The sequence below is a fragment of the Lygodium microphyllum genome, chromosome 4 (genome assembly GCF_053477565.2).
Source record: "Lygodium microphyllum isolate KBCC chromosome 4, Lygodium_microphyllum_v1.1.10, whole genome shotgun sequence".
In the NCBI taxonomy this organism is placed as follows: domain Eukaryota; kingdom Viridiplantae; phylum Streptophyta; class Polypodiopsida; order Schizaeales; family Lygodiaceae; genus Lygodium; species Lygodium microphyllum.
This window is the reverse complement of record NC_141138.1, coordinates 9,193,716-9,337,894: the sequence shown is the minus strand read 5'-3', so window position 1 is coordinate 9,337,894 and position 144,179 is coordinate 9,193,716. Positions and strand designations below refer to the sequence as shown.

Below are 144,179 nucleotides of genomic sequence, written 5' to 3'. Positions count from 1 at the left end.
GCATAATTTCATGAAACCTTGGCATATATCTTAGTCGAAGGTTAAGTAAAGTTTGCATAGAATCACTTAAATCCCAAGGGGGAGAGTGAATATGCGATGGAAGGTTATCGCAACAACTATTCCTACAATGTTGAAAAAGGATATCATTGTTTTGTTGATTGATCTAACATCGTCTTAAATGCTTTTTGCATTAAACTGATGGTTGGGATGTGATTTGGATTATTATTCCAAGTGCTCGTGCTTGGTGGTAAATGCATAGCAGGGGTGTGTGATGACAAGTTGCCATGGGAATAAAGGAATGTTTTCTTGGAAAATGATATCAGGGTTGAATGCCTTGTTCATGCTTGATTCCTGAATGGATTAATTAAGGAATGATATTTTGCATGAGTGGATCATCTCCAAGATCACACCATGGATTATCCCAAGAGGGCACTACTCCATTCACGAGCTGAAGGTTGAGTGGTGAAAAGGCCAACCAAGAAAGTTGTGTCTCACTCCTAGGCCGCTTGGGGTCAGGTGGAGGAGCTATGGGCACCCCTTTCCTAGTCCGAAATGGAGGTGAAGACTGTCGTGAGCCCAACGTCTAGGGCATTGGAAGATCCTATTCTAGATAATGGATGGAAATTATGGCGCCATGTGATTTGGACCGGGTACTTCTGTTAGACAGAAGGAAATATATAATTTCTCATGTATGGGCAGGAGACAAGATTAACTTGAAGGTAAGTTAAGGAACGTGTTTGTCAAAAGGACTACTTGCTATGTATTTGTATTTGTGCCATAAATTACACAAACAAACCTCATTCCCTAAAAGGCCTAATTAAGGAAGCTAATTTTGAATGTCACACATAAATATGATAGGACCTAATTAGAAAACTAAAGCTATCAAGGGAAGCGGGTGGGCGGAACTCCCGACGGGTCCATCCTATGGCAAGGTGGTCCCAGAGAACTAGGAGGCTTCTTACAAGGTATTATGTCGTTCGACCTTTAGATATTGTTAGGATAGAACCCGATTCATGCCTTTTTAGGGGACCGGAAGAATGGGACTATGCCCTACGAGCAGAGAGGTTAAGTGGTGCATCCCTCTCGTTTTCCATTCTCTTTGAACCAAGTGCGGCATGGGTTTGCTTTGGCTTGAGTATCTCTGCATAAAGTAGGATATCCAGGTCCCGACGCTAGAATGCTAACAGGAGACCTTGGCCACTAGGAACCCAGATTTCAGATCGATCCTAGTGGGTTCGCGGCCGCGAACGTTCTATTACGAAGCGGAATCGGGAAACCCTAGGCAACAAACCCTAAAACATTCCATGGGAGTGCCGGGCAGGGATGCTTAGGATCGTTTCTTGATGGACCACTAAAACGTGCATGGACATGGCAGGCACGTTACAGTTCTCTTAAAATACATATAAATAACCTTAAGTTGATTATCCTCATACTCCATGTTATAAGTGTAGTAACTCTCCAATATCTTCGTTTGTGGAAGTAGAAAATTAAAGTCTTGGATCTATCTTATTAATATTTTGTATTCCCTAAAGGGATCCTAATATAGTTAGTTGATCTTAGTCTAGGTTAGAGGCATTTGATTAAACTAGACAATACTTGGGAGGGGCATACGGTGTTGGCACAATTAAATGCAGAAGCTCTCTTCTAGGTTGGAGGCCCATGCACCTCTAAAATCACTTGTGAAGGTAGGGAGATGGTCTTAGAGGATGTAGGGTCTAATTGGAATTATGATTAAAATTTTATGATTTCAATTAAGATTGCAACTTGGTAATATGATGTTGGACTTGCTATTGTGAATAAGATCCCACAATTGTCACAATTGTAATGGATACTGCACATGTTGTTCTCCACCTCACATGATGTTGGAGTGACATTTTTCAACATTTGAAACACTATGATGGCCACCCTATCATTGGATGAACCACCCTAACAAGTATATCATTGTCTATCCCTTGCTGCCTATTGAGAAACACGGATCCTTGAGCAAGGTTTATCTATGGTGGTTGGAATTCATGGACAAGAAACATGATGACTTAGAGTATTACTCAAGTGAATTAGGTTCCAAGATAGATTAGTTTGGAATCATAGATACAATCTTGAGTAGACATGGACAAGACTAGAAGTACAAAGTACAATAGCATTACCTTCAAATGATTGTCAAGTACACTCTTTTATAGTTGCAGGATGGTACCACTTTTCCTCACTATGCATGTGGAATACAAGGCAGTTCTTCTAGCCTATTACATGTCCTTTGCCTTACTGCTCCATACAAAGAGCCTATCATAGGAGTGTGATTTCATGATTCTCAACACCCGTCCTCAATCACAACCATTAAAAACACTGAGTATACAAAGGCTATCATGAGTAAAACATTGCCAAGTGTAGACATGGAAAAAAAAAACCATATAAAGCTAGGGACTATCACAAGGCCTCACTAAGTGTGCAGAGGCTATAGTGCACAGGTTACATGAGGATTATAAAGCTTATGATTGGAGCATTAATGCAAGTACATATAAGGCTTAAAAAAGTTGGTCTAACTGATGAGGCTTGTCCTTTTGCTCTTGAGTGTCTTCTTCTTCTTCATGGTCTTCTTCTTCTTTTTGACAATTGCAAGGTAGGCCTTCTATGATCTTTTCTTGGTATGACAAAAATTTTCAATGTGCCCAATTCTTTTGCAAAAGTCACAAACAATATATTTCTTTCCTTTGTAATTGTTGTTGATATAGAGCAGTTGTTCTTCCTTTGAAGTGCTTGCTTCTTCTTTACCTCTGAGTTTTTCCTCTTCTTCAAGGAGTGATGCTTTGATGTCTAGCAGCTTTGTAATTGGCATATAAGACTCCAATGCATACATCTTCATCCATTTTCAAGTTAATCCCTGCAAGTTGAGTTTTCCATGTAATTAAGGTGGGTTGCAAGGAACGTATTACCCTTCATATCCAACCTGAAAACAATCCATATTTTGAAGATTTAGATTGGGTACTAAATAGTGTGTCCAATTGTTCCCAAGTGGTATGAGATGTATCACATGTGTTTACGTGGGTGGATATAATTATCATCAAGCTCAAGGTTGATTATTGCTTGGGCTTTGTCATCACTCTTTTGCCATACTACTACAAGAGTAGTATATCTGGGTTTTTTCTCCTGTCCACTGATTATTGACCATAGGCCTTTCTTCATGAGGATTAGCTTTATCCTTATCTACCATGTGTGGAAACTTGTTCCTTTGAAACGGCAGAATAGTGAATCTTTGCCCATACTGGATGGTAAGAGCAACAATAAATCAACACCAAATATATCAAATCAAACCAACATCTACAGGGATTGCAAAGACATTTGGATGTATTATACACTTTTATGCATTGGACATGGGCTTTTAGAGAACTTTTTATCAAGGTTATGATGTTTAATACTACACCATAGTGGGTCAGGAGATTAGCACCTAAGTTCACATATGAGCAGGAGGAGTTGGAGTATGTGCATTCTTATGTTTGGGACTCTTCTTTATTACAAGTCCCAGTTTCTCTATGAAGAGAGGCAACAAACACTATATTGATACAAGGATACACAACACTAGGTGGATTGGATAGAATGTGCTCATAGATCCAATTCCAAAAACCCCACACTAAGTTGTGACTCTTTAATACACTATCTGCATCCACTAGCCACATCCACATTACTCTATGAAGTATGAGTATGGGGCTTCACTCTTGATAATTGCAACTAATCAAGTTTCATATGTAATAGATGGAGGTCAATGGAGATACCCCTTATATCCTTGATCTCCAAGGTGATCAAATGTAAGGCCTCGATCCCATATGAGATCATTAGAGGTAAGTTAGTTGAAACCATCCTTCCTTCTTAGAGAGGGTGGTAATTCCCTAATTAAGCACTTTGTTACAGCAATCAGCAAATAAACATAAATTGAAATGCACAGTTTACCTTAATAATCTTCGACAATAGACACTCGATTGTGGCCCCAAAAATAGCATCCCTTTTGATATTTCTTTAACTTTAATTGCTAATGGATTAATAGAAGTTGAGATTCCACAATCTCCTTTGCTGATCCAAAAGCCCCTTACTGTACATACAATTAGCACACAATTTGGGCCAATTGCCCCTTGATTTTCACCTAGGAATTGCACAAATGAAACCACTAAGTAGCCAAATGTTGCCCCAATTCACGATGGATGGCATAGCATCCAAAATCCTTGTCAATTCCACAAACTTTAAGTTTTGATTTCAATGTACAATGCCTTCTCCTATTGGCATGGATCCCAAGGTGGCTCTACTAAGCCCTAATTTTTGTAGAAATTTAGGATTTACAATAGAGATCTCTCTACTATCCACCAAATTTGATTGAGATATGCTCAAAATGGCTGAGAAATGGTGAGATCTTTTGAGAATGGGTTGGAGAAGGTGAGAGAAAGCCAAGATGAGAGTGAAATCTACTTTTTTTGTGAGAAAACCCTAAATTTTGCCTTCTACTTGCTCTATCATGCATTTAATGTAACCACCTACTACTAGGCTTCTCCAAAATATTGCCACATAATCAACAATGCTATTGCCAGTCTCCTGGAAGGTGACTCCCTATTGTCTCTACTTGTTGAGGACCCTAAATGCCTGTCTTCTGCAACAAATTGTTGTTCTCTGATCCTCTCTCTCTCTCTCTCTCTCTCTCTCTCTCTCTCTCTCTCTCTCTCTCTCTCTCTCTCTCTCTCTCTCTCTCTCTCTCTCTCTCTCTCTCGTTGCAAATCAGAGTTGGGGAAGCATGAGAGAGTGTGCACACAAGAGGAAGAGAGAGAGCTCAAGTACAAGAACAAGATCTTGTTTAGTTAGTTGCTCAAGGTACAACTAGTTCACTCTCCTCTATACTTGAGTGTGTACTTTAGGCTGTTTATATAGCCTCTGGAGGAGTTAGGGTTAGGGTTTCCCCTTTCCTCCATTCCATTTACACCTAGCTACCCTTATCCTCTCCAATATAAGGAGAGTTCCTATGCTTTATCTTTCAACACCCCCCCTCAATGCCAGGAGGTGGCATTGGATAAAACATAATAGAATGCTTCCCCTTAATTCTTAATGAGATGCCTTTATAAATCAGGCTACAAGAAAAGGTTATAGGTAGAGAGTGTTACAAGACTCAAAAGAGTAATCCACTTGTGGATTGGGAGGTAAAGTTGGCCTCTAATTCCTTAGGTACTTTTGGAACACTGTGACACTTACTAGTGATATGCCCGGTCTTTTTGCATTTATTGAACATTTTATCATGATATTTCTTCCAACAGTTGCTCATAATATGCCCCTTTTTGTGACGGAAGGAGCACTTAGTAGAAGTTTTATGGACTAACACTTGCTCACGAGAAGTAAATGCTAAAGACCCTTCAGTATGGTTTCTCTTATCTTCATCCAGGCATGACTGGATGGTACTTGCTAAAGTTGGATTCGGGATATTAGTTAGGGTAGTCACAAGGGTTGGAAAGACCTTCTTCACATACTTTAGTAGGATGGCAATGGCATCTTCATCATGGATGGGTGCTTGAGCAAAGGCAAGCTATGCCATAAGCCCCTTCATATGTGAAATGAACTTGCTTAGATCTTCTCCCTGTTTGTATTCCAAGCTAAAAAACTCAATCTTGAGAAATATCTCGGAGTTCTTCCTTGTAGCACTGTAGAGCCCTTCAAGCTCATCCCACTTTTCTTTTGCAATTGAGAGTTGGTCAATGTGATGAATTAAATATTCATCTAAATGAAGCATGATGATGGCATGAGCCCGTTCATCATCTTCTACATTCAAGGGGATTGTATGGGTCAATTACTTTGGTCCCTTTTATGAAGGGCCAGTATCCTCTTTCCATCATTTTGTATTTGACCAAGACTTGCCAAGGATGAAAATATTTTCCATTAAATTTCTAAATTTGAGGACCGACATCATCATATGTTGTGGCCATTGGGAAGGTCTTACCACTTGTTAGTCCCTTACAACCTTGCCAACTGAATGTGGAAGTAAATCAAGGACCCTCTTACAAACAATTGATATCAAAGTTGTAATGAGGAGAAAGGCTAAAAATCATACATATGTAATATTTCAAAATATGACTTTGGTGGTCCTTTCTTATGTGCAATCTTCTTCCGAGGTTTAATGGTCTTTTTAGGCTTCAATGATGTGAACCTAGACTGGACTTCGAGCTCCTCCTTGTGGTATGGCTTAGTAGATGAACCTTGTGTTGGACAAGGATGGTCTCTAATTTCAATGCTCATTGCTAATGACTCTAAGGAGAGTACAGTGACACTCATCCGTCTAATTTCATTGACCAGGGTACTTGAAAAAACTAAACATGATATACAATACAAGTTTAGGATAGGATGGTCTATGTGTTTATAGTTGTACACATAGCCTTACAAAATGAAGTAAAGCACTCAATTGTTTTAATTTTTTGATGAAAATTTTTAGATTGTGTAAGTACCAGCAGCAATAATGATTGAGGAATGTGCCTTAATGTTTACAAGTACTCATCTCTAGTTTATGTTGCTAGAGATGGTAGATGTCGGTCTTGATGACCTTGATGATGACCTTCCACGTAAAAGAACCTCTGAAATGAAGTTCCCAAATTAGTAACTGACTCTGGAAGAGATGACTCAATGATTAAAATCATTGTTAGTGACCAAACATTGAAATTTTTGAAGGTTGAAAAAGCTTGAAGCTTCCTGGCTATGGCTACCAGAGACCCATAGTTAGGGTTTGGCTTATAGCAGCCAGCATAGATGGAATTTCTCCAAACCCTCTCAGGGGGAGATGGCCCAGTAGGGGGGCTATGAAAGCCCTATGGTGGCCAAGAAGAATGCACCATTAGAGCATACCATGCCACACGCAGAGATGCCACGCTACCCAAACTGCACCTTTTCCTATGTTTTTTTCAATGATGCCCTCTAAGATGCATATTGTCACCCTCTGATGTGCCACGCCAGGTTGCCTTGTGTTGGGAAATAAGTCCTCAATTAAGGTCAAGAGCTGGAATTCTCTGCTTTGGCTTCCCCAAGTCCTCCAAGGTCAGGGGGTCAAGGTTTGGCTATGGAGGTAAGAGGAAAAAGGTAAAGATGATGGAAAATCATGTGCACTTAGTGAAGCTGAGGGTATAGAAAGCTAAAAGGATCAAAGGAGGCTCTAATACCATGTTGTAAATCAAAGTTGGAAGCATGAGAGAGTGTGCACATGAGGAAGAGAGAGAGCTCAAGTACAAGAACAAGATCTTGTTTAGTCAGTTGCTCAAGGTACAACTAGTACACTCTCCTCTACATTTGAGTATGTACTTTAGGCTATTTATATAGCCCCTAGAGGAGTTAAGGTTAGGGTTTCCCCTATCCTCCAGTCCATTTATACCTAGCTACCCTTATCCTCTCCAGTGTAAGGAGAGTTTCTATGCTTTATCTTTCAACACACACACACACACACACACACACACACACATATATATATATATATATATATATATATATATATATATATATATATATATACATATATATATATATCCCACTCCCTCCCCTCTCTCTCTCTCTCTCTCTCTCTCTCTCTCTCTCTCTCTCTCTCTCTCTCTCTCTCTCTCTCTCTCTCTCTCTCTCTCTCTCTCTCTCTCTCTCTCTCTCTCTCTCTCTCTCAATGGCTGAGACTTGCCGATCCCCAAAGATGTTTTCTCAGTTTGCATGGGTATCTTTGCCAAGTGACAACCTTATAAAATCATTTTTTAATATTATCCATCCATTTAATTTACAATTAAATAATCCTAAAAAATAATGTTAACCTTTCTGGCCCTACCAAAAATTAAATGTGCCCATCCATAATTAAATTGGCTAGGCCATTTGCAACTCGGAGTGGTCCCCAACATTTGTTAATTGGTAATAATTAATTAATTAATGCTAGTCTCTAATGTCACTACATTAACACTTATTGACCAAATAAATATCCTAGGATCAAAACTAACACCACCTGATCCCCAAAGCCCAACTGGAATAACTTATCACAACTTTTACCTTTGACACCCACTGCATCCTCAAGGTCCTTAGCCTATTACCATGAAATAACTGGCATGTGCATTACATGTGCTAAACAACCTATTACATGGATCAATCAAGAGTGGATACAATTTTGTCACAAAAGGTTGACAAAACTATACCAGTCACATCCAAGGAGAACCATGACACAATAGCAGCAAAGCCTCAAGAGAAACATGAAAACCCCAAAAACAAGAACAATCCTAGCAGTGACCAATCTTGCTCATATAGGCCTAAGCCCCCAGCTATGTTAAAGCTTAAGGAAACTCCCAGAACCTTGCATGAGATAGCAACCAAGCAAGCCCTCATCGAACATAGAAGTGTCACAGAGTGCTTGACCGAGTTGGATGCTAAACTCAAATTATTCGCATGTGCCTACGTCCTTGTGGACATGGGCACATTCCCTAGGGAGCAACTTGAGGAATATTGGTCATATCCACTATCCTAGGAAGAGAAAGAATATCTTAACAAACACTATGAAAAGCTCCTATATGAACACATGCAACTCATCTCTGACTAGGAAGTCAATGAACTACGCTTAACTATGACATTCAACGAAGCGCATTGCCAACCAAATCTCTTAGAGATAGAGCAACTAAAGCGACAATCAAAGGGTCGAAGCCGATTTGAAAAGTTTTGGTTAGGAAACCGCACTACAATGGCCAAACTTAGAGCCCATCTCAGAGGAGCGACTGGCCCAATGGCGGTCCCAAAGAGACCCGACCTATGTGGCAACAACTTCCTTTTGAGTACTAACTGTCATTCGGGTTATGGACTTAGCCGGAACTAGCCAAGAGAACTCTCTGATTGATAAAATTCTCATTGAAGAGGAGCTACATGTTGCGAATAGACTCGGACAAGGCACCATGCTACTCAATGTTGCAAAATATATGTTGTTATTGAATAGGCTACCACAATTACTAGATGTGTGTGCCACACTCCAGTACAATCCTGAGTTCCACAAATTTTTTTTATCCTCACAAAGTGACATGGATTTATAAACGTGTACATAAATAAACAATGAGTTTTGTTACTATGAATAGGTAATACCAAAAAAGCAAAGCCAGCACACACACACAAGCAATGATAACCAAGTGCAGGTTGATATGCATCGAAGTCAACACCATGGGATTCAGATAAGTGATGTCTCTTTGAGCTGCACCTATTCATTATGGTTGAAGCATATGACTTGCATGTACTTTCATGAGTTGCCAAGTGAATGTAGGATGACATAGGTCTCTATACAAAAGTGTTCAATGTCCAAGCCACCACAAGACCACCAACCCCACAAAGAACCATTATGGAGAAAGTGACATAAGTACTAAGAATTAAGAGCCATGATGAAGCCCCGCTACTGGAAAAGAAAATCAACCCTACACATTGGCTTCTCTTTCTTTCTTGGCCAAACTCTACATCCGTGTAGGAGCCATACTCTCAACAATGACAAACATTTCTTCATCAATCATGATTCAATTTGCCAGATGCGTTGTCCCTTGCCCATGCACAGCTCACTCCAGTTGCCACCTCAATTGTTCTGATGTCTCATATGTTACAAAAGGTTTGCAAAATCTCAAGTGTATCTCTTTATCTCAACAATTGTTCCTCTAGCATCGAGGCTAGTAACACAATCATCTTTGTAATATCCATTTTTCATAGCCTTTGGATCTCGACATTTCTCAATCCAAATGAAAGGTTGATAGCCTCAACGTATTGCATTGATTGTTCGAAAAAAAAGGGAGAAAATAAAAAGAAAGTTTTAAAAAAAACAAAACAAAAAAAAAACAAAAGGCATCCACGATCACAGCACAGCACCTAGGGGTCCTCAAATCAGGTACGTCCAGTGACCTTGGTTGGCTGGCTCCATCCATAGTTCCCTAGCCCTTTAGATGTCCCCCACAATTGTTCAAGGCACATCAAGGGCAGGACATGCCTAGGGAGCTTGTCTCGCCTATGACTGTCGCCCTGAACCAATTGCATGATTCTTTTTTGCACTCCATCTTAGTACCATCGCAATCAATAGTGGTGAGCAAGGCACAAAAGACCATGGAAAGTACACAGTACTCTTCGAACAATACAAGTAGCCACCACCTACCAAAAGCTAAGGCATCAATGAGCTCAATTATACTACATCATGTTGTCAAAATCACAAGTGATTTCTCAAGAATCCTTTAAGTGTACGTCTCCTCAACATCGATAATTTTTTCCATCCCAGTGAACCCTTGCTTCATCCACACATTGCTACGAGGAACTAGACCAGCAGTCTTCTAACTACGTAACATCTAAGTATGCACGTGCACTCACATAATATCTACACCATAATCTATATACAATTTGGGTCCTCAAGTGTGCAGGACATTACTCCCAGCTCGTGACTTATCTTCCAAACTAATCAACTACATCTTGTGCACGATAAGAAGACTAGCACTACCCCTAGGGAGAGACCACATATGAGAGGTTTTTAATCACAGGTATTGAAGACTCCAACGAATGTACTGTCAGCTCTTCATCAACACTCAACTCTGAATTCTTATCCTTTATCATCCTGCAAGCCCACCAAAGAATCGTTGCCCGCCGTAGAATCCCCAGAACATCAATACCTGTGCCAACCCATTAGTGCAACTCCCAAAAAAAAATCAGCCCTATCACCAACTTCAACAACCTTATCACCAACCAATCAAGCCAACAAAGTGCCACCAACCACCTTCATCCATACCACCACCAAAAATCCTCCAAGGCAAATCATAGCAGTCCCTTCAACCCACGTCTTGGGTGCATGCCAAAGCCTGCTACCTACAACGGTGAGTGCCATGGAACTAGCACTCGTCTAGGTGGGGGTAATATTAACCCTCAAACGAATAAGGTGGAGAATCTGAAAAATATAAAGCAGAAGATAAGGCCAAGGAAAAAGTGAAACAGAAGACAAAGGCTTGCCAAGAAAAATCTGAAAACACAATAAGTGCAAAAAATCTAGAAACACAAGAAGTGTAAAAAAGTCCTAGATCAAGGAGAGAGATGCACAAGAAAAAATGCAAGTCAACACTTTTGTAAAAGAGCACAAGTTGCACCATGATTTATTTTAAGAGCGCCCGAGTAAATTGTAAAGGTAGATGGGTAGTAGGAAGGAAGCTAAGAAAATAGGAGGACAATGGGAAAAAGAACCTAGGCTATGGCCCGGCCATGTAAAAAAGGGGATAAGGGGATGACCGCCCAAAAGGGATTTAGGGTTTTGTATATAAAGTTGAAAAGTGAATGAGAAGCTCATTCTTGTGTGTGGCCAAAAGTGGCTCTCCTCTTCTTCTTCTTCTTCTTCTTCTTGCTTACTTGCTTAATCTTGTGCTTGAGAGAGGGATTGTGAGAGTGTGAGAGGGAGTGAGGGTGTGAGGGTGAGGGACCGTGGTGGAGAATCTCTGGGGTTCTCATCTTCTCTTCTCTTCTCTTCTCTTCTCTTCTCTTCTCTTCTCTTCTCTTCTCTTCTCTTCTCGCATCAATGGATCTTGGAGCATGAAACTTGAGGATCGAGCTCGCTTGAAGCTTGCACTTGGATCATGGAGCTATCCGAGTGCTCGGGGAGAGGAGGCAACTCAATCGGGCATAGAGGTAAGCTCACTATACTCATAGAGAAAGATAGTGCGTCGGCTATGTGAGAGGTAGCCATTAGTGCTCAGCTTGAAATGCTTGAACAATAAGTGGTCCATGGGTCTTGGAAATTGAGCATGAGCTCCCAACATTTTGGAGGAGGAGGGTGTAAGGTGGAGCATCTGGAAAATCTAAAGTAGAAGACAAGGCTAAGGTAAAAGTGAAATGGAAGAAAACGAATGCGCACCAAGAAAAATCTGGAAACACAAGAAGCTCAAAAAAGTCCTAAACCAAGGAGAGAGACGCACAAGAAAAAGCGCAAGTCAACACTTTTGTAAAAGAGCGTTGTCGCATTATGATTTATTTTAAGAGCGCCAAGCTCTCACCCGTGCAAATTGTAAAGATAGATGGGCGGTAGGGAGAAAGCTAAGAAGATAGAAGGACAATGGGAAAAATGGCCTAGACCGGCCATAAAAAAAAGGGGGTAAGGGGATAACCGCCCAAAAGGGATTTAGGGTTTTGTATATAAAGTTGAAAAGTAAATGAGAAGCTCATTCTTGTGTGTGGCCAAAAGAGGCTCTCCTCTTCTTCTTATTATTCTTGTTCTTGCTTGCTTGAGCTTGTGCTTGAGAGAGGGAGTGTGAGAGTGTGAGGGAGTGAGGGAATGAGAGTGAGGGACCATGGTGGAGAATCTCTCCATCTTCTCCTCTCTTCTTCTCTTCTCTTCTCTTCTCTTACTCGCGGCAATGGATCTTAGAGCATGGATCTTGAGAATGGAGCTCGCTTGAAGCTTGCCCATGGATTGTGATCTACTGAAGTGCTCGAGAGAGGAGGCAACTCGATCGAGCATGGAGGTAAGCTCACTACACTCATAGAGAGAGATAGTGCATCAGCTATGTGAGAGGTAGCCATTAGTGCTCGGCTTGAAACGCTTGAACAATAAGCATGGAGGTAAGCTCACTACACGCATAGAGAGAGATAGTGCATCAGCTATGTGAGAGGTAGCCATTAGTGCTCGGCTTGAAACGCTTGAACAATAAGCAGTCCATGGGTCTTGGTGGTTGAGCATGAGCTCCCAACAATATGTTAGAAAGTACCTCAAAGTTTGATTATCTGTCTGCACTGTAAAATCAACCCCCAACAAATAATATTTCCATATAAACAATGCATGACACATAGCCAAGAGCTCTTTCTCATAGACCTACAAATTCTTTTCTACACCGTGGAGAATTCGGCTCTTGTAAGCCATAACTCGGCCATCCTACATAAGAATGGCCTCAATGCTATACCACATGCGTCACACTAAACTATGAATGACTTCCTTTTAGATCAAGCAATACAAGCATAGGATCTGAAGTCATCTTTTTCTTCAATTTTTCATATGTTGAAATTTCCACAAATGTCCATCTAAATGGTATCCTTCTTCTACAAAGCATGTAATGGAGATGCAATTGCAACAAACCCACGTATATACTTTCTGTATTAAGAACATAAACCCAAGAATATGTGAATCTCATGCACATTTCTCAAAGGTGGCCATGATCCTATTGCTTCAACCTTTGCAAGATCCATATAAATACCATTAGCAAATACAATATATCCCAAAAAGTGGCTTTCATGCAAAAAGAATTCACTTTTCTTATCATTGATAACCAATCTATGTTCACACCATTCATTGAACACAATGTCTGAGTGTCTTCTATACTTTGCCTCATTCTTTGAATAGATAATCATGTCATCAAAGAAAGTGCTCACAAATCCTCTATGTGTCTTGAAGATGTGATCCATTATCCAATTAAAAGTGGCAGCAGCATTCAAAAATCAGGTAAGAGGATCCTTTGTCAATTCAACAAAGAGATTTGTTGTTGTCCTCATATGATTCTTAAATTGGTCATCAAATTCCTCTTCACTTTGCTAGTCATCAATCTCATTATGCCTTGAAGGCCCTGTATCTTGCCCAACAGTAACATTTTTAGCTTGATGTCCATGGTTTTAGCCTTATCCAAGATCAAGCATTGCATTTTCTTCATTCCCATGTGAATGTTCATACTGAGAGGCATCATGACTACTTGATTGCATCCCACGGTATGAAGACATATTGCTGTAATTTCTCAACTGAGAGCAACAATTAGCACTAGGCACAAAAGTTTGGCTTACAATCAGGTGCCTCAAACCCACCAAATCAAAGAAATGAGTGATATCCTAGCAAGGGAACCTTGAAACCAACCTTCCCTCTTGAAGAGGGTGGTAATTCCTTAATTAAGAACTTTTTTACAGTAATCAGCAAATAAACATAAATTAAAATGTACAATTCACCTTAATAATCTTGGACAATAGCCACCTAGTTGGTCCCAAAACTAATGCCTCCTCTTTGGTATTTCTTTAACTTTAATTGCTATAATGGATTGATTACAAGTTGAGATTCCACAATCTCCTTTGTTGATCCAAAAGCCCCTTATTATACATACAATCTACAAGCAATTTGGACTGATTGCCCATTGATTTTCACCCAAGAATTATACAAATGGAACCACCAACTGGCTAAATATTGCCCCAATTCACAATGGATGGCCTACTATCTAAAATCCCTATCAATTCTACAAATATCAAGTATTGATTTTAGTGTACGATCCCTTCTCCTATTGGTATGGGTCTCAAGGTAGCTGCTAAACCCTAATTTCTATAGAGATTTAGGGTTTATAACAAAGATCTCTCTGTGTCCACCAAATTTGGCTAAGAACTTCTCAAAATGGCTGAGAAATGCTAAGATCTACTAAGAATGGATTGGAGAAGGTGAGAGAAAGCCGAGATGAGAGAGAAATCTGATTTTCTTTACGAGAAAACCCTAAATTTTGCCTACTCTTGCTCTAGCCTGCATTTAATGCAATCACCTCTATTTCCAAGCACCTCATCATAGCAATGCTATTGCTAGCCCCTAGAAGGTGACTCCTTATTATCCCCTACCTATTGAGGCCCCCAAAAGCTTTTTTCTGTAGCAAATTATTATTCTTTGATCAGAAAATGGACTAGTAGCTCTCTCTCTCCCTCTCCCAAGATGTAAACTAATTGAATGGCAAAGGCCCAACTCCCAAAAATATTTTCTCAATTTGTATGGGCATCTTTGGCAAGTGGTAGCTCTAAGTAAGTAACTTCAAGTTCCAGTTCTAGTTCTTGTCTAGTCATGGTATCTAGCCTTGTCTTATCTTCCATTATACTCATGTTGTCTTGTCACCTTGTAATCTTGTAGTACAAGATCTTCTCTAGTATCGTCTTGTATCTTGTTCATCGCCATCGAGGGAGATCTTGTAATTATGATATCTTGTATCCATACCTATGATCCCAGGTTGTGGGATCCTTCATATCCTATCGTGTCTTGTTGTCTAAACCTACGGTCTTGGGTTGTGGGATTTTTCGTATCTTGTTAAGTTCATTGTACCTTGTGCCCCTACGTGGGATTATCTTGTAGTCAAAGTTCTTGTTAAACAACTCTTGCATCTACTCTAGCCTCTTGAGCACAGTCTAGTGCTCCCATAACAGTTTGGCAAGACTCACTTTCTAGCTCTATTGAGCACCATGGAAGTGACTCTTGAAAGAATTGTGGCCTCCCTTCAAAACCTCTAACAACAAATTCAAGACTTGAATGAACAACAAGCACAGCTCCAAATAGAACACCCTATGCATCTAGGCCCTATGCTTCAAGAGATGCAAGACCAGATCTGAGACTTGCAGAACAACAAAGGAAGTGATCAAATGATTCCGCGTATTTATCAACCCCCAACAGCGAACCCAAGATTAGTATGCCAGAGAAGTTCAATGGTGACCGTTTGAAGTTTAGGGGATTCCTGCAACAAGTAAAGCTCTATATCCACATGCAATTGGATAGGTATTCAGATGATGCTTCCAAGGTGGGATTCATTGGGATTTTGCTTTGTGGTCAAGCTTTATCATGGTTTGTCCCAATCTTGGAAAAGAATATGCCAGTACTTCATAACTATGAGGCATTTTTTTGCAAGCTCACTTCCACATTTGGAGATGCAAACATTAGTCGAGTAGCAGAACCAAAATTTCGAAAGCTATGATAAGGTAATCACCTTGCCTCTACTTATGCATTTGAATTTAGGCAATTAATATGTGAACTCACTTGGCATGAGGAGTATTTTATCAATCAATTCAAATGGGGCCTTCGAGATGACATCAAGGACCTCTTGCTCACTATGCCTAAGGCAAAAACACTCCACAATTATATCATGCAAGCCATCTAGTGTGATAATAGATTGTTTGAGAGGAAGCATGAAAAGCAAGAAGAATTAAGGCCTCGCCAATGGAACCCAGCCTCAATCAGAGACCCAATCAGAGAAGGAACCAAGCCAAACCGGTGCAAATAGATAATACCAAAATTTGGCCCTTGATCCCACAAGAAAAGAAAAGATGAAGAGAGAATCATCTATGCCTATATTGCGGAAATCCTGTACGCATCGCCCTAAATTTCCCAAATAAGAGGGCAAGAATCACAAGAGTTGCTGCAACCATCCTCGAGTAGGAAAGCGAGGGATATAAGAATGGGTCTCTTGATTCCAGGCACACCCATGGAAACTTTCATTATCAAAGCCTATATGATCTTGATGGAGGAAGACCATTTCCCTCAAAGCCTTGGTCACGACTCCGGGGCCTTTGCATGTTTCATTGATGATGGCTTTGTGAATAAATACTAGATTCTAGTACTCCAAAAAATCAATCCTACACCAGCTCAAGTCGTGGATGGAAAACCTCTAGCATCTGGAGATATTACCGAGGAAACCTGACCACTCATGGTGACTCTTGGTGATCACAAATCTCATGTATGCTTTAACGTCATATCCAATCCCACGAATCCAATCATCCTTGGGATTCCTTGGATAAAGAAACACAACCAAGAAATTGATTGGGTTAAGGAAAAGATTACATGTCATGAAAATCAAGGAAAGTTGGTATATCTAGGAGCCAAAGTCTTTATGCACATAGCAAGGTAGGAATAGACCTACATGATATATCATATACTAGCTCAAGAATCTAGTAAGGATGAGTTAGTTAAGCTACTAAGCCAGTATCAAGAATTCCAAGAGGTCTTTGAAGAAAAGAATGCAGATCTCTTGCTTGAGCACAAACCATATGATTGTGCTATAGAACTCCATGAGGGGGCTCAACTACCTTTTGGACCCATCTACAGGCTATTCCCTGATGAACTAGCTAAACTACATAAGAACATTGATGAGAACTTAGCCAAGGGGTTCATTAGGCACTCAAAGTCTCCTGCTAGAGCCCCAATTCTGTTCGTGAAGAAGAAAGACAAGTCGCTTTGAATGTGTGTGGATTATCGAGGACTCGACAAGATAAAAATCAAGAATAGATACCCTTTGGTGTTGATACCAGAACTCTTATAATGGCTTGGAAAAGCCAAGATCTTCACAAAGATTGATCTACAAGGGGCTTACAATCTTGTACATGGATCAAAGAAGGAGACGAATGAAAGATAGCATTTTGCACAAGAAGTTCGAGTATGTTGTTATGCCATTCGGTCTCACCAATGCTCTTGCAGTGCTTCAACATATGCTGAATGATATCTTCTGAGAGCATCTAGATGATTTTGTAGTTATCTACTTGGATGATATCTTGATATTCTCAAAAGATCCAAAGGAGCATGAGCACCATGTAAAATTAGTTTTGGAGAAGCTTAGAGAAAAAAGATTGTATGCAAAACTAGAGAAGTGTTTTTCCCATTAGATAGAAGTGGAAGTCTTGGGGTGCAATGTCTCCTAGAGAGGAATCTTCATGGACCCCAAGAAGATTGAGACTATTCTTGATCGACAGACACCCACATGTGTCTATGATGTCCAATGTTTCCTTGGCTTTGCCAACTTCTACCTGATATTTGTTAAGGATTACTCAAAGATAGTCACACCACTCATTAGACTCCAGGAAACTCAAAATTCTCATGGACCCTAGAAGCCGAGAAGGCCTTCCAGACCCTGAAGACTGCTTTCAAAAACCATTGTCCCAATTCTAGTCCACCCAGATTCTACCAACAAGCCATTTTTATTGGAGACTGATGCATCAGACTACGCCTTAGGAGCCATCTTGTCCTAACATGGAGATGATGATCATATGCATCCAGTGGCATTCCACTCAAGGAAGTTCTCCCCTCAAGAGATAAACTATGAGATCCATGAAAAAGAACTCCTCGCCACTATAGATGCCTTTGATGCTTAGCGTCATCATCTAGAGGGTGCATCCATAAAGTTATTGTCTATACAAATCACAAAATTTTAAAATACTTTATGACAACCTGCATCCTCAATTGAAGATAATGTCGTTGGAGTAACTTCTTATCTAGGTTTAACTTTATCATTATCTATTGCCTAGGACGCCAACAATGCCAATTAGATGCTTTATGAAGAGATCCTACTTGGCACCTAAGAAGGGAGAAGAAGCTTTTGATTAACAATGAGTAATACTACTCAAGCCAGAGCACCTCTAGCTAGCAGCCATCTCCAGTTGTCACCAAGATCATCCCACCTTGATCCAGTCAATCCACGAAGCCCTGCCACATGATGATTTGGCCAAAAATGTCAAGAGAAAAAATCAAGAGGGAAAAGGAAATGAAGTTTGTGAGTTCCAAGAAACTAATGGATTGTTATACTATAAGGATCTACTTTACATCCCTCCATGAAAGTTAAGACTCTAGGTACTCCAACAATGCCATGATATCCTAGCAGTAGGACACTTTGGAGCTAGTAGGACCTTAGAGCTTATTTCAAGAGATTTTTAGTGGCCCAAGATGTGGAAAGAAGTTAAGGAATATATAAAATCATGTGATACCTACAATAGGGCCAATGTACCTTATTACAGACCACATGGCCTCCTACAACCCTAGCCCATTCCAATGCAACCATGGTCTTCTCTGTCCATGGATTTCATAAGAGATCTTCTCAAATTAGATAAATATGACTCTATTATTGTTGTGGTAGATAGGTTCACAAAAATGACACATTTCATCCTTACCACCAAGAACATCATCACCACAGGCGCAACTACCGCTAGACTCTTCCTTAGATACATTTTCAAATTACATGGACTCCTAGATGACATCATCAGCAGCGATCAGGGTCCCCAATTCATATCTAGTTTTTGGAAGAGCCTTTGCAACCTCCTTGGAGTCAAGTCAAGTTATCCCCATTGCCAATCGTCCATAGAAGACTGATGGTCAAATAGAATGGGTAAATCAAGTATTGGAATAATATCTCCGCTGTACCATCAACTACCATCATAATAATTGGTTTGAGCTCTTGCCCTTTGTAGAGTTTTCTTATAATAATAGTATCCATGCATCTATCAAGAAAATTTCTTTCTTGTAAACTATGGTCAGTATCCAAGGATGGATGTACATCTCTCCAATCAAGTAAAGAACCTTGCCGCTCCAGACAAAGCTCAACGCCTAGCATATATACACCAAGGATCAAGCAACAAATCCAAAAGGCTCAAAATTAGTACAAGCACTATTCGGACCAACATCATCTCCAACATCTAGCATACAAAGTCAGTGATAAAGTATGGATACTTAGGTATAACCTCCAAACAACAAGGCCCTCTGCCAAGTTAGACCACCATAGGTTTGGGCCCTTCATTATCGTAGCCCAAATTGACCCAGTTGCTTATCAATTCCAACTCCCCAACACCATGAAGATCCACCTAGTCTTCCATGTTTCCTTACTCGAGCCATACCATGGCTCACCAGCAGCATCATCTCCAATATGTGGCATACAAAGTCAGTGATAATGTATGGTTACTCAAGCATAACTTCCAAACAACAAGGCTCTCCACCAAGCTAGACTACCAAAGATTTGGACCCTTCACTATCGTAGCCCAAAGCAACCTAGTTGCTTACTGACTCTGACTCCCCAGCACCATGAAGGTCCGCCCAATATTCGATGTTTCCTTGCTTGAGCCATACCATAGCTCACCACTGAGGGGGGAGAGATCAAATTCCCTACCACTCGTCTAGATTGAAGATCATGAAGAATTTGAGGTTGTTTCTTAGACTCAAGGATCTCCCAAGGAGGCTGATTGGAATACCTTGTTCATTGGAAAGGATATGACATCAATGATCGCACTTGGGAACTTGTAGAATATCTCCTAATGGCACCTCTTAAAGTTAAAGAATTTCACAAGAGGAATCCTATGAAACTTGGACCAAACTACCAAGCCGCTCCTTGTGGAACTCATTATTAGAGGAGGGGGTGATGTCATGGATATGCCATGATCAAGTGTACGTATTAATTCTTGCTCGTGCCATATGAATCCACACCCCATGCAAACACACCCCCTTAATAGGATATCCTCAAGCCAACTATGTGAGCCCATCCTTGCCATATGATCATAGAACCTTCTAGAAGACATATCATGTCATCGCCTACATAATTGATGATATCATCATAGAACCTTCTAGAAGATATACCATGTCATTGCCTACATCATTGATGATGCCATCATGGAACATTCTAGAATATCTTTAGCCGCCCTCCAACACCTATAAAAGGAGGAGCTTGCCATAGAGCTCCTTAGTCTTGCCAATGCCAGTCTTGGGAGCTCAAGGAGTCACAACCTCCAAGTAAGTAACTTCAATTTTGAGTTCTAGTTCTTGTCTAGTCATTGTATCTAGCCTTGTCTTGTCTTCCATTATACTCATGTTGTCTTGTCACCTTATAATCTTGTAGTACAAGATCTTATCTAGTATCATCTTGTATCTTGTTCATCCTCATCAAGGGAGTTCTTGTAATTCTGATATCTTGTATCCATACATGGTTCTAGGTTGTGGGATCCTTCATATCCTATCGATCCACGAGAATAGATAATTGATTTTCCAATCAAAATAAATTTACGAGAGTCCTATTGTCTAAACCTATGGTCCCGGGTTGTGGGATTTTCCATATCTTGTCAAGTTATCATTATACCTTGTGCCCCTACGTGGGATTATATTGTAATAAGAATTCTTGCAACAAATCTTGGATCTCAGTCGTCTAGCCTCTCAAGCACAGTCTAGTGCTCCCATAATAGATGGTGTGTTTAGATAGAGTACTCCACCCAAATACCACGATCCTTGCAAAACTGAGAAAATAAGTTAGAACAAAACTCATTGCCGTGGTGGTCACCACAAACTTTTAAAGAGGTTTGCATCTCCGCAAACACCTTCCACTCATAGAAGTGGGAATATGCCTCGCTCTTGTACTCCAAGAAATAGGGCCACACATAATGACTAAGTTGCCCACAATTAGTATGAGGTATTGGGCCTTACCAAGGGAGGTGATGCCCATAGGTCTGCAAAGGTTGGTGTGAACCAACTCAAGTAGTGTCGAAACCCTCCATGTACCAACTTGTGGATGAGGCTGCCAATGTTACTTGCCCCTCAAGCAACTGGGGCAAAGAATGTGAATGGGAGGGAAGTTTAGAAGTCCCTCCACCATCGTCTTCCAAGAAGCATGTAAAATAGCATCCATGTTCAAATGCCCATAATGAGCATGCCAAAAAATTCCAAGCTCATGTGAAGTCCACATAGCAAGGGCTGTGAGTGTGTAGAGTCCACCCTCCTGTGTACCTGTCCAAAGAGTAGTCCCTAAAGATGCATCCTCCATGGTGACTATATCCTGGGTAAAGACGACTCAGGTACCTAGCTATGTAAGATCGTAAATAGATAATATGTTAAAACCCAAATCTTGTACATTGAAGAATTTGGCCGAGAAAGTATGCAGATTGGGTAATAGGGGAATGGTCCCCACTCCTTGCATAAGAACAGAAGAGTTGACATCAATGGTGATAGATCCCCCTCTAGATCTCATGTCCTAAAGCCAATCATGGCAGTAAGTCATGTGGAAAGACTCAAGAGGCCCTACTATCCAACCATAAGCCAAGGCTTCTCCTAAGAAGAATAAGCAATTGGCATATCCTCCACCTGGAACAAGTGTATGAAGATAGAGTCTATAGTATAGCACGTGTGGCCTTTGAATCCTTAGACCCCTCAAGCTTCAAATGAGGGTACTTTTGCAAATACTTCTCCTAAGGCTAAGTACCCTTACCACAATGGGGGACACACTTCAACTTCTTGGAATCCTTGGAATAATCCTTCTTGTCCTCTAGTTTATTAGCATGGGGCTTCCCCTTCTTCTTCCCTCCCCTCGAACCCATAGCAAAAGCCTTCATGGAGTCAAATCCACTAGAACTTATACCTTTGAGCTACTCGTCATGCTCCAAGACTAGTGGGGCAAGGTCCTCCCAAAGAAGTGTATCTCGATTCCTCGAAGCTAGAAGCTTGTGTAGAATATATCAAAATTCGGAGATGACAACTGAGTCAATAGAATCATGGCCATGACCTTGGAAGATGTAGTTTGTCCAAGAGATGCAAGCTCATATCTCATGTCCTCCAATTTGTTGATGTGGTCCTTCATGGGAAGGAGAAACATTGATACTAAGCATCCAAAGCTTCTTTTCAAGGGATATGTGATGAGAAAAAGTCTTCTAATGGTAAAGAGATAGTCGCTTCTTCCAAATCTCTACAATAGTCTTCAATTTGTGAACATACACTAGGACAAAATCCTATAACCTCATAAAAAGAAAGGATCTAGCTCAAGAGTTGAGCAAATTGCATAAGGCAGCATGATCCATCATTGATCCCATTGTGGGATCCTCCATGGACAGGGAACATGATGGGAAACAAACTCCCAAAGGTCAAAGGTATTGAGAATACACTCCACCTTACATAACCACAATGAATAGTTGAAACCATCCAAGCTATCTTCATTCGACAAAGAAAAAAGTACGAGCAGCTGCATTGAGGGTGCCATAGGAGGTATCTTAGTCCATGGTGAGGGATCTTGTGTGCAATATGGAGGGGAAGGCTACAATACAAATTTACTAAGTGACCTTCGTTGTTCTCAGTCTTTGTGAGAGTACATAATGGAATAAGGACATGAACATAGAGAGAGAAGAGATAATAGGAAGAAGGAAGAAAGAAATCTACACTGACTAAAAATGAATTTCGAATATAATAGTGTGGACTAATCAATCCCTGCATGTAGCTCAGGCATCAATGAGGGTACCAGATTATATTGAGAATGATGATGGCACCAACAACACTAGAGATAGAGGAGAGTGATAGAGTTGAAGGAGCAACCCGTAGAAGATGAGTGCCAAAGTGAGGAGTGGTCATCTATAAATAGCTAAATGCCTACAAATTGACCTATCAAAATGACCTCTAAATCTGGTTGACCTTCTGAAAAATAACCTACATTAAAATGCCAGAGCTCCCATGTCTCTGTCAGAATCTGACAAAAGCTCACAATTAGGAGATGATAGACAAATGGCCCTAAAATAGGCAGGCAGATAGCATCAAGGGAGTAGTAGAAGGGAGGTAGCTTATCCATGTTAAACCCATGTAGTTAAAACCAATTTGACATATATGCATACCGACATGAAGTTGTCAAGATTGTGGGAGAGAAGGAAGGAGTCTCACTTGTAGCTTTCTTGCTTGCACAATGGGGGAATACACACAGAGGTGGAGGCTGAAAACAGTTTTCCTCTTCTTAGTTGTGTAAGCCAAAAAGAACTCTAGTACAAAGAAATAGAAGAACCCTATATATGGGTCTCAAACCAAACTCAACTAACTAAGGTGGCATACTAACTGAGCCACGAACTAGAGTAGATAAGGATAGCTATCATGTAGCTATTATTCATGGGCGGTGTACCAACCGCGTCTGCAACTGACAAGTCGGTGACATAAATACACAACGGTCACCCTGGCGTATCACGAGTGGAGCTCGATATCTCAACACTCCCCCTCGAGCTCAATTCCAATTCCTGCACACCAAGCAGGTCTCTGAACTTGCGCAGCTTCTCTGCACCCAATGCCTTCGTGAATATGTCAGCTACCTGATCCTCTGTGCTGACATAAACTAGATCAATAAGACCTAGTAAAACCCTCTCTCGCACATAGTGATAATGCACCTCAATGTGCTTTGTTCTAGCATGATAGACTGGGTTATTTGCCAAGTGTATACTACTCATGTTGTCACAATAAATGACAACTGGCCCATCTGTAGACTGATGCATATCATAAAGTAGCTTATGCAACCAAGCTACCTCACATGCAGCCATTGCTGCACCCCTGTACTCAGCCTCTGTGCTCGACAAGGCAACTGTAGGCTGTTTCTTGCTGCTCCAAGTGACTGCAGCACTCCCAAAAGAGAACACATATCCACTGGTAGATCATCTATCAGAAATACTACCAGCCCAATCAGCATCAATGTATCCATGCAACTGTATCTGAACCCCAGTCCCATAAAATAGTCCATACTGCAATGTGGACTTCACATACCTGAGTATGCGTCTAGCCGCATCCAAATGTGGTTTCCTTGGAGCCTGCATAAACTGACTTACCAATCCAATAGCATAGCTCAAATATGGCCTGGTAATAGTCATATAAATCAAACTTCCTACTATGCATCTGTACATAGTAGGGTCTTCTAGAAGCTCACCTGCATCTGTGCTCAGCTTCACATTCTGCTCCAAAGGAACTGAAATAGGCTTACAGCCTGTCATCCCATATTTGGACAGCATGTCCAATCCATACTGCCTCTGCAAGAGCTGTATCCCACTTGGTGATCTAATCACCTCAATGCCCAAGAAATAACGCAGCTCTCCCAAATCCTTCATCTCAAACTTCTGCTTCAATAGCATTTTCACATGAAGGATATCTTCATCACTGTCACTTGTCATAATCAAATCATCAACATAAATGACAAGTAGCATAATACCTTTCTCTGTTTTTCTCACATAAAGTGAGAAATCTGCCTTGGAAATTTGAAAGCCAATAGTGACAAGATACTGTCCTATCTTCTCAGACCATGCTCTAGGTGCTTGCTTTAGGCCATACAAGGCTTTCTTCAACCTGCAAACAAACTCAGGATGAACAGCATGCACATAACCTGGTGGCTGCTCCATATAGACCTCTTCTTGCAAATCACCATGCAAGAAGGCATTCTTTACATCCATCTGATGTAAAGACCATCCCTTTGATGCAGCCATAGCAATGACTGCTCTTACGGTTGCCATCCTTGCAACCGGATTGAATGTTTCTTCATAGTCAATGCCATATGTTTGTGCATACCCCTTGACTACTAATCTTGCCTTGTATCTGTTCACAGAACCATCTACATTGTGCTTCACCTTATAAACCCACTTACAGCCAATTGCATTCTTACCTTTAGGTAAAGGTACCAATTCCCATGTAGCATTTGTTTCCAAGGCATCCATTTCTTCATCCATGGCTTTCTCCCATTTTTCTTTTCCCATGGCTTGCTCAAAAGAAGTGGGTTCTGGTTCCTGTATCACTTTGACCATATAAGAATAGTGAATGGCTGTAAATCCATCATATTTCAACCTATCCACAGGATACCTAGCTCTTGTAGACCTGCGCAAAATAGGTTCACTCCCAGGTGCTCTCAAAACATCCCTGGTCTTCCTTACTCCAGGTGTAACAATAGAAGGAATACCCAACTCATCATCAATGCTCTGTTCTGAGCCACTGGATTCACCATCCACAAAAGAGTGACCTGCATTCACATCAAACATGGGCTAATCTACCTTCTCTTTTCCTTTTCGTGATACCTGCATACCACTATCTGCATTGCTTTGAGAAGATTCTCCTGATCTCAATCTGCCTGTCCATGGCGAAGAATGTGAATCACTGCTAGAGGACGCTCCAAGTCCACTAATATTTTGTGACTGCTGCTGTGAATTCTGTGCAGCATTATCATTTTGTGCATCTACATCATCAATCACATTTACTGGTCTATACCAGCTACTCATCTCATCAAAAACAACATCTCTGCTCACTGTAAACTTACGAGTAGAAGGGTTATAGCATCTATACCCTTTCTGCTGCAAAGAGTAACCAATAAAGATGCACTTCTCAGCTTTTGGATCCAACTTGGATCTCAACTCATTTGGCACATGTACATAGGCAATGCAACCAAAAATTTTCAAATGAGAAATATCTGGTTTCCTACCAGTATACCTCTCCTCTGGAGTCATCCCATGTATTGCTGCAGTGGGAGTCCTGTTCATTATATAGACTGCCGTAGCAACTGCTTCAGCCCAGTAAAAATCTGGCAAGTCTTTTTCGTTGAGCATGGCACAAGATACCTCTCCAATATGCCTGTTTTTTCTTTCTGCAACTCCATTTTGTTGTGGAGTATGCTGCATGAATATTGCTGCTTTATGCCATGCTCTTGCAGGAACCTTGAAAACTCATTTGAGAGGTACTCTCCCCCTCCATCTGACCTTAGGCATTTTATTTGCAGGCCTGTTTCTTTTTCAACCATAGCTTTAAGAGTTTTGAAATGCCCAAAAACTTCACTTTTCTTTTTCATAAAATACACCCAAACTTTTCTGCTATAGTCATCAATAAAACTGACAAAATAATGACAGCCTCCAAGAGATGCAGCTTTAGTAGTCCACACATCAGAGTGGATTAATTCCAATGGCTTCTTACTCTCTTGAACATGTCTAGGAAATGGTTTCCTTGCCTGTTTTCCAAACTGACAAGCTTCACATACCTTATGTATTTATGCAACCTTGAATTTTGGCAATCCTACAACAATATTTTGGGCCTGCATTGATTTAAGTCGTTGTACATTAACATGACCAATGCGTTTATGCCAGGTATCAATATCTGCAACTACACCAGTCCCATGAGCAAACATTGCTGCACTCAATTCAGACATGTCTGCATCCAATGTAAACATTCTACCCTTCTTCTTTCCTTTTGCTATCAAGCGACCTTTATTTTTCATATCCTCAACAAAGCATCCATGAGGATTAAATCTGACCTGCAAGCCCTGCTCAACCATTTGACCAACAGAAACCAGATTCTTGGTGATATTCGGGACATGAAATACATCGGATAGGTATTTCTTTTTCCCATCCCGCATAGACAAAGGAATTTTTCCAATCTACACAATAGGATGTACAGTATCATCACCAGTCTCCACAAATCCTGGTTTTTCCATTTTCCTTGCATCCTCCATCCATTCTGCATGACCTGTCATGTGGTTTGATGCACCTGAGTCAACATACCATACATCATTGCTTTCTTCTGCACTTGTCACAGAATTGTTCATGTGCTGCACCATAAACAAATGCTCATTTCTGTCATCACCCTGTCTACTAGAAGATGCATAATTTCCTTGTTGCAGTTTTCCATTCATGATGTCATTCTGCTTTTTATAGCAGTCTTTAACCATATGACCCATTTTACCACAGTAGTAGCATTCAACATTACTGTTTGCATTTTGGCCTCTTTGCCATCCACCACGACCTCTTTGGCTCCCCGTGCCTCTAGAGTTACCATGTCCTCCTCCATAGGACTGGTTTTCTTGAGTTTGCTGCATATTCTGATTTCTACCACGGCCTCCAAATCGGCCTCCTCTACCTCTGCCTCTGCCTCTACCTCTTCCAGCATTTGAGTAGAAGATAGCTTCCTTTGAAGTTCCTCCTGAAGAAGATGCACCACCATTTCTCTGCTCCTCAGAAATTAGAAGAGCAATCAACTCCTCAAAATCACGAAATCTTTCACGAACTGAAATGGATGTCCGAAACTGTGCATAATCCTTTCCTAGACCATTCAAGGTCACAGAAACTAAATCATCATCTTCCACTGGCGATCCAATGGAAGCAAGTGCATCTACAATCTTCTTCACCTTCATGTGGTAGTCATTGATGCTCATATTTTCTCTTTGCACATTATGCAACTCTTGCTTGAGCTGCATTTTTTTGGCTTGCGTATTTGTGCTATACATTTTTGACAAAGTATCCCATGCCTCCTTTGGCGTGCTTGCATCCTGAATATGCACAATCATAGAGTCTGAAATACTGATAGACAGCCAGTACATAACTTTCCTGGCTCTCTCATGCCATGCTTTGAATGCCTGCATTTGTTGTTGATTGGGAACATCAGGAAGAACTGGTTCTTCTTCATTTCCTGCAACAAATTCCCAATATCCTTTTCCCATAAGGAAATTTGTCATTCTAAACTTCCATGCTTGGAAGTTGTTCTTGTCAAGCTTTTCAGTGACAATCTGTGAAAGAGAATCAGACGCCATTACAGAACACTGCAAAAAATTATGTCACTGCAAAGAGCACAGCTTCAGCCTCACACAGGCAAATCTGCAAAACTGACGAAAGTGGTAATTGACGACACAGTCACTTCCTAGTGACGATTTTGCATCAACAGGCAACAGGGATGATTCTGTAACTCCCAATGTCTCTACGCACAGGCATACAATGCAATTTCAACAGTAACTTTTCACCGACCTGTAGAACAGTGGTCGCACAGCATAAAACTGGGCCTTTTCCTGAGTGCGTGTAGAAAACTTCCGCCTCCAAAACAGACCCGAAAATGGCCTCAAATCAAAAAAACAAGGTCGCCAAGGGATAAAGCCCTCTCCCACAGCATATATTGCCCTCTTGCTTCACCGCGAAGGGCGTCTCAACCTGAGACAATGCACTCCTGCACTTTCCGGCTGTGCTACCTGCAGAGATCTGCTCCCAAAACAGAAAATGAAAGCAACACTGCTCCTCTTACCAGAACACCGCAAGCTTGGCTTGCTTTCTTGAGCTCCTTACCACGAACAAGGCTCTGATACCATGTCAAGATTGTGGGAGAGAAGGAAGGAGTCTCACTTGTAGCTTTCTTGCTTGCACAATGGGGGAATACACACAGAGGTGGAGGCTGAAAACAGTTTTCCTCTTTTTAGTTGTGTAAGCCAAAAAGAACTCTAGTACAAAGAAATAGAAGAACCCTATATATGGGTCTCAAACCAAACTCAACTAACTAAGGTGGCATACTAACTGAGCCACGAACTAGAGTAGATAAGGATAGCTATCATGTAGCTATTATTCATGGGCGGTGTACCAACCGCGTCTGCAACTGACAAGTCGGTGACATAAATACACAACGGTCACCCTGGCGTATCACGAGTGGAGCTCAATATCTCAACGGAAGTACCATCATCTCTGACAAGTTGTCGGGAGGACTCAAGAGCTAGTCGTGTGTATTTATGTCTAGGTTAATCCTAGAAGCTATGTATGTATGTGAGTAATTGTGTGAGAGTCTCTACTACAATGGGTGTGGCTACTATTGTAACGAGGATGTGAAATTTTGAGAGGCTTTAATCTTATAAATAACATTTTATAAAGTTATTCATAAAATGTGCAAGGTTTTTTAGCACATGTGATTCACATGGCAATTATTTCATGGTAACAACCTAAGAACCCTAAGGACGTAGTGGGTGTCAAAGAGGTAAAAGTTGTGATAAGTTATGCCATTCTGGGTCAATTGGTGTCAATTTTGATCCTAGGATAGTTATTTGGCCAATAAGTATCGGTATACTGACATTAGAGACTAGCATCAATTAATTAATTAATGCCACTCTAATAAGGGTTAAGAGAGGTTGGGGACCACTCCAGGTTGCAAATGGACTAGGCAATGTTATTCAATTCTAGAAATTAATTAAATGATTGGATAATGTTAACTCCTTGAGCTCCCAAGACTAGCATTGGTAAGACTAAGGAGCTCTATGGTGAGCCCCTCCTTTTATAGGTGTTGGAAGGTGGCTAAAGATCTTCTAGAATGTTTCATGATGACATCATCAATTATGCAAGCAATGGCATGGTATATCTTTTAGAAGGTTCTATGTGTTGGGGGTAAAGGCACCTCCATCTAGCCACCCGTGTAATACTACACTTTACTACACTGACAGTACCCGCCACTGCACACTGCAGGTGGTCGGTGCCCGTCTCACAATCACTTATTCTTTATTCTTTTAGTGATAGTTTGAATAAAGGAAGGGACGGCCACACATTGTGGTTGTTGGAGTTCCCACTTTGAGTTTTTCTCTCTCTCTCTCTTGCTCTTTCTCTCCATCCGTCATAGCTCTCACCGCCAAGCTTCTTCCTCATGGGTTCTACTTCCATTTCAATTGGTATCAGAGCAAAGGCATTGGAGCTTGCCCGGCATTCTCTTCAGCTCAGATTTGAAGAGATTCAACTCGAGCATCAATGGTAGCCATGGCACCTTCATTTGCATGTATGTTTTAATCTCCTACCTCCTCCTCGATCTTCCCGGCCTTCATTTGGCACCTTCCAAGGCTGCATTAGAGCCCCCTGATCATTGCCAAGTGCTTAGTAGCATTGTTGAAGACTCCCCAGCCCCCAAAAGCAACCAGCGCAAAATGCATCGCATTTTTAGGGGACTGGACTGATCCACTTCTGGCATTTCCAGCTCCTTCCCCGGCTTCTGAGCATTGTTTACAAGCTTCCCGATCATCTTTGAACTCCCCGGCATTGGTTCTTGGCTCCTGGTGATTGATACGAGTGATTCCACCTTCAGCCATTTTTGTATACGCATTCCCAGGACTATCAAAAACAGGGGAGCACTTGACATTTGATGTTTGATGCTTTTTGGCATTGTCCATTGATGCCTATTGATGCCCGGTGATACCCAGATGTTATGAGATGCTATGTCTATGCTTTTGGGATTGATTTGGAGAAAATTTGGGCATCGATTGAGCTTCATAAACAGTGAATATGTTGTTGTAATACAGTGGGATGAAGCTCATTTACTTGGTGTATACATTGGTTCTTGGATACGGGGTGCTTACCGCAGTTTGAATGATCATACGATGTATTTGGAGATTGTCAAATGCTTTTTTTTTAAATTCCAGAATGATTTTGACCTTGGATTAGGGTCTGTCTTTCGTCATTCACTGGCATTTGAATTGAGTTGGCATGCTTTGGACCGGTTTATGCCTATTGTCACTACTTGACATTTAAACCTCTTGCATTTATGCTTTGGTCAGATATGGTTGCAACTTGGTTTGCCCATGCATGATAGCCACTTGGAGCTTCGTCTTTGGATGTATTTGAGCATTTTCGATCTACTAGGCATTACATTTCATTGTCAATTACATGCTATTTGAATGCTTTCAGGCTTACGCTTTACAGGTCTGAGATAGCTTGGGATTCATACTCCGGATGTACCCTACTGGGATTTGGAATGTCTAATGCTATGTACTCGATATATTTGAGCATTGCTTGCTTTATTTGCATATGACTTTACTTCCAATGGGAGCCTCTTGGCATATTCGGATGTACACAAAGTTTTACTTACACTTGAGCTTGAGCTTGTGGGACAGTTACATGCATTTGCTCTCTCTTGAGAGCTTTATGTCTGCAATTAGCCTATAGTGGGCTGATTTGATACACCTATTGGGGCAGGCACCTATCTTTGTCACAAGTTTGTCAATTTTGTATGTATCTTGGATGATTATGCATTGACCTTCTTGCTCTATCAGTTGTGCTTGTGCTTGGTCTCTTCTCTTACCCTGAGACCCATTACATGCATGACTTCTAGACCTATGAGATGTATCTTGCCTGACTGGTACCTTCTTGCCCCTTGACACTCACTGTTGAATGTATCTTGCTACTTGGAAGTTGCAATGATATATGTATCAGTGATTGCTTCACTTTGGCACAGTTTTACATACTGCTGTAATTTATTCTAGCAAGCTGAAAATCTGCAGATTTCAAGCACTTGTATGAGGGTAATGCTTACTGTTTGATGTTATCTTGGTCATATTTGGTGGACAACTGGTTCTCTTGGTGATATCCACTCTCTCAGCCAGTTTTAGCAGTGGTTTTAGTGCATTTTCTACTAATTACAGCAACCTGCAATTTTGTATTTTTGCTTTGATTTGGGACAGTATGGCTGGTCATCTAAAAAAGACAACTCTCTTTAACATTGCCAAGTTTGATGGTACCAACTATGGGTATTTGAAGTCCCAGATATGGTAGGTTTTGGTGCAGAAGTTGCAAATTAAACCATTGTGTTTCAAGGGTGCTAAACCCGAGGATATGGATGCTGATGTTTGGATGGAAGTTGATGAGCTATGCAAGTCTACCATTATCTTATCACTCTCAGAAGAGGTCCATCATAATGTTGTTGAAGATGAGAATCAAAGTGCATGGGACTTATGGGAGAAGATACAGGAGCTTTATGCGCAACAGAGTCCTGCGTCACAGATGTATTGCCAGTTAATGGACCTTCACATGAAGGAGGAGACATCCCTATCATCTCATTTCAGCCAGTTTCATGCTATCATGAAGAATCTATTGTCACAGGGTATTGAGTTCAAAGACAACTTTCACCCATTGTTTCTGCTTGGCACCTTGCCTGAATCATGGGATGTCTTCCGTACTGCCATATGCACGAACAAGCTTGATGGGCTAAAAATCAAAGATGTTGAGAGTGCTTTATTGACTAAGGAAATCAACAAGAAAAACAATGATGCTTCCCACTCTTCACATGCATTGACCATTCAAGGTGATAGACATGGTAGGCATGATAATGATCATAAGGGCAAGGACTCTCAGAAGTCTAGGTCAAAGTCACGTGGCCGCAGTAAGTCCCGCGAATGGAAGCTTGATCTTACCTATCACTATTGTGGGAAAGCAGGACATATTAGACCGCAGTGCCATAAGATGCACAATGATAAGCACAAGGAAAAGGGAAAAGAGAAAGTGCAGGAAAAGTCTTCTGAGCACAGTATTGTACCTGCAAAGTCCAGTGTGAAGATAGAAGAGGTTAATGTCATACAGGCCACTGATTCAGATGAGGATTACATACTTGCAACTTCTCCATGCAATGCCTTATAGGTTTCTGAGACACATTCTATGTATACGCAATGTTGGCTTTTGGATTCGGGTGTGTCATTTCATGTGACACCCTGTAGAGATTGGTTTCACACCTATCGTACCATCTTTGGTTCTGTGTGTCTTGGTGATGACAGATCTCTTGATATTATGGGCATTGGAGACGTTAGGCTACAGTTTCCTTCTGGCAGTTCTTTTGTTTTGCATGATGTACGCCATGTACCTACATTGACTCGCAGCCTTATGTCAATTGGACACCTTGATGATACAGGGTATTTTATGTCTTTTGGAGACTCTGCATGAAAGATTACTCGTGGCAGGCTTGTGCTTGCAAGAGGTACCAAGTCTAGCAGCCTCTATCCCTTACTTGTATCTGGAGCTACCTTGAATTATGTTTTGTCTGTGGGTTCTATCCCCCATGTATCCCTTTGGCATGCTCGTTTGGGGCATATGTCCCTTAAAGGAATGAAAATGCTCTGTGCTTTGTAGTATCTTCCGCCTTTTGACTCTTCGCATTTTGATTCTTGTGATCATTGTTTGTATGGCAAGCAGACTAGGAATACACATAAAAAGTCTCGTAAAAAACGCATGGGTGAGCCCTTGGCTCTTGTGCACTCAGATATATGTAGGCCCATGCCCTGTCAATCACTAGGTGGGGCAAAGTATTTTGTTACTTTCATAGATGATTACTCACGTAAGGTTTGGGCTTATCCCATAAAGAGAAGATCCGATGTCTTAGACACATTTCAGCATTGGCTTGCATTAGTAGAGAACCAGTCTGGGAATAGGCTAAAATGCCTAAGGTCAGATAATGGGGATAAGTATGTATCACGTGCTTTTAAGCAGTTTTGTGATGAGCGGGGTATTAAGCGTCAGTTGACTGTCCCTTACACCCTCCCCAGAATGGTATGGCTGAACACATGAATAGGACCATTCAGGAAAGGGTCCGTAGCATGCTTAGCCAAGCCGGCTTACCACAACACTTTTGGACTGAGGCAATTACTATTGTAGTGCATCTCATTAACAGGTCACCTAGCAGTGGCATTGACTTTCAGGTTGCAGAGAAGGTATGGGCGGGCAAGCCCCCCTCTTATGATCATTTTTCTGTCTTTGGATGTGAGGCATTCTGCCATGTGCCCAAGGACAAATGCAATAAGCTGGATCCTAAAAGTGTCAAATGCATTTTCATTGGCTATGGAGATGCAGAAGAGATGGGTTACCATCTATGGGATCCGCAGGCGTGGAAAGAGATCCACAGCCATGATGTCATCTTTCATGAGGACAAAATGCATATGCAGCCTGAGAAAGTCGGTGAGGTACGTAGAGTTATCTTTCAAGAGGAGCCACGTGATCCCATACAGCCCGCTCCAAGGCTAGCTAGACAGTGTGCAACATCACCTGATGCTCATGGCCCAGATGTTAGACATGCTGATGCTAGACAGGATGTTGGTCAGGCAGCAAAGCCTGGGTTGAGGCGTTCTGCAGAGATAGACAACCTCCTGACCATTTTGCGTCCTCTATGGATTATGTACTGGTTATAGATGCAGGAGAGCCTCTCACTTATGATGAGGCTATGCATAGGGGTGATTGTTACTCTTGGGAGAGGGCTATGCAGTCTGAGCTTGACTCATTGCATAAGAATCAGACTTGGGATTTGGTTTCCTTGCCTTAGGGTAAGAAGGCTTTGCTATGCAAGTGGATGTACAAGCTGAAAAGTACCCCTTGACACCCCAAGCCGACATACAAGGCTCGATTGGTTGCTAAGGACTTTAAGCAGGAGCATGGTATTGACTTTGATGAAGTCTTTTCTCTTATGGTCAAGATGACCACCCTACGCTTAGTCTTGGCTTTGGTTGCACATCTTGACCTGGACTTGTACCAGGACGGCTTTTTTACATGGAGACTTGCATGATGAGATTTACATGGAGCAGCCTGAGGGCTTTATAGACCTTGGCAGGAAACACCTAGTGTGCAAGCTAAAGAAGAGTCTATATGGCTTGAAGCAGGAACCTAGGGAATGGTACCATAAGTTTGATGCATTCATGCAATCCAGGGCTACAGCCGTAGTGCTATGGATCTGTGCTTGTACACGAAGAAAGACCGTGATGATGCTTTACTGATTTTGGTACTCTATGTGGATCACATTCTTTTAGCAGAGATAGCTCATGAGGAGCTCGATACTCTTAAGGCTCAGCTCAAGAAGAGCTTTGAGATGAAAGATCTAGGACAGGCCTCTCATATACTTGGTATACGCATTATGCGCAACAGATCTCAAGGACTACTCTATCTGTCCAGAGGGAGTACATTCATAAAGTCCTTGAGTACTTCTGTATGCAGGATATTAAGCCTACTAGCTGTCCATTAGCTTCTCATGTGAAGGTTTCACAGGTGGATTGTCCGCAGACAGATGAGCAAAGGGCCAAGATGGCCAAGATTCCCTATGTATCAGATGTGGGCAGTCTTATGTATGCCATGATAGCCACCCATCCAGATATTGCTTTTGCAGTTGGGGCTGTGGCACGTTATATAGCTACACCTCGAAAGAAACATTGGGATGCCATTAAGGGTATCATGAGGTATCTTAAGGGCACATCAGATATGTGTATTTGCTATGGCAGCCAGGATACAAGAGTCATAGGGTACACTGACTCTAATTATGCAGGACATGCAGATAGTAGGAAGTCCACTTCTAGCTATGTGTTCACTTATGTTGGAGGGGCTATCTCTTGGATGTCCAGGGCGCAGAAGTGTACGGCTCTTTCTACTACAGAGTCTGAGTATATTAGAGCCACAGAGGCTTGCAAGGAGGCTATCTGGTTAGGCCATTTGATTGCAGACCTTGGTATGACAGATGTTATGCCTACATTGCATTCAAATTCTATGAGTGCCATTCAATTGGCCAAGAATCCGGTCGTCCATGCGAAGACGAAACATATTGAGGTGAGGTATCACTTCATTCATGAGGTCATTGAGAACATATATGTTGACCTTGTCAAGATTCCAACTGAGCAGAATCCTGCAGACTTGCTCACAAAGAGCCTCACTACAGAGCGCTTTGCCTTTCTCAAGAGATTGATGGGTGTTGGATGAGATGACGTCTTTTTCCTCATCATATTGTACATGTGTACATGTTGTACTGTCATTTCTTTTCTTTTCTCTCTCACTGGGACAGATTCGCCTTTAAATGGGAGGTTGTTTGAGGTAAAGGCGCCTCTGCCTAGCCGCCCGTGTAATACTACACTTTACTACACTGACAATACCCGCCGCTGCACACTGCAGGTGGTGGGCGCCCACCACAGTCACTTACTCTTTATTCTTTTAGTGACAGTTTGAATAAAGAAAGGCCCGGCCACACATTGTGGTTGTTGGATTTCCCACTGAGTTTCTCTCTCTCTCTTGCTCTTGCTGCCTTGTTAAGGATGTGTTTGCATGGGGTGTGGATTCATATGGCACAAGCAAGAATTAACATGTACACTTGATCATGGCATGTCTGCGACACCATCAAAGAATGGTGTAGTGGAGCACACTAATTGAAACATGCTTGAAATGGCCATAGGAGCCTTCCTTATTCCTTGTGGAGTGGCATAGTAGCTACTGCGGTACATATCCACAGCATGTCCCTATTTCAACATTGTAGGATATGACTTCCTACCATGCTTTCTTTGGAAAGAAGCCTTTCATCTCCCACTTTTGCATCTTTGGGTGCAATGCATTTATCCATGTGGACCAAAAGAAAAGACAGAGAAAACTCGACCCCAAGTCGAAGAAGCTTATCTTCATGGGCTATAGCACAACCATGAAGGGCTATTGGCTCTATGACCCAAAGACAAATAAGATTGAGGTGAGCAAGAATGTGATCTTCAATGAGGCTACACCCTCCAAAGATATGATTGATAGTTCCAGTAATATAAGTGATTCTTCATCATCGACTCCCCCCCCCCCCCCCACCATCAGCCCCTTCCCTTCCTTCCACATTATTCCCTGGTACTCCTCCTTTGTCTATGACTCCTCCCTCTCCTTTTCCACCCTTGAGGACTCCTTCATCTACTACCTCATCATTGAGTGTTTTCACCCCTTCCCCATCTCCTTAGGTTTCTTTGGGGGGGGGGGGGGGGGGGGGAGTCTTCTTCATCGGATGAGAGGGATTTACCTTTCCTTAGTGAGGGAAAGTCCCTTACCTAGACAAGTGTTATAGGTATGAAGGCCTCAAGGTCTCGTTCACAACATGCTAAGTCTATCACTATCCCTCAGTGGTATCAAAGGCTCATGGAAGGTTTAGGGATAGCTCAGTTCCTTGAGATGCGTCTTAATCCATGCAGGTCAACCATGATTTAGGCCGGATGGGATAGTCCACTTTGCGTGAAATATACCCTTATGTCACAAATTCTTCAAGATCATGAGCCACTATTGTTGATCAGGCTCTTCCACAAGAGCTTTGGCGTAGTGCTATACAAGCTGAGCTTGATTCTATCGAGCGAAACTAGACTTGGAAGTTGGTTCCTCATCTAAAGAAATAGAAGGTGATTGGTATGAAGTGGGTCTATAAGACCAAGTATCTTGTAGATGGGACCTTGGACAAGTATAAGGCATGGCTTGTTGCCAAGGGATTCTATCAGAGGGTAGATTTGGATTACTTTGAGACTTTAGCACTAATAGCTCGCATGTCCACTATTCAAGCTATCTTGGCTTTAGCCACTCATCACCATTGGCCAATTTATCAAAGGGATGTGAATTTCACCTTTTTAAATGGCATCTTGGAGCAGGAGATTTTTGTCTCACAACCTCTTGGATTTCTTATTCAGGGGAAGGAGGGCCATGTTTACAAGTTGTGGAAGGCCTTGTATGGCCTAAAGTATACTCCTCGAGCTTGGTACCAAAGGATCGATCACTTCTTCTTACATACTTGCTTCCATCATTCAAATCATGACCCCAATCTTTACTACAAGGTTGAGGGTGACATGCATATTCTGATCATCTTGTATATTGATGACCTCATTATCACAGGGAAGGACTCACAAGAGATTGATCAGACTTCGAAGATATTGCAACAAGAGTTCCACATGACAGATCTTGGGATCCTACACTTCTTTCATGGTTTGGAGATTTATTAGATGGCACATGGTACATAGGTACACCTCCGAGTTACTTTTAGATTTTGGTATGGCCAAGTGTTGGCCTATTTCTTGCCCCATGGACCTGGAGTTCAAGCTATTGGTAGCAAGTGATCCGCTTCTAGATGCTACCCGCTATAGGTGCCTTGTTGGCTCTTTAATCTAGCTGCTCTACACTCGGTTGGACATCTCTTTTGTGGTGGCTTTACTATCTTCTTTTATGAGGACTCCTACTCACACTCATTGGAGAGTCGCTTTGCGTGTTTTGCACTATCTATAAGGGACTCGATCCTATGAGCCCTTGAGTGGAGAGAGGGCCACTCTTTCTAGATGGAGTGACTTTGATTGGGCAGGTGATATGGATTAAAGACGATCCACTACAGGTTCTTCTTTCGCCCTGTAAGAAGTAGCCTCCCATGTCACGCTTTCTTCTACAAAGGTAGTTTCATGCCTACGCAAAGCACATCGAGGTTTAGTACCATTATGTTTGAGAGCAAACCATCAAGGCTTCCATGCTTCATTACATGAGATTGTTGGGCCTTTAGATACTCCCAAGATTTGAGAGGGGGGGTTAGCCTACCTATTTTAGGGTTGTCAATCTGTCATCTCTTAGTTGTGAGCTCTTGTTAGAGTTTGATAGAGACGTGGGAGCTATGGCATTTTAGTGTGCATTTCTTTTGTTTCTTGCACTTCTCCTATGTTTGTCGGCCATTATTTACCCCGTGCTAGTGCCTGCCTACTACTAAACAAGATGCCAGGTCATTATTTTTCAAATTTTTCTATGTAGTCAAAAAACATTTATTACAACCCCAAGCTGTTGTTCAACAAGTTGACCACATTTTAAGACCATTTTGACAACTCAACCAAATTTGGAGACATTCAATCATTTATAGTTGATCGCTCCTCACTTTGAAACTCATATTTTACATGTTTCTCCTCCGACGTTGGCATTCTCCCCCATCTCTAATGTTGCTACTGCCATCATCATTCTCCAGCTTAATCTGGTTCCCTCACTTATGCCTCGGCCTATGTGCAAGGATTGATCACTCCACAATGTAATATTTATCATTCATTTTTAGTATGTGGAGATTTTATTCTTCCTTTTTCCTGTGTTCTCTTTCTCTCTCCGTGTTCACGTCCTATTGCACACTCTCACATATGCATCATCTCTTAGTTTCATCCACTTTGAGATTGGCAAGGTCATCAAGATGGATCTCACCTACCTGGCTAGAGATTATGGATTTATTGCCCCTCGAGATACATAGATACCCATCTTTCACATGGGATCATATGTGCGATTGGCTAGTTATGCATCTCTTCACAATCCATACCACTAAAGGAGCACATATGCTACATATGCCATCTAGAGCCAAAGACTAAGCACTACCAAGCATACTATGAGATTCAAGGATGTTTCATTCTCTCTTTAGAGATGGGTTTGAACTACCATCTAGAGTCTTGGATTTTACTAATCAATGGTGACTTGGCCACTTCCTCCTTAAGATATAAAAACTTTGTGACATGCTCCTCATAGTACAATAGCTCCAAGACACCAAGGCTCTATCCAACAACAGCTTACAAATTTCTTCATGAAGAAGTCTCTAAGAGGCTTGATCATAGTCACAATCTCAATCCACCCAAGGGAGGACCATAGAGCACTCTATCACCACCACAATCTACATATACATGAGGAATACTGATTGATCAAGCTATCCCAACTTGGGTGATCCAAATGTCCTAGACTCCAACACAAACATCAACACCACCTCTATATGCAAATACAAGAGATATTGCTTGGGCTAGAGCTAAGCTCTCTATACCCCCATGAGATTGTGTCACATATAGCTCTCTTTATCAACTAGAGCTTTCTTTTTTACTTATATCTTCCGACTTCTATTATTTGTTTGCATTTACATTTATTGTTCTTTTGAAACAATCGTATCATTATACAATTGATTGTAACTCATGGTCATTTGGCCCCTTGTAGACATTAATATATCATTTCATTTCCTCTCTCTCTCTCTCTCTCTCTCTCTCTCTCTCTCTCTCTCTCTCTCTCTCTCTCTCTCTCTATATATATATATATATATATATATATATATATATATATATATATATATATATATATATATATATATATATATATATATATATATATATATATAAGATTAACTAGCAAAGAGTAGTACTTGACAAACCTACGAGATCAATCCAAATGCTACCCCCCTACTATCTCATCAAGAATGCATGACATTCTTTATCCACACCGACCCAAACTAAGTGGAACTAAATTAGTATATCCAATTCAACCACACAACTAGATATGTACTACTCCATATATCTACTCCATCATATTCTTCTTGTATCCCTACATAGACATTGTATTGTACATCACTTTTAGCTTCTTTACATAATATACCACTAAGTATCATTTGACACGTTGAATTTTGATGTCTAGTAACTATTATTCTCTTACATGTTTTGTCTCATAGGCCGTCTTTAGCCTTAGCAAATATTAATATTCACTTATTTCTTATTCTTCTTCTCTCATTGCCACCAAAACCAAATCAAGAGCCAAGCCCACAAGAGGAATACTTGCATCAATGAAATTTACAACTTGGAAGCAAAGAATGTGGTTTTAAAAAGAGCCAAAACCAAATCAAGAGCCAAGCCCACAAGAGGAATACTTGTATCAATGAAATTTACAACTTAGAAGCAAAGAATGTGGTTTTAAAAAGCTCACTTGCCAAAGTACTTAAGTGCTTACATGCGTGATAGAGCTAATAAGAAAGTCCACAACAAATGTGGCTACAAATAATAAGTTCAAAGACGAAGTCAATGAAATAATGACTAAAATGCAAGAGGATATATAAAATGGAATTGAGACGAGGCAAATGAACAACATATGACAAACCCTATCCTTTTAATAATTAATAAAGCTATATTGCAAAAGAAGACTGCAATCCATGCATATTTAGGAGCCTCCCTCATGGATGGTATGAACACAAGGAACTAGACAATGAAGGCCATCAAGGGTGTCTAGAGACATATGGAGTAGAGACCAAACTAAGACCGATTCTAGAAGGAGAAAAGGTTCAAGAACACGAGGAACTAGACACTGAAGGCCACCAAGGCTGTTTAGAGACATCAGGTAGAGACCAAAGCCTTGGTAGCCACAAACATATTGACTAGAGACCAAACTAAGTCCAATTCTAAAAGAAAAAAGGTTCAAATGGATGATACCATTAAAGATCATCAAGTCAAAGAATCAAACGACTTCCATGTTTGGAAGCATGCAATATAAAGTTAAAGTATCAAAGCAATCAAAGTGTTTCAAGGGAACCCAAGCATGGATTGTGGATGAACTTACACTAGCTCAAAGAACGACCAACTAGAAAGAAGGGTAAATGAGCATTTATCGAGGTGGCAAAGCCATCATACAGGATTTCAAAAAGTCTAAGCCCTAGGTTATTTTTGTGTCATGATGTATTCAATAAATTTAATAGCTTTAGCAACTAGTTTTCTTTTTGTACTGATCATCCCATACAAAGGACCTACAATTCTACAAAAAGATCAACAATAGAGCGGCGAAAAGAACAACACCATTAGTACAATGGTAAAATACCAATGACCCAGAGGATTTAACCCACAACCTCAATGTTATCAGACAAACTCCTAACCACCAGGCTACCACTATTGGGGCCACTTCAAAGCTAGTTAACCAAATATTAAAGTCAACTATGCTTCCAACCAGCATCTGAGACTGCAAGTGCCACATAGATGGCATCTCATCCTAATATACCTGTAGGCAAAATCATCAGCAGATGAATGTTCAACTATTGCTTCTTTGGCGTAAGTCTGTGTATCAATAAAGTTGCGTCATTTACCAGGTAACCATCCATAGGGCAACAGATGGAACTGACTTCCAGTGAAAAACATGTGTACTCTGATGAAAACAATATACCTAACACTCCCAAAATCAGTTTGGTACACAGCAATCACCCATCAGCCACACCTAGTCTTATTGCCTTCTGCCCCGACCTTTTTTGAGCTTACCCTCCTTTTTCTCCTTTTCCTCTTGCTCACGTATTTTGCGATCCTGTTCTTCAAAGAAATTAAATGGGAAGAGGTTCTCAGGCAAGGAAACAGGTTCCTGCAGCACCACATAGGCTTTCTTGTAGGCTGGACGTGAAAGCATCCAACCTCCAGAAAGCCGCCTCTTTTTCCCATCCATATTGAGAGTGTTCACTTTGGAAACCTTCAAGCCATAAACAGACTCCAAAACTCTTTTTATCTCAATCTGCCACAAAGAGTTCAGAACGTAAGACCTAATGGAGTCATACTGCGTAACTTCTCCTTGTAACATAAAGCCCAAATAGCATGACACTATGGCCAGTCTATTTAAATTCATTAGTATGAATTACATCAAAAAGTACATAAAAGAAGCCATGAACTGGTTTTCTTTGAACCTGTTTCTAGACCCTTTGTTCATTTGCAATCTCAGAAATTTGATCTGACCATATGGTTATGTTCCAACTCATTCATATGCAGTGATTACTCTCTCCAATGAGAAGCAAAAACAACAGTAAGTCATTAGATATTATAAAGTTGACCGTGCAGGCCAGAAAGTTATGCAAAGCACTCTGCCCAAGGGTAAGAGAACTAGGCCAAAGTCTGGCTGTATAAGCCAAATAAAGCCTATCTAATGAGCACATCCATGAACTTTGTATTTTTTACGTTCAGCTATTATTCACATACAGAGGCATTTGACATCCTTAAAGCTCGAAATACTATGCTAAGCAAATGATTCTTGTCACAATTACAAGCTGGACCACAGGCTGCCAAACACATTCATGATTTGAATACTTTCAAATGGACTAAATTCTTCAGGAACTTCACTTTTCAAAGGATCTTTAACCATCATAAAGTTAACACACCGAAATGCAAGAAAGAGAGAAACAAGGAAAACCAGAATGCCTCCTATACAGACACACGACAAGATAAGGCAAGAAATTGGAGTCATTGAATCACGTCCAAAAATTGGATGGTCAAATGTTCTATGAATGACCACCAAAATGTTAGCAGGCATGCTTTACTGTCTTCTTACATGTTCACATCCTGTTTGTAAGCCTTAGCCAAAGTCCGGCGAGGACACCTGGAGCTCTGACACACTCTGTACATCCGTCCTTTGCTTGTGATAGCAGCCTTCATCATAGCACACCAGGTGGAGGTTAGGGTTTCCTAGCCCTGCACAGATCAGTCCTTGTTCTTCTCAGTCTCGTCTCAGCCTTTTCCCGGTAGCCCTCATGGCTCTTCTACTGCAAGAGACATGTCCTTCGTTGCATGGATGCTGTGTAAACATTTCAGACTGCTGGATGCCTGTTGAGAAACCACTTCTTCAGTTTACACGCTTCAGTTGGGGTTTCGTACTAACAGCCCCAAAAAGGGCTGGTGTCCACATTTTGGTCATTTCATCAATGGGCGTCATTCTTCACCCCTCTTCTTTCATCAATCCGACACTCCTCTCTCTTCACGCCACTGCTGCCCACACCCCTATCAGAGAACATCACATCCACCATCTACTGTGCTTGGCGTCATCTCTCCCAATTTGGTGAAAGGTTCTTGTTTGCATTTTGTATCCCGGGACATGTCCACCAGCAGGTATCACCTCTTCCACATCTAGCATGACCTTGGTATTTGCATTTAGTAAGTTGAAGGGCTTCTCACACCTTGGCAACATCTTCTCCACTCCAGCATCAAGTTTCTGCATCCAGCATCAATCTCCACCTGTCAGTGTCATCATCCACTTTGCGTTTGTCATCACCTAGCATCACCTCCACATCTGGCGATCTCCTTTGAGTTTTCAGCATTCTAGCCTCTAGGAGTTGCATTTGCTGCCCAGGCCATCTCCCCGACGTCCGAGGACTACAGTTTGATCCCTCAACAGCTAGTGATCATCTTCCTCATCTATGACAACATCAGAGGACTGCGGTTCGCTCCCTCAACAGCTATCCTTCCCCTTCCAGTAATTACTTCGATAGCCTACTGCCCAGAGGATTGTGTTTCACTTCCTTCACTGTGCAAATTCCCACAAGCAATGCCGCTTGAATCAGACAAGATAGTGCAGATATTTTCTAAGCTTCGGCTCCGTTGTATCAGCTTTTCGTTTCATTGCATGATTCAATGTATCATCACTGTGTTCTTGTGCATCTAAGTTTCTCTTCTCTCTCAATGTTTGCCGTACACACTGTGTTTCTCCCTACAAACCCTACTATCTCTCTGGTCTCTTAGTTATTTTTTGACATGGTATGAAAGCCTTCTTCTATTAGTCTTTTTTGACATGGTATCACAGCTAGAGACGCTCAGTGAGCCACAAAGATCCTCTACATCAAAGAAGGCAAAGACACATTGCTCATTCGGCATCATCTACTGATTTCCCCCTTGCCACTACATCACCAAGAGACAAAGATACCCTTCTCTTCCTCTACTTCCCACCCTCCCTTTTTACAGGTTGACACTCCGATGCTATGACTTCTCCATAGGCAGATGGGAAAACCACTGGATGCTCCTCTTCGGGCATCATCGGACGTCCCACCAATACTTGCTGACATGGACCTTTGCTCCCTACACTGCCGGAGTATATGCATCTACCCCCAAGCACTCATTATGCCACCTCTCCCTTTTGGGCCACAGAGTTTATTCTGCACCGGCTTTCATAGTTTTAGGCTCAAGGCAATAAAGCACATCTAATGAGCACTAAGCCCTATCGAGCAAAAGGAGGATCGTTAGGCGCTACGGCCTCCTCTCGACCACCACAATGTACTACAGAGGTTGCTTCTACTACTTCTAGGGTTTCAAAAATGCCACCTCAGTAGCCCACAATTCTACAATCTACTCCCTCAAGAAACGTTAATTGTTGGATACCGTCTTCTCAACAATCTGCTCCTTTACAAGCCAGTGACTATTCGACACATTCTATTACTTCGGCTCCAAAGTCCACTCCATTGAGAGACATCAACTGTTGCCCACCCTTGGCACCGCATGAGCCTTCCCCTTCCCCACCCTCGACTACTTGGGTTCGAGAGACCACCTTTGGGAGTTCTTCGACATCTTCGACACCCCACATACCTTCTTCGACGCAACCGACTGCACTTCCTTTGTCATCCGATGATTCGAAGTCCATGATCCATGAGTTTTTAGATTCCCTCTCTCTTGTAGAGGGGGATTCAGAGGGGAATGTATTCTCTTTGCCCTCACAAGGAGCTCTTACTTCTTTTGCTTCAGAGGGGGCCCCTCCCTCACTACCCTCACAGAGAGCACCTACTCATCATAAAGCTCTTCACCCACTATTTACTCTTTGGGGATGGTTGTTTCAAGCAGTCATTTCTCCTATTCATACCCAAGATCTTCAAGTACTCACTAGATCGGGGCCTTGGAGGTTCAGCTACGACTTGGTGACGAGGCCTTAGTATTCCTTCCAACATGGAGTTACGGAGCTAGTGGCTTCTCTTCCAAGGTGGAGTCAAGTTCTCTAGTTCATCCCATCTACTATTCCTTACTCCAGGTTCCTTTACAGGTGGAAATCTTGGATCTCCGAGATCCTCTACATCTTCATCGTATCTCTCTCTGCTCCTCTTTCTTCTTCCTTTTTGGGCTTGAGAGGAAAGGGCCGGTATCCACTTTTCGGTCATTTCTAAGGTGGTCGCCCAGACAGTGGTGCAACCCTGTCGTATCCTATAAATTAGCTGTCACTTCATTCATTCACCACCCAACCCACTTCAATCATTCTTCACCCCTCTTCTTTTGTCACTCTGACACTCTTCTCTCTCAATGCCACTACTGTCCACACCCATATCAAAGGACATCGTAGTTCATGCCCTTCTTCCACCATCTCCTACCTGGCATCATCTTGTCAGAGTACAGCGGTGCGGAAGCATAGGACTGAGAGAGAGAGAATGCAGAGAGAGAAGAGAGAGAAAGAGACAGTGGAAGATGAAGATCTGCTGTATAAAGTGTGCTGAATACAAAGATATGCAAATATATACACAGGCGCAATGCGATGGACTGCGTGTCTCCACCTCGACGATGCAACCTGCTGTTCACCTCGAAGTCCGCTGCAGTCTGCACTGTCTCCTGTCTGAAATCTGCGAACAGAGACGAAATCTGCGCGTGTCACCGGTCTGTAATCTGCGAGCAGAGAAGTGTAGGAGACTGCTGGAGATGTCGGCTATTTATAGCCAGAAATCTGGGGAAAATAGGGCGCCAGAAAACTGCCTGTCGGCTGCAGCCGACTGCCTGCACAGGTCGGACTGCCACGTGACAGTCCGACTGTGCAGTCCGACTGCACACTGCGGCTGCCTGTCCGACTGCACTGGCTGCCACTGCACTGGCTGTGATCTGATCTCTAACACCCCCTCTCAGAGCCTGGGCAGGGCAGAAGCCTAAGGGATCTGGAATGTCTCCGAAGTAGAGCCTGGGGAAGTGCCTTCGTAAACAAATCCGCAAGATTGTCCTCCGTCTTGCAGTACTCCACAGTGATGGTCTCATCCAGAAGCTTTTCTCTGATGAAGTGGTACTGGATCTCTATATGCTTCGTCCGGGCATGAAAAACAGGGTTCCGTGCCAAGGCAATGCAACTCTCATTGTCACATTGCAGCAAAGTAGGACGAGTCTGGGGGCACCCAAGCTCCTCCAATAATCTCCGAAGCCACACAGCCTCACATGTGGTGGAAGACGCGGGCCGATACTCCGCCTCAGTAGACGAAAGGGTTACCGTGGGCTGCTTCTTGCTACTCCATGAGATAACACCTGCACCCAAGGTAAAACAGTAACCTGTAGTAGACCGCCTATGGTCCACATCACCGGCCCAATCCGAGTCGCTCCAACCTGCAAGTACAAGATCTGAACCATCCGTCCCTGCAGGGTAATGAATCCCTAAATCAGACGTCCCCCTCAAATACCGAAGTTGTGAGAGTGCGCAACGGAAGAAGAACACGAACACAGAGGAGAGGAGAGAGAAAGCAGAGAATGAAGGAAGAAAGTCTGCACTGACTGAGATGAATGCTGAATACACTGAAATGGACAGAGCAGTCCCTGCATGCAGCCCGGAGCGTCAGTGAGGGCACCAGAACAGACTGGAAGCAATGGCAGCACCAATGCCGGAGACGGAGATGACGGAGACAGTGCTGAACCTGCAGAGTACAATGCTGGAATGACTGGGGGGGCTGCTATATATAGCCCCCAGGCCAGTAAACTGGCCGACCTGCCAAATCTGGCCGACCTGGCCAGATTTGGCCGACCAGCCAGATCTGGCCAACTTTGGCCAGATCTGGCCGACCTGCCCAGTAAACTGGGCCGACTGCAAAATAACAGCCCAGTATGGGCTGTGTGACTCCCAAAGGCTGCAGACTAACAAGGACAGCCACTAAACGAACTGACAGGGCTCCTCTGTCTTCTGTCAGACTCTGACAGGAGCTTACAACCAGGAGATGACAGACTGAGAATGATAAAGAGCAGGCTAACACCCCCTCTCAGATCCTGGGAGGGTCTGAAGACCCAAGAACCGCATGTGATGAAGCAAAGAAGCCTGAGGCAAAGGCTTCGTAAAGAGATCAGCTGCATTGGCCGCCGTAGGACAATAGACCACCACCAGCTCTGAATCCACGATCCGCTCTCGAACATAGTGATACTGAACCTCAATGTGCTTCGTGCGAGCATGAAACACCGGGTTCTTGGCCAGAGCAAGAGCACTCTGGTTATCCACGCACAGCTCCGTAGGTCCGGTCTGGGAAAGGCCAATCTCCGCTAGTAAGCGACGGAGCCAAACTGCCTCCATAGCGGTCGAACATAGGGCCCGATACTCAGCCTCTGTAGAAGAAAGTGCCACAGTAGGCTACTTCTTGCTGCTCCAAGAGACAGCACCGGATCCAAGGGTGAAAGCATAACCTGTAGTGGATCGTCTCGAATCCACATCACCTGCCCAATCAAAATCACTCCATCCAGAAAGGGTAATCCCATCTCCATGAAGCTCGGAGATGTACCTGTGCTGCGAGATAAAAATGCCCTGTGCCATCTGATAGATCTCCAGGCCTAGAAAGAAGTGAAGGATCCCTAGATCCGTCATGTCAAACTCCTGCTGAAGAATGGACCGTGTATGCTCCACCTGCTGAGTGTCGCTCCCTATAATGATAAGATCATCCACATACAAGATAAGGAACACAGAAAGAGAATCCACAACCCGTAAGTAGAGGTTGGGATCATAAGCGGAGCGCGCAAAGCCACTCTGTAGAAAGAAGCGGTCAATCCACTGGTACCAAGCACGAGGAGCCTGCTTCAAGCCATAAAGAGCCTTCCGCAGCCTGTAGACATGATCCTCCTTCCCCTGCACAAGAAAACCAGGAGGCTGTGAAACATAAATCTCCTCCTCAAGAACGCCATTCAAAAAAGCAGACTTGACGTCCATCTGATAAACAGGCCAACGGTGGTGAGCAGCAGGAGCCAAAAGAACTCGAATGGTGGACATCCTGGCTGTAGGAGCAAAAGTCTCGAAGTAGTCCAAGCCTGCGCATTGTGCAAAACCCTTGGCAACAAGCCTAGCCTTATGCTTGTCCAAGGAGCCATCTGCAAGATACTTGGTCTTAAAGACCCATTTCACACCTATCACCTTCCGTTTCGCGGGATGCGGAACAAGCTCCCACGTATGGTTTCACTCGATGGAATCGAGCTCGGCCTACATAGCCTGTCTCCAAATATCCTGTGCAAGAGCCTCCTCCACAGTGGAAGGCTCGGAATCCTGAAGAATCTGTGACATAAGAGCATAGTTCACACATAGTGAACTATCCCGCTGGGTCTGTAAACGTGCTGATCAACGTGGACCTGTAGAAGAAGCAGGAAAGTGAGTAACACCTGAATCCTGCATGAGCCGGCGATACCATAAAGGAATCCTGAGAGACTCCTACTGCTGTGAGGGAGACCGGGGGGTCTCCAAAACCTGCAAAGCACCCAAATCGGAGAGGGACTCCCCCTCACCGAGTGAAGGTAGTTCCTCCGCATCAGAAGAAGGCTATGTATCCCGTGAAGATCCCGAAGTGGAGGTGGAAGAGCTCGTAGAAGACGGAGTCACATCCACCAAAGGGGAAAGGGAAGCCGAAGGAGGAGGAATAGGGGGGGTGCTAAGGGGTATCCTGGAAGGAAGTGAAGGGAGAGAAGGTGGGGGGAGGTCCGTCGATGACGAAGAAACATCTGTAATGGAACCATCAATCGGATCCTCAGAGGCCGAAGCCTCATCAAAGATCACATCCCTGCTCACCTCAACCTTACGCATCGTCGGGTCGTAGAGCCGATATCCCTTCGTGGTCGTACTATAACCCACGAAGATAAGCTTTCTCGACTTAGAGTCGAACTTCGTCTTCCTCTTCTTCTTGTCCACATGGACAAAAGCATCGCACCCAAAGATGCGAAAATGGGACACGGAAGGCTTCTTGCCAAAGAAAGCCTCATAAGGAGTCATGTCCTGTAAAGCCGAAGTCGGAGAGCGGTTGCGAATATGCACCGTTGTAGCCACCGCCTCACCCCAAAGGAAATGAGGAAGACTCCTATGCTCCACCAGCATAGATCGGGCCATCCCCACCATGGTCCGATTCGCACGCTCCACCACACCATTCTCTGATGGTGTGTTCGGATGGGAATACTCCACCCAAATACCATGATCCCTGCAAAACTGAGAGAAAAGGTGAGAAGTGAACTCGCCACCGTGATCAACTCGAACGCCACGAACCTTGGAAGTTGTTTGGGTCTCCACAAACACCTGCCACTCACAGAAACGGGAGTACGCCTCGCTCTTGTACTCCAAGAAATAAGGCCACACATAACGACTAAAGTCGTCCACAATCAGCATCAAATACCTGGCCTTCCCAAGGGAGACCGTGCCCATAGGTCCGCAAAGGTCGGTGTGAACCAACTCAAGCGGAGAAGTAGCCCTCCTAGAAGCAACCTGCGGGTGAGGCTGCCGGTGCTGCTTGCCCCTCAAGCAGCTAGGGCACAAAGTGTGAAGAGGAGGGAAATCAGGAAGTCCCTCCACCATCTTCCTCCTAGAAGCCCACCGAAGAGAATCGAGGTTCAAATGACCATACCGAGCATGCCAAAGCAGCCCAAGCTCATGGGAAGTCCGCGCAGCCAAGGCTGTGAGCGTATAAAGCCCACCCTCCTGTGTACCTGTCCAAAGAGCATCACCAGTAGAAGCATCCTCCACTGTGACTGCATCCTGTGTAAAAATGACTCGGGTACCTAACTGAGTAAGGCCATGCACAGATAATAGGTTAAAACCCAAATCAGGAACATAGAGAACTTTGGCGGAGGAAGACCGCCTGTCAAAAAACATAGGTAAAGTCCCCACGCCTCGAACAGGGACTGTAGAATTGTCACCAATGGTGACGGTACCCTCTCTGGAACGAAGATCCTGAAGCCAATCCTAACGGAAGGTCATATGTGAAGATGCTCCACTGTCGACGAGCCAAGGCTTCTCCTGTGTGGTAGAAGCTAGGGCTGTATCCTCCTCAACAAAGACATGCACAAACGCAGATTCTGTTGTGGCTGGGGCCGCCTTCGAGTCCTTCTCCTTAGGCTTCAGATGGGGATACTTCTACCAACACTTCTCCTCGGGATGAGTGCCCTTCCCACAATGGGGACACTTGGGCTTCTTCTCCTTCGCATCCTTCTTATCCTCCTCCTTCTTGTCCTTGGCCTTCTCCTTCTTTTGTTTCTTCTTCTTGCCGCCACCTGTGCCGGCCGTAAATGCCTTGATGGAGCCACTGGCTCCCACCTCTTTGAGTCGCTCGTCATGCTCCAAGACAAGCGGGGAAAGCTCCTCCCATAGGAGTGTCTCACGGGTCCTCGAGGTGATGAGGCTGGTATAGAAGACATCATATCGGGGTGATGGCAGCTGAGTCAACAGAATCATCGCCATATCCTCAGACGATATCATACGACCAAGAGAGGCTAACTCGCCTCGCACATCCTCCATCTTCGTGATGTGCTCCTTCATGGAAGGAGAATCATCAAGACTGAGCATCCGCAACTTCTTCTCCAAGGAAATCTTGTGGACAAATGTCTTGTGCTGATACAAAGACGCAAGCTTCTGCCACACTTCCGCTGCAGTCTATAACCTGTGAACATGGACAAGAACAGAATCATGGAGACTCATAAAAAGAAAGGAACGGGCTCAAGAGTTGAGCCTATCCCATAAGGCTGCACGGTCCATAGTGGTGCCATCGGACGAATCCGCGGGGGGAAGGTCGATGGGTGAAGAAACAAGCTCCCAAAGGTCAAATGTATCGAGGATGCAGGCCACCTTGCATGACCAGAGGGAGTAGTTGGAACCATCCAACTTATCTTCCTTCGGAAAGGAAGGGAGAATCAGCACCTGAATAGAGGGAATCAAGGAAGGCATCCGCACATCTGAAGCAGTCTTCACTGAAGAAACCTTCGCGGTAGATGGAACCCTCTGAGATGCATGGACTGAAGAAGGACGAGTGCGAGGAGGTTCTTCCCGACGTCGAACCTCATGATAATCCCGCCTCCGCTCAGAGGAATGATGAGAAAGAAGTTCATCCTCTGAGTCATCAAAGCCAAAAAACTGGTAAGACATCTTCCAATCTGCAAAATACCAAAGAAAGTTGTGCCGATGTCGAAATATGACCAGCAATGTGGTCACCAACCACCAAGACGCAGGCAGAGAATGCCTACAAACACCTGGATCTGCAAAACGCAAAGATAACTGATGACGATCACCACAAAAAGAGACCACCAGCACCAGGAAACAGCCCGGAAAGAAGTCGCCAGCAGGAAATGTGCCGCCTGGAGTGGTAGCGACCAGCAGAACAGCAAAATGCAGCATGTAGATCAGTCGCCCAGCAGGAGGGACAGCCTGGTGGAAAACGCAGGGTTGTTGCGTCGCTGGATGACGTGGCAGCCTCTGTAGACAGCGTGGACAGGAAAACGCAGGCTGAAAGGCCTCCTGAAGAAGTCGCCTGGCAGTTGTTGATCAGATGGCAGCAGCAGTAAGGTATCTCACTCCTGAGGGTATGTCCTCCGTGCTCTCAATCAGGCGATGATACCATGTGAGAGTGCGCAACGGAAGAAGAACACGAACACAGAGGAGAGGAGAGAGAAAGCAGAGAATGAAGGAAGAAAGTCTCCACTGACTGAGATGAATGCTGAATACACTGAAATGGACAGAGCAGTCCCTGCACGCAGCCCGGAGCGTCAGTGAGGGCACCAGAACAGACTGGAAGCAATGGCAGCACCAATGCCGGAGACGGAGATGACGGAGACAGTGCTGAACCTGCAGAGTACAATGCTGGAATGACTGGGGGGGCTGCTATATATAGCCCCCAGGCCAGTAAACTGGCCGACCTGCCAAATCTGGCCTGGCCAGATTTGGCCGACCAGCCAGATCTGGCCGACCTGCCCAATAAACTGGGCCGACTGCAAAATAACAGCCCAGTATGGGCTGTGTGACTCCCAAAGGCTGCAGACTGACAAGGACAGCCACTAACGAACTGACAGAGCTCCTCTGTCTCCTGTCAGACTCTGACAGGAGCTCACAACCAGAGGATGACAAACTGAGAATGATAAAGAGCAGGCTAACAGAAGTATCCTCTGAGCAGCCTGCCAATGCACCGTCTTAGGTTCACTCATGAACCCTGCCAAGAGCCCAACAGCAAAACAAAGATCAACCCTAGTGTTGAGAAGCCAAATCAAGGACCCAATCAACAGACGATAGCGGGAAGCATCCGCCAAAGGAGAAGCTGACTGGGAAGTGGCCTTCCAGTTCGGATCCATAGGAGTAGATAGGGTCCGACAATCCTCCATCTCAAAAGACACCAAGAGCTCCTGTACATATCGCTATTGAGAGATGAAGATTCCCCTCTGCGAGGACTGATAAATCTCATGGCCCAAAAAGAAATGGAGTAGACCCAAGTCCGTCATCTCGAACGTCCGATGTAAAGCTGACTTCGTCTCTTGCACCTGCTGTGCATCATCACCTGTGACAATCAAATCATCAACATATAACACAAAAAGCACACAACCATCCTCGGAAGTGTGAACATAAAGCTGCGGATCCGCCTTGGAACGCCGATATCCCAACTGAGACTGGAGGAACGAATCAACCTTCTCGTTCCATGCACGCGGAGCCTGCTTGAGGCCATACAAGGCCTTCTTCAACCTGTAGACTTTCCCATCTGAAGATCCAAAGCCAGGAGGCTGCTCAACATAGATCTCCTCCTTCAAATCACCATTGAGGAAGGCCGACTTCACATCCAACTCGTAAACAGGCCATCTCCTATGGCCAGCCAAGGCAAGAACAGCTCTAATGGTCGCCATACGAGCTGTGGGGGCAAAAGTATCATGACAATCAATCCCTAGGCGCTGTGCAAAACCTTTAGCAACAAGGTGAGCCTTGTGCTTATCCAAAGAACCATCGCTAAGGTATTTGGTCTTGAAGACCCACTTGACGCCAATCACCTTCTTATTCGGGGAACGGGGCACAAGTGACCAAGTGCCATTCCGCTCAATAGCCTCCAACTCAGCTTCCATGGCTTTTTTCCATGGTGTGGACTCTAAAGCCTCCTTCACGGAGGTGGGCTTTGATCCTGCATAACACGGGTCATCAAACAATAGTTAGAGCAAACAAGCTCCGTTGAATGTGCCTGGTGCCGCCGTGACCGCCGCGGACCATCTTGCGGTCCCCACTCCTCAGGAACCCCCTCGATCCCTAAATCACGGAGTGTGTCACGGGCCCAGTGAGGAGGAGGCCGAACCTCCCCTCGTCTCTCTCCATCAGCGGAAGACTTTGGAATATCCACCGGTGGTAACTTCTCAGGGGTGACCGGTGGAATAGTAGACTCTGTGTCAGAAACAGAATCATAATCAAAAGGCACGGGCTCCAGTGGAACTGTAGAAGGAGCCCAACTCTCCCCTGGATCTCCAAGAACGGGATGCTCCTCACCCGTTGATATCGCCGGAACCTCAACAAACCGCACATCGCGGCTAGTGTACACATCCCGCTTGACGGGATCATACAATCGATAGCCTTGGGACTAGGAGCTGTAGCCAACAAATACCTGTCTTCGGGAAGCTGCTTCAAATTTATCACGGTGAGCCTTGGGAATGTGAACATAGGCATCACACCCAAAGACCCTAAAGTAAGAAACATCTGGCTTCGTCCCAAAGTAAGCCTCAAACGGGGTCATCCCTTCTACGGCCGAAGTAGGGGATCGATTAAGGATGTGGAGGGCAGTAGCCACAGCCTCGGCCCACAGAACCTGAGGGGTCTGTCGGTGCTCCATCATGGTGCGCGCCATCTCGATCACACTGCGGTTCTTCCGTTCAAGAATGCCATTTTCTTGAGGAGTGTTGGTATTGGCAAACTCCTGGTGAATACCTTTATCTGCACAAAACCGAGTAAACTCATTAGAAAGATCGAGTCCCCTATAAATAGTGAAGAACCCGCAAGGCTGCCTGCCAGTGATCCTGGGTAGGAGTCTGCATAAAAGAAGACAATAAAGCCACCACAAAAGAGATATCCGGCTGAGTGTGAAGCAGCCAGATAAGAGAGCCGACAAGGCACCTGTAACGGGTGGGATCTGAAAGGGAAACTCCAGCTGTCAAAAGCTTGGACTCGGGGTCCATGGGGCATGAGATAGGCCGACACGCAGCCATATCAAACTCCGACCTTGTCGGATCGCAAGGTCTTCAATTTCCGGCCCGATCGGTTCTCCTCAAAGAGAAGCCAATCCTTGAAGTGTGAGAAAGCTTCTGACTTTAATGCCAAAAAATAGGCCCATGTCATCCTGCTGTAGTCATCTATGATCAACATGAAGTACGAGCTCCCACGCAAGGACTCGTTCCTCATAGGGCCACATAGATCCGTAGATACAAGCTCCATCGGTGAAGTAGACCGCCGCGAAGCTGTGTGGGGAATGGCATCCCGATGCTGCTTCCCCCGAATGCAGGAGACACATGGCTGCTGGCTCACCACTATATCCGGCAACCCTCGAACAAGCTGTCCACGTGACGCCCTCTGAAGATAATCATAGTTGAGGTGACCAAACCGAGCATGCCATAACTCTGACTGTGACTGAGAGGTAAGAAGAAGAGTAGAGAGGGCGGTGGAAGACTTCAATTTATAAATGCCGTTCTCCTCATATCCGGATGATAGAACCTTCCTCGATCCACGATCAAGGACTCACACCGTAGTACTGTCAAACTCCACCAAAAGGCCAAGGGAGAAAATCTTATGAACTGACAGGAGATGGTACCCTAAGCCTGGTACATGCAAAACCTCTGAGGTATGGGTACCACCTCGTCCATCTGGAATAAGCTGCATCTTACCCCGACCTGCAATAGATACTGAAGAGCTATCTCCAATGAGAATCTGCCCACGCGAGGGTCGCAACTGGGCAACACCGTCTGATGAAGGAGTCATGTGCCGGGAGGCACCACTATCAACGATCCACTCTTGAGCCTGGGGAGCCGTCATCGCAGCATCAGAAGCATTCGGTGAAGCGTCCTCAATGACAGCTAGATGAAGAAATGCAGCTGATGAGAGTGCAGCCACCACTCGAGAATCCTTGGTGTCCTTCTTGTCCTTGTCAGGGCAATCCTTCTTCCAATGGCCAGTCTTTCCACAAATATGGCATGTGGATTCTTTGTCCTTGTCCTTCTTGGACTTGTTATCCCCCTTCTTCTTCTTTTGGTCATTCCCCTTCTTCTGAGAGACTTGACCTGTCAGCGCCTCCGACTTGGAAGCATTCTGTCCCTTTAACTGTTCCTCTTGGTCCAAGACCATAGAAACCAACTCTTTCCACCGAAGAGTAGACTCTCGCCTCGAAGCAATAAGGGCAGAGCAGAATGTACCGAATCGTGGCGGCAACTGGGACAAAAGTGTGGTCGCCATGTCTTCGGAGGAAATCGGCTTCCCCGCATTCTGAACCTGCATCTGAAGCTGCCTTAGCTTGTTAATGTGCTCTCGCAGCGAAGAAAACTTGTTTACGGACAAGGTCCGTATCTGTACCTCCAAAGAAACCCGCTTCATAAGGATCATCCGATTGTACATCTGATCAAGCTCCAGCCATATCTTACGAGCCACTGTCAAGTGCTCGATGTGAGCGATCACGGCTGTAGTACATGATAGAAAAAGAAAGGAACGAATCCTGGCATTCAGTTTGTCCCAATGAGACTGAGCCTTGGCCAACTTCGCACCAGCATCGGAAGAGAGTTTGGACTCATCTCTTACCGAGGGCCGGTCGATCTCCTCCTGTACCAGCTCCGCCAAATCATAGGACTCAAGGATGGCCAACATCATGATGCGCCAAATGCGGTAGTTGTCGCCGTCGAGCTTCTGATCTGCAAGAAGAGCCGATAAGACAGGCACCTTCCGGTCCATAATTGACTGGAACTCCAAGTCAATCTCTGTAGACATCTTCACTTGTAATGCTTTCACAAATGCAAAAGCAGCCCCCTCTGACTGTGCAAACTCAGCCTGCTAGGGCTTTTCCGCGTCCTGAAACTTCTTCGCCCGCCGAAGGCGATGAAAAAGCAAAACCTGCACTTGCAGGCTGAAAACTCAAACTTCCTCCGCGTCAAACAGCAGTCAGTAAACAGCAGCAAATCCACCACCTGGACTCCTTTCCTGTGCGCCCACGCTTGCCTCAGCCTTGTTCCAAGGCGCAGCCCTCCTGTCTGCCCTCAAACGCTGAAGACGCAAATTTGTGTCGCGATAGAAACTCCTCTTCAGGTTGATTCTACGCTCAGTCAGTCCTCTAACACTGCTCTGATACCATGTCAGAGTGCAGCGGTGCGGAAGCGTAGGACTGAGAGAGAGAGAACGCAGAGAGAGAAGAGAGAGAAAGAGACAGTGGAAGATGAAGATTTGTTGTATAAAGTGTGCTGAATACAAAGATATGCAGATATATACATGGGCGCAGTGCGCTGGACTGCGTGTCTCCACCTCGACGATGCAACCTGCTGTTCACCTCGAAGTCCGCTGCAGTCTGCACTGTCTCCTGTCTGAAATCTGCGAACAGAGACGGAATCTGCACGTGTCACCGATCTGTAATCTGCGAGCAGAGAAGTGTAGGAGACTCCTGGAGATGTCGGCTATTTATAGCCAGAAATCTGGGGAAAATAGGGCGCCAGAAAACTGCCTGTCGGCTGCATTAAATGCAGCCGCCTGCCTGCACAGGTCGGACTGCCACGTGGCAGTCCGACTGTGCAGTCCGACTGCACACTGCGGCTGCATGTTCGACTGCACTGGCTGTGATCTGATCTCTAACACATCTCTCCCACATCTGGCGGCTTCTTATATGTGTTTTATATCCCAAGAGCATCTCCACCAACAAGCATCACCTCTTCCATATTTGGTGTCACCCTAGTATCTACGTTTGGCAGTTCGAAGCGCTTCTCACACCTTGGCGACATCTTCTCCAACTTAGCGTCAAGTTTCTACATCCAAGCGTCAATCTCCACCTGATGGCGTCATCATCCACTTTGCGTTTGTCATCATCTAGCATTGCCTCCACATCTAGTGATCTTCTTCCACACAGGCGTCAACATCCAAGTTACTACAATTTGCATTTTCAGCATTCTAGCCTCTAGGACTTGCCTTTGCTGCCCAGGCCATCTCTCCAACGTCCGAGAACTGCAGTTTATTCCCTCGACAACTAGTGATCATCTCCGACAACATTAGAGGATTGAGATTCGCTTCCTCGACAACTATCCTTCACCTTTCAATGATTACTTTGATAGCCCACTGCCCGGAGGACTGTGTTCCACTTTCTTCACTATGCAAATTCCCATAGGTGCTGCCACTTGAGTCAAACAGGATAGTGCACGTATCTTCTGAGCTTCGGCTCCACTCTATCAACTTTTCTTTTCATAGCATGATTCGATGTATCATCACTCTGTTCTTGTGTTTTTGAGTTTCTCTTCTCTCTCAGTGTTTGCCGTATACACTGTGGGCTTTTTTGACAACCAAGGTGGACATTTACATGCCACTTCAAGGGCAAGAAGGACTTTTCATGTTTCAGCGAGCAGGTGGCCAGTTTTTCAGGCCCAATCAGCCAGTTTAACAGCATCTAATGCTGTCAGCAGCTTTCGGCCTGCTAGTTAGCCAGTTGACTGCACTTTGTGGACTACTTATTGTTGAGCTAAAACACGCTTTTCAGCTGATTAGCATTCTTAAACAGTCCAAAACACACTTAATTAATGAAAAACCCTAAAAAGGGGAGTAGTCCAAGAGAGATTCAGTGGTCCTCTAAAAACCTAATTCTTTGGGGCACCCTTCAACATCTATAAATAGACAGGCTGCCCCCATTCAGCCTCATTCCCATTTGTGCACGTTTCACACCCTTGAGTGCAAATTTCAGCCATCACTCTACCTCTATGTGGCTGCCCAGCCTTCGAGACCGCTGCCACCTCCCCATCAGCCCTTGCAATGCCCGGGCGCCTTCCTCCAAGCTATAGCCCATTGTCGGGCGCCTTCCTCCAGGCTGCATTTGGCATCTTCCAGCCATCGCCAGCATCTTCATCACCTTCTCCTACTTGCATTTGGTGCTCCAGGCCCTTCTCGCATCATCGTTTTGCGAATTCCACACTGACTAGTAGTCACAGACTTGGGATCCGTCACTGATGGACGTCACTCTCCAACACACTACTCTGCCCTTGAGTCTTACATTCATTTGTAGTATTCATTCACTTCAAAGTTGTATTCTTCTCTCCCTTCTTCTGTTTATGTTTGAGTTTCTGTGTTTGAGTTTTTGAGTTTTGTGTTTAGGGTTTGAGTTTTGCTTTCTGTGTCTGTGTCTCTCTTTGTGTTTCTGTCGAGGTCATACACTCTGTGTTTCCTCAGTGCAAACCCGAGCAATTTTTTTCACATGGTATCAGAGCCGGTGCTCTTGTAAAGAGCATCCTACGGATATTTTGGATAGCTAGTCTTTGTGCGAGGCACACAATACGACTTGTAACTGAATCACAATGTCCCAAACACCTTCTTCTCTAGTTTCTATGATGTCCTATCAGGCTTCTCCATCACTGAAGGCCTTGAGACAGCATTATGGACTCGGTGAGGAGGACGACACTCCACTTTCACCTTCACCTTCTTCTTCTACTCCTATTCCAAATTTCACTAACATGACAAAGGAGGACTTTGAGGAGTACTATCACAACAAGTACGGTAATGTTTACACCCCTCCTACAAGTTTTGCTACCATATTCGGACCGGTTGGTGAGGCTAGCCACCTCTCCGATCATAGAGGACATACGGCATTTGGAGCGTCTAGCAATCCATCTTCATATTTCAACCAAGTACAGTGTCAGGTTCATACAACCCTTCTAAGTTGAATGAATCAAAACCCTCGCATGTTTCTTCTTTTGAGATGTAGGTTCCAAATGGCTTTGCGTATGTGAACTTTAATAGAGGGGGCTCACAAAGTAGACGGAATTTACATCTATAGCTTCTGTTTCATTTGAGCATGTAACACACACTTCTCACTTCCCTCCCATCCCATCCTTTTCTACCTCCACCCTTGATCATCTCTCTTCATCCTTTCAAAATCTTGAATTACACTTCACATCTGCTTCACACACACTAGGGGTTGGATCTTCCATCTCCACTCCTAGCACCTTTTGCTTCTCTACTCCATTCTCTACCTCTTTGCACCATGGTACTTCGTTAGGGGAAATGCCACCCTTTAACACAATGCCTGTCACTTTTTGCGAATGTGCACACCCATAGCACCTGGGACAGCTATGATGGGCATCCCCCTCACTAACCCTAGATTCACCTTTCACATGACCACAGACGCAGGGGATTCCATCCTCGATTTATGGTACATCATCCCACTTACCTTGGGTTACATCTACATAGGAATTTCCATCTTATGCTCCACGTGTTTCCATCCCACCTCCACCATGGGCTACTCATACAGCTACCATGCCCATGCCTGGTCAACCCATCCCCATCTATGGATCCACCTTGCACACTACCCACATGCTTGGTGGGCACTCTAGGGCCCATTCCCAAGTGCACTCCACTGCCCCATCTTACCCCCATTACACTTTTTCACACTGCCCATCTTCGAGCACTACCACTCCTGTTGCAACAACCCAGAATGCCTTCACAGATAAGACTCGTTTTAATGGGTCGAATTTCACCACTTGGTCAAATTTCATGCAACAAGTGCTTGAATCTCAAGGTCTTTGGGACCTCGTCATTGGTCTAGAGACTATGCCGGACCCTCGACTAGCTCACTGTGACTACATTCGTCAATGGAGAGCCCGCAATGCCACAGCCAATGTCGAGCTAATGCAGGGATTGATTCCTGAGTTTCACTCTCAATTACAGCACTTCTCGCTCGCATCAAAGCGTTGGAGTCACCTTCTCGACCGCTATGCGGCCTAAGATCATACTTGGCGCATAAATCTTAACTTTGAGCTTCAAGAGTTCTCTATTAAGAAAGGGGATGATCTGAAAGTCAAGCTGGCTAATATCGACGGTTACTCGCCGAGTTCGCCACTACTAGCTCTCCAAAGTCAAATGACGATCAGGTTACGTTCTTCTTGAATAAGTTGCCCGAAAAATACTTCAATTTCATTCAGCACATCATCTCACAGCCTCTTGCCAACCTTCTACAAGTTTGAGTGCCAGTTCTTACGTTACGCGAGGCTATATGACCAAGTCCACAAGAAATCCTCATCACAGTCTTATTTAGAGCAGAGGGGGTTGGTTGCCTCTTCTTCGGGAGGAAAAACCAACAGTGGCAAGAATTCGCAAGATGAGAAGGCAAGCTAATCAAAGGGTGACTCCTCTTCCTCAAATGAAACCAAAGAATCTCAACCTATCTAGTAGTAACTCCCTAAGAAAAACCGGTTTTGCACACTCTGTGGATGAAAAGTGTCGCTCCAAGGCCCAAGGTCTTCCACCTAAAAAGACTCAACAAATTGCTACGACTGCACACTCCAGTGGGCATACGCCTTCCGCTCCTGCTTCATCTGCTCCTTCAGCACCCGTTGTTGCTGCTAGACATGTGGCTCGAGCACAACCTCAGCAAACAATCTCTTTCACTACCCCTAAGAGACTGGCTAATTGATCTGCAGGTCCCGATCTCGTTGCACTTCATGCATCCATCTCACCTTCCTCTCCACCTTGTCAGGCATTCCCTTGGCAAAGCCCTGCTACTGGACATATGTAATGGTGGACGCCTTCTAGACTAGCATGTCTCTAGGTCCTTTAGGATATCCTAGGTTAGTCCGGCATCCATTTTTCATACTCTTAGAGTCGGTCCCATAGGATTCATTATCCTTAGCTTTTCCATTCTAAGTCTTCCGCTGCATTTACTCACACACATACACATTCATTACATTGTCTTTTCAATTAGTTTTTCTCTCTGTTATGTTTTGCTTTGGAGCATCTCACCACTAACCTCTGTGTTTGCAAATTCTCATCTCTTTTGCAAGGTTTTGTCTTTCAGTGTAGGGCTAACATGCAGATTGCTTTGGTCCTACCTAGGTTAGAGACATGGGGATGCGCACCGTTTCTTTCATAGTTTCATCATCCTAGGAGTGCTTGCTCTTCTTCAAGCATGGTGGTTTTCCCTCCCAAGGCGGATCGTGTAGTATCTCTCTTGATACTATCATGGCAGTGACTTCTACCTTACTCTTCCAACGGGGTGCTTCATCTACTTCATCTTCTTCCATTCCTTATGGTTCTCGGCACCACACGAAGACCGACATCAGGCTCCTCCTCCTTCGGCATCTACATCCAAGTTGAGAGGGGATTCCTACCCTTCTTGGTATTCTATAAGCTTTAGCACTCTGTCTTCGACATGGGCTTCTCCCCCCTGTTGTACCTTTCCCCTTTGCATTGCATCATTTCATCATCTTTGTACTAGGACGCTTGGGCAAGTGAATAATTTTCCCACAAGGGATATTGTCCAAGTGGCACTTGTTGCATGAGCATTCTTCAACATGTAGCATCCTTTGTATCTCATTGTACAAAGCACCACTTGAGTGGATCCTAAGTTGTTTCCACCAACGGTGGTTATCACCACACCACCATACTCTATCACACGGATACATCATCTTTTTTTTTTCCTCATCATCGACACCCTTGAGTGGATGGGTAAGCTTATACTGTTTTGTGATGTGTTGGGTGTACCCTCCCTACTCCCGCCTTTTGGGTCATTGTTACTCAAACGGCCGCATCCCATAAAATTTAACTCTCACTTTTTTTTTTTTAAAGTTCAATGTGGTTCCATCCGCCTTTGTAGGGCTTGGTAGGCCACTGGGCAGCCGATGTGCACCCTTTGTCCGATGCCCTATCCTCTCCGGGGTGACTACTTGGACTCCCTTGGTAAGATAACCATCGCCTCTGTAGTCTTGGTAGGCCACTAGGTAACTGATGTGTACCCTTTGTCCAATGTCTTGGCTGCTTTGGGGTGGAACACCTTGGGGTAAGTAAAAATCAAAGTGGCTAGCCTAACCTTTTGGCTCCATTTTGGGCCTGAGAGGAAGTGTCGAGCTAAAACACACTTTTCAGCTAATTAGCATTCTTAAACAGTCCCAAAACACACTTAATTAATGAAAAACCCTAAAAAGGGGAGCGGTTCCTGTGAGGCTTCGGTGGTCCCCCAAAAACCCTAATTCTTTGGGGCACCCTTCAACATCTATAAATAGACAGGTTACCCCCATTCAGCCTCATTCCCGTCTGTTTGGTTCCACATTCTTGAGTGCAGATTTCAGCCATCAGTCTATCTCTACCTAGCTGTCCAACCTTCGAAACTGTTGCCACCTCTCCAACAGCCCTTGTAGTGCCCAAGCGCCTTCCTCCAAGCTATTGCCCACTATTTGGCGCCTTCCGCCAGGCTGCGTTTGGCATCTTCCAACCATCGCCAACATCTTCATCACCTTCTCCTACTTGCAATTGGTGCTTTAGGCCCATTTGGCATCATCGTTTTGCAAATTCCACACTCCGACTAGTGGTCACACACTTGGGATCCGTCACTAATGGACGTCACTCTCCGACACACTGCTCTACCCTCGAGTATCCATACACTCTTACATTCATTTGTGATACTCATTCACTTCAGAGTTGTGTTCTTCTCTCCCTTCTTATGTTTGTGTTTGAGTTTCTGAGTTTGAGTTTTTGAGTTTTGCGTTTAGGATTTGAGTTTTGCTTTCTGTGTCTGTGTCTGTCTCTTTGTGTTTCTATCGGCCGTTTCTGTCGACCGTTTCTGTCGTGGTCATACACTCTGTGTTTCCTCAGTGCCAACCCTAGTAGTTTTTTTCACACTTATAGCCTCAATCGCCCCTCCTCCAAGCTCTACCATTGCATTCACCCTCTCCACCACTCCTTACTATCGCAGTCAATCATTTCAACCACTATCGCTTCTCTCTCCTCTCTTCAATCAAATTGCTCTCTCCTGCCTAGACCCTCTATACAAGGGCTATTTATTGAGCCTGATTTCTATTAGTCCAAATCAGTCTTTTATTCCTTCATTTTCATTTGCGTTCTTCTTCATTCTTTGCGTTCTTACTTCTATACTGCACACTCCTATGCCATCATTCACCAAGTGTATTGCATGGAGAGATCATCTTGCTGTGTTTTCTCAATAACTGCTGCAATTTTCCTCCTTTCAACCATCTTTTCGGGCTAATAGATAGCAACAAGGAAACGTGTTTATTTGGTTTACAAACTTCAGAAATATTTCTAGAAGTAAGAAACGTGTCTAAGAGTGAAAAACATAAGGTTTTTTTAAATATGAAGTTGGGCTTCACCGAAACATTGTGTGATGTTGTCGGACCTTAATCTAGGCTTTTCTTTTTTAACTTCCACACAAACAACAACCCCCTTCTCATCCCCTCTCCCTCTAAGCTGCAGCCTTCATCTTCCACTCTACTTTCACCTCTCTTCTTCCCTCTCCTCTATTTTCTTCCCCCTCTTATTTCCTCTATTTTTTCCATGTCTTCTTCCCTCTTCTTCTCTCTCTTCTTCACTTTCTTCTTCCCTGAGCCCTCATCCTAGTGTAACCCATTCCATCTTCTTTGGCCTTCAGCAACATCTAGGATCTAAGAAGAGGTGTTAGCAATCATGTGTCTTCCACAATCATCTACTACCTACAAGCCTCTGTCCGAGTCAGACGAGGACATTAGGAGATCTAATACTCAGTCACGTCATATGTTTGTCATATGTTTTGATGGAGGAGTCAGCTCTATTCTATTTTCTTCCCCTTCTTCTTTCCTCTATTTTTTCCATGTCTTCTTCCCTCTTCTTCTCTCTCTTTTTCACTTTCTTCTTTCCTAAGCCCTCATCCAAGATCTGAGAGGGTGTGTCAACAATCGTTTGTCTTGCACAACCATCTCCTGTCTACAAGCCTCAGTCCGAGTCAAATGAAAACATTAAAAGCTAAAACACTCAATGTAAGCGCGGGGAAGAAAATGAGAATGACAATACTTTGAACTTAACCAACTCGATCAATTATCACCATGAAAATTAGAGAGAGAGAGAGGAGTCAACACCACGTTGAGAGGGAAACCGGCCACTCCCCCTTTACAAGCATTCATTGAAACAAAACCATGGGCACCAAGTGCCTCAACCTCAACCACATACAAGAGGCTGATTTGCTATAATTCTGAAAATTAGGATTTTGAAACCCTAATTTCTGCAAACTTGAGCAGCAAGCTAATTTTCTTCTTTAGTGCTTGGATTAGATCAAACTAAGTAGGAAGTGCTTCTTGGATGAGAGATAAATGTGAGAATACAAAGCATGTGGCTGAATTTTTAGCATGAGAGATTATTACAAATGAAGAGAGAGATCTCCAATATATAGGTGTGAGCTAGGGTGCTCATAAGTGGAAAGTAGAGGCTACAAATGACAAGTGTTTGCTGAAAATGACGAGTGTAGGGATACTTATCTCTTCAAAATGACACATCACTTTTCTAGAGAAAGAAGCTTTCAAACCTTCTACTCTAAAAATCTCTCAAATGGTTAAGAATTTGAGATAGCTACTATAGGCAAAATTGTTCCTTGCGAAATTTCGAGCCTTTGGCGCAAATAGAATTTCCATTAGAGCAACTAGGGATGGAGGTAGTTCATGTTGAGCTAAAACATGCATTACTTGCTGATTAGCCTTTTAAACAGCCCCAAAACACACTAAAAAATGCTCTTTTAGAGTAAAACCCTAAAACAGGGAGCGGTTCGAGAGAGTTTAGTGAAACCCTAATTTTTGGGGCGCCCTTCCACATCTATAAATAGACACGCTGCCCCCATTCAGCCTCATTTCGTTTGTGCAGGTTTCTCACTCCATGTGCAGATTTCAGCCATTAGCCTCCTCCCACGTGGCTATCCAACCCTCGAGACTACTACCACTCCATTCGTGTTTGCTCCTGCTGTTGGCGCCTTCATCCATGCTGACGCCAGCTGCTCGCGACTTCATCATCTGCTGCAATCAAATCATCCAGTCATCGCCAGCCACATCAGACATTGTTTCAGCCTGCTATTTACAGTAGACTGTGTGCAATTTCCAGCCTCCAATCGGCGGTACACTACTGCGTTTACCAATTTCCAGCCTCCAAACTGCTGCATTTTGGTGACAACCCTGTCGCCATTCACTATTCAGCACTCCTACGCTCCGACTGGTGGTCACAGACTTGGGATCCCTCTCCGGTGGATGTCACACTCTTGACATTGCTCTGCCCTTGAGCGCACTGTACACTCTTACATTCATTTACAACATTCATTCACTTCAGAGTTTCCAGCCTCAAGACTACTGCATTTTGGTGACAACCCTACTGCCATTCACTATTCAGCACTCCTACACTCCGACTGGTGGTCACACACTTGGAATCCGTCTCTGGTGGACGTCACACTCCAACATTGCTCTGCCCTTGAGCACACTGTACACTCTTACATTCATTTACAGCATTCATTCACTTCAGAGTTGTGTTCTCTCTCTCCCTTCTTCTATTAGTGTTTGAGTTTCTGTGTTTGAGTTTTGAGTTTTGTGTTTAGGGTTTGAGTTTTTGAGTTTTACGTTTAGGGTTTTAAGTTTTGAGTTTTTCCCTCTATGTCTATGTCTGTCTCTTTGTGTTTCTATCGTAGTCGTACAATCTGTGTATCCTCAGTTTCTTCACATGGTGTCAGAGCCGGTGCTCTTATAAAGAGTATCATGTGGATACTGTAGAGAGCTAGTCTTTGTGTGAGGCACACAATACAACTCGTAACCAAATCACCATGTCCCAAACACCTTCTTCTCTAGTTCCTATGATGTCTTATCAGGCTTCTCCATCATTGGAGGCCCTGAGACGGCATTATGAACTCGATGAGGAGGACGACACTCCACTTTCACCTTCACCTTCTTCTACTCCTATTCCAAATTTCACTAACATGACAGAGGAGGACTTTGAGGAGTACTATCGCAACAAGTACGATGATGTTTATACCCCTCCAATCAGTTTTACTACCGCATTCAAACCAGTTGGTGAGGCTAGCCATCTCTCCGATCATGGACGACATTGTTGGGAACAAAGGCCTCGTGCTTAAAAATGTGCTCAAGTGTGAACACATCCTTAGCACTTGTACTTACACATATATATCTATCTAAAAACCTAAAGGTACACTCTCGTCATTGTACCTAAAAACATGCTCACTCTTGACTCTGCTCTCTCTCACTCTCTCTGTCTCTCACTACGCATAACGATTGTCTATCCCGATCTCCGTGCCTAACCTGTCACTACAAACTCGTATCAGAGCTACGGTTGAGGCGTTCATGCCTCTCGGAGTTCGCAAGCAAGTAGGTGAGACAAGTCGAAGGCAAGCTTGTGTGCAAGAGAAGTAGTCGTGTTGCCAGTCAACAGGCGACTGACGGGAGCTGTAGCCTAAATCAAGCGGCAAGTCACAGGCGAGTAAAAAGTGTCGCAGGGCGTACGACAGTTTGTGACAGACGATAGCTGTGCGATAAGGCTCAGGCGAGCGGACAGTCAACAAGCATGTTACAGTCGACTGCCGCGTAACGGGCGACAAGGGCAGCAGTCGGTGCACTGCACGGCAACCAAGCAACAGTTGAGGAGGACCAGCGGGCAGCGGACAGTGCGTAACGGGGCAGCAGTCGCGCGACGGTGGTTCCTGGCGGGTAGGCGCAGGCGACATCCCGTCAGCGACCTGCACGGGGTCAACGGACCCCATCACACGTTTTTTTTCAAAATCGTTTTTTTTTTTACTTGGCCCGAAAATTTGGGACTTTTTCTGGATTTGGAGATTGTGATGTAGAGCAAGTTCATTTGTCTCAAAATTGCAGGAATTTTGTAACATTTTGTCCCCGACATTTGGGGCTTTTCATGTACATACGCAAATTGGGCTAAAATTTACCCAATTTCTCGACATTGATACACATTGGACCCTGTGCAATTTGGGGCATTTGCAGTTTGGGCAAATCTGTGAGGCATTTGGTCATTTTATGTACATGCCAAGTTGAATTCCACGCAATTTGGATATCAACACTTGGTAAAATTTGGGGGTTTTGCTGAAATTTCTCTATTTTGGCAAAATTGGCCTGTTCTATGCATGATAGAGAAAATGCAGATGTGTGCTTGATGTTTTGAGCACAAAATTTTAGGGCTTTTGACCGTTCATGTCAAATTTTATGCCCGTGGATACATGTACAACAGAAATTGCAGCTGAAATTTTGGGATTTCTCATGTAATGTGATGCATATGCCCTTGGAACGGCTGTAATCAGTTGTGGAATGCTGTAGCACATGGTTTGGTGCTTCTGAAAATTTATTTACAGATCTGAAATCTGTGCTTCTACATGGTCATTTATTGCTGATTGGTACTTGTTTGTACCTTGGTCACTTGGGTGACAGTTTTGGGCCTGCATTTGCTGTTTTTTTGTCACATTTGGGCTGCAAATCATGGCTGGCAGCAATGACAGCAGTAATCTGATGCACATAAAGAAGCTTGAAGGCGCACATAACTTTGCAATTGGCAAAAGCAGTGCTACAATATCCTGTTGCAAAAGAAGCAAGCAAAGCCGATCAAAACCAAAGGAGCAAAACCCGCGGACATGGAACAAGACGATTGGGATGAGTTAAATGAGCTTGCACACTCAACCATAGGGCTATCGATTTCTGATGCCTTGCTGTTCAATATTGAAGGTTTGGATTCTACATATGCTATATAGACTAGACTGCAAGAACTGTATGCACAAAAGAGTGCTACAAGCAAAGTGTATTGGCTGAAAAAGCTTATGGATTTACGTATGAAAGAGGGTACAACAATGTCTACTCACTTGAGTGAGTTTAACTCCATTTTCAGCCAGCTGATTGCCTTGAAATTCATGATTGATGAGGAATTTAAGGCTACTTTCTTGCTTTGCACTCTACCAAAGAGTTGGAATACATTCAGGACTGCTATGAGCAATTCTAATGTGATCCTTTTGTATGCTGATGTAGAGAGTGCTCTACTTATGGAAGAGATGAATCAGCAAAACAATGCATCCAGTAAGTCTTCCAGTGCTTTGCATACTAGGGGCAGATCACAGCAAAAGGGCAAATATGATAGCAAGGGACGCAGTGAATCACGTGGCAAAGATGTTGAATGTCATCATTGTGGCAAGAAGGGTCACTTTAAACGTGATTGCTACAAATGGAAGAAAGAGAAAGGAAAAGGCAAGAAGACAGATGATAGCAAGGAAGAGAAGGACAGACAGCCTAAGAAGAGCAGTGTAAAAAGTGAAGAGGTGAATATAGTCACTCATGACAGTGACAATGGGAGTGATGTACTCCTTGTCTCTTCACACTTTGGTACACATGCTTTACTTGCAGATACAAATGATGACATGCATACCTAGATTCTCGATTAAGGTGCTTTCTTTCGTGTCACCCCTCATCATGAGTGGTTCTCCGCCTATACAGGGGGTCGACATGGTATTGTCCATCTTGGGAACGACTATGCATGTGAGATTGCAGGTATTGGCAGTGTGCAGTTACAATTTCAGCATGGCTCTGTCTTTACACTTTAGCATGTACGGCATGTACCTCAGCTCAAGAAGAGCTTGATTAGCGTAGGGTAGCTAGATGATGATGGTTTTCATACCACCTTTGGTGATGGAAAATGGAAGATCTGTAAGGGATCTAGGGTCATTGCCAGAGGTTGCAAGAGTGATACTTTGTATCCACTTCATGTATCTAGTGCACGTGACCATGTTGTTGCCGTGACCAAGCAGCCAAGCATTCTTTGTAGCATCGCAGGTTGGAACTGTGCTTTCTCGTTTGGGTTACTTGCCTTGTCTTCGTTATGCTGATTTTGAGCATGTGATCATTGTATTAATGGCAAACATACACAGACATCTCACAAAAATTATCTTTCTTTGAAATCTTCTCCTCTAGAGTTAGTACATTCAGATGTACATCAAATGCCAAGATTATCTTTAAAGGGAAAAAAATATTTTATCACCTTTGTCAATGATGCAACACGGAAGGTATGGATTTACCCTATTCGTAGCAAGGATGAAGTGCTTGACAAGTTTAAAAAATACTTCGCATTGGCTGAAAATCAAACAGAGAAGACACTTAAGTGTCTTTACTCTGACAATAGTGGGGAATATGAGTCCAAGGCCTTTCAGGCATTTTGTGACAACAAAGAGATAAAGAGAGAGCTCACTGCCCCTCATAATCCGTCCCAAAATGGAGTTGCAAAGCGTGTGAATCGGACCATACAAGATAAGGTCCGTACGATGTTGTCTCATGCTGCATTACCCTATGGTTTTTGGGCAGAGGTGTCAGAAGTGGCACAACAATGGAAGCATAAACAACATGCTGAAATAAACTGCTGAAATACAAGACATGAGAATGAATGAATGAATGAACACAAATACAGATAAGAACTCAGATGTATGCTCGGGAAACGGAATCTGCAGCATACAACAGTGAGTCACTGGCTATGTGGACACCCTGGCACCGGCTCCTCTCTTCCCAGAAGAATCCACAAATGATGGCTGAAGTACACAGAGGAGGAGGAGTCCTAGCAATATATAGGCATAAAATGGGAGGAGGAGCAATAAATGCAGTCGGCCAGCATTGAATGCTGGTTGGCCAGCATTAAATGCTCCCTAGCCCTAAAAAGGGCACCAAAAAATGCCAAATAAATACTTCATAAAATGTTGTAGCCTCTACAGCACAAACTCACACTTGAGCTGACTAATCTGCTAACACCCTCTCTCAGATTAGGGGTGATCGAATACAATACAATAGTACGATGATTGGGTATCATAAACTATACAACATAGAACCACCAGAAGAACCATGGATATCCAAGCAGTGAGCGGCCAGTCCACCACCAAGATGCCTCAGAGAGTATCTGACGTCGATGTCAAGCATAACAACACCACCTGAAAATAGAGAAGAATCATAGCAGCTCTCTGTATTATATCGCTTGTGTCACTCACGACATACAAGACCAATCTGCCAAACATGTCTGAACATGTGGCCATGGAATCCCCGCCTTCAGCCAAAACCACCAAAGTGTCCCCTCATGTGGGCTCCAGACGAAAGCCTCCCGCTCTCTGTCAAGTAACCAGTCCATCATGAACCTGGATGTCAATTCTAGCTCCAGGATTTATACCTGCGAAACTTTGGTCGATGCGTCAGGGATGTCTCTCTCTGGATCCTGTGCATCTGTATAGACATATAGATGAGGCACGGACGCCCCATCTCACCACCCTCTCATACTCCCTCTCTAGCACTTGAGAGTTGTGAGGGATATCCACATCACCACCACTAGAAAGTAGCTGAGAAAGGGGCTACCAAGCCCTTCCCACGATCCAAAGAAGAGGATCCCTTCCGTGCCTTCAACTTCGCCTCGGCCAGAGGATCGGAATCAGAATCTAAGGCAGAGGATGACTCGTCAAATGAATCCACATTCCGCTTCGTCTTCTGCTCTTGTTTCTTCCTCGATGCCACTAACTCTTTGCAGTCCTTCCTTAAATGACCTTTCTTGCCACAGTGGTAACACTGGGCCTTCAACTTCTTCATCTTTGAACCCCTCTCTGAAGCTGCAAGAGCCTCACTTGAACCTCCATAATGTAACGGAAGCCTCCCATGTAGTCGCAAAGTAGCCTCATGCTCAAGTAGCATGGAGAACATGTAAAGAAAACTGATAGGAGTCGTAGATGTCTGTGCCCGTAAAGCATTCGCCATTCCATTAAACTCTCGAGGAAGCTTATAGAGTACCGTACCAACAAGATATGCCTCTAATAGGGCAGACTGCATAGTGCGAAGTTGGTTTTGGAGTTGGATAACACGAAGTAGGAAGGATTAAATCGTATCTTTGGATTCAAACTTCACTTGCTGGAGCTGGCCATATAGAGTAACGGCCCTCATGGTGGAAGGAGCCTCGTACATCAACTGTAACTTCGACCATACATATGAAGATGTCGTACAAGAGGTAACCGTCGGTAGGACTTCTTTGGAAATACACCGAAGTAATGCCAAATAAGCACGGGCATCATCCGAATCCCATGTAAGCACAGCCTTCTCATGGTTGTCTTCATCAAAAGCAGAGGGAGCAAAAGAAGGTTGTCGAGGATGTGCCACATCTCCGTTAACCACGTACCATAACCGCTTCTGAATAAACCAAGCCTTCATCACTGCACTCCACGTGTAATAATCAGGTCCATGGAGCTTGTCATCAGTGGATGTGCATGGAGGAGCCATCTGGAGAGGATTCAAAAAAGAACTAGAGAAAAGAAGGGATTGGGAGAGAGAACACAACCAAACCACGAGCATAAACTGCAAAAACCAAGAGTTCACATGCAATATAACCCAAAATCTGATTAAAATAAGACCAATGCTGCTGTAAAAAGTCAAGAAATCAATCAAAAAACTGTCAAAAACAGAAAAAACGGCCTGAAGATCTAAGCGCCCAAGCCAGGAAGAGATGCAAAAACACCAAAACGCAAGCTGAAATGGATGCACAGGCTGTACGGATGCTGACGTCAGCAAAAAAAACGCACGCAAAACTGGTCGCCTAATTGGAGCAGCAACTGCCTGATCAGCAAGAGGGAAAACAGTCCTGAATCAGCAATAAAAGACAGCAGAAACACAAATCCTGAAATCTGATACCATGTCAGAAGTGGTGCAACAATGGAAGCATAAACAACATGCTGAAATAAACTGTTGAAACACAAGACGAGAAAGAATCAATGAATGAACACAAATACAGATGAGAACTCAGATGTATGCTCGGAAAACGGAATCCATATCGAACACGAGACAACAGCATACAACAGTGAGTCACTAGCTATGTGGACACCCTGGCATCGGCTCCTCTCTCCCCATAAGAATCCACAAATGATGGCTGAAGTACACAAAGGAGGAGTTCTAGCAATATATAGGCATAAAATGGGAGGAGGAGCAATAAATGCAGTTGGTCAACATTAAATGCTGGTCGGCCAGCATTAAATGCTCCCTAGCCCTAAAAAGGGCACCAAAAAATGCCAAATAAATACTACATAAAATGTTGTAGCCTCTGCAGTACAAACTCACACCTGAGCTGACTAATCTACTAACAAGAGGCTGTTATGGCAGCCGTTCACGAAACAGGTCCTTGGGGAGGGAAAGTTCCCCAAGAAGCGTGGTCGGGCAAGCCACCTTCATATGCTCATCTGAAAGTGTTTGACTACGAGGCTTTTGAGAACATTCGTAAAGAAAAACGCAACACTCCCCTTTGCAACCAATCTTACTTTCTACTTTGGTGAGGAACCAGAAGTGACCTTCATCTTGTAAACCCATTTGCATGGAAGGATTTTCTGCCCTTTAGGCAACTGCACCAAGTCCCAAGTGCCATTTTTTTCAAGAGATTCCACCTTTGACAACATGGCTTAATACCATTTTTTGTTGTCCTATCTGTCCATTGCTTCCTTGAAGCAAGATGGTTTACCACAGTCTATCAACATGACATAATCAGCCACATTAATTGCACCAGGAACAAATTTGTTAGGTTGTCTAGTAGCCCTAGATGATCTCCTAACCCAATGGTCATTGTTTGCTAGCTGTTCTTGCAAATTTCCATTTTCAGCATGCTGTCCTGGCATTTCAACCTGCAAATCAGCATTAACAGCTTGTTGTCCTGGCTGTTCCTGCACATGTAATGGCTCATTTTCATGGGCAATAGCTGGCTGATCATTTCCAGCATCATTTCCAGCATTTACAGGTTCATTTACAGGAGGTATTTGCTCCTGTACAACAGTCACATTTTGCTGTCCGATAGGTATTTCTTCTCAGAATACAACCCTACGGGCCTCCTCAATCTTTTCGGGCTATTTGTGCATGCGACCTTCCTAGAAGATAACATCATTGCTGCGTACTACTTTTCTCGGGATCCCATAATTTGTACCCCATTTCACCCTCTTTACCATATCCTAGGAAAATGCATTTATAGGACTTTGGCTCAAGATGGAATTGACTTTCATGAGATTTTCTCTCCTATAGTCAAGATAACTACATTAAGAACCATTTTGGGCTTGGTTGCAGTTGAGGATATGGAGCTCATACAAATGGATGTAAAGACTGCATTTTTACGTGGTGATCTACATGAAGACATATATATGCAACAGCCAAAAGGGTTTGTTGAACAAGGGAAAGAAAAAATTGTATATAAACTCAAAAAGAGTTTGTATGGGCTGAAACAAGCACCAAGGAATGGTATCATACGTTTGATATATTCATGCAGTCCCAAGGCTTTCATAGAAGTCAAGTGGATCACTGCTTGTACGCCAAGAAGGCAGCAGATGGCAGCCTGAAGGATCTGTCAAAAGATGGTGTACCAGCAAGACAATAGGATTTGCGAGGAACACAGAGTGAACTCAACAAACGTGGAGAAGAGAAGAGAAGAGAAGAGAGAAGAAACTCTTATGAATGGAATGATGAAAATCTAAATCATGGAGTGAATGTAATACAAGGGAACAAGGGTGCCGTAGCACAAGGAAGATGATGAAGACAACCACGAACCACGAACCAGAATGTCCTCCTAAAGGGGTGTGAGGGTAGTGGAGAGGCTGGAGAGAAGAGGTGACGGACTGAATGAATCAACCGTAAGCAATGAATGAGAGAGTGGCCTATAAATAGGCATAGTCAGTCTAGGATAGCGCCCCTTTTTGGGACTGCAAACCCTAAACGCAAACCCTAAACGCAAAACGCAGAAATGCAAACTGCGGGTGAAGGGTGAAGGGTTTCTCAACACCCCCTCTCAGGCCCATAAAGGGGAACAAGAGAAGAGTGAGGTGGAGATGCAATGCTATATGCTGAAGAATGCTCATGCAGAAGATGCCACTTGCACAGTGTCCCTCGTGGGGAAATTGTTCACTTGCCCAAGCGCCCTAGTACATAGATGATGAAAACATGCAATTGCATAGAAGGAATGTCGAACTTTGTGTGGTGCCACGAACCATAAGGATATGCCCGTACTTAATCTCGAGAGGTGGCTCATACTGACCAAGTAACCAAGGCAAGAAGAGAAAAGAAGGAAGAAGATGTAGAGGATCCAAGATTTCCACTGGAAAGGAAACCTGCAGTAAAGAACAGTAGATAGAGTGAACTAGAGAACCTAAAACTCAACCTCGGGAGAGAAGCCACTAGCTCCATGCATCCACGCTCAAAGGAATACGAAGGCCTCGCCACCAAGTCGCGGCTGAACCTCCGAGTTCCCGATCTAGGTTGTACCTGAAGATCCTAGGTATCAATAGAAGAGATGATCGGTTGAAGACAGCCACCCCAAGAAAGTAGAGGATGGGTGAAGAACTTCATGTGGAGTAGATTTCCCCTCTGAGGTGGGAGGTGGAGGGGTCCCCACTGAAGTCGAAAAAGAAGTAGATGCCCCCTCTGAGGACAAAGAAATAACATCCCCTTCTGAATCCCCCTCTAAAGTAGATAGGGAATCCAAAAACTCATGGATCACAGGCTCTGAAATGTCTGGTGACGAAGGAAGTATCGCCGGTCGTGCCAAAGAAGATATCTGGGGTGCCGAAGAGCTCCTAGAGGTAGCCTCTCGAACCTGAGTAGTTGAGGGTGGGGAAAGGTGGGGCTCAGAATGAGCAAGAGGTGAGCAACAGTCGCTGTCTCTTAGTGGAGCAGACTGGGTAGCCGAAGAGAAGGAAGGCGTCGAGCAGCCATTGTCTCTTGAAGGAGCGGACTGACGTGGAGACGGTATTGAACATTCACGATCTCTCGGTGGAGCGGACTGCAGAGCCGTAGGTCGTGGAAGCCACTGTACCTGAAAATAAGTGGGAGAAGACTGCCGTTGGCATTGCAACGATCTCCAAGAGGTCGTAGCGCCAATCGATCCACCATGTGCTCGAAAGAACTTGGTGCGTATCGGATGCGTCTTATTGCCTTGAGCATAGTACTCTGATAGCTGATGCAGAACAATCTCGGTGGCCTAGAAAGGAGAGGCGGCACAAGGAGTGCCTAGTGGAAGACGCATGTACTTTGAAAGGGTAGGGAGCAAAGGTCGAAGTCGGCAAGCATCTGTGGTGTGTCCATTGATGCCACAGTAGAAGCACCCAGTAGTCAGGTCATCTATTGGTAAAGAAGCCATGGAGACCAGTGTGCCTTGCTGAAGAAGAAAGAGGTCAACCACCATCAACCACAAACCGCAATGTCTGCCTCAAGGGGTGTGAAGGCAATGTGAAACACGAACCGCAATGTCTGCCTCAAGGGGTGGAAGGGTAGAGGAAGGGTTAGAAGTGAGCTGCCTGTGGGAGGAGGATACGACCAGCAGTAAGAGATTGCAACTAGTAAAAAAATGCAGGTGAGGAGAGAGAAATACTAAAAACGCAAGCAAGACAGCCTGCAAGAGAGATAAATACTAAAAACGTGGGCAGCATGTGAGAGAAAGACTAAAAACGCAAGCAACAGGAGAGAGAAAGACTAAAAACGCAGGTAGGAGAGAGAAAGACTAAAAACACAGGTAGCATGAGAGAAAGAGACTAAAAAACGCAGGCAGCAAAACTGTGATGACGTGGCAAGCTGTACGACAGCAGGTTTGCACAGGAACAGCAGTCGCCTCGCTAGAATCAGCTCCAAACAACGTGAAGAGAGCTAGAAATCAGGTGCCAACTGATAGAGACAGCAATGGGCAACTTTGGCTGAGATGTTCTCCACGAACAGGGTGTGGGCAGCAAGTTGAAACACCTGAAATCTGCAAAAACGAGATTGTTTTCTGAATGGAGAGTGATCAGCAGCAGTCGCTTTGCTGTAAACAGCTACAAACTGCGGGTGGAAGGCTGAATACAGGCGCCAGACTGTAGATGACAACAAGAGACAACTGAGATTGCGATGTCCTCCGCGAAAGGGGTGTGGGCAGCAAGCTGAAAATACCTGAAACCTGCAAAAACGAGATGTTGATGCAACGGAAGAAGAAGAGAAGTGGATGCCAAACCCCCCCACCGGTCTTTGCTTTCACTAGAGTGGAGGATCTTCGCTGCTAGGTGAGCAGATCCAGCTCTGATACCATGTCAAAAGATGACATACCAGCGAGACAATAGGATTTGTGGGGAGGAACACGGAGTGAACTTGGCAAACATGGAGAAGAGAAAAGAAGAGAAGAAACTCTTATGAATGGAATGATGAAGATCTGAATCATGGAGTAAATGTGATACAAGGAAACAAGGGTGCCGTAGTACAAGGAAGATGATGAAGACATCCACGAACCACGAACCATGAACCGCAATGTCCTCCTGAAGGGGTGTGAGGGTAGTGGAGAGGCTGGAGAGAAAAGGTGACAGACTGAATGAATCAGCAGTAAGGAATGAATGAGAGAGTGGCCTATAAATAGGCATAGTCAGTCTAGGATGGCACCCCTTTTTGGGGCTGCAAACCCTAAACGCAAAACGCAGAAATGCAAAAACACAAACTGCAGGTGTAAACCCTAAACGCAAAACGCAGAAATGCAAAAACACAAACTGCAGGTGAAGGGTGAAGGGTTTTTCAATAGGATCTTGGTGATGCAAATCACATTCTTGGCATACGAATACTCAGAGATAGATCGAAAGGCTTACTCTATCCATCTCAGTAGAAGTATATCTTCAAAGTTTTGCAGCGTTTCAATATGGAGGGGGGGAAAACAATTGGGGTTCCATTGCCTCCATATGTGAAACTCAGTGCAGAGGACAGCCCTACATCTGATGATGAGAAGGCTGAAATGGCCAAGATACCCTATGCTTCAGCTGTTAGCAGTTTGATGTATGCTATGGTTGCTACACGTCCTGACATTGCCTTTGCAGTGGGAGTGGTTAGCAGATACATGGCAACCATTGGCAAGAAGCATTGGGATGCAGTGAAAGGTATTATGAGATACCTCAAAGGTACAAAGGAGTTGTGCATCTGCTTTGGAAAGCAAAGGCATCTGTTGTTGGCTTTACGGATGTAGACTATGCTAGTCATACGGACTTTAGGAAGTCCACTTTTGGGTATGTATTTACTTTCACAGGAGGAGCAGTCTCTTGGATCTCCAAGCTACAAAAGTATGTTGCATTGTCTACTACAGAGGCAGAGTATGTGGCTGCCACTGAGGCATGCAAGGAGGCTTTATGGCTTTCACGCCTGGTGGGAGAGCTTGGCATCTCAGAGTTACATGTTCTCCATTGTGATAGTCAGAGTGCTATCATGCTAGCACGGAATCCTATCTTTCATGCAAAAGGCAAAGCACATACAGGTGAAGTACCACTTCATTAGAGATATACTTGACAGCAAGAGCATTGAGCTTGTCAAAGTGCATACAGATGATAATCCTGCAGACCTTCTCATGAAGGGTCTTCCAGCAGAGCGGTTTGCTCATTACCGACAGATGATGGGAGTTGGATAGATATATGTATTTCAACTTTGTACATACCTAGACTTAGCCGATTCTTTTCTCCTCTTCAGGCACATTGCCTTTAGGTGGGAGGTTGTTGGGAATAAAGGCCTCGTGCCTTTAAATATGCTCGGGTGTGAACACACCCTTAGCACTTGTACTTACACATATATATCTATCTAAAAACCTAAAGGTACACTCTCGTCATTGTATCTAAAAACGTGCTCACTCTTGACTCTGCTCTCTCTCACTCTCTCTATCTCTCACTGCGCATAACGATTGTCTGTCCCGATCTCCATGCATAACCCGTCACTACAGACATACAGCATTCGGAATGTCTAGCGATCCATCTTCATCATCTCAGCCAGGTCCAATGTCAGCTTTGTACAATTCTTTTGTGTTGCATGAATCAAAACCCTCGTTTGTTTCTTCTTTTGAGGTACAGGATCCGGATGGCTTTGCATATGTGAACTTCAATAGAGGGGGCTCATGAAGCACATGAAATTCAGGTACATCTACAACTTCTGTTTCATTTGAGCATGTCACACACACTTCTCACTTCCCTCCCATCCCACCCTCTTCTATATCACACCTTGATCACCTCTCATTATCTTTCCAAAACCTTGGATTACACTCCACATCTGCATCACACACCCTAAAGGTTGGATCTTCCATCTCCGCTCCTAGCACCTTTTCCTTCTCCAGTCCATTCTCTACCTCTTTGCACCATGGTACTTTGTTATGGGGAATGCCACCCTTTAACACAGTGCCTCTCACCTTTCAGCAAAGCAACACACCCATAACTTTTGGGTCGACTGTGATGGGCATCCCCCTCACTATCCCCAGTTTCACATATCACATGACCACTCAAACACAAGGGTTTCCATCCTCAACTTATGGTGCATCTTTACACTCTCCTTGGGTTACACCTACATAGGGATTCCCATCTTCTGCTTCGCGTGTTTCCATTCCACCTCCTTGGGTTCCTCATGTGGCTACCATGCCCATGCCTAGTCAACCCATCCCTACATATGGATCCACCTTGCACACTACCCGCATGTCTGGTGGGCACTCTGGGGCCCATTCCCAAGTGTACTCCACTCCCCCATCCTACCCCCACTACACTTTTTCACACTATCCATCTCCGAGCAATTCCAATCCTATTGCAACGGCCAAGAATGCCTTCTCGGATAAGACACATTTTAACGGGTCAAATTTCACCACTTGGTCTAATTTCATGCAACAAGTGCTTGAGTCTCAGGGTCTTTGGGACCTTGTCATTGGTCTAGAGCCTATGCCGGACCCTCGACTAGCTCACCCTGATTACATCCGTCAATGGAGAGCCCACAATGCCAAAGCCAATGTTGAGCTGATGCAGGGGTTGCTTCCTAGGTTTCACTCTCAGTTGCGGCACTTCCCGCTCGCATCAGAGCATTGGAGTCACCTTCTCGACCGCTATGCGGCTCGTGATCGTACTTGACACATCAATCTCAACTTTGAGCTTCAAGAGTTCTCTATTAAGGAAGGGGATGATCTGAAAGTCAAGCTAGCTGAATATAGGCAGTTACTTGCCGAGTTTGCCACTACTGGCTCTCTAAAGTCAAATGACGATCAGGTTACATTCTTCTAAAATAAGTTGCCCGAAAAGTACTTCAATTTCATTCAGCACATCATCTCCAACCTCGATTGCCAACCTTCTACAAGTTTAAGTGCTAGTTCTTGCATTACGCAAGGCTGCATGATCAAGTCCACAAGAGATCCTCATTACAATCTAATTCAGAGCAGAGGGAGTTGGTTGCCTCTTCTTCGGGAGGGAATACCACCAATGGCAAGAACCCGCCAGATGCGAAGGCAATCCAATCAAAGGGTGACTCCTCTTCCTCATATGGAACCAAAGAATCTAGACCTATATGGCAGCAACTCCCGAAGAAAAACCGGTTTTTCACACACTACCAAAGAGCAGGCCATGTGGACGAGAAGTGTCGCTCTAAGGCCCAAGGTTTTCCGCCTAAAAAGCCTCTGCAAACCGCTACGACTACACAGTCCAATGGGGCTACGCCTTCCGCTCCTACTTCATCTGCTCCTTCAGCATCCGTCGTTATTGCTCGACATGTGGCTCGAGTAGAGCCTCAATAGCCCATCTCTTTCACTACCCCCTGAGGGACTGGCTGATTGGTCTGCAGGTTCCGATCCCGTTGCACTTCATGCATCTATCTCACCTTCCTCCCCACCTCGTCAAGCGTCCCCTTGGCACAGCCCTGCTACTGGATGTATACGACGGTGGTCACCTTCTTAGACTAGCATGTCTCTAGGTCCTTTCGGATACCCTAGGTCAGTCTAGCATTCATTTTTCGCACTCTTAGAGTCAAGCCCATAGGATTCATTGTCCTTAGCTTTTCCATTCTTTTGACTTCCATTGCATTTACTCATACACATACACATTCATTGCATTTATTTTGAGTTATATTTTCTTTCTGTTATGTTTTGCTTTGGAGCATCTCACCACTAACCTCTGTGTTTGCAGATTCTCGTCTCTTTTGCAAGGATTTGTCTTTCAGTGTAGGGCTAACTTGCAGATTGCTTTGGTCTTATCTGGGCTAGAGACATGGGGATGCCCTCCATTCCTTTCATGGTTTCATCATCCTAGGAGTGCTTGCTCTTCTTCTAGCATGGCGGTTTCCCCTCCCGAGGCAGATTGTGCAGCATCTGTCATAGGGACATAAAATTTTGAGATGCTTTAATCTTGCTAGTAACATTTGATTAAGTTATTAATCAAATGTGCAAGGTTGTTTAGCACGTGATGCACATGGCAGTTATTTCATGGGAACGCGCCAAGGACCCCGAGGATGGAGTAGGTGTTAAAGGCAAAAGTTGTGTTAAGTTATGCTAACTGGGTTTTGGTGGTCAATTGGTACTAGGTTGGATCCTAGGACAATTGTTTGGCCATTAAGTGTCAGTGGTGACACTAGGGACTAGCATTAATTAATAAATTAATGCTAGTTTAAGTGTCAACAAAGGTTGGAAACCACTCCAAGTTGCAAATGGCCTAGCTAATTTCATTACAGATGGGCATGTTTAATTTTGGGCAAGGTCAAAAGGGCTGAAATCAATTTTCAAAATTAATTCATTTTGAAAATTAATTTAATGGCTGAAAATGCATTAGAAAGGCTGCCACTTGGCAAAACTTTCCCGTGCAACTAGGGAGAAGGCTGTTGGAGGGTGGTGGAAGCTGAATTACAGCCATTCTGAGCTTGGTGGAGGGAGAGGAGGTGATCAGATTTGGCTCTGAGAGGCGACGACGACTGATCACGCGCCACGACAGGACAGGGGGGGACAGCAGGTTTTCTCTTCCACCTCAAGAGAGGCGGCGGTAGAAGAGGAGGGCTCGCCAACCGAGCTACTGTTTTACCCCCCCCCCCCCCCCCTTTTTGAAGCTATTGGTGCCATCAGATTTGTCATCAGAGCTACGAATCAAAAGATATATTTCAGCTGATTTTCTCTCTCTCTACGGCATTCTCTCATCTTCTCCAGTCTATGCTCAAGCATTCTTAGTAATTCTCAGCCATTGGTAGCAGAGTATAGCCAAATTTGGTGGACAACAGAGAGTTTACTGCTGTAAACCCCAAATTACAATAGTAATTAGGGTTTAGGAGCCAAGTTGGGACCCGTGCCATCAGTCGAAGGAATTGTACACTGAAATCAGCACTGGAAATTCGTGGAATTGTGAGGATTTCACATGCCAACCCATCTATTGTGAATTTGGGGCAGCATTTGACCAGTTGGGGTTCCATTAGAGCAAGTCCTAGGTGAAAATCAAGGGGCAATTTGCCCGAATGCTTTGCTGATTGTTGGAACAGCAAGGGGCTTTTGAATCAGCCAAGGAGATCGTGAAATCTCGGCTTGTAATTTATCCATTAGCAATTGAAATTAAAGAAATACCGAAAGGGGCGCCAGTTTTGGGGCCAACAAGGTGTCCACTGTCCAAGTTTATGAAGGTAAAGTGAGCATTTCAGTTTATGTTCATTTGTTGATTGCTGTAATTAAGTGCTTAATCAGGTTAAACCACCCTATCCGAGAAGGAAGGCTGGTTTTAGCATCTCTCTCGATGCTATCATAGCAGTGACTTCTACCTTGCCCTTCTAGCGGGGTGCTTCATCCACTTCATCTTCTTTCATTTCTTATGGTTCTCAGCACCATACTCCTCTTCCTTCTTCAGCATCTACATCCAGGTTGAGAGAGGGTTCCTACCCTTCTTGGTATTCTACAGGCTTCAGCACTTTGTCTTTGACATCGTGCTTCTTCCCCTGTTGTACCTTACCCTTTGCATTGCATGATTTCATCATCTTTGTATTAAGGTGCTTGGGCAAGTGAACAATTTTCCCATGAGGGACACTGTCCAAGTGGCACATGCTGCATAAGCATTCTTCAACACGTAGCATACTTTGCCTCTCATTGTGCAGAGCACCACTTGAGCGGATCCTAAGTTGTTTCCACCGGCGGCAGTTGTCACCACACCACCATCCTCCTTCATCACATGGATACCTCATCACCTATTTTTCCTCATCATCAACACCTTGAGTGGTTGGATTAGCTTGTATTGTTTTGTGATGTGTTGGGTGTACCCACCCTACTCCCGTCTTTTGGGTCACTATTACTCAATCGGCCGCATCCCATAAAATTTACCTCATTTATTCTACCAAAAAAAAAAAAAAAACAAAAAAGAGAGTTCCATGTAGTTCCATCTGCCTTTGTAGGGCTTGGTAGGTTAGTAGGCAGCCGACCGGCACCCTTCGTCCGATGCCCTGTCCTCTCTGGGGTGACTACTTGGATTCCCTTGGTAAGATAACCATCGCCTCTGTAGTCTTGGTAGGCCACTGGGCAGCTGGCGTGCACCCTTTGTCCGATGCCTTGGCTACTTTGGGGTGGGACGCCTTGGGGTCAATAAACCTCACAATGGCTGACCTTACCTTTCGGCTCAATTTTGGGCCTGAGAGGGGATGTTGAGCTAAAACATGCATTACTTGCTGATTAGCCTCTTAAACAAGCCCAAAACACACTAAAAAATGCTCTTTTAGAGTAAAACACTAAAACAGTGAGCGATTCGAGAGAGTTTAGTGAAAACCCTAATTTTTGGGGCGCCCTTCCATATCTATAAATAGACAAGCTGCCCCCATTCAGCCTCATTCCCTCTGTGCAGGTTTCTCACTCCACGTGCAGATTTCAGCCATTAGCCTCCTCCCACGTGGCTGTCCAGCCCTCGAGACTGCTGCCACTCCATCCATGTTTGCTCTTGCTACTGGCGCCTTCATCCATGCTGACGTCAGCTGCTGGCGACTTCATCATCTGCTGTGATCTAATCATCCAGTCATCGCCAACCACATCAGACACTTTCAGTCTGCTCCCACGTGGCTGTCCAGCCCTCGAGACTGCTGCCACTCCATCCATGTTTGCTCTTGCTACTGACGCCTTCATCCATGTTGACGTCAGCTGCTGGCGACTTCATCATCTACTGTGATCTAATCATCCAGTCATCGCCAACCATATCAAACACTTTCAGTCTGCTGTTTACAGCAAACTATGCGTAGTTTCCAACCTCCGATCGGTGGTACACTACTGCATTTACCAGTTTCCAGCCTCCAAACTAATGCGTTTTGGTGACCAGCCTATTGCCATTCACTATTCAGCACTCCGACTAGTGGTCACAGACTTGGGATCCGTCTCCGGTGGACGTCACACTCCGACATTGCTCTGCCCTTGAGCACACTGTACACTCTTACATTCATTTACAGCATTCATTCACTTCAAAGTTGTGTTCTCTCTCTCCCTTCTTCTGTTTGTGTTTGAGTTTTGAGTTTTGAGTTTAGGGTTTGAGTTTTTGAGTTTTGCGTTCAGGGTTTGAGTTTTGAGTTTTGCGTTTAGGGTTTGAGTTTAACCCTCTCTGTTTGTGCTTGTCTCTTTGTGTTTGTGTCGTGGTCGTACACTCTGTGTGTCCTCAGTGCAAACCCTAGCAGTTTTCTTCAGAGTTCGATCTAGGGGGAGTATTTTTGTCTCATAGCAAAAGTATGCCCTTCAGTTGGTGGAGTAGTATTGCATGGATCAAACACGGCGTGTGGCCACCCCTCTTGATCATGTCCATCTATCGAAGGATACCCTACGTCAACCCTTCGATACACACACCTATCAATTTGATATAGGGAAGCTTCTTTGGTTGATTCATACTAGACCAAATTTAGCATACTCAGTAGTGTACTTAGTCAGTATTTTTCAGCACCTAGGATGTCACATTGGATTGCTTGTCTTCATGTGTTGAGATATTTGCGGTGTACTTTTAATTATGGCCTTACTTATGGACATAGTTTATGCTTGCAAAGTTATACCAATTTTGACTAGGCGGGAGATCCTGACACCTGGCGTTCCCATGGCAGTTACCTCTTTTTCCTAGGCATGGCTCCCATTTCTTGGTCAAGCTGTAAGCAGTAGACGATGGTGGCTTCCATGGCCAAGGCCAAGTATAGAGCTCTCTTTGATAGTACCACTAAGGCCACCTATCTGAGGAGCTTGCTAGCTACGCTTCAGTTTCCTTGTGATTCTCCTACAATTATCTACTGCGACAACCAAGGTGTCATTGCCCTTACGGGCAACTCGATCATCACACCTTGAATGCAGTATATGGGAGTCCATTTCCACTTTACCAGAGAGCAGGTTGAGCTAGGCACTATTCACCTAGAGTTGGTGCCTTCAAGCAACAATTTTGCATATATTTTGACCAAAGCAATCAACCGACCGATCCTACATTACATCCTACCTTGGATTGGCTTGGGTGCACCTTCCTCTACATCTTCAAATTGACGGAGAGAAGGTGTTTCCCTCTTGCTTCTCCCTCCCATTTAAGAGGGGGCGGTTTCTTCTCTTGATCAGTGACAATGATGATATTTACAATTTAGCTTTAGACATTTGAGACATTTATTATTCTTTGATATTGTACATAAGGACATTTGTAACTTCATCTGCACTATCAAGATAATATAATTGTAAAAGGGCACTAGGACAAGTGAACACTTTCCCTATGAGGGCACTGTCCAATGGCACCGTTGCATCACATTCTACTTGAGTATGACATCTTGCATACCCCTTTGCATTACCCCATGCATTGGCATTCTCTTCATGTAACCGTGCATCTGTGTGCATTTATCCCTTTTCGATCTTTCATGAGTGGTCGACTCTAGATCCACCATATTCGTGGCATTGCATATGGCAGTTCTCCAAGGCAGTTTCCCCATACTTGCTTGCTTGCTTTGCTTGTCTTGCTAAGCTCACCATCATCTTTTTTGCCTCTCCACATATTCTCCATATAATTGGGCATATAGACACACTTCCATTATTTTTAAGCACTTATCCTAGTAGTGTGTGGGATTAGGTTGCTTGTTTTATGAAGTACTTGGGTTTATTTCCTCTCTAATACTTAATCGGTCACTGCCCCTCCATTACTTATGTATTCTCAAAAAAAACAAAAATAAAAAAAAGTTCATTTTTTATTCCATCCGCCTTTGCAAGACTTGGTAGCCCTTGGGCAACCAACAAGCACCCTTGGTCCGATGCCTTGCCCTCTTTGGGGTGATCACTTGGGCTCCCTTGGTAAGATAACCATCACCTCTATAGTTTTGGTAGGCCACTAGGCAACCATCGTACACCCTTTGTCAAATACCCTAACTACTTTGGGGTGGAACACCTTGGGGTAAATAAAAACTTTTGGCTAGCCCACTTGCTCAGTTTTGGACCTGAGAGGGGATGTTGAGCTAAGAAATGCACGTAGCCACTTAAACAATCCCAAAACAACTTATTTTATGCCTATGTTAGGCTTATTTTAGTTAAAACCTTAAAATGGGGCACGGATCAAGAGAATCAAGTGGGGACTCCCAAACTTTCTATAAATAGGCAGTCTTCCCATCTTGTTTTTGCAATTTTTAGGTCTTTTAGCTTGCTGCCCACACCCCGGACATGAAGGACATTACAATCCAAGCTGGTCATTGCTGTCTACATTAGTCTGGCGCTGTTTTCAACCTTTTCCATGTCGGAATCTGAGGCAGATGATGACTCGTCGGAGGAGTTCACATTCCGCTTCATCTTCTGCTCCTTTTTCTTCTTGGAAACCACTAACTCTTTGCAGTCCTTCCGCAAGTAGCCCTTCTTGCCACAGTGATAACACTGGGCCTTCAACTTCTTCATCTTCAAACCCCTCTTTGAAACTGCAAGAGCCTCACTAGAATCTCCATGTAATGTATCATCAGTGGATGAGCACGGAGGAGCCATTTGTAGAGGATTTAGAAGAGAAGTAGAGAAAAGAAGGTATTTGGAGAGGGAACACAGCCAAACCACGAGCACGAACTACAAAAAACAAGAGTTCACATAAATATAACCCAAAATCTGACCAAAAGAAGTTAAAAGCTGCTGCAAAAAATCAATAAATCAGTCAAAAACTGTCGAAAATAGTAAAAACGGCCTGAAGGTACAATCGCCCAGCCAGGGAGGAGTTAGGAACACGAAAATGCAGGCTGAATACTGCCACAAACAGGCGGGAAAACTGTCACAGCAACCTGAAAACTGAAAACGCAGGTAATCGACAGCAATGGCAAATCTGCAAAAAACGCAGGTAAAACAGGTCGCCTATATGGAGTAGCAATCACTTGATCAACAAGGGTGAAAACAGTCCTGAAATCAGTAAGAAAACACAATAGGAGCACAAATCTTGAAATCTAATACCATGTCAGAAGTGGTGCAGCAATGGAAGCGTAAACATAAGCTGTATAAACTGCTAAAACACAAGACAAGAAAGAAAGGGAAAGAAAGAACACAATACATATGAGAACTCAGATGTATGCTCGGGAAACAAAATCCATATATCAGACACGAGATTGTCGCATACAACAGTGAGTCACTAGCAGCGTGGGCACCGGCACCGGCTCCTCTCTCCACGGGACCTCCAGGTGGTGAACTGACCAACTGAGGAGGAGGAGCCCAGAATAAATAGGCACAAATAATGCCATAAAATATATTTGGTCGGCCAGCAATAAATGCCCAATATGACCATAAAATGACAATAAAAAATGCCTAAATAACGTAAATAATGTGCCCAAGCCTCTACAGCTCAGACTCACACATGAGCCGACATATCTGCTAACATGAAGTGGGTCTATAAGGTACCACTTCACACCTATAAAACCAAATACCTAGCTAATGGCACCTTGGACAAGCACAAAGCGAGGCTTGTTAGCAAGGGTTTTACACAAAGGGCAAGTTCGCATTACTCAAAAGACATTTGCACCAATGGGCCAAATATCTATAATTGGGGCTATCTTGGCTCTTGCAACCCATCACCATTAGCCTATTTTTCAAATAAATGTGGAGTCAACCTTCTTGAACGATGTGCTTGAGGAGGAGATATATGTTGATCATCCTCCCAATTTCCATATGCAAGGAAAGGAGGTGTCAGAAGTGGAGCAGCGGTGGAAGCATAAGCATGTGCTGAAATAAACTGCTGAAACACAAGACAAAAAGAGAAAAGAAAAGAACATGATACAGATGAGAACTCAGATGTATGCACGGGAAATGGAATCCATATATCTGAACACGAGACAATCGCATACAACAGTGAGTCACTAACTGCGTGGGCACTGGCACTGGCACTGGCTCCTCTCTCCACAGAGTCTGCAGATGGTGAAGATGATGATGATGATGATGATGATGACTGAGGAGGAGCACTGAGTATAAATAGGCTAAAAAAGTGGGGAGCAATAATGCTGGTCGGACAGCATTAATGCTGGCCGACTGGTGCATAAAAATGCTCCACTGGCATAAAATGCCACACCAGAAAAAAACCTAAAATACCTAAAAAATGCCCAGCCCAGATCAAGCTCAGACTCACACATGAGCTGACAAATACTCTGCTAACACCCTCTCTCAGATCATGAGTAATCTGATACAATACAATAGTACAATGAAAAGGAATCAGAAACTATACAACATAGAACCACCAAGTAGAACCATGGATACCCAAGCAGTGGGTGATCAAGCCACCACCAAGGTGCCTCGGAGAGAACCTGATGTCGATGACGACCATACCAAACACCTGAAAATAGAGAAGATCATAGCACGTCTCTGTGTCCGTGTCACATGACTCTGAAGAAGACCATAAAGCCAGAGAAAGCAGTCGCGATGAATGAGCACGAGTGATTTCTTTTACCTCCCAGCCTTGCCTAGTATATTGCTGGCCAGACCATCGTGATCCGATTGCCAGCCGTCAAACCTTGGTGAGTCCTACTATTCTTGGACTCTCTTTATTTCTAGACTCCCCTTAACCCCGTTCGGGCGCCCAAGAGCCCGGACAGTCATCCTCGTGCGTGTTCCCCTTGATTTACCTTAAAGTCACATTAAATGTCACTTTAATGTCACATTCAATATTTGTGACCTTAATGTCAAATTAAATATCACTTTAATGTCACATTTCCTTCCCCTTAAGAATCGGTTTCGTCCTCGAAAACGATACTTGGAAGGTCTAAGTGTAAATCGGGAAACCTTTTCTTTAAAGTACTTACTCGCTCCCATGTTGAGCTTTCTTCTGAACAATCTTTCCACTTAACCAAACATTCTTGATAAATAGTATTCCTTGTTCGTCTATTACGAACATTTAATATTCTTTCTAGTTCATGTGGATTAGATTGGTCATTGAATAGCTCCTCAATGTCATCATTTAAGATTACATTATCCAAATCACCCAGCTTCTTCCTTAATTTATTTACATGAAAAACTGGATGTATTTTACTACCAGCAGGTAGTTGGAGCTTGTAAGCCAATTCTCCCACCTTTTTAAGTATTATGAAAGGACCACAATACCTTGGTGAAAGCTTTGGACATTGTCCCTTTTTCATAGTTTTAGTTTGTTCAAGCATCTTAAGATAGACCAATTCTCCTTCTTCAAAGGAGATGTCTCTTCGGTGAGGATCTGCATATGCTCTAGCTCGGTTTTGAGCCTTTTTAATATTTTCTTGAGCAAATTTTAACATATTATTCATATCCTCCAAAAAGTCTTTGGCTGCCTGAACCTTTTCCTTATGCAATCCTACTGCAAAAGGAGCTCTGGGCTGAAACCCATACATTAACATAAATGGACTATATCTAGTGGAAGAGTGCTTGGCACTGTTATATGCAAACTCTGCTATCGGTAGATACTCTTCCCAATTAGTTTGCCTTTTACTTACATATGCTCTAAGCATATCTTCAAGAATTTAGTTAACCCTTTCAGTTTGCCCATCTGTTTCTGGATGATCCACTGTACTCATACTAAGTTTAGTGTCCAATTTCCTAAATACCACACGCCAAAATTGGCTATCAAATTTTCTATCCCAATCAGAAACTATATTTGCCGAAAGGCCATACAATCGGTATATGTTCTCTATGAACAATCTAGCCAATTCTGGTGTTTTAACATCAGTTGAAGTTGGAATGAACCTAGCCATTTTGGTTAACCTATCCACAATCACCCACACAGAGTCGTGCCCCCTCTGTGTTCTAGGTAAAGCAACAATAAAGTCCATGGAGATACTCTCCCATTTTCCCGAAGGAATTTCTAGTGGATGGAGAAGTCCTCCCATTTTCAATCTTTCAGCTTTATTAACCTGGCATTTATTACATTTGACCACATAGTCAAGGACGTCCTTATTCATTCCAGGCCAATAGAACTGCCTTTTAATAAGACTATAAGTCTTATTAACTCCTGGATGTCCCGCGCTAGGGGTATCATGACACTCAAAGAGTATCTGGCGCCTTATTTCTATATCTTTCGGCACACATACCCTACCCTTGTAGAGTAAATAACCATTATCAATGGTAAAATTCTTCCACTTGAATCCAGTTTGAGTAACCCCTAATGCTCCATTTCCTTGTTGAACATCGTCAGATATTCCTTCCTCAGTAGAAGCACTTTCATTTGGATCCCCATTTTTTATTGCTTCCCATATGTTGGAATATGCCGGATCAACCTGGCATTTCCCTTTTAAAGATTCAAGCAAGTTGGAAGTGAACTGAGTAAAACTCAATTCATTAATGATGGGCATTCTGCTAAGTGCATCAGCTACTATATTATACTTTCCTTTTCTATATCTTATCTCATAGTCAAACTCTTCGAGGAGTTCGGCCCATCTGGCTTTACGCCCGTGTAAATCCGGTTGATCATTAAGCCACTTAATGCTTTCATGATCCGATAAAATCAAAAGTTTGGCACCGTACAGATAGTGCCTCCATTTCTTCATTGCATGTACTATTGCATACAGCTCCCTCTCATAAACAAAATAATTCTGTTTTGCACGGTCTAATTTCTTGCTTTCAAAAGTAACTGGTCGACCTTCTTGTAATAAGACCGCGCCTATCGCCTTATCACTAGCATCAGCTTCAACCACAAACGGTTTATTGGGATCCACAATTAATAATACTGGAGCTATAGCAATAGCTACCTTAAGTTTTTGAAAACTTTCATTTTGATATGTTCCCCAATTAAAACTTTTTCCTTTCCCTTTAAGTTGGTCTGTCATTGGAACAGCTATTTTGGCATAATCTCGAATGAATCTATGATAAAATCCAGATAAACCTAGGAAGATCTGCAGCTCTTCCAGGTTCCTTAGAGATGGCCATTCAATAATTGTCCTTACTTTTTCTGAATCCATGTTGATTCCCTCTTTCAAGATAATATGCCCCAAATATTTGACCTCTTGTGCAAAGAATTCACATTTAGTTTTCTTCGCATAAAGGGAATGTGTTCTTAACAGTTGGAATACTAATTGTAAGTGTTCCAAATGTTCTTCCCTTGATTTACTAAAGATCAAGATATCATCCAAGAAGACTACTACAAAATGTCCTAGATAGGGCCGTAAAACACTATTCATCAGCTTCATAAAGGTAGCTGGTGCATTAGTGAGGCCAAAAGACATCACCAAAAAATCATAATGCCCGTATCTAGTACGAAATGCTGTCTTGGGAACATCTTGTGCCTTAATTCTTACTTGGTGATAACCTGATCTTAAATCTATCTTTGTGAAGAATTTTGCCCCTTGCAATTGATCAAAAAGATCTTCCATTCTGGGCATAGGAAATTTATTCTTCACCGTTATTTTATTAAGTGCTCTATAGTCAACACAAAGTCGCATAGAACCATCTTTCTTCTTTACCAATAAAATTGGTGAAGCCCAAGGTGAATTACTGGGTTGTATAAACCCTTTATCAAGGTAATCCTTAATTTGTCTTTCAACTTCTTGATGTTGTGTTTCACTTAACCTATACGGTGGTTTAGAAATAGGGTGTGTATCCTTATTTATATCAATTGGGTGATTTATATCACCCCTATCTGGTGGAAGGCCACTTGGTAAATCATAAGGAAACACATCTTTAAAATCATCTAACAAACTACTTAATTCATTATTAACATTCAACTCACAAACATAAAAAATTTGTTGCTTTATATTACAGAAAGTAAAAGTGTTCTGTACAGGAAGAGACCATAACATATATACCTCACAAACTTCCTTCTTCATCAGCTTCTAAATTTCAGTAGAACACAGCAAAGGATTATCAGATACTTCATGCTCACCTTGAATGACAAAAGTCTTACCATCCCTTTCAAATTCCAGTGTATTATGGTGATAACTACGTTTTAAGGATGGTTCCAATTCCCATAGCCACTCCCTCCCTAGAGCAATATCAGCTCTTTCCATGTTCATAATTTGGAAATCAAGTTTATCTTTATATCCTTGAATCTCAATTTCCAAATTGGATACCATTGTATCCCATATTTTATTGTCTTGGCCTTGCATCATACGAACAACATATTGATGCCCACTCTTTTGTTGGGGAAGTTTCAATTTTTTGACAAGTGCATAATTAATAAAATTATGTGTAGCAGAGTCATCAATCATGACTCTAACTCTCTTTCCAGCTATCAATCCATGTACTCTAAGTAAATCATGTGGCCCAAAAGTAGGCTGCCACATAGAAGTTGACATACAACACTTGTGTTGTACATCCATGTGCAAGACCTCTAAAGATTTATACTTTTCATGCCCCTTTAATTCTAAGGTCTGCACTACATGGATTTGTTTTTCTTTTCCCTTGCCCTTGTCCTTATCTTTTCCTTTGTCTTCCCCCTTTTTCTTTTGAGGGCAATTCCAAGCAGCATGGTTAGGGAATAGGCAATTGAAACACAACTTTTCTTTTTTGGCCTTATCAAAGTCATCAGGACTTAACTTTGGCCTCACATATGGTTTCTTTTCAAAAGGTTGTTTTTTACCCTTAAAGAATGGTATTTTCCTTTTAAATTTGCCCACAAATTTTGAGGTTTCCAATTCCTTAGACTTGGGCTCCGTATCAGTGAGACTAGTGAATGTACCTGGACGCACATTATCTTCATTGATTAATGCAATTTTAATTGCCTCTTCCAGCATCTTAGGTGAACTCCTTTTTACTTCCTTTTTACAGGCTTTATCTAGTCCCCTAATGAATCCTCTTGTTTTTTGAAATTCATCTATTCCTTCCAATTTGAGGATTATCTCACGATATTCCTCCAGATATGTCACCAGGGATCTTCCCTTTTGTCTGACATAATCCCAATCTTCCCAATTTCTTTCCATTTCATTTTCAGGAATGAATTCTTTCAAAAAGACGAATTCAAATTGAGCCCAAGTTTCAGGTATTTTATTTGCCTCCTTTAAAGTTCGCCACCACTTATATGCTTTGGGCCCCAAAGTTAAACTAGCCTCCAGTGCTTGGAGATGTGGTGGGGTATTTTTAAGTATATGTAAATCTTCCCATTTTTGGAGGAAATTAAAGATTGTATCTTTATTTCTATCTTTTTCCTCCCCGTGAAACTGAGGGGGTTTCATATCCTTTAGAACTGGATTATCCCTCAATTTATAGTGGGGTTCCTTAGGATCTCACATAGTCACGTCTAAATCTTTCGATAAAGATGGGACATCCGAGGTTTCTATCTTATTTTTTATCTCTTTTTAACAATAAAGTTAATTGAGATTTTATTTCAGTGAGTGTTTGGGTTAAAAATTCCATTTGAACCCCCTGAGCTTGTACACGAGCAGTAAGATCATCAAATTGTTCTCATGTAGCAAAAAATTCTTCCCACTGTTCTTCTTGTATCTCTGGTTCATGGGGATCTACCATAGGGTGGTCCCCAGAACTAGAACCTTCCATTATTCTCTCTTTCTCTTTTTCTGCCATTAATACACTGGAATTGGAAAGCAAAGATAAGAAATTTGCATACAAAGTAAAGTACTTCCCTGATTTTAATGGCAGGCAGTTGTTGGCTGGTTTGTAAATAAACCCGAAGAGTAAGGAACAAATTTTATCGCCCGAACAAAGTCGGTCACGCAGGAAATGGAGTTTCTTTGCAGAAACGACTAGTATTCAGCCCCCTTCTTAATAATCATGCAGGCCATCAATGCACCTTTCCTAAACTTGTTCTCTGCTGAGCTTGTACTTGTGATGCAAGTGCAGTCGAGGCTGGTGAGAAAAATTCCAAAACGTGCAGTCGACTGATCACACATGCATCAGAAAATAGCTTTAGTTTCAGCCTGCGAAAAGGGGAAAAAAAAACGTGTGGTCCATTGGTGCGTTTTCAGACGGGCTCCAGCCAAAATCCGTCGTGCGATCCAGCATACAGCGTTTTTGTAAAGGATAGCTTCCCCGCCTTATAATACGTGACGTAGATAATCGTCACGTCAAATTTTATGTGATGTGTCACCAGGCACTTTTGACCAACGGCTTCACGAGTCCTTCACGAGTCGACGAGGCAAGACCCGTCGACTGAAATAAATAGCGGGACGACTGAAACCCGTCGACTGACCTGTCAACTGAAATGAATAGTGGGACGACTGAAACCCGTCAACTGCCTTTTCGTTGAAGAACTCCACAGATCCACACGACTAAACCCGTCAGCTCTGATACCAATGTCAGATGACTCTGAAGAAGACCATAAAGCCAGAGAAAGCAGTCGCGATGAATGAGCACGAGTGATTTCTTTTACCTCCCAGCCTTGCCTAGTATATTGCTGGCCAGACCATCGTGATCCGATTGCCAGCCGTCAAACCTTGGTGAGTCCTACTATTCTTGGACTCTCTTTATTTCTAGGCTCCCCTTAACCCCGTTCGGGCGCCCAAGAGCCCGAACGGTCATTCTCGTGCGTGTTCCCCTTGATTTACCTTAATGTCACTTTAATGTCACATTCAATATTTGTGACCTTAATGTCATATTAAATATCACTTTAATGTCACAGTCCGTTACCAATGTCTCGCAGTAGCATACAAGACCATCCTGTCAAAAATGCCCCTGAACATAGGTGACCATGAATTCCCTACCTTTGGCCAGACTACCAAAGTGTCCCCTCATGTGAGCTCCAGACGAAAGCCTCCCGCTCTCGGTCAGATAACCAGCTCATCATGAACCTGGATGTCAATCCCAGCTCCAGGATTGGATTCCATCAGACTGAAGTCGATGCGTCAGGGACGTCCCTCTCGGGAACATGTGCACCTGTATAAAAGTATAGATGAGGCGCCGCTGCCCCATCTGAACACCCGCTCACACTCCCTCTCTGGCACAAGAGAGTCGTGAAGGATAACCTCATCACCACCACTAGAAAGCAGCCGAGGAAGGGGCCACCAAGCCCTTCCCGCGATCCGAAGAAAAGAATCCCTTCCACGCCTTGGACTTCACCTTGGTCGGAGGATCTGAGTCGGAGTCGGATGAAGGAGAGAACTCATCGGTAGAGTCAACATCCCGCTTCGTCTTCTGCTCCTTCCTGGAAGCCACTAACGTCTTGCAGTCCTTCCGCAAATGTCCCTTCTTGCCACAGTGGTAACACTGGGCCTTCGACTTCTTCTTCCCGTCACCCTCTCTGAAGCTACATAAGCCTCACCTCCATAATGTGCCGGAAGCCGCCCCTGTAATCTCAAGGATCTCTCATGCTCAAGAAGCATCGAGGTCATATGTGTAAAACTGACAGGAGTCGATGATGTTTGCGTCCGCAAAGCATTGGCCACTCCATCAAACTCCGGAGGGAGCTTGTAGAGGACCGTCCCGACGAGATGCGCCTCGGGAAGAGCAGATTGCATGTGCCGAAGCTGGTCCTGTACCTGCGTAACACGAAGAAGAAAAGACTGAATAGTATCTTTCCGCTCAAACTTCATCTGCTGGAGCTGGCCATAAAGTGTGACTGCCCGCATGGTGGAAGGGGCCTTGTACATCTGCTGCAACTTCTGCCATACTTCAGGAGATGTCCTACAGGAGGTAACCACCGGTAAGACCGCTTTAGAAATACACCGAAGCAACGCCGAGTAAGCACGGGCATCGTCCGAGTCCCATGTGAGCACCGCTTCCTCATGGTTGTCATCATTAAAGTCTTCAGGAAGAGGAAAAGGACATAGAGGTCGAGGAATAGCTCCACAGACGATGTACCATAACCGCTTCTGCACAAACCAAGCTTTCATGACAGCACTCCATGTGAGATAATCAGGGCCATGTAACTTATCATCAGTGGAAGTGCACGGAGGAGCCATATGGAAGATAGAGAGAAAACACAGCTAAAACACAAGCACAGACTGCAGAAAATGAGAGTTCACATGCAATAGAACCCAAAATCGGATCAATAGAAGACAAAATCTGCTGCAGAAAGTAAAAAAATCAGTCAAAAACTGCCAAAAAACAGCAAAAACGGCCTGAAGTAACATTCACCCAGCCACGAGAGATGCTGAATCAGCAAAACGCAGGCTGTAAACTGGAGAAAAACAGGTAGAAAACTGTCGCCAGCAGCTGCAGATGAAAAACGCAGGCAGTAGAGGGTGCGTAGGCAGCAGGCGATGGTAAAACTGCAGAAAACACAGGTCAAACGGGTCGCCTGTAGGGAGCAGCAGCCGCCTGAGCAGAAAAGGGGAAAACAGTCTTGAAATCAGCAGTAAAACACAGCAGAAACACACATCCTAAAAACTGATACCATGTCAGAAGTGGAGCAGCGGTGGAAGCATAAACATGTGCTGAAATAAACTGCTGAAACACAAGACAAAAAGAGAAAAGAAAAGAACACGATACAGATGAGAACTCAGATGTATGCACGGGAAATGGAATCCATATATCTGAACACGAGACAGTCGCATACAACAGTGAGTCACTGGCTGCGTGGACACTGGCACTGGCACTTGCTCCTCTCTCCACAGAGTCTGCAGATGGTGAAGATGATGATGATGATGATGATAATGACTAAGGAGGAGCACTGAGTATAAATAGGCTAAAAAAGTGGGGAGCAATAATGCTGGTCAGACAGCATTAATGCTGGCTGACTGGTGCATAAAAATGCTCCACTGGCATAAAATGCCACACCAGAAAAAAACCTAAAATACCTAAAAAATGCCCAGCCCAGATCAAGCTCAGACTCACACATGAGCTGACAAATACTCTGCTAACAGGAGGACCATGTCTATTATTTGCAAAAGGCCCTCTATGGCTTGAATCAAGCTCCTAGGGCTTCGTATTGGTGGATCCATTGGTTCTTTCTACAAGGTGGCTTCTTCCAATAGACATCCCATGAGATGGGATCATATATCCTCTACCATTGTGACTAAGAGTTATAGCCAACAAACACCTACTTCTTGAAAGCCAACTCAAACTTATCCCTTTGTTTCTTTGGAATGTAAACATAGGAAAGGAGGACCATGTCTATTATTTGCAAAAGGCCTTCTATGGCTTGAATCAAGCTCCTAGGGCTTCGTACTAGTGGATCCATTAGTTCTTTCTGCAAGGTGGCTTCTTCCGATAGACATCCCATGAGATGGGATTATATATCCTCTACAATAGTGACTTAAGAGTTGTAGCCAACAAACACCTACTTCTTGAAAGCCAACTCGAACTTATCACTTTATTTCTTTGGAATGTAAACATAGGTATCACATCCAAACACCCTAAAATAGGAAACATCCAACTTTAGTTCAAAATAAGCCTCAAAAAATGAGTCTTACTTGTAATGGCAAATGTAGGGGGGACCAATTTAGAGTATGAACTACGGTGGCCACTACTTCAGCCCAAAGACACTAAAGTGCCTACCAACGCTTCATCATAGTTCAAGCCATCTCAATCACAATTCTATTCTTCCACTCCAAAGTACCATTCTCTTGAGGACTATTCATATTAGCATACCCCTAATGAATTCCTCGATCTGCACAAAACTAAGAAAATTCATTGGAGACAAATTATCCACCTTTGTCGGATCTCGCTATCTTAAGCTTCCTACCTAAACAATTTTCCTCAAAGATGAGTCAATCCTTAAAATGTCAAAAAGTTTCAGACTTCGGTGCAAATGTTGTGCCTATGTCATCCTATTGTAATCATCTGCAATCCACATAAAGTAAAGACTCATTGAGTGACTCTCTCTCTTGATCGATCCACACAAATTTATAAAGAGAAGCTCTAAGGAATCCTTTGCCTTTCGCAAAGCCTTTCTAGGAATCACATCTCTATGTTATTACCACACATACAAGATACACACGATAGATGGCCTAATCATGAGCTACCTTCCTAAGGTACTCGTAGTTGAGGTGGCCATACCGTGTATGCCATAGCTTGAACTGAAACTAAGAAGTAAAAGCATGTGTCTCATCTTTCCATCAAGAACCTAAAAGAAGTTCCTATCAAACTCAACCATGTGGCTAGTCCACAAATCTTGCTCACTGAAAGGAGATGATAGTCCAAGCCTGTAACATAACGATCCTCCATGTGTGAGCACCATCATGCCCATCTAGAATCAGCTGTATATCACCCTTACCTTGTATAGGAACCAAAGAACTATCACCAATCAAAATATACCCATAAACAATCAACTGCATATCACCCTTACCTTGTATAGAAACCAAAGAACTATCACCAATCAAAATATACCCATAAACAATCAACTGCATATCACCCTTACCTTGTATAGAAACCAAAGAACTATCACCAATCAGAATATACCCATGCATTGGACGTATACAAGCAATACAATCTAGAGGAGTCATGTAGTGAGAAGAGCAGTACGCCACTATCCACAATCCGCTGGCAAGACTGTGGGGTCATCAACACTACATCAAACAGATCGTGTGGAGAAGGCTCAATAACCTCCAAATGTAGAAATATTGCTGATGAAGGAGCAACCACAAGTCCTAAGTCATTTGTAGTCTTCTTTTCCTCCTTGGTGTCCTTATCCTTATCAAAACAATCTTTCTTTTAGTGACCTCTCTTACCATAGATGTGGCAAGTAGACTCCTTGTCTCCCTCCTTTTACTTTTGCTTCCCCTTCTTTTCGAAAGCCAAAAGATGTAGACATTCAGCTTATCCCAATGTGCTTGTACCTTCACTAACTTTGCTTCTTCCGCTTGCTTCAAACTCATCTTTTGTAGAGAAGGTGAAGGCCATAAAGGCTTCCTCTTCCGTCTTCTAGCCCTAATAGTGCTACCATCCCTCACAACTCTCCACTGAAAGGAATGCAGGAGATGCGGGAGAGAAGAGCACACACAATGTAGGTGTTGTCAATAATATTATGACAACCTTATTGCACTTTCATATATATATGAATAAAGAATATGAGCGGTCACTGTACACGAGCAGACCCAAGGGCCTTTTACCCCAACAACCTCCCACTAAAAGGCCACTGGGCCAAGGAGTGAAAAAACAAAACAAAAGAAAAGAGACAAGGTAAGGAATCATGACATCTCACCCAACGCCCAATTGGAAAGCGAGCTGTGCAATAAGTGTCGGGAATCTCCGAGTCCAAGACATCCAGGAGGCAAGTGATCCCGCAAGCATCAGCATGGCACATACAAAACAGCGGAGAGCATCCAAACTCTCCAGAGTCAATCATTGAAAGAGGGCCAACATCCCGAACACAAGTCAGATGGGGTCTCAAGACAGTATGCAGCCTCAGCGAAGCGGAAGACTGACATACGACTGTAGAATCGACCATAAAGCGCACTGAACGCGTATCAAGAGGCCTGAGAGGTGCCTGCGTCTCATAAAAGACAGTATGACGGCTGCGTAGAACCTGTTGGGCATCCAAATTCCCAAAATTTGTAAGCCGTAAAGTCACCATCTCCATAACCAAGGAGAAGACATCTGCGTGACATAGACTCATGTGGCATACTGACAGTGGCCTGGCAGCCAAACATCCTCAAGTGATCATAGGAGGGTCATACCACTCCATGCCTCATGCGGAATAATAACATCCAAAGAGAAACACAACGTCCGATTAACCAAGTAGACTGCCGTCATAAGGGCCTTAGTCCAAAAGCCATAAGACAACCTAGCCGTGGTAAGCATAGAAGCAACCTTTGCCTGTAAAGTCAGGCACATGCCATGAGCAATCCCATAATACCGTGGGCATAAAAAATCAATGACATATTGCTGACAAGAGATCCGTAAGCTAGGAGAGATAGCATGACTCTCATAATCCATCTGCAAGTATCTAGGCCTGCTACCAGCAAAATCCATAAGCCTATCAAGCATAGTAACAGCATCCTCAATCCGTACCAAAGGGTAAGCCCAAACACGGTGGGTAGCATGATCCATAAAGGTCACAAAATACGACGCTCCACCAAGTGACTGGGAAGGCATAGGTCCATATATTGCAACATGGACTAGATATAGAGGAGCATGCCTCACACGATCGCCATAAGCCAAAGAGGCATTGCACGGACCATGAGTACAATGAGAACAAGTAGCATGGCGAAGAGCAGGCAATAAGCCCATATCACATAAAGCATCCATCTCAGTGTGTCGTACATGGCCTAGGCGACAATGCCATAACAATGCATATGGTATTTGCGTAACTACAACCATAGAATCTCCCACATGAGAGACATGCACTACATAATCACTGCCATATCTAGCACCTCTGGCCAATACCAAGCAACCACAATGGATTTTCCATGAAGTATCCCCAAGAGACATAATATCTTGCACAAGGCAACTGACTGACAGAGATCAGGCTCTTACTGAGCATAGGTATATGCAAGACATCACGGAGCATAAGAGAAGACCCATTTGGCAAAGCCAAGTGTATATCCCCCGTACCAATAACATGACAATTCTGCTCAAGGCCCAAAGAAATACATCCATCAACCTCCCTACAAGAAGAGAACCAAGCTCTATGCGGAGTAACATGACAAGATGTCATACTATCTAAAAGCCAATCAAAGGTATAGGCCGTATCACTGAGCAAGTAATCTGCAGGGTAACACGATGCCAGGAGTCTAGGCTCAGCTGCATCATCATGGGTAACTACATGTACCATACCACTATCAACAGTGGTCTCACCTACTGTATCACTGACTCTGCTCTCATATCTAATGCGGCGCAATCTTTTTTGCTCTCTAATCCACTTGAAGCATTTACGCTCCACATGCCCTGTCTTTCCACAATGAAAGCAAACAGAACTTGTAAAACCTGTAGAAGATGACAATTGCTTTGTAATAGCATAAGTAGGGCTGTCCAATACATCCAAAGAGCTCAAAGAATCAGGGGAACTCTCATCAGAGAGAACAAACTTATCAAGAGGACTGTCTGCATGACTAGAAGAGCTGGAAGTCGCCATAGTATACTGCAAAGGGAACTCATCCAAACCAAAAGGGGAGAACATAAAGGCATTAACCACGGATGCAAAAGCTCCCACACAGACAAGCCTAGCAGACAAAAGCATGACATATCCAACCACTGTAACTCGCAGCAATAAAAACGTAAGCATGCCTCGGAGCCATAAATGCATAAGCATCCCCGAAACATAGGAGTATACATAACTTTGCAGTGTCTCATACCATGTACTGACATACATGTCCAGCCAAGAACGGTAGGTGACAAATAAACTTGCAAGAATCAAGCTCCAACAAAAGCCCAAATATCTGTGTAAAAGCATCCAGGTAAGAGGCTTTGTAAAATACATAGCAACAGACCATATGCATACACAAGTGGCCATAAAGATCAATTGCTCCCTGACATACACGGGCAATAGCAGCCCAAATAGTAAAGATACCATACAACAAAGAAGCAAGACGGCCATAACTGTAAATCCCAAGCACTATCCAAGTCCACTGATCAGTAAGTATCCCGCATATCAAATGCAAAAGAGCAATCACAGCTCAATAGGCAACTGCGAAAACAAGAAAGCAATCACTGCTCAATACCTGTAAGTGCATCCAAGTAATAGCCAAGATCCATAATCGGACCATCAAATCCCATATAGCATCCAAGGTCGTAACGGAAAAAGCCAAGTCGTAACGGAAAAAGCCGAGTCAATGTCCAACTGCTCAAGGGGATACTCAGACGAGTGTCAAGATGAGGCTCAAACAACTGCCATCCACAACCAACCAAAAGCATTCACCAAGACATCATAACCTACACTGGGTAGCCTACGCATAAACCATATCATGACACCAAAATGCCTACTGCAAGGAAGTAGCAGTGAACCATAAAATCGAGCTCTAATCTCAGCTCAAAATAATTTCGGAGCATAGAAGAACCATGTGACATCATCCAAATGCATGAATACATCAATCCAAGTAGCCAAGAGCACCCGTACGCAATAGACATAACCTGGCAAATCATTGAATAGCTTCAGTCCTGAAGTTTCCAGCAGCATATAATCTCTGTAAACTGAGCAAATCAGTGCTCAATCCAAGCTCAAATCCATAGGCAAACCATAAGCATACATTCCCATATGTATAGGCACCAACCGGGCATAATCGGGCATCAAATGCTAAGACATGTAAGCATAAAATTGAAGTAACACGTGGCTGCCCTGTTTTGGACAGATCTAGGACTGTTCAAAGCAGTCAATGGCTGAGCTAAATCAGCTCTAAATGCGTCTCACATAAGAGGCATAACATCCACAAGTGATCCAGTACCAACAGACATCAGTAGAAGCATCACATAAGCCATAGGCATACAAATACATGCTGTCTCAGACTTGAAATCTATTGTAGAATATTATGTCATCAAAATTTGACAAATCCGACATCATCATCGCGCCCGGAGCATGCCAAAACCCCAACTTAGACTCTTACCTTGCCTGAATCGGATTCCCAAAGTCCAAGATATGACAAAAAGAGTGATTTTTGAGCCATTTTTGCAAACAGGTGTAAATAAACGTCCACTGCCAAAGAGGCAATATGAGGGAGTGGTGGTTTGGCATTCTAGCCTTGTTCATATATATGTGCAGTGAACCCGGACTAAGGATTCCCACACACGTTGAAGTCTAGCAAGTTTTAAAATCCTAAAGCTAGGATTAACATCCAAGTTTCTGGTGAGCTATTTTGCTTGACAAAGAGTGATCATTGCTCCTAGTTTTAGCTCACATGAGGGGACTATTTGGGTCTAGTCGAAGGTGATGAATCCATGGTTGTGATGTCCTTTTTGCGAAGCTAGTTCATGATCGGCATTGAGAGTTGCTCTAGCTAGCTTTTTGTTTTCAAGGCTTAGTATGATCAACATCAACATCAATGTCTTTCCAAGAAACCTTGGTGGTGGCTTGATCACCTACTACTTGGGTATCTATGGTCCTCTCTAGGTGTAATTGTCATATGTACTATGATGAGTCATTATCATTGTATATTTTATTGTCTCAATCATCCATGATTAGAGAAGGTTGATTAAGATTGATCGACTAGATTGCGGGTATCAATTCCTCTTTGATATTTTGTATGCCTATTTATAGGCACGCTCCCTCCTCCACAATTAGTCACTTTATTCACATCGTGGTGGAGAGAGGAAGACCATGCACAATAGTTTTGGGCTATCTTGTTCATTGCTATATGGATTCCATTTCCCATGCATATTCTTCTTGAGTTCTTCTTTTCTTTGTAGTATTCTTCTTTCTTTTTGTATTTGTGCAGTTTATTACAGCAGTTTCTCACGCTTCCATTGCTGCACTCTATTCTAATAAGATCTAGATAACATCTAATTAGGACTAGCTTCCATCCCCTCCTTCATGGCATTCATGGATTTGGAATAGCTTCCATTCCCAGATCCTTTCATGACACTCGTGGATTTCGTGTACATGATTAGGATCAGCTATTGTCATAAACCTAATTGGCATTGCTATACACAGATTTGTCTCATAGGCTAATAGGCCTCTACTAGAAATTCTCTCCCCCATGTGTGTGTGGTAAGCAAATTAGTTAGTTAATTAGAGAGAGACTTCCAAGCTCCTACCTTGTTTGCGCTTGGAATTGTCCTCAATGCAAACTCTCTGATGTTCTCTCTCGAGTCAGGCAGCATCAGCTTCAACGGCAGGTTCGGAAGATGTACAATGCGAGGAGGGAACTTTCGAGCGGTGGGGGGAAGTTTCGGACGAAACGTTGCTGAAGCCAAAAGATCTCTCCCAGCGAAAGACGAAGCCATTGTAAGCTCTTTCCGAGCAAGACACGAAGCCTTTCGAGCAAGCTTGGACGCCATCGTAAGCACGCGTACCCTCGCCTTCTGCCTCCTCAATGCCACGGCGTTCTGCTCATCTCTCTCCCTCTCTGTGCCTCTCTCAAAGGGCCTAGAAATTTTCTAATAATTGGGTTGAGGGCTTAAGTAGAAGGGTAACTTCACAGTTGTACTCTTTTTTTCAACACGCATAGATACGTATTAGAATAAGTAAAACTTCTAAAGATAAGCTCTTTTTTTAATGCGGCTTAATTATATATTTCATCAAAAGGGTAAAGTGAGTTTTTACAACGTGGCATTAAGCCATTAGACTAAGCTTTTTGCAAAAAAGCTAGTAAGTCTAATGAGAGCTTCTAAGCTGCTTCATCAACACTCTAATTTCCGAAGTTAGTAATTCCCAACACTCATTAGGAGGTTTCTTAGGTCCTCTCCCAAAAATGTAATCATTTCTTCTCCCCCATATAAACTTGAGAACAACAGCACTACTCGTGGAGATTAGTTTCCAATTGGCTTCATCTAGATTTCTAAAATCGGCAAAAAAAGCAACAGACATGTTGAATTGATTCTTGAGGTTGGCTTCATGCAACAACCGCTTGATTCTACTCTAGATTGGCCTAGTGTGGACACATTCCCAAAAGAGATGTTTTTTGTCTTCTTCCGCTTTATGCAGAAGGGGCAAAGAGTGGCGATATTTGCACATGACAAGCGAGACTCTTCCTCATTGGTAGTCTCTTGAGAAGGAGACGCCATCTAAATACATTTAATATGTAGGAAGAAGTGGCTGACCACACCCTCTTTAGTCGTGTTACCCAAGTGAATAGCCTTGTACGAGGAAATATCTTCTTCCATCCGGAGGAGACATTCATACTTATGATTGAGTTCGAGTCTGCAAAGTTTTCTTCCTACAGTGACCAAGTCTTTTACCATGATGTGTCTCTAGGGAATGAATCACAAGAATAGCCCTTGGCATGATAAAGGCTGGCCAGTCATCCCTGACCAGCAGACAGAAGGATTGGCTTACTTCTACATTGGCAAAGTTACCCTTGTGATAATAACTAATCCTATGTTCTGACATGTAATCGGTCTCCAGCTCTCCCTAGACATTCTTTTTCCTACTTCTTAGGTATAAGTTCCTTCCAAACTCTGTTTCTAGTATGCCAACATCTAAGAGACAAGCTAGTTCCTGTAGCACAACTTTCTTCCTGCACTTAGGGAATGGCTAATAGAATTGAGTGGGATTTCATTCTCCAATCCTTGTTGGACATGGGGTTGGGTAAAAAATTCATAAAATACATCTCTATCCTTTTCAAGAACACCTCAGCTAGAATAACAATCAAAGGGGATCTCACTCCCCCATTCCCCCTTGGGAGATCAATTAGGCAAAGTTGCCATCTTGCTCCTCTCCCTTTTTCTATTTTAGAGCTGATAGCCTTGGATGGCTGATAGAGGATCAATAGCAGAAAGGAAACATTAAAGGAATTAAACTGCCTTAGGGGAGCAAAGGATATGATTCTAAGCATGTTTGCTAAATGACAATAACTCTACCATAAACAATGACCCTGTCTCAATTGCTTCCTTTTGGGAATGCTTAGAGACCTTTTGCCTAGCCTCTGGCTCAAAGATCTAGAGGTTGGTTGTAAATCCATCAAAGAAAGCACAATCTTCCACCTATTGAGCATCCCCATGGGGTTTGGAGTCATCATGAAACAAAGATGGCAATGGGTGATGGACTAGTTACAAAACAAGTTGAATAAATGAAATTACCTCAAACAAGGGTTTGCCTCAAGAATAGTCATACTTAACCATATCATTCTACCCTCATGTGTCTACTTCATTTCCAACTAGCACCCTCTAGAATCCAACATGTCACAATTGGAGGCCCTTTGTAGAAATTACCTATAGGAAGAGTCTCCAAAGTTCAAAACACCAAAAGTTTCCTAGAAGACTTGCACTCTACCTAAGAAACTAGGGGGACTTTGCATAACTAACATATACTTTTTGGCAAACAAACTAGCAAGAAAGTGGGTGCTTAGAAGTATGGCTCATCCCCATGAGGACTAGGTTATTCTCTTCACTCACTCTCTAACCACATTCAGAGCCTCCTCTTGCCCAAGATTGCATTGCCTCTCCCCTCACACAGTGATCTTTGCATATGCTAAATTTACTTCCTCAAGTACCACACCACTTGTCAAAGAACTATGGATTGCATGGTTGAAATTCAAACCCCTCCTCCAAATACAACCCAAACCCAAAACAATGTGTTGGTCGGCCCAAGACTCCATATGGCTTAGTCAAACTATCTCTCCTATCCCTTTAGACCAACTAAAGCAAGCGAGTGGACTTTTCTCTCCATAAAAGTGTATGGACTCAAGAAAAAGCAAGGAGTATTGGGATCAATACATGAATATGTCCTCATTATGTAAAATAAATCAAAACTCTCCCTCATCTTTTTATCAGTTGCTCTATTGTCGAAGCTTTCGCAAGCTCAACCACCCACTGGAGTTGACAAAATGCTTATTGTTTCAAGCGCTTTATCCAATTTGACAATGGTTAGCTCTCGCATAGCCTATACATCCTCTGCACTCATCAATCTATCCATTCTTCTCCCAAAACACACGAAAGCAAGAATGAATAAATCAACAAGAGTATAATGAACTCACCACCTTATCTTCTTCTCGATACTACAAAGCAAAGGCTTGATGGTGGCTCCACGATCCTCATAATGCGCCTTGAGTGAGCTCCACTTCCATTCCCTCAATTGACATGCAAGCTCCATGAAGAATAAGAAGAGAAGAAAGAAGAAGAGGAAGACTAAGAGGAAACAAGAGCTTCTCCAAGCTAATCCCTAACTCTACCTCACACACACACACACACACACACACACACACACACACACACACACACACACACCCTCTCTCTCTCTCTCTCTCTCTCTCTCTCTCTCTCTCTCTCTCTCTCTCTCTCTCTCTCTCTCTTTCCAAGACATGGGAGCGGGAGACATGTAGAATTTCGGATATCCCAGGGTACATAATTCATAGTGCATATCAACCACATGTAGGAAAAAGAGGGCAAGGAGGAGTTGCATGCATATACAAATGTCATTGGAAGGAATGATTGGTGTACGTAAAGTAGACCGACATAAGTGGTACATATGGATTATGATCAAGCACACTATATCGATGTACATTGCGAGATGTTACATTCCACATAAGGAGTCCCCCTTCTATGCACGACATGAAGTGGATTCACAAGAACCTTTTGAAGATTTGAGTATGGATGTATGCACGTATATGCAAGGACATATGATGGTCTTAGGTGACTTAAATGCGCGTATTGGACGTATGCAATTTCAGCCCATAGCGCGTGATGAGCTAGACAAGGAAGAGGTTGTGGATGCACGTTGGTGTAGACAGTCTGAGGATATTGACATTAACACTCATGGACATGCTTTGAAGGATATGGTTAATGGTTTGCAAATGCCGATATTGAATGGTATGAATTGTTTCCCCGATACTTAAGGATACATGTGCTACTCAGCTAATGGAGATTCAGTGTGGTAGACTATACAATGGTACACATGAATGGTTTATGCATGATCAGAGAGTTCTAGTTAGGTGAAAAACATCCAAAATTAGATCATATAGCTTTGGGCTTGACACTTGATATTTGCCACCATGTAGGACATGCAGAGGACGTAGTAGGTATTGGTGCATTCTGTATTGATGTCGACAAGCCTAAGAGATGCAGTGTTAAATACGGGTATAGAGGTTTCTGGGAAACCAAAGAGCAATCACAAAAATGTCAAAGGATTGCCATGCAAGAAATGGTTTGATGATGAATGTAAGGCTACACGTAGAAAGCTAAAAATCCTCCCTAAGGGACAAGAACAAAGTGAGGCAGAAAAACGATATAATGCTCTCACACGTAAAAAGTGACAACAATATGTAGTGGCCCAAGAAAGTGAAGATACTAGGGAGTTTGAGAAATGTCCAAGGCACGCATGGAGAAATTTGCAAACCAAACGGTCAAATGTTATGGGGAATTTTACAGATGTTGACATGCTATCGTGTGTTTGGTGCGCAGATCGGTCGCAGATAGCTCACGTGGTGAATCCCGAAAGGTCCCCAAGAACAAAGTACTCTACTTTTTAGCACAAAAACCCATGTAAAAGCAAGCACGACAAGAGGCAAGAGACAAATTGGGTTCAATCTCCCCCATGCCTTGTGTGAGCGCTTCACAAAGCATGTATTTAATGTATATTTCCAATCTTCATGCTCAATAATAGCCCAATTACAAAAATATGACAAGCTTTTTAGCTTTTGAGTTTGCTTTCTACCAAAAATAGGAAAATAAAGCTAATGGACGGTGCCCATAGAGTCTGGCACGCCCAATCTCAATGTCCAAATAGAAATAACATATCCAGGCGCATAAGCGCATACAAAATAATAATAAATAATCGATGTCTCAATAGACATAACAAAATATAGGCGTGGCGCCTATCAAAATATAGTCCAAAGGTCGAAAACCCGCTAGACTCCAATGCTTTCCTCCGCCACTGCTGCTATCTCTACACATCAACTGAAGCATTCACAATCGTTAGTAAAATAATACAATTAAACTGACAAAAGTGAATACCTAGCAGTCTTCAGCTACATAAATAAATCAAATGGTTAGAAATAAATCCTAACCTTAATTTATTACGAGTGCGCACTCTAAACTCATAAACGTTTATTAATTTAATATGCATTTTGCGGAATCACCCGCTATGGAATCACCCATGTACACACTAAATTAATGAAACGCCCGAAAAGGACAGGCGTCCCCATCAACTTCTCGCACAAAGAATCCTCTTTGCGTATGAGCCCCGGTCATCTAAGTTTACGGAATCCACCGTAAAACCTCACGGAATCCACCGTGGAATATGCCTCCTGGCATCATACCCCCGGGGTGGGATAGCAATTGACCTCAATTGCTATTAGCTCAATGTGGAGCTAACAGAGTGGGGAAAGCATTTAAGTCTCTAGCGTGCATCCATTGTGCTTCCTCTACAGGATGGTTCTTAAAATTCACTAGATATCTAGAATACCTTCGGCCAGTTCTAGTGGTCATGTAGTCAGTGTCTATGATGGCTTGTGGTTCAAGTATTTCAGTCTCTTCTTCTAATAAAGGTGGGTTTTCATATACAGGGTGGATAGATAGTTGGCCTCTAAATGGTCTCAATAAACTAATATGAAATGTATTATGAATTTTCCAATGAGATGGCAGTTCTAACTTGAATGCATTGTCATTAATCTTATGAATGATTCTAAATGGTCCGTAGAATCTAGGAGCTAATTTGACAACTGGATGTCTATCTACACTTTGCAGTCTACGTTTTTCTATTCTAAGCCAAACATAATCATCAACTTTGAAATTCATAGCTTGTCTTTTCTTGTTGGCTTGTTTGGTATATGATTGTTGGGCTTTAGCAATCATATCCTTTACTTCGTCAAAAATAGTGTTATGCATAACAGCAATATCATCAGCACTCTGAATTCTATTAGACAAAGATGCAACAGGTGTAGATAATCTATATCCATAGATAACTTCAAAAGGTGCTTTCTTTGTAGATGTGTGCGGTGTATTATTATATGCAAACTGTAATAAATGTAAATGAGTATCCCATGTCTGAGGTTTAGAGATAGTGTATGCACGTAAAAGATCTAGAATGGTGCTATTTGTGGCTTCTGTTTGTCCATTTCTTTCTGGATGAAATGCAGATGAGAAATCAATCTTTGTGCCTAGATTTGCAAACAGTGTAATCCAAAAATTATTACAAAATCTAGAATCTCTATCTGAAATAATCACTTTCGGCAATCCATGGTTAGTAAAAACAATTTTCAAAAATAATTGTGCTTCTTGTGATGCTGTTAAAGTTTTCTTACATGCAATGAAATATGCTTGCTTACTAAATCTATCTACAATTGTCCAAATCATGTCATGGTTAGATTTAGTATTTGGTAAACCAGTAATGAAATCCATAGATATATGTTCCCAAGGTTTAGATGGAATAGATAAAGGCATTAATAATCCATACTGTTTACCATGATGTCTCTTTATTCTTTGACAAATCAAACATTCAGAAACGAAATTAGATACATCTGCATCCATATGCGGCCAATAAAAATCTTCAGTTAACATGCGTAATGTAGAGATGATACCTCTATGACCTTGATATGGGGGACAATGAATTTCATTCAAAACAAAAGATCGGAATGGAATAGTAACACACAGTCTCTTTTCAAAGAACATAAATCCATCATTATATGACAATGAATCAACAGGAATGAAATTATTTTGAACTAATTTTTGCCAATCAGAATGAAAAGTAATATCCTGGTGATATGTGTCTTTCATAGCAATCAAAGAATCAAAAGATATGATGGAAATATTATGAATTGCAGGTCTTCTACTCAATGCATCAGCAACTACATTTTCTTTTCCAGGTTGGTATTGAATGATAGGATGGAAACTTTGAATGAATGAAGCCCATTTGATATGACGGTCATAAATTTGGGGTTGGCTAAGTAGATGTCTAATGCTTTGCTGGTCGGTCTTTATCATGAATTCTGAACCCATTAAATAATGCTTCCATTGTTTTAATGCTTGTACAACTGCTAAGAGTTCTTTGTCATAAGTGGAATATTTAAGCTCAGAGGGTTTCAGCTTAGAACTAGAATATGCTATTAGATGGTTGTCTTGCATTAATACGGCTCCTATTCCTGATCCGCTAGCATCGGTCACAACTAGAAAGAATGGTCTATTAAAGTCAGGCAATTGTAGAACAGGGGCATTGGTTAATGCACGTTTAAGTAAATCAAAGGATTTCTGCTGATTTTCAGTCCATTGGTAAACAATTCCTTTCTTAAGAAGTTTGGTTAATGGTAAAGCAAGTAATGAGAAATTACGTACAAACTTCCTATAGAAACTAGCAAGACCAAGGAATGAGCGTAGTTCATGTACATTTTTAGGAATAGGCCAATGCAATATTGCATCAATTTTCTTAGGATTAACTTTTATTCCTTCTTTTGATACAATATGACCTAGATATTCTATTTCTGTCTTAAAGAATTCACTCTTGTCAGGATTTGCAAACAATTGATTTTCTTTCAGTAATTGAAAAACTAATGATAAATGCTCATAATGCTCTTTTTCACTTTGACTGAACACTAAAATATCATCAAAGAAAACAATCACACAATACTGATATTTTAGAAAAATACGGTTCATCATTCTACTGAAAGTAGCAGGTGCATTAGTTAATCCGAATGGCATGACTAAGAATTCGTAATGGCCAAACTGTGTCATGAATGCAGTCTTAAATATGTCGGATCTATCTAGCCTCACCTGATGATATCCAGACTTAAGGTCAATTTTACTAAATATAGAAGATCCTTGCAGTTTGTCCATAAGGTCATCAACTCTAGGTATAGGATACCTATTCTTTACAGTGATCTTGTTTAATGCTCGGTAGTCAATACACATCCGATAAGTATTATTCTTTTTCTTGACTAAGAGCACAGGTGCACCGAATGGAGAACTGCTAGGTCGAATTAAGCCTCTATTTAGTAATTCTTCAACTTGACTCTGGATTTCTTTTTGCTCTATTTGATTGTGCCTATATGGGGCTTTGCAAGGTGGTTGTGTGCCAGGTATTAGGTCAATCTTATGGTCTTCTGGACGTGATGGAGGTAAACCTGGTGGTAGGTCTTCTACAAAACAGTCCTTAAAATATGCGAGAAATTCCTTATGCCTAGGGTGCATATGATTTTCCTTTGCATGCAATTCATTCACCCAAATGAGATATGATTTGGTATTCTTGCGTAGTGCACGTTTTGCTTGAGTATGCGAAAGCAGTGGAAAAATATGAGATGCATGCATACCAAATAATGTAATAGATTTTCCTTGAAAATTAATAGTCATTGTGTGTGTGGAATAATCTATATTGGGATTATGTTGGTGTCTCCATGGCATTCCTAGAATAATGTCGCTAGACTGTAATGGGACAACTAAGAAATTTCTTCTTTCAATATATGGACCAATTTGAATTTCTAAATCTTGAACTTCTTGTGTGCCATTGTACCTAGTACCTAAAAATGCAGCTTTTATGCGATAATGCGTAGGTACAGTATGCAATTTTAATTCCTTTACCAATTTTGCTGAAATAAAGTCATGGGTACTACCGTCATCATGCAATATAGTTCTTTCTTTTCCATGCACCATACATTTCATAGTCAACAATGAATGTGAAGTAGGCATACCTGGTAGAGTGTCAGAAGTAGTAGTAATATCATCCTCTTCTTCAGTGAAATCTGGCATATCCTCATGCTCTTCTTCGTCCATAGCTTCAAGGTAGTTGATATGTGCTGGTGGCTTCTTTGAATGACAATTTGCTGCGAGATGCCCTGGCTGGTGACACTTGTAGCATACAATGGGCTTGGCTTTGGTCACATTATTTGCAATGGCTGGGAGTCTGGGTATATTTGGATTTGCTTGTGGAATAGGCTTAGGATTTGGATTGACAGTGGATGGTAATGCAGGTGGTTTAGGCCAATTCTTGCGGAAAGATGGTGATGAAAAATGACCTGGATTAAACCTTCTGAAATTGGAATTGAATTGTTTAGATCCATAATTACCGTTTGCTTGGAATGGCTGTGGTCGTCGATCTCTTCCGCGTAACTTATCTTCAGTGTCGTGAGCTAAGGAGATGGTGTCTTCAAGGGTAGCAGGCTTGAACATGTTTACTTCAGCGTAGTAATGTCCAAGAAGTCCAGACATATACTTCCGCTTATGCGTCGTCTCTGGTACGTCTTCAAGCATGCGTAGCCGTAGGAGTGCATTCCAAAAACGCTCTGTATACTGTGGAATAGGCTCACGATCTCGCTGTTGAAGTAAATCCCATTGCTTGATAGCCTTCTCATGAAATTGCGGTGGTAGGAAATTTTGCATGAACTTATTCTTGAAATCTTTCCATGTAGCAGAACATTCTATACTCTTGCGGACTACAGTCCACCAAAGTGATGCTCTGTCTATCAGATGATTAGTAACACACTTGATTTTATCTTTTTCGGGATAAGTTTCCTCATGGAAATAGTCATCAAACTGGCTAATGAATGATAAAACAGTCTTTCCTTCTCTTATGCCATTGAAAGTGCGAAACTTGAAACTTCGTTTACTTATCTTGGATTCCTTGCGAATGGTTTGTGCTTCAAGAGTGGCGTCGATGGTACGGCGAATCAAATATTCAGCTTGAGGTTCTTCTTTATCGGTGGACGCTCCTTGTAGCTTTGTCAATTGTGCTTGCAAGGCTTGCCTAGCTCTTCGCTCTTCTTCCAATTGTAGCATGATAAGGTCCAGCTTTTGTTCCATGGTAGGCTCGGGTAGATCGTCTTCAGCCATAGGATCATCCATATGTGGGGTAGTCATCCTGTAAAACTCAACAAACCTTTCTCACTCAAAATCAGTTAGCGGGATGAGCGTAGCTCAAATTTGGGGTTACAAGGCTATGTATTTTTTTTGGGTATTTTCTTCTTCAATTTTCAGAAATTCTGCAATATTTCTGTCTCCGTTTGCTGAAAGTACTGCAACGAACTTGCAGATAGGTAGAACAGCTTGCTGCGAACAACTTTCCAGTTCAGAGTTTTTGCATACAAACAAGTCTTCTATGAGTTTTAAGCACTAGTCAGTTCTGATTTAGTCTGACTTGCAGAGTTGCAGACTTAGCAGACTTGCAGAGTTGTTGACTTGCTGGACTTAGGCCGACTTGCAGAACTTGCAGAACTTGATTACCGTCGACTTACGGAACTTGACTTCAGGAGTGCGAGACCCGGAGTTACTGAACTTGTTTGCCCAGTGTGACTTGCAGAGGATTGTGTGACTTGAAGAAAGCTTAGTGATTTAAGCTTTGACTTAAGGATTAAGAGAGCTTAATGGTGGAGTACAGGCCGCCGTTTTTTTTCGTGAGGGGGGGGGCCGTTTTTTTTGGTCGCGCGTGATTTTTGGGGCATCTTCTGATAGCACGATGATAAATTTTGGAAGCTTAAAAGCTTCTTAAGCTTCTTCTAAGCTTAACTTAAGCTTAACTTATGAGAGATGAAAGATATTAATTTTATTTTCTCACTGTTTCTTCACGACTTGTATGTGAGGATGTAGGAGTGGTCCTCCGCCTGTAGAGCCTGGTCCTTCGCGATCTAACAGTGGAAACAGGGGTTCTTGATCGCCAAAAGTCTGCCTGTATCGACGGTTCGCGATGAGATTGACTGTAGAGCCCGTTTGTCCCTGGAGCTCCGCCTTCGCCCGAGATTGGTAGCGATTGGAAGCTCTTGATCTCTGCTCCGCTCTGATACCACTGGTGCGCAGATCGGTCGCAGATAGCTCACGTGGTGAATCCCGGAAGGTCCCCAAGAACAAAGTACTCTACTTTTTAGCACAAAAACCCATGTAAAAGCAAGCACGACAAGAGGCAAGAGACAAATTGGGTTCAATCTCCCCCATGCCTTGTGTGAGCGCTTCACAAAGCATGTATTTAATGTATATTTCCAATCTTCATGCTCAATAATAGCCCAATTACAAAAATATGACAAGCTTTTTAGCTTTTGAGTTTGCTTTCTACCAAAAATAGAAAAATAAAGCTAATGGACGGTGCCCATAGAGTCTGGCACGCCCAATCTCAATGTCCAAATAGAAATAACATATCCAGGCGCATAAGCGCATACAAAATAATAATAAATAATCGATGTCTCAATAGACATAACAAAATATAGGCGTGGCGCCTATCAAAATATAGTCCAAAGGTCGAAAACCCGCTAGACTCCAATGCTTTCCTCCGCCACTGCTGCTATCTCTACACATCAACTGAAGCATTCACAATCGTTAGTAAAATAATACAATTAAACCGATAAAAGTGAATACCTAGCAGTCTTCAGCTACATAAATAAATCAACTGGTTAGAAATAAATCCTAACCTTAATTTATTACGAGTGCGCACTCTAAACTCATAAACGTTTATTAATTTAATATGCATTTTGCGGAATCACCCGCTATGGAATCACGCATGTACACACTAAATTAATGAAACGCCCGAAAAGGACAGGCGTCCCCATCAACTTCTCACACAAAGAATCCTCTTTGCGTATGAGCCCCGGTCATCTAAGTTTACGGAATCCACCGTAAAACCTCACGGAATCCACCGTGGAATATGCCTCCTGGCATCAGTGTTACAGAACTTTAAATGCATAAATGGGTACAGCCCATCAAATGTGACGTACATGCATAGCCATTTAGTGCTATGTTTACTTTAGAAACATTGGAGGCAGCCCTCAACAAGATGGCTAATGGAAAAGCATGTGATACTTTGCAGTTGAAAGCGGAGATGTTGAAATGGATAACAAAGGAGACGAGACTGTTTATGTTGCATGTGATACATCATGCTTTTGCATATGGTTTTCCCCAAGAATGGCAAGAGAATTGGATACAACCGTTGTATAAGGGAGGAGATCGCAATTTGCTCACAAACTACTGTACGATTATGGTCAGTTCAGCCATGGCAAAGCTATTCATCACTATCCTGGAAATGCAATTGAGTAAATGGGTAGAAAGTAATAACAAACGAGCTTATGGACAAGCAGGTTTTCGCCCCAGTCATAACACCATAGACCATTTGGTTACTTTAAGTGTGCTTATGGATGAGAGTCAACTTGCGGGAGCAACCTTGTATTGTTGTTTTGTGGATTTGAAGAAGGCTTTTGACACCATACCAAGGGTTGGCTTATGGCAACAAATGCAAGAATTTGGGGTCTCAAATGATCTATGCATGGAAATTTACATGATATATCAACGAGTGGTGTGCCACCTCTCAGAGGTCGCAACAAGTTGCTGTCACAAGTATTTGAGAGTAATATGGGAGTCAAACAAGGTTGCCTGCTCTCCCCTACATTATTTGGTTTATCCATTGATAAGCCAGAGGAAATACTTCTCATGGCTATGAATGTAGAGGAAGCCAAAAGCCCACATATTGGTATGTTTGTCATCTTGCTCCTACTTTATGCAGATGACGTGGTCTTCTTTACATATATTGGGGAATGTATGTAGCAGTTCATGGGGATTCTTGAACGGTTTTGTCAAGATAGTGGTTTGACGATGAATGTATCAAAAACAAAGCTAATGGCTATGTGCACTAAGCAATCAAAGACCCCACCAAAAGTACATTATGCGAGACAGTCTATAGAGGTAGTATCTACTTTCAAATGCTTGGGGATTGAGATACCTGCAGACCACAGATGGCATACATGTGTGGAGTGGCAATTAGCGGCAGGGAAAAGCAAGTATTATCACTTTGAAAATGACTACAACCGTACAGATACTAAATGGTGGAAAATACGCTGTATGATTTTTGATGCATACGTTCTACAAACGGTATTATATGGAGTGGAAGTGTGGGAGGGGAGCATCTCCTCATTTGCATGGAATGACATTGAGAAGTTGCAAAAAGATTTTATTCGTAGACGTTTGGGCATCAAAAGCACCACACCATATGTACTTATGCTTTTGGACACTGGTCGTCAGTCAATTGAGGTACATGCTATGATCCGAGTATTGAGATATGCCACCCGAGTACGTCAAATGGATGATATTAGGCTCCCCAAACAGGCATGGGATGCTAGCACACGCCTACAAAAAACCTGGAAAAGTAAAGTGCTTTCAATAGTATGGATGCTGGATATGCGAAAATGGTTTAAAGGGTGGGGAGTGGATAGATATCTAGATATGGCATCCAAAGATATATGCATGTACACATTTCAATCAGACCTCTTATGATCGTATCAAGCAAAACATCAAAGCAAGGGAGCAAATGGCAAACTTGCTTATTACAGTATGCAATTCTATCCTTCATGTTGGGAATCATACATGCAGGTAGAGGCACACACGCAGCCATACGTAGCCAACCCGCTCTCAATGGTATTTAGATGGAGTATTGCACGACTTCAAACTCGATCACACAGTTTATTGATTGAGACAGGTGGATGGAGTGAACAAGCAAGAGAGACGAGGTTATGCAAGTTGTGTGGACTACAAAGTGTAGAATCAGAGGAGCACATGATTATGACATGCCCAACATATGCACGCATATGGACCAACTTTGATATCCCTTTACAAGGGCCACTTCACTAGTTTCTGACCACTACTCCTATATCGAAGTTAGGGGTTCTCATCACCCGCATGTTACACTTTCGGGAGAACCACATTGCATAGATCATTCTTTCACCGTAGCTATCCTTTCCTACCATGGGGGATGAGAATAATTGTATATCTGGAAAGCTCCTAGGGGTCATAATTTGGCCTTCCATGGAAGATAATAAACTACTCTACTCTACTCTACTCTCTCTCTCTCTCTCTCTCTCTCTCTCTCTCTCTCTCTCTCTCTCTCTCTCAAATTCTCCCTCTCTTACACAAGCAAGAAACAAGAAGAGAGCTCTCAAAATTACACACCACAAGAATGAGCTTATCTATTCACTTTCCAATTTTTATGCATGGGGTTTGGAGGTTGGGCTTCTGGGTGCTTGCCTCTCCTTGGCTATCGGACTTTCCCAATTTATGCATGTATATTAGATTACACTGACTATCATGAAAGTGAATGAAAGCTACTGCCTGCACCCTTGCCAAGCTACAGGTCTTTCTACCCACCAATGAAAAATATTATATGTTGAATGGGCGCTACACCTAGCTTTCAAAATATACTACACTTAACTATATGATTGTGGGCTTTGATTGAGAATTATATACCTTGTGCCCTTCACTTGATTTTCACTTCTCTTTACTTTTTTCGCCTTTGCACATCTTTGCCAATTTTCTTTACTCTCCAGCTACCTTATATTCTACAATTAACATGTGCTACTAATAAGAATCTTATGCAATGGCTATACAAAGTTGTCAAACACCTCCACCCCTATTGGTTCAACTAGAAGGAGCTTCTATTGGGTGAATCCAATGGTTTACCCTCTACTTTATGAACTTGTCTGAGGGAGTTGTCCCATGGAACCTCTAAATTCAAAGGAACGCGTTAGTATTCAAAGGGTGTTACAAACATGTCACCAATATGGACCATGCAACCAGAAAGAAGCAAAGGAAGACCAAGGAAGCCCAAGTCAAAAAGTGAATGGAGAAGCTCATTATGCCCAAGTGAGAAAAGTGGAGGAGAAGGCAAGCTCAGAAAAAACGTGGGAGAGCACCGAATATTTTAGCAAGGTGCTTCAAAGGCTCTAGCAAGGAAAGCGCAGGGCGCAATGTAATTCATTTTGTAAGAGCACCGGCGGGCTCCCTCCTGTGCAAGTTATAAAGACATGTCATGGGCATGGACCATGCAACTAAAAAGAAGCAAAAGAAGACCAAGGAAGCTCAAGTCAAAAAGTGAATTGAGAAGATCATTCTGCCCAGGCGAGAAAACTGGAGGAGAAGGCAAGCTCAAAAAAACGTGGGAGAGCACTGAAGATTCTAGCAAGATGCTCTCAAGGATGAAGGAGAGCACCAAATATTCTAGCAAGGCGCTCTCAAGGATAAAGGAGAGCACTGAATAAGGATTAAGGAGAGCACCGAATATTCTAGCAAGGTGCTTTGAAGGCTCTAGCAAGGAAAGCATAGGGCGCAATGTAATTCATTTTATAAGAGTGCTAGGCTCCCTCCTGTGCAAGTTGTAAAGTCTAAACGGACATAGGTGAAGGGATAAGGTAACTAGAAGGGAATAGGGAAAGAGGACCTTGGCAAGATGCCTGGTCATGTAAAAAAGGGGATGGGTGCCTAAGGGATCTAGGGCTTTTATATAAACCTAAAGAGTGAATGAGGGGATGGGTGCCTAAGGGATCTAGGGCTTTTATATAAACCTAAAGAGTGAATGAGGAGCTCATTCTTTGGTGTGTGGCAAAAGTGGTCTCTTCTTCTCTCCTTCTTGCTTGCTTGTGTGTGCTTAAGAGAGGGAGTGTGAGGGAGTGAGTGTGTGAGGGTGAGGGATCTTGGAAAGGAAGCACTCCATCATCTCCTCTCTTCTTATTCTCTTCTCTTCCCTTCTCTTGTCTCGTGCACAGCCATGGAGGATGGAGCTTGGAGGTGGAGACTTGAGGTTGCTTAAGCTCTCATCTCGAATCGTAGAGCTACCGGTCTACTCATGTGGGCATTGAGGTAAGCTCACTACACCCTTGTAGGATCGAAGGTGCGTCGACTAGGTGAGAGATAGCCATTTGTGCTTGCTTGAGATGCTTGAAGAAATAAGTGGTCCGTGGGTCTTTGTGGATGAGTGTGAGCTCCACTACATTTTGTTTTTTGTTGTTGCCGGACCAACAGATTCAGGCTTGAACACTTGTGCGCCTCAAATCGAGCATCGAAGTAGGGTTGCATCCTCGAACTGGTTCTTGATATAGGTAGGAGATTTGGGGTTTTTAATCTTCAAAACAAGTAAGTATTTGGGTTTTTGATGAGTAGACAAGTAGGATAAATTACTTTAGTATTTGAGTTTTGATTTTTTGTTGCATTTAGAGTAGGATAGGATCAAGAAATTGAAGCTAGAGGCCCAAACAAGGCAGAAACAAGGGAAAAATGGGGAAAAATAGCTCTTAGATGTGTTAATACAACAAGGGGAGTGATCGGAAAGGTCAAGGCTGAGCAAAACAAGGGTTTAAGGCCCCAGAGGGGAAGGGGGAAGCTCATTTGTACCTTCAATAGAGTGAGAAAGAAAATTTGAGATAGATAGATAGATAGAGAGAGAGAGAGAGAAGAGAGAGAGAGAGAGAGAGAGAGAGAGAGAGAGAGAGAGAGAGAGAGAGAGAGAGAGAGAGATCTTGAACTTTGAGTGAATCGATCGACTTTCACATGAGTTTTTTGCATGTGTCAGGTATATAGAAACCTTCCTATGTATCCATTCTTGTATTCGAGAGCTCATTGCATGTGGGTATGACCAAAATCATTGCCACGAGTCGATTTTTCATCTTCATTGTTTGTGTATTGTGGGAATCAAACATGGCTCACAAGGTTCGATTCCCAGAATCAAACAATCAAACATGAGATTCTGTCCAATCGAACGTTCAGACTTCCTTGACCTATCCGATCTCGGGCGCTACTCGTCTGATCCCAAAAATCAAACCATCCCTTGCTCGTCCGATCAGATGTTCACCCTATTCGATTAAGATAATCGGGCACATCACAATCAGATATCTCCCAAATCAAACTTGGACACTCGGCCATGGGCCACTTTGACGCACAATAATTGGACTAGTCTAAATCGATGCAGAACAATTGGACGCTAGAATTGGACTAGTTTGAATCGAACGCATGGAAATCAGACAGTTGAAAATCAAACGTCTGATTCTGGGGATCAGACACTGCAGAATTAGACAAAAAAACCTAATAGGAGAAATTGACAAATTTAGCGCATCTCGAGCGAAACAGAATACCTTCCACAACCAGAAAGGCTATGATAGTCTTATAGGCACAATTGACGTTAGAAATTGCAGCCAGATGGCTAGACATGACTGTTGACAGTCATGTTAGTTTTTAGAGCTATAAACTGACATGCATACCCCCATTTGGCCTTGATTGAGTTGAGTAGCGTAGCAAAAACCCTAGAGACAAGAGAGAGCAGCCAATGATGACTGAGTATAAAGCCTTATTCGAAGTGTGAAAGCTACATTCATTATCTCGTGTTCGCACCCACATTGTTTTCAACACTTGAAGTGCACTTGAAAAAATAAAAGCTTGATTTCACACAATGCACGGAAAAGAGTATCATGCACAAACTGAGTGAACATAAATTGAGACTTGTCTGTAAATTCAAAAATGCCCTTTAGCTACCAGTAAAATATCATTAAAATAATAGATAAAAAATAGGCTAATTAACACATATATGAGATTAAGAAGGAATACACTCATACTTAATAAACATAAACAGACCCACTAATAGGAGACGACCCTCAAACCTAGACGGGTGATCAAGAGCTCGAATCGGTAGGACCCAGTGAGAGACGCAATACGGAAAGCTAGACACATAGAAGGAACGACATCATTGGGAGCACGACACTACCCTCTTGTAGCTCCCTCACCCAACATTGTCAAGTTGTGTTGATGCGCGTTGATAGCTCCACCCTCCACCCGTGATAAGGTCCCTTGCTGTGCCTCTAGCTTATCTTGTACATACTCTAAATATGACATTCTGCCCTCAAGATGGACTATTCTGCAAAATGTGAGCATTGTGCCTTCCATGTCGCGTTTCGTGTTATGTTGGGTGTCATATGATGTGTTGAGTTGGTGACATGCCCCACGAGGGCATCGGACCATTACACTTTGATCAACCTCATTAACAACTTAGTGGAGCAAGAGACCACAGACATGGTAGAACCCAGTACAAACCGTGGAAACGAAGGGCTCGACCTAGGAGATTTCCTAGTTGAAATCCAACGGATGGTGGATGAATATGACACATAAGCCAAGATGGACCACCATGGCAGACCATCAGAAGACATCATAATAGACCTTGAGGAGGATAGAAAGCTGGCGTGGAAAGCTTTGCAAAGCATAGTGGCATACAACTAGCAACAAGAGACTACTAGGAGATTGTGGAAGGACATAGAAATGCAAGGTCTAACGCGTGCTAGCTCTAGCAAATAGAAACCGAACATGATTGAACACAGAGAGGAAAAGTGCGCTAGAGGTAGATTTAACATTGAGCGAGCTTCTCCAAAGAAGCGACTAATAGACAACACGTTGGTAGAATAAAGGGCAATGGCACTAGCAACATCATTGCTTTGCAGGATTAGGAGTTACCTAGGGCTCCAAGAGCCAATCCAGGATCCCCGCAGTTGCAAAACAACTAGACAAGTACCAGAGAAATGACCCATATAGTTTTGTAGAGCTATTCGAGCAGGTCTGCGAGGCTATTAGCCTCGCAGACACGGATCTTGCTCAGTGCTCACAAGCTTTTGGCCTATGCTTGGGTGATAATAAGGGTAGGATATGGTACACAAGCTTAGACACTGTGGAGTGCAACAATTTCAATGACCTCAAGAGTCTCTTCATTAAGAGATTCTCGGAGGCCGGGTACTCAGATAATCTTATAGTGCGGCTAATGAATGTCAAGCAAGGGGACAAAGAGGACATCAGGGACTACATTACTCACATGTGAAGTCTCTATAAGAGATGCCCCACTAACAAGTGACCCATCGAGAGAGTAGTGTCTGTTGTGTTCATCAATGGAATACACAGTGAGGAACTCTACAAGGCCTTGGCAAGCAACTCAAGCTTGCAGAGAGATGCACTAGCTAGTCTTTAAAGAGGCCATATGAGTGGACGACTAGCTTAAGGAGAGAAGCTCCATGAGCTTGAATCGAGATGAAACCGACTCTAGAATCCCAGAAAGGGCAACAACATCTAGCGAACAGTCAAGCCCAAGCAACCAAGATAAAGGGAAGGGTGTTGACCCAAGCCCGAAACTAGCAAATATGAAAATGGAGCAGTCTAGACTACAAGAGATTATGAGAAGACCTACGCGGTCACATGTCCAATGTTTTATTGTGGCGGAAACCACCTTCCAACTGAGTGTTAGGACTCTAGGTCCCAACCTTGCGCCACAACTGTGGTAGGTTTGGCCACAATGCCATGCACTGTAGACTGCCAAGGAGACTCCCATACTCACTGCCTTACAACCAGCCTTACCTAGGGAATAGGCCTCCAAATTTCTTTGGGAGAGGAGCCCCATTGGCTCTTCCGGCACCTAACGATGCCAAGCCAACCATCCGTAGGATGGAGACCAATCCCATAGGCATACCTAGGCCACCTGGACCTTACATAACCCATCCACCAAGTGATGCTCCATTCCACTACGTGGAGGAACTAAACGATAAGGAGTATTATGTCATGAACCCCTATGTCTCATACGATGAAGAGGGATATTTGGTTCTCATGAACTATCGACTAGTGTTGGTGATGGCATTAGGAAGAGGGAGAGGCAAAGACGTAGGAGGGTAGAACCAAGAGCCGATTTCTTGTTGGATTTGTGGTCACCAAGGACACATCTCTTCGTGCTGCCCCAAGAAGGAGCAAGCCAATTGAGATAAGGTTGATCTTAGATGTGCTGAATGTGGAATCACCCACCTTTTTGTCGATTGCCTTGTGTGGAAGCCATCCTCTAGTTCCGAAAATTGTGCCATTAGTTCCATTGTGGTTAATTGGCATCAAGACACTTGATGGGGAGGCCACAACCATCCCATTGCATGTTATGACCCATGTGCAAACGAAGCAGGCCGACATATCATTACCAAGGCCTAGTAACTTGGATGTAGCCATCGGAAAGAAAAGTCGTAGGCGAAGAAAGAAGAAAAGCAAAGCAAAGGTTACATTGAAAATCGGGAGTGCAACTACACTACCTGTCGAAAATAAAGTCATGAACACTAAGGAAGAAACATTCACTTCAAAGATTGTTGAGAAAGGGAGTGATAAGGTAGGGGAGTACCCCAACCTGAAGCACCAACTCAAAGCCATAGAAAAGGTCAAGGAGTGGGTGAGAGAAGCCCAGGAACACCTAAAGGGTGTTAAGCCCAACTTGGAGAATGAGATCAACGATCTCTCTTGCGTGAGCACACCAGTCTCTCCTACACGATCGAGAGACACATCCGCACTTCAAATTGTGCTGCCTAGACAAAGCTTGAACGCCATGGGCAACAAACCATTCGAGGCTTTAGGCCAAGGAGCGTAGAATCAGGAGATAAGCAAGCAGTTAACAATCTTCTCACAATGCTAGTGACCACCCCTATAACTGTGAGCCTAGGAGTCTGATTAGGCAGCATCCGATGCTATTGTAGAAGCTAGAGCAATGGGTGGAGGGATCGATGGAGCAAGCTGCTCTGCTGACTTGCAAGACCATGATGTAGTAACGCAAATACCAAGCCTACATTAAGCACCCAAGTCTTTGCATGTTAATGCTTTTTGGGAAGGCATTGAGATGCATGTGGCCTTGCCGATCTTAGCTCTAGGTGATACCACGAGGAAAGGGATTATAGACACAGGGGTAGGAGATAGTGTACTTAGCCACGTAGTACTCCAGGCTTGGGGTAACCTACCTGTTGAGGATGTTGGGTTCAACGTCACGCTGGCTAACAAAACGAAAGTGAAGCTATCTGGAGTGCTAAAAATTAGCCATTGAAGATTATAGGAGTTTGTTTCTCTATGGACTTTATAGTAATGAAAGAAGTGGACTATGATATCTTGTTAGACTTTGACCCTGGATGCGCAATGCACGAGTCATAGAAGATTGGGAGAATGGTCTTATTTTCTTGGGCAATTGGACGGAAGTGGTAAGAGTGGAGATGCATACATGGAAGACTACAGCAGTCAACCTAGACACCATCTCATCTATGCTCAAGGACAATGCTCAGATCAAGAAATCCTATGGGCTACTGACTAAGTATATCACTTGCCCTGAGGATGAGCGAGATTGGATGCATACACTAGCCACAATTGATCTACCATTCTCGAATAACGAGGAATACGAGCAAGCTACTAAGGCAGTCAATAAGCCGCATAATGGCTAAGAGCTCGCATGGGTGACTTGCCTCTATCACATTCCATGTCCCGAATAACAAATGAGACCTCCACAAGATCTTAGAGCACCTCATGGAAAAATTAGTTGGTAACCCAGCCGCAAATGTTAAAGTGCTCAAGGATCTCCTAGACAAACCCAAGTGGCAATGAACTAAGGTGCGTGACCTAAACTTGATGTATAATTGGGCCTTAGTCATCGACAAGGAATCACACTTAGGAGATGACAAGCAGTCGGATGAGGACGATTCTGATGATAAGTACGAGGACTATTGTTCCTCCAATGACAAGAGCGAAGAAGAGATTGGCACGATAGAGTACAACACTAATGAGGGGCATGAGATTGAACAAATATAGGTAAACTCCAAAATGTAGAAAAGGATCATCTTTAGAATCGAGAAAGGAGTCACGCAAATGGGTTGCAATTGCACTTGGTTGGAGCACATAGGAACGATTGATATTACGGAGCAGGTCTTGCCCAACCAAGTGTCGTACTAGTACTCAGAACAGAATCACCATAGTAGCTACGACCTCTAGGAGGGACTCCCTCTTCTAGTGAAGATGGAGAGTTTGATTTTGAGTTGGAAGTAAGCTCGGACAATGATCGTGAGATATCCCAACCACCTAAGACCAAACACACCAAAAAGATCTACCATACCATCTAAGGAACCAAAGGTTGAAGGAGGAGAAGAGAAAATAGCCTCAGGATCCGCAAGCTGAGGAGCAGAGGAAGTCGCAAGACTTGCCAAAACAATTCATGAGATTTATGAAAGGTGAGAGGGAAGTGGTCTTGCTAGGAGCCAAAAGATGGGGGCAAGTGAGTGAGCCTATAGAAGGACCCGCCACAGTCAAGGAGGTCAATCTAGGTGAGGAAGGGGAGATGCCCTGACATGTTTTTATGGCCAACAACTTGACTGAGGAAGAGGAGGAAACTCTTATTTCCCTCTTGGTGAGAGTACATAGACGTATTCACATGGTCCCTCAATGAGCTAAAAGGGGTAGATCCGAGTGTAGTGACTCATAACATCCCGATGACACCCAATGCAATGCCAGTCAACAAGCAGCAACCATATCCGATGAATCCCAAACATGCTCACACTGTCAAAGAGGAAATCGATAAGCTGCTAAGAGTAGGATTCATTTATGAAATTGAGGACATGGACTGGGTATCACCCATAGTGATTGTAATGAAGAAAAATGGAAAAATCAGAGTGTGTCTCAATTACAAGAAAGTCAATGCTACCACGAAGAGAGACAATTTTCCACTGTCGTACACTAAGCATATGCTCAAGAGGGTGGCAAGTAAAGAGACCTACAGTTTCTTGGACGACTTTTCCAAATACAATCAAGTGTAAATGCATCCGAATGATAGGTACAAGACTACATTTGCTACCGACGTGGGGCATATTTGCTTACGTAGTCATGCCCTTCGGGTTGACGAATGCACAAGCCACATTTCAAAGGCTAATGTATGCCATTTTCAAAGACATGCTTAGGCAAGAGTTAGAGGTATTTTTTCACAATTTATGTGTCCACTCTAATTGGAAGGCAAACCTAGGCAAGCTTCGAGCAGTCTTTGAAAGATATAGAATGTATCGTCTCTCGTTGAACCCCTTGAAGTGCCAGTTCTGGGTAAAGCACATATGTATCCTTGTTAACCCTCAAACGAACAAAGGTGGAAAATCCGAAAAAGCTAAAGCAAAAGACAAGGCCAAGGCAAAAGTGAAACAGAAGACAAAGGCGCGCCAAGAAAAATCTAGAAACACAAGAAGCGCAGAAAAGTCCTAAATAAGGGAAAAATGCACACAAGGAAAAGTGCAAGTCAATATATTTGTAAAAGAGCGCAAAGCGCATCGTGATTTAATTTAAGGAGCGCCGGGCTCTCACCCGTGCAATTTGTAAATGTGGACAGGCGGTGGAAAGGAAGCTAGGAAGATAGAAGGACAATGGGAAAAAGGGCCTACACCACGGCCGGCCATGTAAAAAAGGGAATAAGGGGATGACCGCCAAAAAAGGGATTTAGGGTTTTGTATATAAAGTTCAAAAGTGAATGAGAAGCTCATTCTTGTGTGTGGCCAAAAGTGGCTCTCCTCTTCTTCTTCTTCTTCTTCTTCTTCTTCTTCTTCTTCTTGCTTGCTTGAGCTTGTGCTTAAGAGAGGGAGTGTGAGAGTGTGAGGGAGTGAGTATATGAGGGTGAGGGACCGGGGAGGAGAAGCTCTCCATCTTCTTCTCTCTTCTTCTCTTCTCTTGTCTTGCTCGTGGCTATGGAGCTTGAGGATGGAGCTTTCTTGAAGCTTGCACTTGAATCATGGAGCTACCGGAGTGCGCGGGAGAGGAGGTAACTTGATCGACATGGAGGTAAGCTCACTACACCCGTAGATATGGATGATGCATCGGCTATGTGAGAGGTAGCCATTATGCTCGGCTTGGAACGCTTGAAACAATAAGCGGTCCGTGGGTCTTGGCAGTTGAGCGAAAGCTCCCACATTTTGGTTCCGTTGCCAAGACCAACGGATTCAAGCCTTGAGTGCTTGCGCGCTTCGAATCGAGCATTGAAGTAGGGATTTCCCCGAACCGGTGCTTGAGATAGATAAGTAGGAAGAGAGGGAGTTTGAAGAGGTATTCGATCTCCTTAGCAAGTAGGTTTTTGTTGTTTTGGACTTGGGAAAGCATGATGGAGTAGTGTAGGTAATTTTCTTATAATTTTTTCTTGCATTTAGGAAGGATAGGAGCAAAACATTGGAGCAAACAGTAGGGTTTTCTATTGATGTATAATAGGCTGAAACAGGAAAATAGGAACACAGATTCAGATTTCTAGCTGGAAGAGTATGAGGGATTAATTTTTGAGGTTACAGAAGGCTGGGATGGGACAATAAGAGGCCCAGGGAACCAGGAAGACCACATTTGACATCCTGCCTTCTGAGAAGAGAGTGAGCATGAGAGCCAGGGAGAGTGAGTGAGAGAGAGAAAGAGAGCAGTGGGGAGACCTCTGAAGTACCGATCGATTCGAGCGCCACAGTGGTTCTAGGTAAGTTTGGCATTTCCTTGTAGTGTTTTGTACCTATCTAGAAGGCGCTGGATAATTCCGTGGAGTAGGCATTGACCTTGAGGCATCCCGCGCAACCCGCGGGCCGTTGTCTGCGCCGTCAAACCAGTCTGTCCGATTCTGAGAATCTGACCATTCAAATTCGGGGTCGGACCTTCTGACTGCTAGAATCGGACCACCCTGTCCAATCCAATTCCCAGAATCGGACCACCTTGTCCGATCCAATTCCCAGAATTGGACCACTGTGAGAATCGGACCCAGTCTCAAAATCGGGCACTCGGACCTTGAAAATCGGACACACTGAAAATCGGACTTCAGAATCGGACACACAAAAATCGGACGCAAGGAATTGGACGAGTTTAGAATCGGACGCTTGTCAAAATCGGACGTGACCAAAATCAAACCACTAGACCAATCGGACCAACCCGAAATCGGACATCTGATTCTGATAATCGGACTCCTAAAAATCGAACATCTGAGAATCAAACAAAAAACTGTCAAAATCGGTCAGGTATCTAGAACACAAATTTTGACGCATCTAAACCCCGAAATTGACCCCAAAGGCTACGTAGAGCTAAAGGCACATCACAGATCCATCACAAGGCTGAAACTTAGAGCAAGTAATTCAAAATTTGGCTATAAAGGGTCTTCCAAATTGTGCATGGCGTTTACCGTAACGGCCCTGCGGGCCGGGGGGAATGCCCCTCCTGGACCCCCGCCCACAGAGGGGGCTTTGCCCCTCCGCACCTCCCCCAAGTAGATTGGAGAGAAAATGCGTGTCGTGACAAGTCCTCCAGATTAGGCCTTAGTGTAGTAATGGCTCTACACAAGCATATCTTCCTCCCTCTCTCTCTTAGTTTTCTTTTTCTTTTTTCTCTCTAGCCTAAAGGGTCCTCCCTCCCACGCTTAAGGCCTTTTTATAGGGTCTTGACACGACCACATTTCAAATCACTAAATCTTCATTAGCGGAAACTTGCAAGTGCCATGGAAGTGACACTCGTCTAGGAGGGGGGTACTCTTACAAACATGTCATCGGCACGGACCATGCAGGCAAAAAGAAGCATAAGAAGACCAAGGAAGTCCAAGTTTTTTTAAAAAAGTGAATGGAGAAGCTCATTTTGCCAAGGCAAGAAAAGTGGAGGAGAAGGTAAGCTTAGAAAAAATGTGGGAGAGCACCAAATATTCTAGTAAGGTGCTCTCAAGGGATGAAGGAGAGCACCGAATATTCTAGCAAGGTGCTCTCAAGGATGAAGGAGAGCACCGAATAAGGTGAAAGAGAGCACCAAATATTCTAGAAAGGTGCTCCAAATGCTCTAGCAAGGAAAGCATAGGGCCAAATATAATTCATTTTATAAGAGCACTAGGCTCCCTCTTGTGCAAGTTATAAAGACATGTCATGGGCCATGGACCATGCAGCCAAGAAGAAGCAAAGGAAGACCAAAGAAGCCCAAGTCGAAAAGTGAATGGAGAAGCTCATTTTGCTGAGGCGAGAAAAGTGGAGGAGAAGGCAAGCTAAAAAAAAACGTGGGAGAGCACCAAAGATTCTAGCAAGGTGCTCTTAAGGATGAAGGAGAGCACCGAATATTATAACAAGGTACTTCGAAGGCTCTAGCAAGGAAAGCGCAGGACGCAATGTAATTCATTTTATAAGAGCGCCAAGCTCCTTCCTGCAGTGCAAGTTGTAAAGTCTAAATGGACACAGGTGAAGAGATAAGGCAACTAGAAGGGAATAGGGAAAGAGAACCTTGGCAAGATGCCCGGTCATGTAAAAAAGGGGATGGATGCCCAAGGGATTTAGGGCTTGTATATAAACCTCAAAAGTGAATGAGGAGCTCATTCTTTGGTATGTGGCAAAAGTTGTCTCTTCTTCTTCTCTCCTTCTTGCTTGCTTGTGTGTGCTTGAGAGAGGGAGTGAGCGTGTGAGGGGGTGAGGGATCTTGGAGAAGAAGCTCTCCATCATCTCCTCTCTTCTTCTTATTCTCTTATCTTTCCTTCTCTTGTCTCACCCACGGCCATGGAGGATGGAGCTTGGAGGTGGAGGCTTGAGGTTGCTTGAGCTTACATCTCAAATCATGGAGCTATTGGTTTGCTTGTGGGAGGAGGCTACTCATACGAGCATCAAAGTAAGCTCACTACACCCCCGTAAGATTGAAGGTGCATCGGCTAGGTGAGAGATAGCCATTTGTGTTGGCTTGAAACACTTGAAGCAATAAGTAGACTGTGGGTCTTAGTAGATGAGTGTGAGCTCCCAGCACAAAGGGAATAAACATTTTTATCAAGTCAATCTCACTTTTGATTTTCTCTCACACATGCAATGACATGTTGAGCTTATCATGAAGTTGGAAACAGAAAGTTAGTGAAATTTTTGCATTCCTCTCTTAGATGAAAGTTGTTGCATTCACCAGCTTCCCTCCAAATGATATGGCCAAAGGAATTGGAGCTTGGATCAAAGATTTGGAAACTTCTTCTCTCTCACTCCTTCTCTCTCTCTTCTTGGCTATGCAACTTGACAAGGGGTGGGCAGGGTATCGCATGATACCAAGTGTGAAGGTCCAACCCTCAGAGATCCGCTCGGGACCCCCTGGGGACCCGTCTAGGCCCCAGGGCAGCACTAGACCCATTCCATAAGCTTGCCATCTTAACCCCTCAACACGTCACGGGACACCCCAACACGTCACGGAACGTGACACGGAATGCAACACGGAACATAACACGGCACATGATTTACCAAAGGGCCCATCTTGAGGGCTTCACTTCATATTCATAGCTAGAAAGCATTTACATGATCACCGGGGCTCAGCAAGGGACTATGTCACGGCGGGTTGGTGGACCTATCAATGCACTACAACACGACGCCACAACCGTGGGTGAGAGGGAAAAAGGCCTTTTATAGGGAGAAGGAGGAGTGCTATGGGGGGTGGCAGTGCCCCTTTCCTGACGGCTTGCACGGTGGCGGCCAGTTTCGGACCACCTAGGTGGAGGAGTTGGGGGAGGGATAATGGGGGAAGGGGGACGAAAGGTGGGACATGTGTGCCCCTCTTCCCTCATCTCCATCATCATCTTCTTCTTGTTTGCTTCCCCTCCTTCCTGCCAGTTGGTGACATCGACAGGGGGAGGGGGAGTAAAAATTTTTGAAATAAAATTATTGAAAATTTGTATTTAGGGAGGGGGGTCCTATGGGACACACAAAGGGGGGAGGGGGTTTACAACTCAAAATGCATGAAATAATAGGCATTCCATTAAGTCTAACATGCATGGCTTGTGAAAGTGATGACATCTTCTCCTATGCAAAGCTCATGGGGTGATTGAGGCTATGGAGATGGAGTTTGCTTGAGGGACACATGCTTGAGTCATGGAGCCATTGATGAACCTTTGTGAATAGACAACAACAAGAAGGTAAACTAGTGAATACACTAAGTTTGTTTTGAGAGTGTGCAATGGTCATATTAGAGGTGGTCATAGCCACATTGCTAGAAGCACTTAGAATAATAAGTGTTCCATCAAGTCCGGCATTCATACCTTGTGAAAGTGATGACAATCACCCACATTGGTATAAGATCATGTGATATGCATGAGTACATGTTACTAGAGTATAATCATCATTGCTTTGAATGGTTTCTACAAGGATTGTCAGTTCCTAATAAAAGGAAAGCTTCTACACTTGAGGTCATTTTTAAGCTAGAATCATTGATTTTGTGATCTATTTTGTCCTACATTTACTTGTGAAGCTTTGAGAGCAACATGTAATTGATTCTAGCTCAAAATATTGAAAGATTTGATGATAGCTTGAGCTTCCTATCATCATATCTTTTATTATATTTTTGAAGTTTCCTTGTATCCCCATAACCATAAATATAATGCATTATAAGTACTGTAGTATGACTGAGAAGGTGATCTAATAGTTTTTTCTATTAAAAGGGATAAATATAATATAACGAGGAACAAAAGAAAGGAAAGCTTATTCATATATAGAAGGAATAAGGTAAAAGATCTTGGTGGAGAAGGCACTAGGGCTAGAGCCCAAGGTGGAAAGGAGATCGAAAAGAGATGTCTATACCGTGGTTAAACATGAAGAAAGACCAGGTTGTTCTGACCAACGATGGCATCAGCATTCAAGACATCCCCAATTCAGAGATAAAGCTCTAAGCAAAAGTCATCCACTCCCTATTCTCCAGTCAAATGTATAATTTGCTCATGCACATAATCAATGTGCCCATGTTAGAGAGCTTGGTAGCCCACTCGTTAGATGAAGTCAATTGGAATGGATATGTGAGAAATCAGCCACCAAGGCACTAGCCCTCGGAAGTAGGCTGACAATAGGTGGAGAATCCTCGGCATCAAAAGGTGGAGCTAAAAGAAAGAAGCCATCATCAAAAGCCTCATTCATTGGGTATGGGGGATTTCTGATGGCTCTTATCCAAGAGGCAGTGAAAGAGATGCATAATGATGAAGAAAAAGGGATCGATGAGACACCAGAAAGGTCACCTCCCCACCATGAATGAGAGTGATTCAGTTAGAGAATAGTAACTGACAAAGAGGAGGAAAATGAAACATAATCTAGCCATGGAAGGGCTAAGAAAGCAAAGAAAAAGACTGCACGGGAGAAGCAAGAAGAAGAAAACAGGAAAAAGGAGAAGGTAGACGTAGAAAAGGCTAAGAAAGAATCTAAGAAAAGCGGAGGAAGAACGAAAAAAGAAAGAAAATGAGGAGTTAGAAAGGTTAAAAGAAGAATCAAAGAGAACCAAATAGGCGAGAAGGAGGAAGGCAGCTAAAAAAGAGAAAGAATTGAGAAGGAAGGAAGAAGAGGACATCATGCTAGCAACGCGCATGTCAATAGAACAATAGTGCAAACAGGACGAATAGGTGCTATGAGCCCACCACAAGATGAAGGCCCAGGCTTAAGTACCGAAGTTCTAGAGATCATATAGCCTCTAGTGAAATAAGGCAAGGGCAAGGGCCTTATTGATCCCATCCTTACTCTCCTAGTGCCCACCACCACCACCCCTACAACCACAACTACTAAAGGCTCCACGCCTAAAGTTGATGCTAGCAATATGTTGGCCTGGGTGCAATTCTTGGTGAATAAGGAAATGGCCCAAGGGGTAGGTGAAGGTATCACTGTAGCAAGATCTAAGAGACCAGTAGCAGTAGTAGCAGACGCGGAGTCGAGACAAGACCCTAAGAGCTAGAGGATGGAAGCCTCTACGACCTCCATTCCCACAATGATGATGCCACCTGCAAACTATGATGAGTGCGTCCAATAGCTTCTCTCACAGTTAGAGAAAGCAAAGGAGGATAAGAAGATAGTAGTGGCTAAGTTGGAAACCGAAAAAGGAGTTCATGGTGGCATTCCAATTAGAGAAGACCCGCCAAGTAGCTATGTGCCAGAAAGAAATACATGAGCTGAAGATAAGCTTGAAGCTAAGGAGGGCAAAGAAGGAACGTGGAATGCAAGGCTAGCTAGGGAGAGGGCCTGGTGAGGATGCAACAATGCATCGAGGAGTTGGCATGGTTGTATGAAGAGCTGCAAGAAGAAATGAAGAATGTCCAAGATGCCATAAAAATGCTAGAAGCAACACGAGAGGAAAGGGCACGCGTGTATCGAAAGGAGATAGAAAATTTGAAAAAGGAGGAAACCTTGGGGTAGGAGGAGCAAAAGAGATTGAAGAGCAAGAGCAATGGCTCATAATCTTGGCTCGAAGGCAAGGCGAGGGCCTTGAAGAAATGAAAAGAAGAGCAAAAGATTGGACTAATCACAATGAAAGAAGAGTCAATGACTTGGCGCGCCATCTGGCCCGGGTAGAAGCAGACAAGGTGCTAGCAGAGGGGAGGGTAGAGCTTGCTCAAGTGAGCCTAGAGACCCAACAACGTGCCTTTCTTAACACAATCCTAGACATCACTCAAACAAAAGAAGGGGAGGCTGTTGAACCATTGAAGAGAAAGCTAGGTATTGCCCACAGGGCCCTGAGAGCAGGATTGCATATGTGGGCGCAGGCAGTGGGTGTCAACCTTAGCCTCAAAGAATAGAGGAGTTATCTACTAAGGTCAGGCTTGACCCCACAAGAAGTGGATGCCCTAGGGTTCACCAAGGAAGCACAATAGCACAAGAGGGCAAGGCAAGATTGCGTTATGGTTAGATTTAATGATGCGAGCTCCTCTATTTTCCCCTTTTTGCTTAGCCCTCCTAGAAGATATGGATGATAGTCACTTCACCCAATGCAATCATCCATTTCTTTCCACCACCACTCTCCAAGTGCGAATGAACCTCGAGAGGTACATGCAAAGCTAGAAATTCCTTGAAAAATCCCTTAAGCCCTCAAATTTACCCTCTCATGACTCTGATGACGAAGATTAGCTTCTCGTCATATTTATGTAATTCAAAAAGAAAAAGACAAGGAAAAAGAAAAGCAAAGGAAGAAGAAAAGAAATAAGAGAATAAGAGAAAAAGAGAAGAAAATCACCAGAAAAGCAATCAAATCACCTTACTACGCATAGGTCACAGTCACTGCACCTAGGGGTTCTCAAGCTAGGTGCATTATTATGTCTCCTTATACAGTTGCCTTTTGCAGTGAGTGAGGGTTCTCATCTACCTCCCTCTTTGTAAAATGCCCTAGCTTTCTTTGGGTCCAAAGCTGACAAAATATTGCTCTCTATTCATCACCTTACCATCTTCTCTAGGTCATGGTCCCAAGTCGAGTGCATTTCATAATGCGTATGGGTCCAAAGGTTACAAAAGTCTCATCTAGATCTCCTTAAGCTAGAGTTTGGCCATGTGCTCAAGCTTGTTGGCTTTGAGGGTAAGATAGTTCAAACTCTCTCTTGGGGAACTCCTTGAGGTAGACGATGGCCAAGTGGGTAAGATAGTTTCAGGCATCTCACACACCTTGCACAATGATAAAAAACATGAGCTTTTTTTTAAAAAAAATTACACCAAGGTCTCATATCTCACTATAGTTTGTTCCAACACTTCGAATCTTTAACTCCCAAGTCTCCATATGTTTCTACCAACACAACAAGTTCCTCACACTTATGTGTGGCCCTCCACTCCCCTCACACTTGAACAAGTTTGTGTCTCAAGGGAAAGGTCCCTAAAAACTTCTCTCTATCCTTCTTACATAGGTTTTAGCTCTCTCTATCACACATGGTGCCTCTTGAAAAGCTAAAGGTTTTCTAATCGTTTCATGCTTTTCGTAAAGCTTTGAATCGTTTGCAAACTGAAAAACACAAAAGCTTTTTCTTAAAGCTATTCGTTCTTTTATGACCTTACGCGTTCTCTTCATCAAAAGCAATCAATCATTCTCGTCCACTGAACAATGAAGCGACACCGAAGATGCAATCCATTGCGATGCTACTTGTCGAAATGAAAACGTAGCCTTTGTTGAATACCCAAAAACACACAATTTACTTAAAGAAGAACTTCATTGATTTTCTTAAGCTCACTAAGGTCTTGCGCAGCTCGTGAATGTGTTCGTTCGTACTCTAGCCTTCCGTCGCTCAGCTGACTCACCGTTAATTTCTTGAAACTCCCCAAAAGCTGGTCCTATATATTGGACAAGGATGCCCAATCATCTCATATACTTGCTACTATTGCAAAGGCGCCCTTTCACATGTGCAGAAATTTCTAAACTTAGCTACCTCTGGCTTGATTTGCTAGTGCCCCATGCTCTTGGGATCATAAGAATGTGACACACACCATTCATACCTAGCTAAACACTGCCACGACTTGAAAACCCTTTTCATTTCCTTGCAGTAGGCCACTAGATCAAGTGCATGGTAAAAAGCTTCAATGGTATAAATAGCATCGTACGTATTATCTAAGACTAGCATGTTCATGAAATCCACAAGTCTTGTCAAGACCCCAAATTTTATTCAACTCAATTCCTCGTGTAATCTAGTAAGCGTTATCGTTCAAGCCAACCATAGAAGTACCTCCTCTCAATGTAGCAATCTCTCTCTAAAGTCCACCAATACCACACCCAACATCCAAAACCTTCAATCCTCGTTTGTAGACCAAGACATAGTGCAAGATAAAGTTCATGCCTTTTGATGCTCTCTTACAAGGTCATTAGCATGCTTTTTCTATTCCAATTATGGGCTATTGTATTAAATTTTCCCCCTATTTTGAAAGCATTATTGATTACCAAGCCAACTAGATGTACATGAAGGTTGTCTTGAGTTTGAATTGTTATACTAGTCTAGCAAAACTACAATATCCCCATCAATAACATGCATGTCCACTGCATAGAAACACACTTCAAAATCTCCTCCACAAGCTTATTGATCCCAAAAACTACGCGGACCAGCCTTCATAAGTACTGTGGTCGACAAAGTTGCCTGGCTGACCCTCAAAATCCATGTCGCTTAAATGTTCTCTTATCATCATGCCATTATATGCCTTCGTACGAACAAAATTCCTTAAGCTTCAAGATTCATTAAAGTATGAGCTTTGATTATTCTAGCGGCCATTGAAGCTAGTACGTCCTTCCAAACATTTCCAAACTATAAGCATGAGGGCTTCATCAGTCTTAACTTTTCCTTTAGTATGTCCATTATCTTCATGATCTTCCACTTCATTTTTTGGATTGGAAAAGTCTCCTCCAAGATCAATAACTCTGGCTCATATTAACTCCCCTTCTTGAGTCTTCAAAAACTTATATTTTCTTCATTTTTTGTTCATGCAATGTGTCCTAAAGAACATGCTTTAAAAAATATATGCCGTGCTCAGTCAAATATGATTTGAAAAAAGATGCAATATCGAATCCATGCTATGCAATCAAACAAGCGATGCTCCACTCGAAAAGATGAATGCACTAGAAAATATAGTGCCTAGCCTAACTACATGTGCCTCTACATCATGCAAAATGCAAACACAATTCCTTGATTAAATTAGATCCTTAATCTCACCTCTCATCACTCAACAAAAAGAAAAATATTGTACTCTACTCCACCCACCCAAAATCTCCTATTCACTCAAGAAAAATAATAGTCCTCAAGATGTTGACCAAGAAAACAACCCATCTCACCAATTGGTGGCATCCTTCATGACTCTCAAAACTTACCCAACCACCATTCCCACTCATCTAAAGGTTCCTAGTTTGGTGATGAATATCCCAACTCTCATGCGTGCAAAAAACAATGCATACACAATGAAGGTGCTCTCTCAATGGAAGTAATTGATAAAATTAGGAGACAACCCTCAGGTGCAATGTAATTGACAAGTGCAATGTGACATGTTCGTGAACCCACAGTAGAAATTATACCTATTTCAAAATGTTCGGCAGCTACCAACAAACTCTAGCTCCAAGCTATCCCAAAAACTCTCATCTTAACCAGGCTATCAAGTTCCCACACTTAAAAAACTCCAAACAAAATGACAAAAACAATTCCTATGTTAAACAAACATAAAAATTCAACTATAAATCAATAAAACAAATAGTGGTACAAGTATCCAAGTTACAAATATCCAACAAAACTAATGTTTTTTTAGGGTTTCTAGTTTTCACAAAAATGCTTGACAATGTAGCATTGAGGCATGAGTAAAATATAGTTTCATGTATCTCTTTAAGATTTCCTTGTGGTGGAGCTTGGCCATGTGTTCATCATCATACCATCTTTTCTAGGGCACGGTCCCAAGTCATGCATTTCATAATTTGTGTGGCTTGTGGAAAGTCTTGGAGGGAAAATAAGTGTAGGGGACGAAAGTGAGTGGGGAGGTGAGTGTCCCTAAGAAGGGATTGTTCTTGAACTAGGTGAGACCACCATATACATGGTGATTATATATATTATGTAGATGATGTGCAAAGTGGAAGGATGGTGTGCTTGGTGTGGATGATAGTTGGTATCTATGGATGTGACAAAGTGGAAATGGTGAGGGATATGTAGATATGATCTATGGCAATTTGGCAATAGTGGTAGCGAAGGACATCATTAGCACCATCGTCTCAATGGAGCCTAAGACCTAATCCACTGTACTCAAACCAATATGCTAGAAGCAAGTCAATGCTTCAACTTGCATGCACTTCCTCATCCTATTTTAGATAATAAGACGATGTTGTGACACTAGATTTAACAAGTGCTTGCTCATCTAATTGTAGTAGATAATGAGATGATGTTTTGACCCTAGCTTTAACAAGTGCTAGCCATAATATGTGCTTCCTCCTCTGATGTAGCTAATACCCCCACTAGTGTTTGCATCCTCTACACCCATTGCCTATAATCATGTCAAGTACTCAAAATCATGTGTCACGTTATCTACTCTCTATTGTGGCATTAAAATCTCCCATAAGAAGAATCTCTCCCAATCCAATGCAGTGTATAATCTTATTTGATAGATCTACGAATGTTGACTCCCTATCTGCTCCTCCATCTCACTATCCCTCCAGTTGGTATCTCTCTACTAGTAGCATATCTTGATATTTTTAGAGACAACCAACATATAGGGCTATGTATTGCATCCGATCCCCACCATGAGATCTCCACCCCAATCAACATGTATTGAGTATTAAGATCACATGCCATGAGGTATATCCTCATGCATACTTGGTCCTATAGCTCTTGTCTAATCAATACTTCAATACTACTACTCCTCGAGACCCTTGTGTGGTTCCTCGATGTCTTGTACTACATTTATAAGTGAAATGCTAGGTTATCCTTGAACGCTAAGTAGGCCCCTATCTTTTCTTTGACGTATCTATGTAATCATGTTTAGATCTTGATTCTCCATCACCTCCTTCATTCTCCGTTATAGTTACACATTGTCATCCATATCGCTAAAGTATTTGTATCATAGGCTATTGGCCCCTATTTAGCCATGTTGCCATCAATAATGACTTGGTCATCCTTGTACACTACATTCATGCCTTCTTTCCTATTTGTAATTGTTATGGGCATGTTGGTGCATCTATGCTCCACTTGCATTTTTGTGAGGTCATCATCTATGTAGATAGCATCTCCTCGAAGTCTTCGTACCATAGCCTTCTTTCTCATGAAGGCAGTCCTCCGACGTCATCTTGGAACTAAAATGTGTATCCTTTCCTACCCTCAAAGCTTTGGCAAAAGGGAGGGGATCATCCTCTTTATATGCAATATACACATATAGCACCTGACCGTTCTCTTTGGGTGAAGAGTTCTCTCTATCAGGTATGTTGATGACTCTCACATTCATGTCTTTCCTCTCTTCCTAGAGAGTGGCATTGATAAGGTGCAATTCCTTGATGGTGCCTATCTTTTTCCACATTCTTCTTGATATTGTACCTCATCACTTCTACTTATCCCTACTGCATGGCTTCAAGTTTGACAACTATGTCCTAGGTGATCACCTTGGCAAATTCTTCTTTGATGATACTAGTTGCATCCTCTCATTCTCCTTCTTCTTAGCCTTTGTTCTTTTGTATTGTGATTTTTTCTCTCAATTGTCCAATCTCTAGCTACATAGCTTGGGTGAGAAACTCATAAACAAGCACCCCTACTCAATGTCTACAATGCCTATAATAACTCTACACAATGCCTAGTGCAATGTCATGAGCTATCAAGTCTTATATAGATATTTTCCCCCTATTCCAATCAAATCAATTATTAAAAAATTACCCCTTAAATTTTGGAGAATACCATTTATGTCAAGAAGATCAAGTACAAGCTCAAGTACTATGCGAACAATGCTCAAGTAATGCTCCTACACAATATTGGAAATGTCTCCATTATAATGGGATACAAAGGGGAGCAAGTGGAAGGTGTCCAATGATGTCAATATGCTATGAAGGGGTAGACTTGAGGTGTTGGGATGAAACACCTTGAGCTTTTGAGGGTTCCCTAAATCAAACATTTAGCATGATGGAAAATGAAGTTGTGAGTGCAAATTTTGGGCTTTTCTTTGTGGGTAGAACCAAAGATCCTTAGAATGTAAATGATGCTAAATAAGCTTAACATCCTTAGAAACAACATGGACAATGAACACTTTAAGAAAACAAAAACAGAATGAAAGCAAAGCTCAAAGAAAAGTGCATTTGTTTTAGTGAAGTGAAATGATGCTCAGAAAGCTCTAAATAAGAAGCTCAAGAGACAATTATGCTCCTTCTCGTTGGATAATGATGGAGCTTCATGCAATAGTCATACTTGTCTTTCTTCTCGGGCTTGTCACCATCCTTATCAAGCTTCTTGATGTTAATTGATGCATACATTTAATTATCTTTGAAAAGCCCTTTCCCCTACCTCTTGACTAGTAATAATAGCTTGATATGAAATACTTATGGGCATGGACAACCTTCTATGCCCTTTGGAGAAGGAGAGGAGATAAAGCTATAATTTGCATAGTGAAGTTTTGGAATATATTTGGGTTCTCTATAAATTATGGCACTACTAATAAGCACTCCTAGTAGCACCAATGAGATCTCCCTCTAATCTCTCTTTCTACTCTCTACCTCATTTGCAAGGCCTCACTTTTGGTCTAGGTCCTATATTTATTAATTCATTTGTAGTTAGTGCAAGGAAATTAGAGGATCTTTATCCAATAGAAGATGAGTGGGCAAGTGTAACCTATGAGTGCAAATGGCAATGGGTTAGTGGTGGTAAGGTGAGGTGATACAAACATAGCAAGTAGGTAGAAATTGGCCATATATTGAACATTATTATTAGACATGAAGAATATTTAACCATCTAATATCGCATGTGTGTACATATATAATTATTTATTATTGATTTTCATTCTAAATGTGCATTCATGCATACATGGCAAGTAGGTAGGAATTGGCCATATATTGAACATTATTATTAGAAGTGAAGAATATTTAACCATCAAATATTGCATATGGGTACATATATAATTATTTATTATTGATTTTCATTCTAAATGTGCATTCATGCATATTTATTATAGGTTCCTTTATAAAGGTGGGCCAAGAAGACATTTGATGATGAGGAATGAGCTTGCATTTCATGATCTATGTAAATATTTATATGTACAATGGAAGATTGGTTTGTCAAGATGTTTTGTTTCAATTTATATTTTTTTGCACTCAATATCACAAGAGAGAGAAATAGTGACTTGAATAGGAGTGGGCATGTGATTACAATGAGATACCAATGTTGTTTGATATCATGTTCAATTTAGGCCTCCCGTTGCCTTAATAAGGTTTTTTTATGTTAATAAGCTATGTAAACATAAAATTTGAGGTGTGGTGCACTTGCATATGTATGATAGGTTGCTTTTTGAAGGTGAACTACAAAAATAGTTGATGAGGAATAAGTTTGCACCATGTGAACTGCACAAATCTTTATATGCACAATGGAACATTGGCTATTACAAATGTCTGTATAATGTCATGGCAAGGGAAATTTTAAATACATTTATAATATAATATAAGTAGGCAACCTTACAATTTTTGGTAATCACTTACTAGGAAATATAAGTAATAAAATGTTATGATTTTTATGGTGCATTTGATGTTATTTGCATAGGTGTAAGTATGGATGACATTTGAGAGAGAGAGAGAGAGAGAGAGAGAGAGAGAGAGAGAGAGAGAGAGAGAGAGAGAGAGAGAGAGAGAGAGAGAGAGAGAGAGAGAGAGAGAGAGAGAGAGAGAGAGAGAGAGAGAGAGAGAGAGAGAGAGAGAGAGAGAGAGAGAGCATGTGTGTGTGCAGCCACATGTGTGCACACTCAAACTTCCATCTAATTCAATCACACAAATGTTATATATATACGAGGATGCAAGCAATGAAGCTAATTGGCTTGTATTATTTTGATCATATGACTATGTTGGAGTGTCCATTGTTTAGGTAGCATAAAGACAAAGCCATTAGCAATGGTAATGCAATAGATGGCTTTGTTGAGCCAAGATGAGAGTGGGAAGCACCATCCATGATCATCACTTTGATTATACTTTGACACTCTAAGTTTTCAGCTTTGTATTTATGTATAGCAAGTTGTGTTTGCTATCGGCCTTCTGAAGTGTGGAGCTAGAAGACTAGCTAGAATAGACCTCAAAGACCATTCCCAATCGTCACTTTTGACACATATTGTTAACTATATCTAGTTATATGCATGTAGCTATACCCCATAGGTATAATGGAGATGATACATTAGGTGGATAATAAGGGATGCCATAGAGTAGGCCACATGTTTTTGTCTCTTCAATTCTTTATAAAGGACTTTAAGTGTTAATGTAAATTATGCAATTTTGCAATAAAACATTAGACAATTTTCTTCTATAAAGAGATCTCATGTTAGGCATATGTTAGACATAAAAATATACACATTGTGGAGCTTTTATATCCCTACAAATCTATTGGCATAAGATTTAAGCAATTATGTGATTGGGCTATTGGCCTTGAGTGCATGGAAGCCTTTAGGATCATGCAAGTGGAAGCAAAGGCCATCATGTCTTGCTCCATGCCATAGGGCAGCAACCTTAGTGATAAATCTATAAGCATGAGATTTAAGGATTCCTATGCCTGACCTGTTGGCCTTGAGTGTATGAAGGCCTTTAGAATCTTGCACATGGAAGCAAAGGCCGCCATGTCTTGCTCCATGTGAGAGGACACTAGCCTCAATGATAAGGGGAGATGCATGCTTGGCATATCTAGACCATCATCTACTACATGTTGAGAATCAGCAATCACACTCACTAAATAGCCTCTTTGTATGGAGCTTCAGGGCCAAGGACATGCAGGCTAACTTATCCCATATGCACAATGGTGCCTACTACAGTTTCCTACTTTCCTATAAAGCATTGTACTTGCTTCCTTTTTTCTTAATGCAATGATAGTACTCTTTTCTTTTCAGTGAAGTGTCAATGTCATTGTCCACATACACAAGATTGTGTTTATGAGTCCAAGTCTCAATCTTGGAACCTAATTCACTTGTGTAACAAACAGTGTCTTTGTCTTCTCCATCATGAGTCCACACTTCTCATTTCATCCTCCATAGCTTCCGGTTTTGCCATGCTCTAGATCCCGCATTTCTCACATGGTATCAGAGCCCAGTTGGGCATGGCATTGCTTCTCTAGCCTCTCTTGATTCCTCTCAACCTTAATCTAGCTCAATGTCAGCTCATGACTTCATCTCCCAACTCTACTCTCACTAAAGCTTCCATGTCAGCCATAGCCAGCAGCACCCTGTCAAATTGAGCTGCTTATATCTCACTCCACAGGTCAAATCTTTTGGAGCTTCCTTCTGGAAAAGTATTTCCCAACTCATAAAGCTTCCCTGTATCACATCAATCCAAGACATTGGACCATCTGGAGCTCAGCATTGTGAAAATCCTCAATCTCTGCTCTGTGTCTGCCATAGCCAGACATGACCTACCTTACTTGGAGCTTCAATAACTCCTCAATCAGGCCATTTCAGCCCACGATTTCTTCTAGGGAGTTGTTCCTCTACTCAAGACGCTTCATCCTGGCACGAGAATCGACGACATTACTGCGTCCTGACCCCAACATCGCGGAAATCGCGGAAATCTGACAGAATTGCGCCTGCTAACGTTCGAGCTACTGCCGCCATCGCTACAGGTTGTGATGTTGACGATCATGATAGGGCATTGATAGCCCATCACTCAAGCTTCATTTTGATAAAAAAAGTTTTGAAAATGATCCACTGTAGCTCCTGCAATCAGCAAAAAACCAGGCTGCCCCCAGAAACCCTAATGCAAAAGCCATAGCCAAAGCTTCAAAATTCTGACATTTTTCACTGTTTCTCTCACTGAAGTTATCAACAGTGATTTTAATCACTGAGCAATACTCTCTGAAGTTCATTAAAGTACTGTCACTCAGATTTGAAGGTATCAGCATCAAATCAAGAAGGGGAAGATTACACTTGGATTTAAAAAGAGTAAAGGACTTTGCAGATTTGATATTCATTGACACTCAGTTAGTGTTTTTTAGCACTTGTGTCTCTCAACCAACTCTTCTGCTGCTCAAATCTAATAAGTCTGAAGTTGATTTGCTACTGTTCCCGTAAGTCTAACATGGGAAAAGACTCTCCAAATGCTCGATTCAAAGGAGTCGGTTTTCACACCTGGCAAACCCGCATCAAGCTCATCTTGATGAAAAAGGGTCTCTGGGCCATCACAAATGGCAAAGAGAAGAAACCTCGAGACGCGGACCTTGCAACTACTTGGCAAAAGAATGATGACAGAGCCCAGGCCATTATCAAATTGGAGCTAGATGACAGTTATATCCACCATGTGGATAACTGTGAGACCTCACAGGATACATGGAAAATACTTGACACCCTGTTCGGTGCACAATCTAAATCATCAAAGTATGGTCTCCTGATTGAGTTCTTCAGACTTGAAATGAAGTCCAGCACATCACTTGCCACACATCTTAATTACATGGAAGGACTCCTAACCCAACTTGTAGGAATCAACATTAAAATGGATGAAGATGTTTGCATCGGTGTTCTATTTAAGAGCTTGCCTCCTGAATATAATAATGTATCAACAACTTTAATCAACATGCCAAATCCTGAACTTGTTGATATCCAGGCATTACTGTTAGAAGAGGAAAAGAAGCAAAAAACTAAGGAAGAACCAAGTACCTCTAGAGATGAGCATGCATTATATGTTGGCAACAGGTACAAAGGCAAGAAGGATCAGCTCTTCTGTGACTTCTGCAAAAGGACCGGACACACCGAGAAGTTCTGCCACGCAAGAAAGAGATTCCAAAAGGCCTATCTAGTTGCAGTCAAAGAAGAAGAAGAAAATGGAGCAAAGGAAGAAGAAGATGAAGATGAAGACCACCAGGATCGAAAGGACAAGACTCATCAGTCCTTGTACTCTCATAATTCTGATAGACTGTTGTAAAAGCCTTGTATTTCCTTGCCCTAATGCTTCCTGCCATAAGCTTTGTAAACTCCTTATATAACTTGGCATTTCAGTCCCTGTACACTTTGTGAGGCCCCTGTTACAGCCTCTGGATGTCCATCATGTTTTGGTGCCCACACTTAGCCTTTTCTGCGACAGCCTCTAGTGTCTACCATGTTTGTGGTGTGCCCACACTTTGCATGTGGTTCTCATTACAGCCTCTACACACTTTGTACCTTTCTAGTTGTGATTGAGGAGGGGTGTTGAGAATCAGCAATCACACTCACTAAACAGCCTCTTTGTATGGAGCTTCAGGGCCAAGGACATGCAGGCTAACTTATCCCATATGCACAATGGTGCCTACTACAGTTTCCTACTTTCCTATAAAGCATTGTACTTGCTTCCTTTTTTCTTAATGCAATGATAGTACTCTTTTCTTTTCAGTGAAGTGTCAATGCCATTGTCCACATACACAAGATTGTGTTTATGAGTCCAAGTCTCAATCTTGGAACCTAATTCACTTGTGTAACAAACAGTGTCTTTGTCTTCTCCATCATGAGTCCACACTTCTCATTTCATCCTCCATAGCTTCCGGTTTTTCCATGCTCTAGATCCCGCATTTCTTACACTACATGGCTGTTAAAAAGAGCTTCAGAGAGAGAGAGAGAGAGAGAGAGAGAGAGAGAGAGAGAGAGAGGATAGTTGAGTGACAAAGAAGGTACTACACGACCTTTAGTAGTGACTTCTTAAAGATTATGGATTTGTGTGTGAGAGAGAATGCTTCTTACATGAATCAT

General features: G+C 43.1%; 1 protein-coding gene across 1 annotated transcript; it reads right to left on the bottom strand.

The window, feature by feature from the left end:
• Window positions 1-41,109: 41,109 nt before the first annotated feature.
• LOC148036781 (Ribosomal protein L23/L15e family protein) lies at window positions 41,110-103,047 on the bottom strand. Its single transcript, XM_087675669.1, has 2 exons — window positions 102,709-103,047; window positions 41,110-41,829 (listed from the first exon to the last, which is right to left on the bottom strand). Exons 1-2 carry the CDS (start codon window positions 102,949-102,951, stop codon window positions 41,551-41,553), a joined length of 522 nt encoding a protein of 173 aa, XP_087531795.1. The 5' UTR covers window positions 102,952-103,047; the 3' UTR covers window positions 41,110-41,550.
• Window positions 103,048-144,179: the final 41,132 nt, after the last annotated feature.

Coding starts and splice junctions, on each gene's coding strand:
- LOC148036781 (XM_087675669.1), bottom strand. CDS start 102,951: ATGGCGTCCAAGCTTGCTCGAAAGGCTTCGTGTCTTGCTCGGAAAGAG. Junction 41,830..102,708: donor CAATTCCAAGCGCAAACAAG/GTAGGAGCTTGG, acceptor TCTTTGTGGCAG/ATTGAGATAAAAAGAGTTTT.